This window comes from Symphodus melops (assembly GCF_947650265.1).
Source record: "Symphodus melops genome assembly, chromosome: 13".
Lineage (NCBI taxonomy): Eukaryota > Metazoa > Chordata > Actinopteri > Labriformes > Labridae > Symphodus > Symphodus melops.
In genome coordinates, this window is record NC_136703.1 from 10,860,056 (window position 1) to 10,981,951 (window position 121,896).

A 121,896-nucleotide genomic window follows, 5' to 3' on the forward strand; every position below is an offset into this window, starting at 1 on the left:
AGGATGCTGCTGATAATACTATACCCATACCTGAAAACCCAATAAAAAGTCCAATTTCTTCCGAAATAGCTAAAGAAGATGGATCATCAAGTGAGACACAAAGCTATGCACAGCAACAGAGTTTCACAAAAAATGTCATCTGCAATGTATGTGATAAGCTTTTCCATTCAATGAAAGAACTGAGCCGTCATGTGGGTGGCCATGCTGAAAAATGGCCCTACAAATGCGAGTTCTGTGTGCTGCTCTTTGACAAACCCTCTGCTTTGCTGGACCATCGATCAAGTCTCCATGGTGTTGGCAAGACTTATGTTTGCAGTGCATGCACTAAAGAATTTGTTTACCTTTGCAACCTGAAACAGCATCAGGAAGAGTCCCATCCTGGCAAGCAGTGTACATACACAGAAGAGGAAAAGGGGAAACTAAGACCTCAAAACTACAATTCCTTAATAAAAGTCAACATGGAGACCTCAGAGTCAGATAATTCAGAGGATCACAAGAAAGGTGTGAAAAGGGAAGAAGGAGAAGCTGATTTGGCTACTGAAGAATTGTTTACAACAATGAAAACCATGGTCTCAGATGGAGCTAAAATTAAAGGACCTGATGTTCGCCTTGGAATTAATCAACATTATCCCAGCTATAAGCCTCCTCCTTTTCCATACCATAACAGATCACCTGTTGGCTCAGTAGCTTCAGCTACAAACTTTAACACCAACAACATCCCACAAACCTTTAGCACAGCTATCCGATGCACAAAGTGTGGCAAAAGCTTTGATAACATGCCAGAGCTGCACAAGCATATCCTTGCGTGTGCAAATGCCAGTGATAAAAAGCGATACACACCGAAAAAGAATCCTATTCCACTACGCCACTTTGCAAAAACTCAAAATGGAATACTGTCTGCTAATAGGCTAAATGCTTCAAACAGACCCAGCCAATCAAACAAGTCAAAACCTGACCAAGAATCAACAGAGAAGATGAAGTTTAGGGTTCTGAAAAAAAGAAAGAAAGGGTTTTCCCAAAGGATCATGCCACAGAGGAACAAGTCGGCCCCTCCAGCAAAAAAAAATTCACCAGCACAGGTGCTCAAGCAGCAGGAGATCTTTGTCTGCCTTCACTGTAGTAGAGAGTTCACAATGCGACGAAGCAGAACCAAACACATGGCAGTCTGCCCCAAGAAACCCAAAGAGGTAAAGAAAAGGAAAGATGGAGGTATATCTGTAACCAAGGAAAATAATGGACACTTGCATAGAGGAGTGGGAGAGAAACAAGCCTCACCTAAGCATAAAACAAGACTTCAGACTTCTTTACCTGCTAAAAGACCTGCCTTCCTACCAGCACAGACTGTCTTTGCAGACAAAAGAAGCAAAATAGTTATAAAAGAAAGCATGCAGCCGAAACAAGAGACTTCCACTCTAAGTGAACTTTCCATTGTTCGGACTTTCAACCCCTCCATGCGGCAGTATAGCAGAGTGCAGCATAGCATCAAAGGAATCCCCATTAAAATCACCCTAGTAAAACCACAACTGATTCCCCCACATAAGGATAAGCTGCCTCTGGCTCAGGACAGAGAGGAAGCAACTGGAGCTGTTACTAACATCTCTGAGCAGAGTCCAACAGGTTAATAACGAGCACCCCTCCAGGATTCACCAGGTAGTTGAAGCACTTTAAGACAAATTGCAAAATAAGTACATGCATTTTATACGGAACAAACAACTGCAAGTTCCTTCTACAAACAGTCCTCGAAGAATGATGTAATTTTTTTAATTGCACATTGATAAATAGAATCACTTTAATTAGGCATCAATTGCTTTAATGCTGTAACGTGCCCATAGTTGGCAACTGTCCCATTTTTTTTTTTCCAATAATTTTTTGGTTTTGTTGCTTTCAGGACCCTGCTGTTTCGAACTCCACCTACATGTACTGTATGTGTCAAGAATACTAAAGGAAGAGAACTTCTTAACACACTTGAAACACCATGGACTAAAAGATTGCACCACATTGTACAATAAATGACTAAATTGAGGACAGTTTAAAAAGGCAAGCGAGGATACTGCAGTGAGTATTTAAATGCTTTTAAAGCAATTTAGAGGTTTTGTAAATTTAAAAATGTTTTAAAATGTTGGATTTGCATTTTCAAGTTAATCTGACAACATGTCATACATTGAAGAGGAGTGGAAGGAATGAAACTGGAAGGCTTTTCTCATTTCATTCTTGGGTTATTCAGAGTGGAAGGCAGATGGCAACCATTTTCCACAGGCATTTGCACTTTTTCTTTTCTGTTGTCTGTGGCCTTTTGCGTTGAACTCTTAGTGCATGAATTAGTATCACATTTATTAGGATTGTTTGTAATGATGCAGTTGGGCATTTAAACTGAATTTTTTGCTGCTTTTATTGATCTGATTCAAACTAAAATGTGTTATTAGATCATATACCGATCAAGATTGCCTCAAATTAAAAAAAATACACTTTGTAGTAGAGTGGCACAATATTTATAAACCAAAAATACCTATCAAACTGCTTGAGTATATTGGCAATTGGCATTGCTATTTACTATTGGAGAAGCAATTGTCATTTTTGCAACAAATGTAAAATAGTCTCATTGCTGAATCCGTTGTAAATCTCAATTGTTGATTATATGGATGTATACATTGCCAATACTTCGGTTTTTATTTCATAAAGGTTTTGAAGGTTTTGTCATCAAGTTGATACATGACCAAATGTGTCATGATGGTGAAATGGGAAAAAATAAGATATTATTATCGGTATTTTACACACACACAATTTATTTTGGTGGCCTAACCCAATGGAATTTTTTCCTCCTCCAAATGTTGGTGTAAAAAGTGGCTAAAAGTGCCTTTATATAGTATAAAAAGATTGCCTATGCAGCCCAATGTCATATGTCAAAGTTTAGGTAAACAGGCCACCACAATAATTAATTCTTCAAATATTAAAAAAAAAAAATCTTCAGTTTGATGTATTCAAACTGCATTCTCCAAAAACAAAAACTTATGTACTGAATCATAGCAAATAAATATCAAAGTTGAATCAAGATTGATCAAAGTTGAATCAGTGTTTACAGAGGCAGCTCCAATACTCAGCCTTTCTGCAACATATACAGTTGTCCAGTTTGTGGGCATTATTTTACACCCCAATGCCACATGGAAAAATAAAGTTCTGTGTATTTTTTTTGCTTTCATTTAACAGCTTGAAATCAACATGAATGAAGTCTAGTCTGTTTATGTGGTCCATAGTGACAACACTGAATCATTATTTATTTCCTGTATAACGTGTCGTGTGTACACAACAGACCTTTTTATCAAGTCACTACTAAAAAAACAAAATATGAGGCAAGGTTTCACTAATCTCTTAGAGCTTTTGTACCGTATAGTTATGTCAATATGATAGAATGATGTATATTGTATGGTATGAGTTAAATTCGACAGTGGCCTGTATGTAGAGAGAGCAACTTAGAGCAATGTTATTCTACATTTTTGCATTTAAAAATTGCTGGTAATATTTCTTCATTGAGACTGACGGCCATGCGAAGGATGTACTGGTCCTTTAAGGAGACTAATATTGAATTGTGAAAAGTGCTTGTCGCTCTTTGAGGTTTTAATTGAGCTTTTTATGTTGATTTGAAATCATGTCCTCAATCTCTGAACAGTTTGTATGATTTGCACTTACGGTTTTTCAGGCGAGTAATGTAGAAGTTTAAAGTTATATGTGAAGATTGTGCAAAATGTCTTTAATAAATAAATCTAATAAATCACATTTGTTTTAGTCATTTATTTAAGTGCCTTGTTATGAAGAGAAATTATGCTGTAAGAAACATATGTTTGATGCTTTGTTAAAGTGTTCACCCTAAAGGGGTCAGGGTATGAAAGTATAAAATGTCAGGATTGAACTGCATGAAAAATACGGAAACAGTTTGTTATAAACAAAAAAATGGAAGCACAAAACTGTCTTGTCGGTTTGAACAAGTAGAATTCATTTTTTAAGTCATAGCATGCCACTGACATCTCGAATGCCATCTTAAACACCAGTGTAACTGCTTAAATTAAAATCCTCTGGTAACTTTTTGTCAAGGTATGCACTTGTTTTTGTCTTTTGTGACTTCATGGTTATTAATATATTCCGTTGAATATACATAACATTTCGGATGGACTATTTGACCCACAAAATAAAGGAGCTCATCGTGGACTTCATGAGAGAAAGGGGAAGCACGCACAACCCCATTCACATCAACGGGATGGCTGTTGAACGTGTCTCCAGCTTCAAGTTCCTGGGGACCCACATCACAGAGGACCTATCCTGGTCCACTAACACCTCCAGTCTGGTGAAGAAGGCTCATCAACGCCTCTTTTTCCTGAGGACACTGAAGAGACACCACCTGTCTTCAGCTGTACTGAGGAACTTCTACCGCTGTGTGATTGAGAGCATCCTAACCAGCAGTGTCACAGTCTGGTACGGAAACTGCTCTGTCACGGACCGTAAGGCGCTACAGCGGGTGGTTAAAACAGCACAGCGCATCACAAGGTGTCCACTTCCTGCCATCGAGGATGTCCAGAGGAAACGCTGTCTGCGGCGAGCTCACGGCATCCTTAAAGACTCCTCCCACCCTGCCCACAGACTGTTTACCCTCCTGCCCTCCGGTAGGCGCTTCAGAAGCCTCCGGACCAGAACCAGCAGACTGAGGAACAGCTTTTTCCCCAGAGCTGTCTCTCTACTGAACTCTACCCCCCGAACTCTGAACTCTGTCTCTCTCTCAAACTCCGCCCCCTCCTGACCCCCCCCCCCCCCCCCCCCCCCCCCCCCCTCCCCTGCATAGCACCTCACATCCATCATCCCCCACCACTCCTCCTGGTCACACACACATTATTGTATTTTAGTATGTCCATATCACCACTGTAAGTTATTGAACTGTATAATATGTACATATTCTGTATATTATCTGTACACTAGTATATTCATTTTCTCTGCACCTTAATCTGTATATTTAATCCTCTGTATACACTTATATTTATAGCATTTATTTACATTTATAGCATCCCAATAATCCATCCAGCCATATATACTTAATAATTCACTTTTATTTAACCACATCTGTAAATGTTATAATCACTGTACATATTTAGCACGAACTCTTGCCCTTTCTGCTTATTTGCACTTCTGGTGAGATGCCAAACCTCATTTCGTTGCACTATACTTGTATATGTGTAATGACAATAAAGTTGAATCTCATCTCTCTCATCTCAAAATCAGTGCAGACAAATATGCTCCTGTACATTTATAAAATGCAAACACTGTCCACTGAGACAAGGCAGGTGAGTGACAATTTTTTTTTTTATTGTTTTGAGTGAAAAAAGTTTGATTGCTGGAAATGATTACCTAAAGTGATGACAAATTATGTAGATCACAGTATGGTATAAACATCTAGTCAATGGGATGAGAATCACTTTCTCTTTTTATTGCCTTTCAATTATTACACACTATATATACTGTATATATGGTGTAAAATAAGTCAATCAAGCTCAAAATGTTCTCAAGCCAAACCTAAACCATGTCCATGTGACAACCTTGACAGTGAATTATGGGTAACTCACAAGTTCCCACAACTTGCGCTCACTTCAAGGGATACTCCTTCTAGTGGCGTAAATAAGTAACTACAGCTTGAGGAATAAACACCCAAAATAATCACTTGCATACAATTAATATCCTTTCTCACATTATTAAGGGAATTTTATGAGATATTTATTCCTCACCAATGATTTTTTTCACAAATGTCTAAAGCACATAACTAGATGTAAGTCCAACTTCTGCAGAAAAATCCATTGCCAACTTTTGTTTTTGCCAAAAATACACCCCTTGGTGGAAAAATGGTCATATCTCGCTAATGAAAAAGACATCTGAACAGTAGTTTTAAATACAACTATAGAGGCAAAGTGACATTTATGCTAAAGTGATGGTTAAAAAAACAATTTAAAGAGCATATAGCAGGTTTTTTTTGTAAATTAACATTTAAAATGGGCTGATAGAATACAATTCTTGATTTGATGTTCTTCAACACAAAAATTTAGAAGAGAAAGTGGCCCTTTTCAGTGTAGCTGTTTAGAACGCAATTTTTTCAAATTTTTATTTAGAACGTATCATATCACGTAGCATGGGGGACTCGCATTCTCTGACTCTGTTTTAACCCTATGTGCAGTAGGCGGGAGTGAGTGACAGCGGGTGTTTTGGATTGTTTTTATTGTGTATCTTCCTTCATATTACATTAAATTAGACCAGTCGTTTAGATGGTTAAATGTTGAGTTTTTGCTGGATGCAAAATCTTATAGTTAGGGCATGTTTTACACCATTGGGAACACACAACTGGGACGACTGTTTTACATACATTAATTGTTCCTTCAACCTGAGTGCCAACCCACCAGGCATCACTGTCCCAACAACACTGACCTCAAGTGGTCTATATGACAAACTCTTATTACAGCTATTCTACTATTATTATCAAATAGCAATAACACCACACTTGATGCACTGAATACAATCTTACAGGGACATCAACTGTTTCCATAGTAAGAAGAAACGTTAGCTTTCGTGCCTGGGTTGTTTTGAGCCGATGAAGAGACTCTATGGTCACAAAAATGATCACACTCTATGGTGATTGCGGCCGTCTGTGGCGCTCATTTTCGGCAGGAGGATTATGTGCCTGGTGATATGATAAGTTAGGACGGGCTACAGAAGCCAGGACCGGGTCAGACTGATGGCGGGTACGGTCCTGTCAGTAGACAACTGCAGGTTCACCGGCAGCAGCAGCAGCCCCGAGTCCTGGTGGCAGAAGTAAACAAGTCAGAACCATAGACTGTAAAAATAATGGACGGGACAAAGTCCCCTGTGGAGTGAAGGTTTTATTTTTAGAGCTCCCCCTACTGACTGGCTGAAGTATAGGTCATAAACCCCGCCTCCTCAGTGATAACAAACGGGACTTGGGTCAAACTGTTAAGTTAAAATACTCGTCACATAATTTTTTTCCAGACCTAAAGTCTGCTGTGATCATTAGATATTATCACCCTACATGGTGTTCAAGTGCTCATTTTTCTGTGAAGTTTGTTTTAAATAAGTTATTTGAGGTTAAAAAACGGGATTTTACGTTATACATGGCGATGATTGACAGCCGCGGATCTTGCGTAGTGCTCTTGGTAAATAAGCAGTTACGTCGTGAAGTGAAGCTGAGATGCCACGGAGCTTTTCTGTTCAGTTTTTTCGTCTTTTTTGAGCTGGTGAAAGCTGTTTTTTTCTGCAGTAAACTAATGTCACGGACCTGTGGACTCTAAGGGAGCTTTGCAGTTTTTTCGGTAAGTAATAAAGTGTGATTTATGTGTCATTGCTTTAAGTGTTATGAGCGAGCTAACATATTAGCAGTCTAAGCTAGGTTACTTGTCAGGCATGATTTATCTTTTTATTTTACTTTTTAATATGAGCAAACCTAAGAACTGACATGCTGTGTTTCTTGATATTGTTATATTATTTTTGTGATTGGAATTGTGATTAAAACCAAAACATCGTAATTAAAATCAGCTCATAGATGCCGTTCATTGACTGCACAGTTATGTTTCAGTAAATAATAAATAGGTCTGGTAAGGTTTTTAAAAAAGTATCAAGGACAAAAACAAAGCTAAATACTATAAATCTGTCCTGTATCATTACTGATGTGTACATGTTTACAGTCTGTGTAAAGAGTGTGTTATACAGAGATTAACATGTCACCATGCAGCCTGATATTTATAATACTGTATAATGAGGGAGAATATGTCTCTAGATATCAGGATAAAACTAAAGTAAGCTCTGATCTAATATAACTTCTGTCTGATTTAAGAGACTAACAGAAACGTGAACACAAACAATCAGCGGTGGTGTAATATAATATTAATTGAGCATCATGCTGCTTAAACCTGCTAAATATTCAGCATGAGCTTACACACACACTACCAATCCAATAATCACAAGTTGATCATGTTGTACATTTAATGATGCTTATTAATAAATTGTGTTATAACTTGACAAAACCTGACATAGACTACAAAAACCGGCTGCTTGTTATGGTGGTTAGGAGACATACAGGCTCAATAAAAGAAGGCATAAAGACTAGGTATTTCCCTGTTTTCACCAACATATTATACATTACATTTCCTTTTTCTCATGTTGTCTCTCTCTCTCTCTCTCTCTCTCTCTCTCTCTCTCTCTCTCTCTCTCTCGTCCTCTCTGGTGTGCTCCCCCCTCCAAAGCCTGCTGCTGCTCTGTAAGACGGGACGGATTGGAGGACCTGACAGGGCGTTTGGTCTGATCTTACACAGCACTGGACGGTGGTCTGATGTGAAACAGTGGGCCGATTGTCACGCCTGAGCCACAGAGGACGCAGCTCGCACGTCCTGAGCAATGTTTGACAATTCATTCAAAAGATGAACGGAAGAAAAGAGAGGCTGTTTTTCTTATAAGCCACATTTGCTTTTTGTTATATTTAGATTGATCTGCTATAACTTTAAAATACTGTGCATTCATTTGCCTCTTTCAAACCTGTATAACCCACAAAAACCTTAAATACTACCTCCATCTAAATGAAAACTCAAGTGAAAGAAAGTAGCTTAAAATACCACACTGTTTTTAAGCACAATCTGTATTTGTTAAAGTTACAAGACTAGTGTTACATTTCATGTGATTGAATAAAATATAATAATGTAATGGCCTTCTCAGTCGTGTCTATATCATACCACTCTACTGTCTTTATGTGCATGCTGTCTTTAACACTAACCTGCATTAAATGTTAAATACTCAAGTGTTGAAGTACTTTTAAAGCTATTTGTTTCCCAGCTGTGACTTCTGTCATTGCCCTACAAGAACATGAGACATTCTATGTTTTTACAGCTTAAAACAGGAGAGAAAAGGTTTAAATCAATGAATACTTTATTTGATTTATAACACATTGGCTGAACGGTGGTTCAGTTATAAAAGTGAGGAGGTTACTGGTTTGAATCCCTGTCTGACAGGAGTCTCTCTGAGGAGTTTGCATGCTCTCTTCCTTCCACAGTCCAAAGGTGTTCACCGAGAGGAGAACAAAGTAAGGGAGACCATCAGGTGAGCTGGCAGGGGTGTCTGTATCAGCCATCTTTCTTCTTCCTTGTGTGTAAAATGAGGATAATAAAAAACAACGAGATAAACATCTTAGACAAGGAAAAGAACCAGAGAAAAGGTCCATCCAAACAGAAACCTTAATGAAACAGATTCATTTACCAACTCCACAGTTATGCACAGAAACACATATACTCTCACATATACTCAATTTTTGTATAAATGTACATAGAACGGAAGTAACTACTGACAGCAGATATGACTTTAGTACTATGTGCACCACAACCTTCTATCATATAACATATTTTCACCAGCATATGTTAGATCTGTACACAGCTTATGTTGCTAACTTAGCTTAAAATAGTTCGTTTTTTGCCAAAAATAAAAGGTTTAATAACCCACAGAGTTAAAGAAGATAGACAGACAGACAGACAGGCAGGCAGATAGACAGATAGATAGATAGATAGATTGATAGATTGATTGATTGATAGATAGATAGATAGATCCTGAGGGAAATTCAAGGCATCCAGTAGCAATATACAAGACAAACAGGACACGAAAAAACGTTTAAATTCAATAATTAATATAAAAAGTGTGATTTTCTTAATTTCTGAATGAACTACGTTTAGATATTTGACTTGAAATATATGGTGGTTTTGTACTCACCTCTATGGTCGGTAGATGAATTTCTCTCCGTAAAGATTCTTAAGTTCTTGGCGTAGCTGGGCTGCGTAAGCTATCAGAGCAGTACGCTAAATGGGCGGGGCGTGTTGCCAGGGCTCCTCCCGCCGGACCCTACTGCGCAGACTCTGGTTGCAAATGACGTCAAAATTCCAAGATGACAGCGCCCGTGAGGGCCGTAAAAAAGCTTCACGAACGTAGAACGGAAACAGCTACAGTCCACACCCACTGGTCAGAACATTGCGCTCCCAGAATGCAGGCCTGCTCTTGGTACCATGTAAATGGGAGGTAGAGCCTTCAGTTATCAGGCGCCGCTCCTCTGGAATCGCCTAACAGTCGGGGTCTGGGAGACAGACACATTATTTACTTTCAAGAATAGACTTAGAACTTTTCTTTTTGATGAATCTTATAGTTAGGGCATAGTTTTGCTGCTATAGGCCTAGACTACCGGGGGAACTGACACCTTTAACTCTTATCTCTCTCTTCTATCTCTCACTCTCTGCTTTCATATCATATTACTGCATGGCACAATCTTTAAATTCCAGTTATTAACCACTCCTTTCTCTGGGAGCTACTGAACTCTCAAGGTTTTTTCTTGTCAGGCAACAACCACATTAAGATGGTAACAAAATCAGGGACTGAAAATGTTTATTTTTTTTAATTTATACATACTGAAGGGATCCAAATAATTTAATTTATTTTATGTTGTTTGCTTTGTTCTGTCTGGTCTATCCGTCATATTGTATGCTTGTTTTGTTCTGTTTGGGTGGTGGTGTTTTTTTTTTGTCAAAATAAAAAAAAAAAAAAAAAAAAATCAGCTTATCTTTCGTCTGAGGTCTGACACCTTCGTCTGAGACCTGAGGATGTCCTAAAATGTATGCCGTACGGTGGAGCACATTACACCTGCGCTTCAATCACTGCACTGGCTGCCTGTGTGTCATCAAAATCTTACTAATGGTCTATAAAGCATTGAATGGTCTTGGCCCTAAATACATGTCAGATCTCCTTCTAGAATATAAAACATCCAGACGCTCAGGTCCTCAGGAAGAAGTTTACGCAGTGTTCTCAGAGTCAGAAGCAAACACGGTGAAGCAGCTTTTAGTTAATATGCTCCCCACCTGTGGAACAAACTGCCTGAACACCTGAGGACTGCTGCCACACTAAGCTCCTTTAAATCAGGCCTTAAAACCATATTTTTCACTCAGACTTTTCAATTAGAAATATGCTTTTTGCCTTACACCAACAAATTAATAGTTTTTAAAAGTGTTTACTTTATTGAGTCTTCTTTTGTCTTTTAATTATGTCTTTCTTTTGCTCTGTTCTCTTAATTTATGTGCACTCTTTCCTTAAGCTTTGTTTTAATGTATTTCTGTTTTTATCTGTAAAGCACTGTGAATTCCCTTGTGTCTGAACAGCGCTATAAAAATAAACTTGCCTTGCCTATGATGGCTTAAGCTGGGCTCTTGTAATATAGCAATAAGTAAGGTCTTTTACCTGCTTCATGTAAACAACGATGAGCATGGTCTTTACCTGCTCTTTTACTTGTAGTCGGAGTAGTCTAGTGGGCCCGGTTTAATACCAGATGCGCTCGGTGTTGATCAGATCAACTCGGGGTCCTGCGCCTGCAAGTGACGTCACATAATATGAAGCTTTATTCGCATCGATGTATAGACTGGTTTAGTTTTGAGTCCTAAAACCAGGAAGTGAGTTAGCATTTTAGCGCCACGGTTCTAACCTCTAAAAGTCAATGGGGATTTTGAATGGGTTAGTGTTTAGACGCCTGAAATAAGGTCTGTGGTTAACACAAGCTGAAGAGATGTTGATGTTTTGTTAGACGAGATAAACTGTGTTAGCTAAGACCCCACTTGTGAATTTTAAAGTTTTTACGCCAACTTTAAACGGCGGTTGCTAACGAGTAGCTAACTGAAACTACAGTGGTTGTTGCAGACATTACACGTCATCACGCTGGGAACTCTCTCCCTAATGCTCCTTACAGCCTGTAGTCATGTTTTTCAGTGTTCTTGCAAAAAAACGTTAAACAACTTATTAAGCTAACGTTTAGCTATCTTGTGAAATCCGCTGATTAGATCGACAAAGCATAACGGTCGTGACATCATTATAAACCGGTGGTGTAGTTCGCTAGAGCATAACGTTAGCTTTTTACTTCTCTTGGTTGCATTAACTCTTCAAACTTCTTATAAATGTTCATCTGTAAAGATTATCCCGCTGAACAAAACAGCTACACATCAGAAACGTGTTTGACACAGAGCTTATTTTCTGCAATGATCCAAAATCCAATGAAAAAATCCCATGGGCAAATTTCCGTAGGAACCACCAGCGCCATTTTTTCGGGTTGGCCTACAAAAATACGTCATTACTATACCAGTCTATATATATAGATATAATACAACCTCCAATAAAAATGTAGAGTGTTTTCTTAATGGTTAGTCTTGCTGTTACCATGGCAATATTTCCCGCCCCTATGCGTCGTATGCAAATCAGATTCATAGATATAATAAGTCTCGCTAGCAGGCGAGCTCGTTAGTTCGCTAACACAAAATGTATTAATAACCTTGTCATGCCTCAGTGAATATGATTTATATTTACCACAACACAAACAAAGCAATAGTACGACATTTAGTTTTAAAAAGTAACGATATTTGCAATGGATTATGGGATGTGAAGTTACTTGACTTGTTAATGTTTTGATATACAAAAAATGTAAACACAGATATAACTTTAGCGAAACAATTTACCATTGGATCAATAAATCTGTCAAATCTGTCATTAGGGCTTATATAATAGGTGTTGTATCACTGAAATATGTTTGACCCTCAACACTTAATTAGTCCAGGGGGAAGTAGCAATGCATGCTGGGTATTGTAGTTTTTAGGACTGTCTACAATGGAACGTGATGGCGACAGTGAACGGCAATAAATCTCCACAAAGTTGTCATTATTAATGCAACAGAGAACATTACACGGTGTCAGAGACTCGTCGGACCGTACGCTTCTAAAAAGAGCCCAAGATGAATCCATCGGGAGTGCCTACACCGCAGATGGATTGGGATTTGGCGAACCTACCCAACGCATGGCGGCGATTCGTGCAGCACGTCAAGCTCATGTTTTCGAGACAGCTATGGGGTAAGGAGGAAGCGACCCAATGCAGCTATTTGCTCTGAGAACGAGGCAGAGATATTTTTAATACTTGGACATTGACCGCTGATGAAGCTAAAAAGCTCGACACATATTACGGCAAGTTTGAGGAGTATCTCATGCCCAAATCAAACACAATATCTGCGAGATACAAGTTTAATGAGAGGCGAGGGGGAGCCTTTTGAACATTTTGTTACTGAGTTGAAGCTACTCGTGAAGCAATGCTAACAGTGATGAGATGGTGCGTGACAGGATCGTGTTCGCCACGAACTCGCCCCAAGTGAGGGAGAAGTTGCTAAATCAAGGCTCAGACCTCACACTGGAGAAAGCTATTGACATTGCACGCTCATATGAAATAGCGCAGGACCAACTAAAGATGATGGTGGCCCCACATCCAAGTTCCCAAGCACCTATGGCAGCACATGCTATTTTCACAAAGCGGAGGCACACCGTGCAGAAAAACCCAAAGACAGGCAGCAGTACCTACCCGAAGAAAACATGCGGGAGATGTGCGCTGCAGCACGGCGATAAAGAGGAGTGTCCTGCTAAAGTGCAAAAAGTGTCAAAAAGTGAATCACTTCGCCAAGGTTTGTCAGTCATCACAATACAAGTCTAACAAAGTGTTCACAGTTTAGCAACACAATTCAAGTGGCACAGATGAGCTGTTTATTGACTCTATCAGTAAAACAAATGAAGGGGAAAACAACGAACAGGCGTTTGCAGATGTGCAGGTAGGCTCACAGTCACACAATATCCGATTTAAAGTGGACACTGGAGCTACCGCCAACATTATCCCTGTTTGGCTCTTCAATAGACTTTTCAAGCATATCAAACTGAGACCAGCCACACGCGCTCTATCAGGCTATGGTGGAGAGAGACTAGACATCAACGGCACGTGTGAGCTGAAATGCAGCAGAAAAGGCAGTCACCATACATTCACATTTGACATTGTAAACACAGCAGTCCCTCCAATTCTAGGGCTAAGGGCATGCCTTGACCTTAACCTTGTCAAGTTAGTCATGTCAGTAGAACCCACTAGTGCCACCGAGAGCATCATGGAGGAATTTGCTGATGTTTTCAAAGGGATAGGAACGTTTCCAGGTGAATATAGTCTGCATGTAGACCCCACAGCTGTGCCAGTCGTGTTAAAAGACCGTCTAAAACAGGAGCTTGACGACATGGAACGAAACGGCATCATCATCAAAGTAAACGAGCCTCCAGAATGGGTCAATGGACTTGTTGTAGCAGAGAAACGGCATAGTGGGAAGCTCAGAGTTTGTCTTGACCCTCGTGATCTAAACAAAGCAATCAAAAGACCACACTACCCTCTTCCTACATTGGACGACGTTACCCCGAAGATGGCCGGAGCACAATACTTCAGCGTGATGGACGCACGTTCAGGTTACTGGAACATCAAACCAACGCATGAGTCATCCCTGCTCACTACCTTTAACACCCTTTTCGGCAGATACCACTTTTTGGTGTTCGGCAGGACCAAAGAGGAACATAACGCCAACCTCCGAGCCATGCTGGAACGTACAAGGGAGCGCGGAGTGCGTCTGAACCCAGAGAAAAGTGTTATATGCGCAACAGAGGTGAGCTACTTTGGACACAGACTGACACATGACGGCATCCAGCCTGATCCAAAGAAAGTGCAGGCAATCAAAGACATGCCGCCACCTGAAAACAAAAACAAGCTTGAAACTGTCCTAGGCATGGCAAACTACCTGTCCAGGTTTGCTCCAGGCCTGTCCAAAGTCAACGCCCCACTGCGCCAACTACTGAAACAGGACGTTGAATTCGTTTGGGACCAAAACCACGAAAAGGCATTCCAGCAAATGCAAGAGCTCATTACCAGGGAACCAGGCCCAGAACTGAGTTACTTCGACACTAAAAAGGAAGTGCGCTTGCAGGTGGACGCGTCAAAACACGGGTTGGGAGCTGTGTTACTGCAGGAAGGCCAACCGATCGCATATGCTTCCAAGTCACTCACCCCGACTGAGGTTAATTATGCGCAGATTGAGAAGGAGCTTTTTGCAGTGCTTTTCGGGTGCAAGAGGTTTCACACCTACATTTATGGCAGAAATGTTGTTGTTGAGTCTGACCATAAGCCTCTGGAATCGATACACAAGAAACAATCTCTTGTGCACCTGCTCACCTTCAGTGTATGCTTCTGCAGCTACAAAGATATGACATCAGCATCCTGCTTCGTCCCGGCAAAGACATTCCCGTGGCCGACACGCTGTCCCATAAGCCACTGCAGGATTATGATCACACACTTAATGAAGGCATGGACGAACAGGTCCATTCAGTGATGAAAAGCTTGCCTGTCAGTGTCAAAAAAACTCTCAGAAATACGCACAGCTACCGAAAATGACTGGCTGCTCCAAATGCTGAAACAAACTGTATTGTCAGTCTGGCCTGAGGACCAAAACAATTGTCCAGCAACACTTATTGACTTTTGGAACTTCAGAGATGAGCTCTCACATTACGAAGGCATCCTGTTCAAAAGTGACAAAATCATCGTACCTGCAGCACTCAGACCAAACATGTTTGAAAGGATTCATACTGGACACATGGGAATTGAGAGGAGCAAACAAAGAGCCAGGGACGCCCTCTTCTGGCCAGGAATGGGAAAATAAATAACTTCTGTCGTGGAAATTCTCCTTTGTGAGGTGGAGAGTTGCTAATAACAAATCCTCTTTTGTCTGGAAACGTTTGTACAACTCTTCCCATGACCCAGGAGTTCCGAGGTGCTGTGTTATCCATGATGAGCACGATATCTCCTGGGATGATGTTGCGCTTTAGTCCTGACCATCTTTGACTTTACTGTAGTTGTGGTAAGTATTCTTTTACCCATCTTTTCCAGAACAACTCTGACGTATTTCACCTGCTTCCATCGCCTGCGAGCATAAATATCAGCCTCCTGAAAGTCTCCTGGTGGTAAAGAAGGTGGAGTCTTTAAAAGCAACAGGTGTTTGGAGGTCAGTGCCTCCAAGTCATTAGGATCTGTGGATGCTTGAGTGATTGGTCTGCTGTTAATGATAGACTCCACTTCACAAAGAACTGTTTGAAGGCCTTCCTCATCCAGATTTTGAACACTTAATTAACCTCTCCCAAGATCCTCCATGATGTGAGCCAGTCAATGCCTCAATGTGAATATCACGTATGGCAAGGCAGGTAAAAATCACTCCATACCTCTTCACAACACTCCGTCTGCTCTTCACTTCAAACAGTCCAAAATAGTCAACTCTGACACAAGTAAACGATGGTTCATCAGGAGTTACTCTGTTAACAGGTAAGTCTGCCATCTACCGAGATAATGGTTGAGCATTTACTTTTCGACAACTGACACACTTTGAAAGAACTTCTGATTGCTTTGTGTCGTGGAAATTCCCTTTTACGAGGTGGAGAGTTGCTAATTCTCAAAAAAAGAACTTCACGGCGGCGCTTGAATCAGATCTCTTTTAATACGTGCAGCACAGAGACAAGGCAGCAGTCTGCAGCGTTCTCTCTCGAACCTTACATTACAACTCCTTTTATGCAATACAGAGAGATAGAGGGAGGTGACCTTACAGTTAACAAATGGTGTTCTCTACATTACAAAGGTTGTTTGAAGTTTACTGTATCCTGTCCGTCCGAGACAGTGACTCTGTGATAATGAAATAACATTTACATTCGTATGGTGCTGTCTGCGAAGGAGGTATGCCCTCCTGTGGCTCTCTGACACCTCTGTTCAGAGGTGTCTCCTGCAAGTCTAGGTAATTTCCCACATTTCTCCCTTTTTGACACACAGTGTCAACACAACATTTATAGAAATTACCATACAAGGTCATTATAAACAGATTGTTCGTTACAGTGAAAAATTAATGAAAAAACAAATAAAAAATAAATAAAACAAAAACAAAACAAAACAATGAAAAACAAAAAACAAATGAGAGAAGAACAAAAATAGGCAACTTATGTAGTTGAAACAGTTCTCGGTGGCAAGTTTTTAGATCATGTTCTTGTTGGATGTTCCGATCTTGTGTTGGATCTTGTGTCCTCTTCTGTTGTTGCACACAGTCCATGTTTACCCTTCTGTAAGAGATGGGGTGTCTAAGTATCAGTGTAGTGAATCAGTTGGTGATGTAATCGTCCCACGGCGTCCTCTCTCAGCACTCCGTAGGTTAGATAGCTGTTCTTCCTTCGGTGCCATGGCTCGAAAAAGGTTTGCAGTGATGTATGGATCTCGGTATCCCTCTCAGCTATCCGATCGTCAGTGGATGTTGTCATCATCTCCAGGTGTCCCTCTCAGTTATCCGGACAGCAGTTGTTGTTGTCAGCAGCTCCAGGTCTGGTTCTGTCCACCGTGGTTAAAACGTCCATGCTTCCTTCTCAGGTCCTTTCCATCTCCAGGCTGGATGTTGTGGAGTCTCACCAATGTAGTCCCCAGAAGGGCCGCTTTCACCTTAGGGAAGACAACTTAAAAACATGGTTATCCAAACTTTTGACGCACAGAGATATCTTTGAGGGGTAAAAACATCATTTTGGACAGCCGTATGTACTGTAATATTCTTCCTGGTTCCTAGAAGGAAAAACAAAAGTTATTACAATTAGCACAGCTGCCTGAGCAGACAGGTTAGCAAGGTTAGTACATAGATGAGACACAAGGGGATCCATCTGTTGGATCTCGTAGCAGAAACATCTATAAAGAAAACAAAATCAAGATTAATGAAAGGAGTGTCAAAGAGTGCATCTCTTGGTTTTGACACAGACAGGGGTGTGGTTCTCCATTTTGAGCTGTAAGGAGCAAGGTTAAGACTGTTCTTCATTTTAAAATCACATGCACAAAAAGATTTGAAAAGGTTGGTAGTGTCTGGTAGTCATAGACAGAGGGAACTCGATAAAGCTTGTGTCAAGTCAGTTGAAGCTTTATCTGTGTCAGGAGTTCAAGTCAAAAAAGTCAGTCATGGCCAAATATCTACCCCCATGTGTGGGGGTAGGGAGATCTCCACCATTTTATAAAATCCATGGACAACAATAGCCTGTTAAAACCAATTAGGCAACCGTTTGTTATAAAATAATGCATTTTTTAAAAACTAAAATAGTTTGCAAACTTGTCCTGCAAAATTTAAGACCGTTTTCTGCCAGAAAACAAAAATGGACAAACAACAAACACTGTCTCAGCTTGACAATGCCTCTGCATAGGGAAACATATACACAGACACTGTCAACATACTGAACAAGTGTATTAATACACAATGGTTGATAAAAAACTAATTTCTCAGCTCTATTTCAATCCAGAGTGAAAATTGGAGAAAAACACCCTATGGTATCTACATCCAAGAATAAAATGCACCATTGATTGTGAAAGCAACCCAGAACTGTGAGTCAAGATGAAAAGAAATGCTAGAATTTGCATTTCTTAGAACAACTAAAAAAACCCCAAGCTGATTAACATAGGTGTTGCAGACATCTGCCAGATGCTGACCACCCTTATTTACATCCCTTAAGTATTTTAATGAATTCCAACCCCAATTTGGTTTTTCTTCAGGCACAATGGGGGAGGTATGGTGAGATTTAGAAAGTTCAACAATAGCACCTTAATTTATAAAACAATGATTTCAAAACAGTCTCAGGACTAAATGGATATCTTTTAATCTCGTCTAAAATAAAATTTTGACTGGAAAACAATATAATATGCTATTCTATTTCTAAAATTCAAGATTGTTTAAAATTGTAATTATCATTACAGTGTTAGTTGCTATGTTTATTCTTTTTCAGTCGAATCAGTGTTTCTCTCTGTGTGTGTGTAGGTGTGTGTGTGTGTGTGTCTCTGTATGTGCTGCTCACTACTCTGACCTTCTTCCTCTGTCTCCTCTGGCTGTGTCAAGAGGAATCCTACAGAATGAACAGATCCCTTCAGGTGGTGCATGTGACCAGGATTCTTCTGGATCTTGTATTAAACTTAGGATTTCCATCTCCTTCCCTCTTGTAGCATTGTTCTTGGAGTCAGTGCTGTTGCACTTTCAGTTCGATATAGACCCAGTCTTCTTCTCCTTTTGCTTTTTGGTGGCAACCTCTGTCCAGGACTCTGTGGCCCATCAATCTCCAGTCTTTTTCAGGTGTTTCCTCAGCAACCTCCTTCATGTTGTTTGGTTGACATGGCCTGTGTAAAAATTCTTTCTTGGAGAAACAGAGTTACTTGCTTAAGGAGACAGAAATAAGGCTTTTAATCCGGGTGTGTTGGTCGGCCCCCCCCCCCCCCCCCCCCCTTCTTTTTGAGAGTCATTCTGGTGTGCTTGACCTCCTGTGGAGAAGGCGTTGCTGAAGAGTTGTATGTGTGGAGACAGCAGGGAGGAAGGTCCACATCTTTAAATCTAACCCTACATTCTTTACTTGTCCTTCGTTTCTTGCTTAAAACCACATTTCTCTTTCTTTTCAATCCCTACTAATTTTGAAAAAACAAAATAATCAGTCTATCTTTTCTTCCCTACTTTCATTTTTACCTTTTAGTCTAACATACTCAACGGCATCATAAAACATTCTGTGCTTAATTTATTTTAATAGAATACATTTCAAGTGTGAGAAACTGCTAAAGTTGAACATCTTTTAAATCACATATTCCCCATTTTGTCTGCTCTTAATTCAGCAGAGCCTGTCAGAAAAAGAAAAAAATCAGATATAAATGTTTATTTTTCCCCGTTTTGTTTTCTCATGTTTTCAGTGACTCACTGGGACAGATGTGCTTAAACGTTCAATGGGCTTATCACTCACACAACTTCACAATCACACTGATCTTCCCATACAGTGTATGGTTGGATCTTATCAAACACACACTAAAACTTTGCGCAACTTAAATCAGCCAGGTGGTTTGTACGACACATTCGTTCAGAGCAACGCACCTCAATAGCATACAATCTGCATGCCAGACACTGAATGTCGCAAACAAAGTTTTATTTTTGATTATCACTCATACACCCATTTTATTGTAGTGGGCCTTATATATATATAATAATCGTTGTTTCGCATGTTTTATTCTTTAAGTGCAGACAGCCTCGTGCTGTTCGTTAGATATTTTAGTTTCATTTTTCGTTTTTTCTTTTTCTTAACTTTTCTCGTTTAAGACACTCTAAACATCAACGTCCAAAACCGTGAAGGATTTACATGGGAATGACCCTTTAAACGCACAAAACATTAACGTCCAAAACCACAAAGGATTTACATGGGAATTACCAATTTTTAAAACGCACTACACATCAACCTCCATCACTGCGCAGGGTATGGGAATTACCAAAACATAAAACCTCCAAGACCGGCATTACATGGGCATGGCGTCCATAAACACAGCTTTATATGGACCCGAAAATGCATAACTGAAACCACCCCAAAGGAATTACGTTTCAGCTACCTAGGCTTTTACAAATTGAGCAAATGATTCAAACGCCGTACTCACTTAGATAGAGCGTCCGCTGTCTGCACCCTGTACCTGACGTCAGGTGGGATCCAAAGTCTCCGTTTGTGGGAGCGGAATTTTCCCCGGCCGGCAGCTCCTTCAGTCGAGGCTCAGGTAGCAAACAGCGGAAACGTCTATTCCATCACTCGTCGCCATAATGTCGTGGAAATTCCCTTTTACGAGGTGGAGAGTTGCTAATTCTCAAAAAAGAACTTCACGGCGGCGCTTGAATCAGATCTCTTTTAATACGTGCAGCACGGAGACAAGGCAGCAGTCTGCAGCGTTCTCTCTCGAACCTTACATTACAACTCCTTTTGTGCAATACAGAGAGATAGAGGGAGGTGACCTTACAGTTAACAAATGGTGTTCTCTACATTACAATGGTTGTTTGAAGTTTACTGTATCCTGTCCGTCCGAGACAGTGACTCTGTGATAATGAAATAACATTTACATTCGTATGGTGCTGTCTGCGAAGGAGGTATGCCCTCCTGTGGCTCTCTGACACCTCTGTTCAGAGGTGTCTCCTGCAAGTCTAGGTAATTTCCCACATTTGCTAGCACCAGTAATCCAATATTTCTCCCGCAGCCTGGATAGCATGCGGTTCCACCATGTCCCACTTCTCAATGAATGTGCCTTAGAAGAATGTCTGAGATATGGAAATCATTGGCCAGTATTATAGGATGTTTAGCTTCAGCAGGCATAGAGGACCTGCTCAGTTGACCGCCAACTCTTAAAACGCCATCTTCAAGCAGAGTTTACAAATGTGGCTACAACCCTTCACATTTTCCCCATTCTGCAGCCGGAATTCCTCTGGATACCTCTTCCTTTGGCAGAACCTTATTATTTCCAGTTCAGCTTTCTCAAGCGCATCCACCGACAGACAACTTTTAACCTTTTTTTCTCTTGAAGCTTTCCATATCCTTCTCAAGTGAACATCTTTTCTGCTCCACTTCCAGGTTAGACTTTGAAAGATTCATGTTCAAGAGTCAGTTCTTGAATCTCAATATCCAAGCAACAGATTATCACAGATATCACTGAATGTTGCTCTTTGATTGCGTCTCTCTTGTATTTCAAAGTTCTCCACTTGTCTTGAAATGTATACGGCTGGGAGATCTTCATTTATTCAGTGCCTGTGTCAAGTAATGATCCTTATTATCATGCAAGTCACCATGCTACAGATAGCAGAAGAAGCTGAAGAAACAGTAGAATTTCATCCTGTAGCAGTTTGTTTGCTTCCAACGTTTGACACACTGTCACTAGGGTTTATGTCATCTTGCAGGTTTTCTGTAATAATTGATGCAGCTTCAGTTGTTACTGAAGGTCCAGCTCCTGTTAGACATTGAAGCACATTCTCATTCTCGTTGCAGCATGATCCAGTTGATCAGATTTTGTTTTGTTGAGATTCCTCAGATTCACTCAACCACCTTTTTACTTCATCTTTAAATGTGTTGCTGTGTAACATAATGCTTGCAAACCATTCATTTTGTTTATTCTGTTCATCAACCGGCAGTAAAGGGGTTAACATGTTATGTGTTGTGGTGGCGTCAGTACACAGTTTCAACACATTTTCCAGGTAAGGTTCAACATGTGAGGTATTTTCCTTTCTTTTCACGAGTGCTTTTATTTCAGGTATGAGTCCTTTTGTTTTGTTCACAGAGATTTTTCCTTCATGTTGAAGCTTTTCGATTTTATTTTCCAAAGCCTTGGCTGATAGTTTTATTTCCCTTTTGCCACTGTCTATTTCAACACCAGCATTTATTTCATTCATTTTTCCTTTAATTTCCTGTTTGATTTTATTCCAGTTTGTTTATTTAAAACACATCCATTCCAAGCTGGCGACACATTTCCACACAATGAATAAATGAATCTGGCAAACATCAATGATCATTCCACATAGCGGCAGAGCAGAGACAGAACAGCAGCGACAGAGCGTTATTCAGAGCAGACGTTCACAGAGCGGAGACTCAGCGCAGAGATTTGCAAAACTGTTAAAGCCAATGCATAGAGGCATCCAATCCTCAACAATCTTCCGTTCCCATTGAACAAACAGCAATCAATATGCAAGCCGAATTTCTTTCCAATGCGCACATCCACTTCATCCACGTGAGCTTCGCTGGCTGTATTTCGCATCCGACAACGTCTCCTAAAGTAAAACAGCCAGCCCCTACTTCTGTGATGAATCTTCTGATTACCGACTCCTCCGTTTCCGCTTTTTGTCCTCTTGATCCTTTGCTCTGTCTTTGTTTCCTTTGTTGCCTTTTTTGTTGACAAAATGTAGCGACTACCCGGAAAGGATACGTCGCTGAGAGGCTAAGAATGGGCCTAATAAATTGCCAGATGCGCTGTCCAAATAAATAATGTGATGGGTAAAATAAGTTTGACCTTTTATTAACGAAAACAAAAGAATTATAATCAACTTAATCTCAACTATAATCAATTACACACCTCCACCTATACCCATGTGACCCTGCAACCATCCTACTTAATTTGATCCCACAATAAATGATATACCGTATTTTCCGCACTATAGGGCGCACTGGATTATCAGGCGCACTGTCAATGAATTTTCGAACTTTTTTCATATATAAAGCTGTTGTGGAATTTTTTCCATTACCAAAAAGTGAAAATAAAGAGTGAGAAGATCTATTCAAAAAGGAACCCCAAGATCGATCTGGTCTCAACGAACATTTATTTGAAGGCAAGATAAGCGTTCGAAGACCCCTCTCTCACACGGTAAGGAGAGAAAGAGGCCCCGAGAAAAGGCAAACATGAACACTTATACTATATATTATTATTATTATTATTATTATTATTATTATAACTGATTTAAGTTCAACGAAACTCATTCTGGAAATCCATATTCAATCATCCACTCATTCAGACATTCGAAACATTTTTCACCGTATTTGTTTTTTTTGTTGTTGTTTGTTTTTTCCCTTTTTTCCTGTTTTCTCTTTTTCTTTTTTTTTTATATCATAATATTACACAATGGACTGTCGGGGAAAGGTACTTGACACTTAGTGGATCCGGACCCCCTGTTACAGTCAAGACGTCTCTTGCTGGCTTTCCCATATCTTTATAGTGCCGAAATGCTAAGGGCACTGGCTTGCCACGAGAATATTCTCACACTTTGAACATCCCTGGAAAGTCCCCTGATTCTTCACTTTTATAGTGCTCGAAATCATAAGAGCACTGAGTCCCCCGGAGAAAATCCAGAGCTCCTAGCTTCATAAAGTTTGAAATACTAAGAGCACCTTGAATTTCCCACTGGGAAGTCTGATTCCTTTTATATTTTTTTTAGTGCTCGAAATCATAAGAACACTGAGTCTCCAAGAAAAAATCCCGGATTTCTATTCTTTATAGTGCATGAAATCATAAAAACACTCAATTTTCCCCCTGGAAAATCTCCGGTATTTCAGATTTTATTGTGCTTGAAATCATAAGAGCACTGATTTTTCCTTGGAAAGTCCCTGATTTTCTCTCTTTATAGTGCTTGAAATCATAAAAACACCCGTCTTCCCTTTCCCAGAGAGTCCATAATTATGATTTGAATAGTATCTCACCCAGTATTCTCTCGGATCAAGTCCGTTGGATCCAGGCGGCCGTAGACGCAGGAAACGAGATTCCGGCTCCCCTGTTCAAACAGGTGGACTGAGTTTTTTTTCCTCAGGTTGGCCAAGCACCGTTCTCCCGTTCCCCTCGTGTAGCAGCTCGCTGGATCCTGCCGACAACGCCAAATTGTTGTGGAATTTTTTCCATTACCAAAGAGTGAAAATAAAGAGTGAGAAGATCTATTCAAAAAGGAACCCCAAGATCGATCTGGTCTCAACGAACATTTATTCGAAGGCAAGATAAGCGTTCGAAGACCCCTCTCTCACACGGTGAGGAGAGAAAGAGGCCCCGAGAAAAGGCAAACATGAACACTTATACATTTCCATCACATTACACAGATCACTTCCCCATCACGCCACATAGAGCCACTGCCCACCTGGCAGGGCACAATCTATCCCCTAGTGTGAGAAAAGAGACTACATGACTATTTACCATCTCCCAAGGCTGAGAAGGAGATGGAGTCCAGTGAGAAAGAGCCTGGGTGACTCTTCCCACATGTACAGAGTGTGAGAAACAGAATAAAGGGAACAAAATGATGGGAAACAAAACACCCAATATGCTGTGCATGTAGTATTCTAAGACATTTCAGATACATTTCATATGACAGATTCTATGAGACCTTCGTAGTACACATGGAGTAAAATTTTCCATAACAAAGCGCACCGGACTATAAGGCGCATTAAGCAAAACAAAACAGTCAGATAAATCAGTCAGTCAAACTTTATTAAACACATTCACAATAAACATTGTTCAAATGTTAATGAGCGTACCGTATTCACATTGACTCCCAACCTTGTTCTGTTGTAACACGTAAAAAACGCAGTCTGATGTCGTGACTGATAGCTTTGAGTTTGAAGTCCGTGTCGTCAGCGTGTCTCTTGAAAGGTGCCATGACTGTAATGTTATGGTGAAGCACGTGTATTACTCCGCGACGCTCCTTAGGAATTACCGTAATCCATATAAAAGGTGCTCCGGATTATAAATCGCACTGTCGTTTTTTGAGAAAATTAAAGGCTTTTAAGTGCGCCCTATAGCGCGGAAAATATGGTAATCCCAATACCCAAAACATAACATACTTACAAATATTTTAAATATACTTTCATGGCTCCAATAGCACATTTAACTATTAATCAACTCAAACCCTCTTTGATAATTAAACATCTCCCCTTACTGTCCTTATTCCCTTTAACGCGTTGGCGCCCTAGTTGTGTGCCCTGAGTGTCTCAAAGTCATTGTCTCTGTGTCAGGTGGTGCAGGTTGGTCCAGCTCGAAAACTGGTGGTAAAGGTGCTGCTGACTCTGGTTCACCAAAGTCACTGTCCTGCTCAGCTGACTGAGTTGCACCCTCAGGTTCAGGATCGGGAAGGCCCTGAGTGTAGCGAGGTCTCAGCTGGTCCCCATGGCGTCTGTACACTTGGTCAGTTGACTCTTCTTGTACTCAGTGGCGTTTCTGTGTGAAAAATTGGTGGGATTTATAAATTTATGGTAAGATAAACAATGAAATTGACAGTACTCTCTGGACTGATGCCCTTTTTTTAAATTTTACACATGTCAAGGGGTCATTTATGGTTTAAAAAAATACTATGCATAGTGCCTTGTCAAATCTTACATACATAAACAACACTCACACACACAAATCCTCATATACACACTCTTTCTCTGACTCAAACTCTCACAAACACTCATCTGTTTCGAAATCTCGTCAGTCTGTACAGCGACAAGGGATGTCTCACCCATGTGTTTGACTATCTTCTCCCTGTACCCTTCATGTATGCAGTCTAACAGTTTGTTTTGAATGGTGCTAGGTGTCCCTTTGAAGATGGGCTGAGCATCATACTGCCTCTGAAAGCTCCAATTGCTCTCACTCATGGTCTGAAAAATACAACGGAAAATGCCTGTCTGCCAACTCGTCATGGCCCCGCAATGCAGTTTTGCATTTTCCACAGTTTAATACATGTGATTATCCGAATGAGCACATACACCTGTCGTTATGCTGCTCAATGGATCGCCTGTAACACCTGTCAATGCTGTCAATATGAGAGGCCACATTTACTGTTCCAAGTAATCCCAGTTTCACCACACAGTCCAGGTGACTCCCGCTGCTCTCATGTTTTGAGATCTTTCAGAAAGATGTTTCTTCTTTGAACCCTATCCTCCCCGAATAGCAAACATGGAAAACAGAAGAGCGCCTTCTTCTCGATGCTAACTGTTAGCCACTTTTTCTTTGAGGACCAATTCACATTAAATCTGCAATTTGTTTTACCGGCATCTTGGGTGGGGACAATATCCATCAGTTGGAATGCTTCATTGCACTTAACCTCCAACTTCTCCTGCTAATTCAGTGTTTCAAAACTGTGCGATACAGTCACAGACAGACACCCAATCATCCAGTCCCTTCTGAGTAATCAGCCAATCAAATCTAAAAGAATGCATGACGTTTCACTGGGGCTATGAGCTGTGAGCCCCACTTGTCATTTTTTTAATCCAACACGTGATCCGGTCAGTCGGCTTTTCTCCGTTCACTCTCTCCGTGTTTGCAGCTAACATGACGATAGCAACGTCCTCTCACAGTCTCTGTCATAGACATGTCTATGGTCTCTGTAGTCTCAGTCTGTGAACGCGCTGAATGCACGCACTGCAGGAGCAGACAGAGATACGCACACTTCTAATAATAAACAGGCTGATTATATTAAATGTCTTATGTTGTCAAAGCTTAATCAAGAGAGAACTTGTTTTGTGGAATAATAATTTATTCTCTGATGGATTTTAGTTTTTAGTCTGCAATATTAATGCGGGGGGGGCATGCAAATAAATATATATATATATATATATATATATATATATATATATATTATAAAGTTTCTCAATTTCCTGATCTGACAAAATGATTGATTCAACAGAACATAATGCTTTTTCGATTAAATGTACTGTAACAGATGTGTAGGCTACACAAAAACACAATTTGTTATTTCAGCCATTAAAACATGTTTGGCCTGTATTTTTCATCTACCAGCCACCTTGACCAGTGAATCAAAAAGTTTATTTGGGAACCTTTCAGTAATATGGTCAATGCAGCTGTAGAGCAGAGGTGGTTGGTTGTAACTATGGCTGTAACAAGCAGGCGTTACCATGGTAGCTACAAAGAAGCAGGTTTGTAGGGACGACCTGAGACGAGTTAAACCTTAATTAAACAAAAGTATGATTTATTCGATTACTCGATTAATCGATCGGCATATTCGAAAGAATACTCGATTACTAAAATATTCGATAGCTGCAGCTCTATTGCAGACCATCTCGACGTCCATGTCGACATTCGGCCACCAGACATATTGCCGTGCAATCGTTTTCATTTTCACAATGCCAGGGTGCCCACTGTGGATCTCATTCAGTACTGCTCTTCTCAGTTATGCAGGTACCACAACTCTAGTTCCCCACAGAACACACCCCTGCTCAGAGAGCTCCTCCCTTTTTTATAGTAGGTTTTAGGTTTTTTGGTATTTCTTTTGGCCATCCTTCCATGATATACCTATGCAGTCTTCAGAGTTCAGGATCCTTGCATGATGCCTTGGAAGTCTTTTTCGCACACACTGGTGCCTCATCCAGGTGCTCACATATCAGTGCATTCAGGCATGCTGTCATTGGCCCTGTTCCCGTGTCTTTGGTCTGAGGCAACGGGACACAAGACAGTCCATCTGCATTGCCGTGCTCTTCCGACTGGCGGTAGGTTATGCAGTAATCATACGCAGACAGTAGTTGAAGGTGCTCTGCTCCGCCTTGCTCCATCTCCATTTGGTTTGTATAAAAGGGTTCAGGGAAAGATAGTCGGGGCTCAGACTTCGCAAACTGACCAGGTATCTGTCTGTCGTCAGGGACACATAGTGTTGAACCCAGAGACTCTGTAACTTGTATTCTTGATTCATCGGGTTAATAAACTCTGTTAACCTGAAAGAGACGCCTCCAGTCATTCCTCTCATCCCATCAAAAGAATGCGCAGAGAGATTCAAGGTAATTATTTAAATGAGTCAGATTTCTATTTACAACATTTAGGAAAAGGATTAATTAGTGTAGCAGACTTAAGATGGACACTGGCATTCATGAAGGCAAACACTCAGGCAGGCATCAGGATCAACACGTTTATTTTCTGTAACGTAGCAAGAGGGCACATGTCACACGGACAGCAGTAAGGTCTCTCTCCCTGCAGCGAGTGAAACAATATGCAAATAAGGCAAAATGTCCGACGTTTTTAATCATAGTTTAGCGTCACTTCCATCGGACAAAACTAACTTCAAAAGTCATGAACAAACTTACAATAAATTCACGCTACAGTTTTGTACAGTTTAAAACCGAATAAACAACTTTTTATACTCGCTAGTTTAAACAATGGAAGAGAGCATCTCACACGTCTTACCAGTACAAAAGCCGTCCCTCTTATGCCGGGAACGCGCAGCTTCGACGCACGTGTGTTCTTGTGTCCCATAAAATAATGCCCCCCGCCGCTACAACAGGTAATGCGGAACCAATTAACCTATTTACAACAGTACTCTCCATGGAAATAAAAAACGCACAGGAAAAGTGATTGTACAGTTCTGGACAACATGTTTTGAGAATGTTCACAAACATTAAATAGTAAAATATTTTAAAACAAAAATATTTACTCGGCTACAATAGCAACTTTTATCCTTCACCAGCCCTAGAAAAGCTCTGAGCTCCTTGACGTTTGTGGGTGCTGGAGTGTCATGAATGGCTCTGACCTTGCCTTTGGAGGGGTAAACTCCTTTCTCGTCCAGCACATGACCCATATACTCAATCTGAGTTTTCCCAAAGTCACACTTTGACTTCTTCACTCGCAGGCCATTCTCCTGTAGCCTCTGTAGAACCCTGTCCAGGTTTATCAGGTGCTCTGCTTCATCCCGGCCCATCACCAGCAGATTGTCCAGATAGACCACGACGTTGAGGTCCTTCATCAGGTTCTCCGTGATTCTCTGGAAAATACTGACAGCAGAGTTAACATCAAAGCAGAGCCGGTTGTACACACACAGCCCCTTGTGTGTATTTACGGTAGAATATTTCTTTGACTCTTCATCTTGAAGAACTTGTTGATAGGCGGTTGCTAGATCTATTTTGGAAAATATCTTCCCCTCGCATAATGCAGCCAGCACCTCTTCAACTCGCAGTAGTGGGTAGGTCTCAGTGTTTGTAGCCCTGTTTACGGTTACCTTATAATGTCTGCACAAGCGGAGTCCACCGTCCCGCTTTAGTACTGGGACCACTGGAGCAGCCCACTCGCTGTGCTTCACAGGGCTGATGACGCCATCTTCTTCCAGGCGCTCCAGTTCTTTTTCTACCTTTTCCTTCATGGCAAATGGTAGGACACGTGCTTTGTGGAATTTTGGGACTGCATCAGGCTTTACTGAGATTGTTTCTTTAATGTCCTTTAATGTTCCTAACTCATTTTTGAAAACATCGTCATATTTAGCCAACACTTCTTTCATTGACTTGGGCAATGTTGTCAGTTGCACTGTGCTTTCTTTTTTGATCATTTTCCAAATTAGAGACTATTATGAGTAGTAGGTCAGCAGCCTGATCTTCATAGATCACTTTCGCCATGAACTGCCCTTTTACTGGAATGGTCTCCCCTGAGTAGCCTTTGAGGGCTACGCTGCTGCCCTCTAGTGGCACATGTGTGAATGACTCTTCAGACACATTTTCTGAAATTAGGCTGACCCCAGCTCTCATGTCAATTTCCATACGCACTTTCTTTCCCTTTACATCAAAAATGGTCTTGTATGGCCGTCTGCCAGCACCACTTGCATTGAACACGAAATACATGAGAACCTCATCTTCTATTTCAACAGCTTGCACATCGCCAGTCACTCTTCCTCTTCCACCTTTTCTCGTGCTTTCCTTGTGATGGTCCCCCAGCATTGCATGCTTTTTTAATATGCCCAACTTTGGCACATTTATGGCACTTTGCATTTTTGTAGTAACAGTCACTAGTGCTATGATTTGTCCCTTCTATATCATTCATCCTGTTTTTAAGGCAAGCGTCGTCTTTGTTTCTCAGTTATGATAGAATATTAGGCCATTTTCTGCTTATAATCAAAGTGTTTTCTGCAATAATGTATTGTTGAATAAAGGTTTGATCACCAAATACAAAGGAATGATTAGATTGTATGAATGATTGTTGTGTTTTAATCTAATTGTTTGAGATTTTAGTTAGGTTAAAGGTATTCTGTGAAGAGGGCTTGCAGAAGTGAGTGCACATTCCAACATGTGTTTTGATGTGGCCCTTTAAACTGAATCACTCACCAAATCAAACATAGGTTTTGTAACTCCCCTCCAGTTGAAATCATGAAACCATGGTGTCCTTTGTGCTACAGGCATTTATTTGCATTTTCATGCCGTCAATCATGCCGTGAGAACTAAAGCAAAATACAAAAACATAAAATAAGAGAGCATTCTCACAGAGAATAATCATCAAAACACAATAAACACAAATTGACATTTTCACACAATGTTGATAACATTGACTTCAACTGTCATGTTAAACAAACTGTCATGATGTCATTCTGTTAGCTAGTTAGCTTAACAAAAACGCTTTAGCGATTAGCTTCAAATAGGATATAGTATATAAACAACAAATATACAAACGATTTACCTCATTGGCCACATTAACCAAAGGGGGTTAAAAGAAATCTTGCTTCGGTGTCAGTCTCTACGCTCAAAACCACTCGAACATCCTCCTACAACGAATCGCTCACGTGTTCTGCCTCCCGTAGCGAGGTGAGGAACGTCACTCACTAAAATGTCCTACCCCAAACTGCACACAGAACAATAGTTCCACCTGACAGAATAATCGAAACCTTCAGAAAACTATTCTTAATTAACTTAATATTATTAACTAAAGTAATCCTTTATTAAACGAAGGTCATTGTAATATTTGACTCGAAATTAAGAAATTAAACTGTGCAGGCCAAACTGACTCTGATGGCAGCTACAGGTTTAGTTTAAGGCCCTGAACAGTTAATCACTCACCCACTTTTATATAGGTTGAGTGAGCCTTGATTCTTAATTACCTAAATTGTCTTCTCCTTAAAAAGAATTAGTTAGTAGACGAGATGTCAGGTTATGATAAAAAACAGGTAGGAAGTGTCTTCCCCTACAGATTGGAGAAAGGATTCGGGAGTATGATGCACCAATGAGAGAAGTGGAACCAAACATCAGGAGGCGCATAATTTGGAAAGCTGCCCAATCGGAGGAAGGAAACCGCACATTCTCAAATGCATAATTTGGTTAGATATTCTCTGTCTAATGTATAAAAGGGTTCAGGGAAAGATAGTCGGGGCTCAGACTTTGCGAACTGACCAGGTATCTGTCTGTTGTCAGGGACGCGTAGTGTTGAACCCAGAGACTCTGTAACTTGTAACTTGTTCATCGGGTTAATAAACTCTGTTAACCTGAAAGAGATGCCTCCAGTCATTCCTCTCATCCCATCAAAAGAATGCGCAGAGATAGGAGGTAATTATTTAGAGGAGTCAGATTTCTAATAACATTTAGGAAAAGGATTAAATAGCAGATATTATCCTTCAGTTACCTTGTGAACAGATGCGGTGACATCTTCACCTTTCCTCAACTGCTGTGCATCTCGGTGTGCTGTCTCCATGTTAGTAGGGCAGATAGCTGTAACAATCGTTCACTTCCGGAAAGAAGCATCAAAGATGGCCGCCATCGGGTGTACATAAATATCGCACTTTGTTATAAAAACTCAAAAACTTGTCCAATTTCAATGATTTTGGTGTCAAATCATGCATTTATAAATACATAAAATCCAAATATAGGACCATAGACTCACTCACTGGCTTCCCTTTTGCAAAAATTATTTATATCAGTCCCAAAATCATAATAATTAAGGTAAATGTGCACATAACATAGGCACCTATTTCCCTGGGGATCCATAAAGTATCTATCTATCTATCTATCTATCTATCTATCTATCTATCTATCTATCTATCTATCTATCTATCTATCTATCTATCTATCTATCTATCTATCTATCTATCTATCTATCTATCTATCTACCAACCATCAGTTTGCTCTATTATTGGATGTGCACTAGACCTAAACTTGCTTGTTACCTATTGTCTTAGCTACCTGGATGGAGGTACTGCTCTTCTAAACCTCACATCTACAGCTACACAGTGCTGTGCAGGTCAGAACAAACATGTAGCATTTGCAGCGACCGCAGCATTCCAACTTGCAACCACACTTGGTCAGCTGCTGGCAACTCTCTGCAATGGGTGGGTCCAAATTATCTCCCACACATCTCCTTTCTTAGCCCATCCCCAATCGGCAGGATTCTGTGTTTCTGGTTGACATACAGTTGACTGACTCCAGATACAGCCAGAATATACTCTCAGCTTCCGAGCAAACATGTCTAACCTTGCATCATCAACACCCTCAGCTGTATCTGTCATACATCATACCCACAAACCTCTCCAAGATCTCCAGGTCATCATTATCCACTACAGGTGGGTACTGGCTGAGTTTGCTGAAGACATTGGAAGCCTCATCACATACATCCCAGGTTTGCCAAGCAGACTTCTTCCCTTTTCCACGGAATGCTGAAACAACATCACAGCCAGTGAAAGCATGGAAGAAGGGCATCCCTTTAGTTTTTTCCTGAAAGAGTGGAACACAAGCCATGAACAGGAACCCACCTAAGGTTCTCTCCTTGGCCAAAAGCCACCCAAAACTCCTGAAGTCTCTGCAGAACACTGACTGCAATGACAACAACATCTGTGTCATTGGCTTTGACTGTGATGACTTTGCTGCCTGCTTCTGTTGCATGTCTGGTATGCACGAAGATCCGTGTTTCTGCTTCTTTATGGTGTCACCCCAGCTAGGTCAATAGAATGATTGCAGACAGCATTGACTTCCTTGGCCACAATGACCACATTCGTTGTGGTCACATATTCGATTTTATCAGCCAGAAAGTTGAACAGTTCAGCTTTGTTGTCATTTTCGGGCAGGAAGTTTTGCCAATTTGATGGAATTTTGCCCTCTCCTGTTACCCTGCGTCCTCGCTTATCTAGTTTGAGCTTTCAGACTAGATGGCAGGTAAATATCAAACACAATATCTGTTCTCTTGTACTTGGTAGAGTATGTAAGTATTATAGGAATGATACTGACCATTGCATACTCGTCAAATGTCTTTGAACTCTGTGGAGGCAGACTGTTAACCAATGCCGCACCATCGATGATGATTGTGTCGGCATGTGGCTCTGCCTCAGGAATTGTGATTTGACTTTCAAGAATAGTAGTGAGGTGGGATTTCTGACACATGTGGAGCTTTCCATCATCACTGAGAGCGGGAGGATATGGCTGGTTCTCATGACGGAAGAACTCTTTCATGTCACGCTCTCTGCTTTGGCACAATATGAACAGCTTGGAGAACCGTTGACAGACTTCCTTTAGCACTTTTTGCCTGGAAGAGTCAACAGAGGCTGGTACCTGTCTGAAAAAGTCTACTCTGTTCTTCTTGATTGGTTCATAAAAGGTGGATTATTCTTCTCTCCCCAGTCCCTTCAAGAACTCCTGTAAACAGATCTTGCCTTTCTCAAGGTGTGTGCCAATCATCTCAGCAGCTGTGTGGTGTGCAATATCCTTTGAATATAGTGAAAGCATGTCTTGACTCTCCTCCAGGAAAGGATTGCCCATACCTTGTATTGCTTGTGAGAGCTTGTCAACTTTCTCAATGAACATTCTCTGTGCTCTTTCTGTCTCCTCATGGTGACTGGTGTGTCCACTGCCCTCTTTGGTTCCACATGCTACCTCATACCTAACTCTAATACTTCTATGATATACACTACCATGTATGTAAGCCGAGTCAAAGGTAATGTCATCCTCTCATTTAGCAGAATATTGACATTCTGGGACTGATGTAAGTTAGAAAGGAAGCCATTCAGTAAGTTTATGATTCAAAATTCAGATTCTCCATAGTCCAAAATGTATGATTTGACACCAAGATCATTCAAATGGGACATATCTTCGAAATTTTATTGCAAAGTGCCAAATATCTGCAGACTCAAAGGCGGCCATCTTACAAAATGGCCGCCATCTTGAATTTTTAGGTGGCTAACGGTTTTTATCAAAAGACTAATCCCTGAGGAGTATGTGTGCAAATTTTGGTGCTTCTTTCCAGATGTGAACGATCTGCCCCACTAAAAACCCCCACTAAGTGTTGCAGATAGCGCTACCCCTTTAAGGATTTCACTTGACTTTAGCCTATCAGGCCACACCATCTGAGTGCAATTAAAAAGCCTGCAGCAGGCCATGCTCACTAACTTTGTTTGCTGAGCTGGACTGGAGCTGCTGGACACACCGCTGACAACAAGTGTTGATTAGAGGTGCATTATTGATGGATTTAAATAAATGAGTTTGGTCGTGACGTCATTATAAACCGACCGCAGTGTAGTTCGCTAGAGCATAACATTAGCTTTTTATTTCTCTTGGCTGCATTAACTCTTCAAACTTCATATAAATGATGTTTATCTGTAAAGATTATCCCACTGAACAAAACAGCTATGCATCAGAAATGTGTGTTTGACACAGAGATTATTTTCTGCAATGATCCAAAATCCAATGCAAAAATCCCATGGGCGAATTTTCGTAGGAACCACTGGCACCATTTTTTCGGGTTGGCCTAAAAAAATACATCATTACTATACCAGTCTACGATAATGTGCCGTGGTGGAACTACAGTTTTTTAGAAAATGGACTACAAAAAGCTCATCTAAAAATGTTTCACCTGTAAGATAAAAGTTGGCTGTTTAATCTTTTTCCTAAATGTTGTAAATAGAAATCTGACTCCTTTAAATAATTACCTTGAATCTCTGGGCGCATTCTTTTGATGGGATGAGAGGAATGACGGGAGGCGTCTCTTTCAGGTTAACATAGTTTATTAACCCAATGAATCAAGAATACAAGTTACAGAGTCTCTGGGTTCAACACTATGTGTCCCTGACGACAGACAGATACCTGGTCAGTTTGCGAAGTCTGAGCCCCGACTATCTTTCCCTGAACCCTTTTATACACTAGACAGAGAATATCTAACCAAATAATGCATTAATGCAAAGTGCGGTTTCCTTCCTCACTCTGTCCAGGAAGCTCGAAATCAACGGGACAGGGGGAAATGCATAAATGAACGTCCTCGACCATAGCCGGTGCGAAAAGGCGTCCACCCCGAGAGGAGGGTCGTCCTTTGCGCTCAGGGAGGACCAAAGGGGGCACTGTGCATTTTCGCGTGCTGCGAACATGTCCACCTCTGCTCTGCCGAACCTTTCCCATAACTGGGAAACCAGGTCTGCATGAAGGGTCCAAGATCCCGGACGAGGACCCTTCCTTGACATGATGTCCGCTCCCCGGTTTAGTTCGCCGGGGACATACAGAGCACGGAGAGAAAGTAACCGTGTGCTCGCCCAGACCAGCAGCTTTCTGGCTATGCCGAGAAGCTGGGCTGACGCCCTGTTGTCTGTGCTGATCAGCACATGATGATTTTTTTAGCAGAGGGATGCGTCTGTGAAAAAACTTTTTCTCTGTATTTTTCTTTTCTTTTGTGATGCGTGACGTAGCCCTTCCCAGGGCCAAGTCCAATACAATGGATAAAGGAACGCGGAGCAGACGTCTCCGCTATAGCCGGGGATCGATGCGTTAACAAAGAAACACCGCTGCAGACGTCTCATGTGGGGCAGGCCCAGAGGACTAACGACATGGGCCGCCGCTATCATGCCCAGCAGCCGCATGACAGTGAGATCTGTCACCGTGCTGTGTGGCTTCACTCGGCTTAATAGTCCTCTCAGCGCCTCCAACCCTCTGCTGAGGGAGCCGCGCTGACATGTCGGCCGAGTCCAACATCACCCCCAGGTACATTATGGACCGGGATGGGATGGGGGAGCTTTTCGCCCAGTTCACTATGAACCCTAAGCTCGATAGATGAGACACGAGCGCCCTCATCTGGAGGGCTGCTTCCTCTCTGGAGCGAGCCAGTAACAACAGGTCGTCCAGATAAAATAACACTCTCATCCCTGCCCGGTGAAGCGGAGCCAGAGCTGCTTCTACGCACTTGGAGAAAGTGCGCGGAGCCAGGGAATAACCGAACGGCAGACGGTTGTATTGGTACGATGTCCCCTCGAACGCGAAGCACAGGTACTGCCTGTGTTTCGGGAGGATGAAGACATGGAAGTATGCGTCCTTTAGGTCTATTTCTATGTCGTAGCCCTTCCCAAGGGAATCCCCGCTGACGTCACGCAGGGACTCCCCCAGTGGGCCAATCCAATCCAGCGGATAAAGGAACGCGGAGCAGACGTTTTTCCGCTGCAGCCGGGGATCGATGCGTTAACAAAGAAACACCGCTGCAGACGTCTCATGTGGGGCAGGCCCAGAGGAATAACGACATGGGCCGCCGCCATCATGCCCAGCAGCCGCATGACAGTGAGAGCTGTCACCGTGCTGCATGGCTTCACTCGGCTTAATAATCCTCTCAGCGCCTCCATCCTCTGCTGGGAGAGCCGCGCTGACATGTCGGCCGAGTCCAACATCACCCCCAGGTACATTATGGACCGGGATGGGATGGAGGAGCTTTTCGCCCAGTTCACGATGAACCCCAAGCTCGACAGATGAGACACGAGCGCCCTCGTCTGGAGAGCTACTTCTTCTCTGGAGCGAGCCTGTAACAACAGGTCGTCCAGACAAGATAACACTCTCATCCCTGCCCGGTGAAGCGGAGCCAGAGCTGCTTCTATGCACTTGGAGAAAGTGCGTGGGGCCAGGAAATAACCGGACGCGAAGCGCAGGAGCTGCCTGTGTTTCGGGAGGATGGGGACATGGAAGTAGGCGTCCTTTAGGTCGATGGACGTGAACCAGTCGTCCTGGTGAACACACTCCATATGTTGATTGTCAACATATGAAAATGGTCTGACCACAATCGATTTATTAGAAAAAGACAGGTCGAGGATGGGCCTTATCCCGCCTGTCTTCTTCTGCACGAGAGAAGTAGCGGGGTAATAACCCCGGCTCTCCTCCTCTCGCTCCCCTCTGGAGATGGCACCCTTCGTCAAGAGCTCCTGCAGCTCTGACCGAAGAGCCAGGCGTCCCTCCCCGGATGGCATGATCGTCTCCACTACCCCATTGAATCGTGGAGGGGGAGACGCAAACTGCAGGGTGTAACCCCGTTGAAGCAGTCTGTCCAGCCAGCTGTCCAGGGAACATACGTGCCGCCACACGGAGTAATGCTCCGAGAGCGGGCGTACATGTAGAGGAGGCTCCGCCCCCTGTCCATCAGCCACGTCAGCGCCCCGACCACTGCATGAGGAGCGAGCTCCCGTGCAGCACAAGAGGGGGCCGACTCGACAGGGCTGTTGGGGAGCCCGCAGAGGCTCACACACAGGATGGAGACGGGAGAGAAAAGTCCACACGACGCGCCGAGCCAGCGCTCGTGGGCTCATGATGGCCCCCCCCCCACCTGTCCGCCGGAGAACTCACTGAGTGAGGAACACTCCGGTGAAAAGAGGACTGAGGAGATAGCAGGTGTCTCGCGGCCGACGTCGCAGTTGGCTCATACAGCCCCGCTGGGTTTCCTTAGCACAAAAAAAGGAGCTGGCTGTACGCTCATTGTGGGACTGGACCGCCAGTCTCGACATGGAATGAGCCAACAGGGACAATTTTATTAGCCGCAGCAGAGGCCTGGTAGGCACACTGGTGCGACCTGTCCGTCAGGCGCTCTGTTAACAGATCCCGGCTCGAAGGAGGGACAGGACGCTGTCCCGAACCCCCGGCCCGGACCCCGAAACGGCCGTCAGGTTAGCCTCCAAAGGCGGCACCGGAGGGAACCCACGGTCCGCCACCCCCCCCACTTTTGTGATGGAAGTGTAGGTGGAGACCGGAGCCCTCAAGAGCCTCGGATCCGCCGCTGCCCCCTCCTGATAGGGGATCAAAGCCGGGAACCGCGGCCACACCGGGTCTCGCCGGACCGGCCGGAGAAGCGGAAAATCCCCTGCCATCTCATCGATCGGCTCCACCTCACGTGCCACCGGCACAGTGAGGCCCCGTCGGGCTGCAGCCGTTCTAATGATTCCCGGCAGCTCCTGAAGCAGACCCCCCACCACCGGCGGGGGCCGAGAGCGGCTCCCAGCCCCCACCACCGGCGGGGGCCGAGAGCCGCCCGCAGCCTGATTCCCAGGGAAGCCTGGGCAATCTAACTCGGCTCTCTGAACTATCCGAGCGGCTCCCGGTCCCCACCGACGGCGGGGGCCGGGAGCCGCTCGCAGCCCGATTCCCAGGGAAGCCTGGGCAATCTGACTCGGCGACGGTGTCAGGTGCATCCTCCAGCCCTAGCGACAGGGAGAGGGGAGGGATGGGAACCCTGACACTGACCCACGGATGGAGTACGGTGAATCCGCAGACTCCTCTCCATGGTCCAACATGTCCATCTCCCGTTCCGTTGTGCATTCCCCCACCTGCCACACCGGCTCTGCAGCTACAGCGAAGGCTTCCGCTCTCCGCTGCAGGTCATCACGGGGAAGGCGTAGGCAGCTGCTACCCATTGCCCGTGAAGTTAAAGCCAGGCTGGCATGCTCTGGCCCAAGGCAGGCCTCACAGAGACGGTGGGAATCAGCCGGCATGATGTACCCGGTCTGACACTCTGGACACACACGGATGGAAGAGGTAGACATGGTTAATTTATGTTTCTCTTACAGGTGCTTGTTGCATACTTACTCGCTGAAGAAAAGAGGGAACAGAACACATGGTCCCTTCCGGTTATATACCGGCAGGTTGACCGTGGGAGGGGCCCACATCGTGGGTGGGCGTGGACTACAACTCTTCAGTGCTGCGCATGCGCGCGAGGGATAAACCCAATAGCGATAGCCTTAGAGGGCGAAGCCTATACGAAATAGAACTTCCTACCTGTTTCTTATCATCACTTGACATCTAGTCTAGTAACTACCGTAAATTCCGGACTATTGAGCGCACCTGGATATAAGCCGCACTGGCTAAAAATAAGTAAAAAAATGTATTTGTACATATAAGCCGCACTTGATTATAAACCGCAGGTGTCAACGTTATAACAGAGCTATTTGCACAGAAAAACGTGACATAAAACCATTTTTTAACTTTTAATTAAATACGTACTACCGGTAACATCCGCAAATACGAAGCCTACTGGAAATCCTTTATCGAACATTGTCTGTAACACGGCTGATGAAAAACATTACCGTAATTTCACAAGAAAAAGTCCATGCATTGACTGCCTCAGAATTACTTCATCACTCACTTCCTCAGTCTCTTTTTCGTTGTCGCTGTCAGTGTCAACTTTACGTGCAAGCAGCTCTATTTCCTTCTTTGACAGCCAGGTCGATCGCCTTTAAATTGAAAGCTGCATCATATGTATTTCTCCGTGTGTTTTCTATGATGAGGGTGCGTGCATGAAGCGCAAGATGTCTGATATTAAGATCCGATGTGACGAAGTCAAATGTTTTTGAAAAAATCCATAAATAAGCCGCATCGTTGTAAAAGCCGCAGTGTTAAAAACCGTGACCAAAAAGTAGCGGCTTATAGTCCGGAATTTACGGTAATTCCTTTTAAGCAGAAAACCATTTAAGTGATTAACTATCAAGGTTCATTGAACCTATATAAAAGTTGGTGAGTAATTAACTGTTCAGGGCTTTAAACTAAACCGCTGCCAATCACTCACCAATTCAAACATAGAAGGGCCACATCAAACACATGTTGGAATGTGCAATCACTCCTGCAAGCCCTCTTTACACAAACACCTTTATGTACTGAAAAGTCAGACAATTTTAACGCACACAAACCTAGAATAAAACATGATAAAATAACTGGTATGATATTAACTTAAGCAAAAATCATTCATACTGTGGATATCAAACCATTCCTTTGGACCGGGTGATGAAACCTTATCTAATTTATTCAACAACACTTTATTGCAGTGAACATATTGAGTATAAGCAGAAAGAGGCCTATTATTCTATCACCCCTGTGCCTTCTTACCTTTGAAATAATCCTAAAAACCATGGGGTGTGAATAAAAGTAAAAGGCAGGCTTTATTAGATACCAGGAAACTTCACTGTGATGGTTTTATAACATCAACATCTCGTTCAGAGTTCACCTCTGGGTTTAAGATTGATCAAAGTTGTTTAATACAAATTATTGCAGTGCTAACTTCTATGATCTGCGTCCCTTTTCCTTTTCTTTTTTATAAACAAGGTTTTATAGGCCTATTACAATTTCTCGTATTAAATCATCATCAAATAACAGCAAAATATCTCCACTAAACATGATACAAGAATGTATAAAAGCAATGTTCACATTCTTCACACACAATAAAAAGAAATGAAATAAATTCAAAGGCTGTGTAGTTTCTCATGTCCTTGACGATGATGTGTAGATGATGAAGAAATATCCGCTGACACTGACTTGCTTGTAATATAAGAAATTTATTTACAAAGACAAGAAACAGCATCATTCCAGGTTAGCCATGGTACCTGGGAGAGTCACCAGCCAATTGTGAACCCTCTCGAACAAAGAATGACACTCGTATTTATACAGCATTGGTCAAAACAACAGAAAACCATCCATGTCCTTATTTGGACTTAAGACAACAAATGTTACCCTCATTAGGCTTACTCTGAATTTATGGCCTTAAGATTTACAATTCCATGCAGGGTTGACTATTATTATCTCTTCCTAAGGGTCAACACCTGTTTACTCCTGTTTAGATCCAAATGTTATCCTACTCAGTCTTAAGGAAACAACCCCTAATAAACCACTTCATTCTCTTTGGTGTTAAACCAAGCTCTTTTTGAGACCACTAATTGCTTTAACATAAGTTCACATTTTAGCAGCACACTTACACTTCACATACTTGTTCATATTACATTGTGTCACATGTATAATACACTTCAGCTGTAAATACAAGTCAAAGTAAAATCAATATACAAATCAAAATGCAAATTGTCTCCATATTTCTTCTCTGACAGATCGTTACTTTTCGTGAACGCTCTGATATGGGTCGGATGTGTGAGTCACTTTAAAAGTTGTGGCTGCAATGAATTGTGGGGTGGCACTTTCTTATCTCCTTTCGTAAGGGATGGTGTTTCCTATGCTAAAAAGGAAGCATTGAGCCACTTTTCCTTAACTTTTAGAGAATTCGAACGGCTCTTTCATGGCCGCCACTTAACTGCTTCCAGGGAAAGGAAAAAATGGAAATTTAAGGAAAAAATGCTCGTGAAAGTGGATCGGAGGGACAATCCGAATGCCCCCGAGCATTATCAAGCCTCTCACCCTCCCCCCTCAATCCAAGCTCATTCATGGGTTACTGCATCGAGGAACGAAGCACGGCCTTCTCCTCCCACTACTCATGAACAGATTTAACAAATCAGAAATATGTTCATGCAGTTACTTAATAGACAAGACACCTTAAAGAAGCAACAATTCTGCAGATCATATGCCTCAAGTGATTTTGATGAATGGGAAATTTTTTTTACGGCTTGCGTGTCTACCTAAACAGTGTGAGCTCCCTCAGCATGCGGACACCATAAGCATGCGGACACCATAACACCAGCTTGATGATGAATATATGCCAAATCTCCCATTAAAGGCATGCTCCAAATCTGCTCTTCAGGTTCCCCAGGGACCTCCTCTCCAGGTGCCCGTAGCACAGCCTCCTCACAAGATAGCTCTAGCAGTAGCTTCTATGCCGCCATGCCCAGCTCCTCATTCTCTGAAAGAGCCTTCATCAGCTCTTCCTCTCCAGGAGCCCCCAGGAGCCCATTCTCTCCAGGCGCCCCAAGTAGCCCCTCCTCTCCATGCGCCCCCAAGACACACTCCTCTCCAGGTGCCCGCAGTAGCCCCTGCTCTCTAGTTGCCCCGCTCTTCAGGCGCCCCAAGTAGCACCTCCTCCCCAGGCGCCCCCAGGAGTCACTCCTCTCTATGCGCCCGCAGTAGCCCCTGCTCTCCAGTTGCCCCAAGTAGCCCCTGCACTCCAGGTGTCCATGTGGCATACAGAGCCATCATCAGTGGGTGGATTACCAATATATATAAATTTTGATTATATCGACTAAATAGGATTTACAATACTAATAATTATTATCATTATTAATACTATGATTTAGGTTTAATTCACAATGTATTTGGTACCGCTCATGTTCTACATGTATTGATATTTTCTGAGTATGTTCTGTTAAGATAAGAGGTTGGTTAACTGGAGGAAAATGTAATTTAGCCGAGTGAAATGTCTAACTCCGATCAGCAGAGGGCGCGTTCGCTACACTGTGTGTGAGGACAACCGGCTGTGTTCTTTGTCTGTGATTCGTTTGTTTGTCGTGGTTTCTTTTACCTTTTTTTCTTTGACTCTGAGGCTGCTCCTGAGCACAACTTCATCCCCTTTAGGAGTGGATTTTCCCTTGTTTGTTTAAAACATATTGTATATTTAAAAACTGATACCGAAGTGACCAGGAGCTTGAGACTCACACTGCCATCCCTTGCTCTTTCCAGTGGAAGTCGGTTGTTTGATTTTTAATGTCAAGAATCAGGATTCACTTTATTGTCTCACAAATTAAGGCTCTTCACCCCAGCTTCAGCCATTAAAAAGACAACAATCAACATCATTCATATCAAACATAAAACAATTCAGTGCCTATCAATTCCAATCGACTTAACGTGCAGAATGATATACTGTGTAAAAAGATTGCGACTGGGTTTTTTCCACATTCATTTGTGGCATGGTGAAAAGTTTTTCAGTTGGAGTATTTTGAGTTTACAATGAGATGATTGTGTGATCACACAATATTTGTTTAAAGATTAAGTTTTCCATGAAGGGGGCAACATCAACAATAAATGTTTTAAATAAGGTAGCCTAAATTGGTTGAGCTTTGTCTTCACCATCCTTTAACAAAACCAAACTAGGTTAGGGATCAAACTAATCAAGCTTAATTTTGGACACATATACCCATACTCCTTCAGTCTTCAAATCAGTATGAAGCTCAGAAATAAATCAGTGCTGAACTCCCCTGGATAAGGGGTGTGCATGCAATGCTTAAAGAAAAAGGAAAGTAAATGAACATTTTTGTAATAAATAAAACGCTATACATGCATGCATATACAAATTTGTTGTAATTGAGAAATTACAATTAAGAATTTAAAAAAAAAAAAACCCGGTAACTGATACATGTAAATGTTAAGGGCCAGCTATTGTAATTTGTATGTCCACCACCAGATGACTCTCTAAGCTAACACAGGACATTACTAACTGTGATTCCAAAAGCCCATCCTTGGCTGTCTGAATGGGGTTTGTGTTTTTATTTACTAATCAAATGTTCTACAAAGACTGGCCATCATGAAACAACTAGCCTTCAAAGTAATTAAATTTCTCCTAAAATGTCTCATGCTTTTAAAATGCAACCCTTATATGCAAAGACCTGATCTTACAAATAATGTGTTTACAACTTGACTATTAGCTTAATATATGTACTCTTACTTATTAACTAATACATATTTTCTGTATTATATTTACATTTCAAAGTAAAATTCATGTGATCATTTCAGGAAAAATACATACTACTGACATTATTTGTTTGTGTTGTGAATGTGAACCTGATAATAAGATGGCAGAATGGTTTGCAGCTCATCTGGCTTCGCGATAATAGCAAGACTGGCTCTGTCTGGTTTGATCTTGCTGGCTTATCAACAGTGCAGTGAGTGTAGGAGTTCTTGGTTTGCTGATTGGAGGCAGACATTTCTTAAAATGGGAATCTGACGGCTGTATCAAGCCAAAGAAATAAATCTGGTTGAGACTTGCCATGTCTTTTAAAACATTGGTATATATACAACATATACATTGGTGTGTGTATATATATATATCAAATTTAGGCAAAAGGGCCATTCAAAGTGCTTCTATTCAAAGTGCTTCCCAAACATAATTCACGGCATCTTGATAAAATATATGAGATGATATTGTTGACTCAAATAGCTTATGACTTCATAATTATGTATCTTCTTTGATATTGCCAGGGTATAGTTTGGCCTTGCGAGAATACGCCGATTTTACGAGACATGACAGTTGCGCATGCTCAAGTTGCATCCACTGACGGAAATTACGCAATCCATTTTGGAATTCTTAATAAAAAAGAACCTCTACGAGTTCATTTGGTAGGCTATATGTTGGTTGTTTGCAGAAATTAGGTGTTAAATACTAAAGTGAGTGTTGGTCATTTGAAATCTGAATAGCATAATAGGTCCGAACAATGTCTTTTTTTTTCTTTACATGTTATTTATGAGTAAAGTTCATTGATGCTAATATTAAGGCCGTTTTTGACAAACAACGATGGTCTGATGAATGAGTTATAAGAATCTTTTTAACTAAGTAGGCCTAAATGAAAATCGAAGCGGTTTAACAGAAAAACATTTTTCAACTGCACATAAGTTTCATTATGTCAAGAAACATAGGTGCAGTTGTCGACACAGTGGTCCTTAAAAGTAATCTTTCATTAACCTAAAATTATTATCTCAAAAAATGCATGTTTATCTAGGCTGTATCAGAGATTTGTTTTGACCTATTAAACTATTTAGATTCCAAATGACCAACGTTCAATAAAGTCTTACAGTTAATTTCTGCTAAAAGGTGTATGGATGTAAATTATTAAATGGATGGCACATGTTGGCCTACAGAAGAGACCACTAAAACATGATAATTATCTGGGAGATTCCATAGTGTATATTTTGTATTTGTAAAGCATTTTTCAATAAGCCCCACAGATTCACAACAGACAATAAAAGCAAGTATGCTATAGAGGACAAGAGGACGCTCATATAATTTTGCATCATTAACACATGGAAGTGTGTTACTCTTAGTCATCGCAGTTGTCTCTGAATGGTACTTCAAAACAAAAGCGCTGACTGTTTATTAAAGTTCCCTCTTATTCAAACTGCCAGTAGTCTTTGCTCTCCATATAAAAAAGGAAGATTAAATGTGTCTTTGGTTTGTGATGACCTTGTTTCCTTTGCTGCCACTTCGGCACGGAGACAGCCCTGTCGGTATTCGCCAAACCTCCCACCGTCTGGTCTCAACCGGTTAAGAATTGCGCGGTCTCGAGCGTACACTGCAGACTGGTTCACGCAGTTCTGCGCTCGCACTCACCAAGCTCTGCACCTCCCAACCAATAAGGGAGGACCAACCGTTTGGTCCTCCCTCATTGGTTGGGTTAGCCACAGTTCTTCCACACCTTCCGTGTCCTGTTTGGACAACGAGGAAGTGGACGAGTTGCTATTGGTTCATGTTTCTCGAAACCTATTATTTAGTCGCAGGCGCCATTTATCCATTTATCGTGCACGGTCACGCGTAGAAGTGGAGTTGTAAACGAAGCGCGTGCACTTTTCAGCACCAGCACCTCGTGGATAGCAGCCAAAAGGAGCAGAGTTGTCTTTGTGAGCTAGCTCAGTTCATTGTGACGAGCCAAAGACTATTGCAACGGTGTATAGCCGTTGCAGTCAAAACTTCATTTATAGTTTTGAGTCGACACGCTGAAGATAGACATCGGCACATATTGAGCTTTGTTTGCCCCAGTGGGCAAATCGTGCCAAGACTCTGCACCTCGGGTAAAAGGAATAACTTTCTTCGAGAAAATACCGTTATTTTCGGTTTCTTTTTGTCGAATTTGCGCTGTCTGGTATTATCAAACTTTGCCTAGAAAGACTAGATGGCTGCAAATGAAGAGAAATAAAGAACATAATTCATCCTAGCCGGCTTTGTCCAGACAACGGCTGAACCGCGGTCCTCTTTTAGCCACACCACAGCCTGCTTCTACAGCTAGCCGCTAAGGTCTCCATTGTGTGAGCATCTCTGTGCTAGCCGCATCACAACCGACCGAGCCCTGGTTTACTCGGACTGACTAGCCACCTGCCGCCTCAAACAACAACAAGTACCGGATTTTTCATTCACTTTTGAATCCATTCCTACAAGATGTGTTCAAGGGTTTGGTTCGTGACCGACCGGCGTATCAGCCAGGAGTATCCTCAAATCCAGATCCTCCGCGCATTAAAGGAGCGCTGTGCCGATGAGGAGGTTGAATTCCGCTCGCTTCTCATGGATCAAATCGTGCTCACGATCAGTGAGGGACAATTAGGCAAGTATTTACACAAACATCTGATGCATGATCTTAGGCTGTGTTAGTGAACGATTTAGGGGAATGTCGATTTGATCTACAGTGCTACGTGTTTCACAGAGTTAATGGCCGGTGGTTATTGTTTGGGGATCCCACTGCCGTAAAGCAGGGAGAGGGCTAGCCTAGTCTGTGCAGACAGGGAAGCGAAGTGCAACCAAAGCAGTGACCGCCTAACCTACTTTCCTGCTGGACTGCCTTATGCCGAAAGAAGCGATGATATTTGATTTGATTTCTCTGTCCATGCTGCAATCCCAATCAGTGTCCTGTACGATAGGGGTAATTAAGTTACAAAGGGACAAGGAAATACTTTTTTCAACACTTCAGAAGGCTAGTTTTTATGGCAAAAGATTAATGTAAATACTCTTATCTGGCAAAGCATTGATTATACTGCACGAGTCGATAGCCTAAAGTTTTCGTCATTTATAACAATCCCCCCTCTTCTTTTATGTGGGAACCCCAGAAACATTGTTATGCTTTATAGCACAGAGAAAGATTCATGACTTCATTTACTGAAGTGTAAATACACATAAATATACACGTTTTGAATCAGATATACTGGTAGTTATTTGATGTACAGATGTAGCTTGAAGCCAAATTGAATAGATTCAATTCTGATCCTGCTTTTTTAGCAGTTTTTAAAACACTAGTGTTCACCAATGTACTTTACAGTCAAAAGTCCAAAAGTGATTGCAAATAAACAATGTATAAAACACGGCAAAAATAATCATTGGAAAAAGTAAAGAAAAGCATAAAACAAATCATTCATAAAAGAGCTGCAGTTTTTACTTGCTCATGCACTAAAATGTTTATGTACCAACTTCAAGTTAATTAACTTTCTATGGACTACTTTTTAAATATTAACTTTGCCACCTCATCTGTGCCTATACAAACCTTCAATAAAATAATCGTTGTTTTTAAAATTATTTTTAGTCCAAAAACGTCATTTTGGTGTCCTACCTGCAATGAAAGTGACAACATCATATCACAAGAGGCAATGATAGTGGGATTGTAAGAAAAAGAACTTTCAACAGACAGACACATGGAATTCATCAAGGCTGTTTCAAATAGATCTGTGTCACCAGATGAGAGGCATATAGGTTGCAATAAACGCATGGGCATAAAGGCTGGCACTTTACCCGCCTTGTGACAGATAGTCCTCTGAAATGAACTCACCAAACGGAAAATCTACCCGCATTTGGCGCACGGTGGGTGTTATTTTTGGACCTTGCAATTACCTGATTATCAAAATTCGGTCGTATTTCCTAGTTTTATTAGGATTATGCCTGTTATCGTCCCTTGCTTTTCTTGACTCTGACACCTCCTCCCTTTTTCTTTTCACTCCTGTCAGAAACTTCTCTATACTGAAAGTTCCCCATGCCTCTCGCGCCCCCTGACAACTGGGGGGGGGACTGGTTTAAAGTAACATACTTTTTTGCCTTTCTCGGTTCTTACTAGCTTTCTCCATAGAGACACTACCAGTTTGCCTCGAGTCGGCCAGGGGGTCCTTGTCTCCTTACTGCCGACTGTTGGCAGAAGCCACCCCCTATATACTGCAGCTCGTAGAAAGAGCTCTGAGCATCTGATTCAAGCACAGGACCATCAAAATGTCCTTCGGCCATATGAGTTTAAAGTTGTGGATTAATGAACACCACCTTCACTCATTGTTCTCCCAGCCAGTCCCTCTATGCAACCACAGATGAATATCAAGCTTAGTACAACTGAACGTATGCCAACAAAGTCCAAGACAGTCTGGCTGCAGACTGCCACTCTCAGACCCTGCCTCGTAGACCGCCACTGTGAGACGCCTCCACGTCAGATCTGGAAATACATGCAAATAAAATTGGAGCGCACTTCCGGTTTAGCGTTTTACGTTTACTCTGATGATATAGTAAATGGACTTGAGCTTGTATAGCGCTTTTCTAGTCTTCCGACTACTCAAAGGGCTTTTTACACCGCAGATCACACCTACCCATTCACACGCATTCCCACTGATGGCTGTTTATGTGGACCATCCAGTAATTAATTCCATTCACGCACATTCATACGCCCCAGACGCAGCAGGGGGAGCAATTTGGGGTTAAGTGTCTTGCCCAAGGACACATCGGACATGTTGCTCGCAGGAGCTGGGGATCGAACCCTCGACCTTCCGATTGAGGGACAACGACTATAGCCGCCAGCCTATGAATGCGTGTAAAATTATTTTATACTAAAATTGGATGGTTACATTATGGCATTTTATTCTTTTCTGTGTAACAGATTACTGAACATTATGTTTTGTTTCCAGTCGCAAACACTTAATTTCGTAAAGACAGGAGATGAACATTGCTTTAGCATTTCAATTTTAGATTTAACTGTTCACGATCATTGAATATTTAGATTAAATTTTATCATTATTATTAAACATTTAGATTAAATATTATCATTATTCAATATTTAGATAATATATCATTATTATTCAATATTTAGATTAAATATAATTTGTATTCAATATTTAGCCTTATTTGTCATATTGTGCTATTTTCTTACCTTGTGCCGTTGGACCACCTGTGTCAATGAAGGGGCTCATTTTAAAATACACCAAGTCAAATATGTTTTTAAACAACTTAGTTCTATGTGAGCTCAGCTCTTTTTAGCAAAAATACAATAGAAAATGATAAAAGGTTTTTTTTAACTTTATTCTGACCCTGCTAAGCCTCAAATATCACGAGGGACCCATAACATCCTGCACACTCCCTTTACCCCCCTCCCTTCAGGCAAGCTCAAAACAATCTTCTCAAGAACAGACTCAGTAACAGCTTTTCCACCTGTATTTTAGAAAGTCTTTATTTTTTCCAAACACAGAATTTACAAAGTAATTTATACAAACAACAAAAATGTAACGCGTTTCTTTCTACCTCTGCACACAACTATTTACAATGACTTCATATAGTAGGCAACCTATATCACAGATCATCATTGATCCTGCATTTGCAGTACGTCATATACCCCATCTTGTCCACGATTTCCTCACAAAATCGTAACATGTCGGTTATGTAATGAGAGATGAACTAGAATGGTTTCAAGATCTCTTCTCTCTCATCCTCTTCAACGGTCTCTCGGGTTTTATCATCCTATCCTCCACTGTGGCTGCAGAGACATTTGTATTCCTGAATCCAATCAGCAGTGTTTCTACATTGTCCCAAAATCCTTTCCCAGGTCTTTGGGAAAAAAGAAAAAATGGTTAGCTGAGTATTGAATATAGCAGAGTGACACACCCAATAGAATGGGTATTCCTCTTGGGTAAGAAGTATAGACTGGAAAAAAATACTAGCTCTGTTGCCTTCCTATCTTTTTGAAGTGGGTTGCTCGCTTGGACAGCCTGAAGTTGTTCCTCCTCCTTTTAAAACAAGAGATGCAATTTTATCTTTAAAAAATGTTAAACTTTAAAACATCATCTTCTTTACAGCCATTGTGCATAATTTCAGTTAATATAGTAGGTTAATAAAAATAATAGTTTGTAAAAAATACCCCAAAAGTCAGTGACAAATAATAATTATCACGTTTATTGCCAAAATTTTCACATATAAGGAGCTGCCACAATAGGCTAATGGGCATTTAAATAATGCATTCTCCCTCTCTCTCTCGCGTTACTGCTTTATAAAAGTAACTATTTTATTCGGGAAAGTAACTCAAGCTTTACTTTTTTGCTTCAATCCTCTCATTATTGTTCACATTTATTTAGTGTCGCTGTGGTAGAACGGTGCTGTTACATGGTGTAGGTATTCTACCGATTAGATCTCTGTAGGCAACAGACTAAGTTGGTGAAACTTGTTGCTGTCAACATGTCTTGGTAACACTTTAGTCCCAACACTGGACATCACGCATTGAGTATTGCTCCCTAACTCCTAACTCCCTAATGGCAAGTATTCCTAAATGCACTATCAAACCACTGCAGATGATCCACAATGCTGGAGCATGACTGGTCTTCAACCTAACCAAAAGAGCACGTCCTTACGTTGTTCATCTCCCTACACTGTCTCCCATGTACTTCTCGCTCAAATTTAAAACTCAGATACAGACACACAGATAAAATGGCTCCTCCTTACAAAGGTATATGTTCTGTTGAATGAATCTCGGGTTTAAAGGTCCCATATTATGCCTTTTCTGGTTTTATATGCTCTTTATTGTGTTTTCCAGGTGTCTTGTGCATTGTGATGGTTTTGGGTCCGTTGCTCTGTTAAGGCCGTGGAGAGTGGAGGAAAACGGCAGGCAAAAACTCACGTCCACACTATACGGGGATTTCAATGCTCGTCGTTTATTTAAATAAACACTCCAACCTTATCAAGCCCGGTTGTACGGCTACTATCGTTTCATACATGAACAAAATAGTGCCATATTTGACCATCATTGTTGTTCTATAAAATAAAGAAAACAGGAGCGAAAAATAATACGTCCGACCAGCGTAGTGTGCGCATCGTTCCACGAGGAGCAGGTAGCACAGGCACTGCTTGATGACGTCGCCACTAAGCGACACAGTATACACATTGTTAAAGGTACATTCCATAATCACAACCGTTACATATTCCCCCCGGTGAGACAAAGGCTGTCCTCAGCCGTACGCACAGAGACACAGTCTATACTAAACATACCCTCACACATGAGTAAGCAGTTAAGCTGCCAAGACCAAGTAGGATAATATACAGTGGATTAATCAGGTAACCGGCATACATGTCAGCACCAGGTAAATGGAAGTCCTTAAACATCAAAAATAAAATAAGGCTTAGGCTCCTAAAACAAAACAGCATGAAATCCCTTTTTATGCATGAAAAATAACATCTAAAAATATTAAGCTTCAATATAAAACCAAAACTTATTGTTCTTCTTGTTGAGTACAGAATAAACAAAACACTACCGCTCTGGTAGGATGCATAATAAACTTACACCACTGACAACAGAACAATTGTGCTTTCTTTTTTTTTTTTTTAACACATGTGAACAAGAACCAGAAAGCACACATTTTAAGTCAAATCTGGCAGCATGACACGGGTCCGTCCACCTCGGCCTGCAGACTCCCCACCTCCAGCTCAAGGTCAGCAGTGGGCTGACCCCGAGCGGCGCGAGGCGGGAGGGGCACAAGGTCAGCGTGAACGACGCGGTCAGACAAGACAAGATGGGCCGCCATTGTATTTTTTACAGACAGATCCCGTCAGCTCCACAGAAACAGTCCGGGCATGAGTGACGGAAGTCCACGGGGAGAAGTGCAGGAGAGTGGCAGGCGTTGGGGAGGAGGAAAACCACGTCTTTGGGGATCCGAGGAGCTTTCACGTACAGCCAGGAACGAAGCACTCAGTAACAGCAAACTGGGAGCCGTCGCCGCATCCACCGGGTCGCCTACCGTAGCTGCCGGAGGGAAACTCTGTACACCGAAACTCCAGGAAACTTAGAGCGTTCCGTCTGAATCCGACTCTCTGTCCGTCCGCGCTGCGACACTCCCGCGCGCGTACCCGCTTGTGACTTTGATGTCGCCGAAAAGCGCGGCCAAGCTTAACACAGTCCAAAACGGCGAAAAAAGAATGGTGAAAAAAATGTTCACTTCGAATACTTGCACTGGTCGTTGATGAAAGGTCCAAGGAAAAGTTGTTCGGGCGCCATTTGTGATGGTTTTGGGTCCGTTGCTCTGTTAAGGCCGTGGAGAGTGGAGGAAAACGGCAGGCAAAAACTCACGTCCACACTATACGGGGATTTCAATGCTCGTCGTTTATTTAAATAAACACTCCAACCTTATCAAGCCCGGTTGTACGGCTACTATCGTTTCATACATGAACAAAATAGTGCCATATTTGACCATCATTGTTGTTCTATAAAATAAAGAAAACAGGAGCGAAAAATAATACGTCCGACCAGCGTAGTGTGCGCATCGTTCCACGAGGAGCAGGTAGCACAGGCACTGCTTGATGACGTCGCCACTAAGCGACACAGTATACACATTGTTAAAGGTACATTCCATAATCACAACCGTTACAGCATGTTTAATTGCATCTATTTGCAAAAATTCTAAGTCTGCGGAAATGCAGCTTCTTCTACATCCTACTGTTAGCAGAAGCAATAGCCGCATGAAACGCTCGGTTCCCAGCCCCACTCGTTGATTTTCTTGTGACATCACAAGACAAAGTTACTGATCCAAGCCCATTGGCTCACACAAGCTCCCCTTGGATTGACTGTAGTATTCCCAATATGGGAAATGGGGTGGGACATATCCAAGAACAAAGCCAAACGAATCACCAATTACAAGAGAGCACTAATCGGCTTGTTTGTTTTTCTCTTCGCGTGGGATTCTAAGCGTTAGAAATACAGGCAGATGAGAGAGCCTGCATGGAAAATTTCCACAAAACAATATCAGACACTTAATATAAGTGTCTGGTCCTGCTGTGTGTGCATTTAGTGCACTATATCTGCAATGTTTATAACACAGTGCTGTTTCACAGAGTCTGAGTGGAAATGTTCACAGACTTCAGCGACTGCGAAATTACGTTGCTATTGTTAGGTTAGCTGCAGACATGGTGAGCTAGATAAATAGATACTGTAGATAGATAGATAGATAGATAGATAGATACGTTATTGATTCCGAGGGAAATTCAAGGCATCCAGTAGGAGTATACAAGACACGCAGGACACAAGACATTAGTTACAATACACAACCACTGTCCCCCTCCTTTCTGTATACAATAAACCCGAAACAACATTTAGAAGCCCCCTATGTGACTAAGAGTAAACCTAGTGAGAGTGAACAGAGTGAAGTCGAACTGACCATTTGACCACAACACGTGTTTTCCTGACTCTGTTGTGAAACATTGATCAACTGTGTGCTGATACACTAAAAGTTCGGCAGGGCTGCTTTTGTTGTACTTCCTCTCTGATGGATGTCACATTAGATTAAAACGTCTGCTCAATGAATTATAGACAACCAAACAAAGTTTTTCACCATATAGAGGCAATTCAAGTCCAACTTTTTGTGCTGTGAGATAGTTAAACTGAATTGGTAATTGATTTTCTGATCATGTGGGATAATTGTGCATGCGTGTGAACTGTTTTAACCAACATATGTTAAATGCAACACTCCTGTGTTATTGAACAGAAGGATGGAAAATGGAGGTAGGCTCAGTGTCTTTATTTACCACCAGCTAAGTGACATATTAGCATCCACATACAACGGGTGTTGCTGAAGCTTTCTTGCTCATTATCATGTGGTTGTCTATGAAGCACAGATAATAAAGAGAGCACAAGGACGAGAGCTTATGAGTGAATTCACAGCAGTAACTCATTTGCACATTTTTATGTGCAGAATGATGCATTTGCATTTTATTGATGTTGCCATAAATGCTGACTGTACATACCTAAACGTTTTTGTCAGCAGCAGTAAGCTTATATTTTAAATGACATGATGAATTTATAGGCCATGATATTTCAGTTATAGCTGAAGATTGTATTCATAATCATAGTTGGACATTTATTTATTTTTTATTTTTTTGGGGGGGGACTCTTTCGCCTAACTTTTTAATTTAAATGGCATCACCACAAATAAGTGCTGGCCTTTGTTATTTACTTAGCTTCAGTAGCCAAAAAGAGCAGTGTTTGCTTTACCAGTACTAACACTAAACCCTTTAATACTTGTAATGCAACAAAATTATGTTGCATCGCATAATACCGTAAATTCCGGACTATTGAGCGCACCTGGATATAAGCCGCACCGGCTAAAAATAGGTAAAAAAATGTATTTGTACATATATAAGCCGCACTTGATTATAAGCCGCAGGTGTCCACGTTATAACAAGAGCTATTTACACAGAAAGACGTGACACAAAGACATTTTTTTAACTTTTAATGAAATACGTACTACTGGTAACATCCGCAAATATGAAGCCTACTGTAAATCCTTTATCAAACAGTGTCTGTAACGCGGCTGATGAAAAAGATTACCGTAATATATTTCACAGGAAAAAGTCCATCCATTCACTGCCTCAGAATGACTTCATTACTCACTTCCTCAGTCTCTTTTTCATTGTCGCTGTCAGTGTCAACTTTACGTGCAGCAGCTCTATTTCCTTCTTTGACAGCCAGTTCGATCGCCTTTAACTTGAAAGCTGCATCATATGTATTTCTCTGTGTGTTTTCCATGATGAGGGTGCGTGCATAAAGCGCAAAATGACTGATATTAAGATCCGATGTGACGAAGTCAAATGTTTTTGCGGCACAAGCTCATTGTCCCGCAAGAAAAATCCATAAATAAGCCGCATCGTTTTAAAAGCCGCAGTGTTAAAAACCGCGACAAAAAGTAGCGGCTTATAGTCCGAAATTTACGGTAAATGGAATGGGAAAAGATGTTTATGACCAAAAAGCTATAACATTGAAGAGTGCAGATGCATTTCTTCACTGGTGTTCCTGTCATACATTAATGAACAACTTAACCCAACCCAAAGTTAAGGGCACCCTCATACTTGACAGTCCGTACCTACTGTGCTAGTGTGAGTGCTTATTTCAGCATAAGGTACCCATGCACAAGAACATGCAGTGGAACGCAGTGTGTACGTTTTGTATAACTGATGGAATTTTTTTTCTCTCAACAATCATTGAAATGAAAGTATGACTTTCAATACCGACGTAAATACAAACGCTACTTTTTCTATTAAACTGACACAAATATATTGTTTTGATCTGAGGGGTTGTAGTGCACAACACGTGCCAGCAAGGGTCAGGTTCTATCTAGACCCTATGTTACAGTAGACCTCCGTTGCAGTGGACACATGAATGCAGAGCCGATAGCTCTGCGAAGGTATACGTTGGTCTAACATCAGAGTAGAGGAGGGATACTTTTTCACATCTTTTTTTACTCCCGAGGTCATAATCATGCTTTCACAGAAAACGGGGGTATATTGTTCCCTAAATAAACCCTGTAGAGTGGTATTTTGTTTGAAAGAGTCCTGTATGCAGTTGAAGAGTGACCAGCAGAGTCAAGCAGCAAGCTAGCAGGGCTGTGACTCTGATTCACAACTTTTACTGCATGCCGTTAGTAAAAAAAACAAACAGAAGTAAAAGAGTGACAGAGCTGCACAGAAAGTGGATGTTGTATACGTTACTGAACACAGGAAGACAGTTTAAACAATTTTTTTTTACTCTCTGAGAGACCTTCAAAAAGATTTGTCTTAAATACCAGTGCGAATTGTATTCCAAGTTTTACGGTATATGAAACTTCCATGCTGTTGTTGTGATAGGAGGACTGTTAAAGCCTCTGTGCTTCAAGTGCAGCATCTGAGCGAACCTTCAGCACAGCTGGAAACACTGTCACACTCCTAAGGCTCCTAACTAAGCTTGTTATGAACTGTGAATGTTATCGCTTCAAAAACTGAGGGGTTTATTCATTTATTCATTCATTTATTATTTTTTACAAAAACTTTATTTTTTACAAACACCATCACACCGTATAAAGTACCACGGTAAGATGGCATGGTGATATGGTATTATGAAAACTGATACTGCCCAAGCTTACTATACATTTATTCCATTAACTCATCCGCTTGGCCTTCCTGTAATCCAAACTTATTTTATTCTGTATATATATAAACAGATGTGTTTTACTGATGACAGATATGCAAATTTGATTGCCCAAACCTAACCAGAAAAGATCCAAATGGAACTTGTTGCCCCTTCTCGCTTATATATACACAGACCCTCAGCCCCAGACCTACTGCATTCAGGGCCAAAAGGACACAGTCAAAAGTTAGACCAGCATTTGTCAGCATGGCATGCTCTGTGACTTTACAATGGTATGCATAGAATGCCTGTTGTGCTTAGCTTTGTCAGGCAGATTGAAAATGTGACATACAGTATGCCTTCATTTTGCTTAATCCATAATCCTACAATATTGTTATGACTATAATAGGCCACACCAAGTAAAAGTAGCCTGTACAACAAAAACCTATGTTGCTTTTGTTAAGCAGAAACTTTTAGGGGGGTTAGGGTTTTTGCTTTGGTCACACGACAGACTCCTACGACAGAACACATAGACCCTTGCACAGATGAATAGGACTGATTCATTTGGCTGCTTCATTGGTGTCTGTGTAGTTCCCTCTGGAGATGGAGATGAGCACCATGAACAGAAAATACTGTCTGTCAAAAAGCACAAGACCACGTCCCTTAACACTTCTCACTGTAAAACGACTCACTGTGCTGTCTGAAGCTACACAATCAGATCATTGTGTGACAGTGTTGAATAGGGCCAGAGAGAGACTGAATTATCTTGCATCTTTGCTGAAATTGTGAGGAAGAGAAAGAGGAGAGAAATAGAAGGGTTGCAGTCTTTTCATGGCTTCATACTCCTTTTTGCATGCTCCTCTATTTAGCACTTCCCTCCTGCTCTTCCTATACGAAGGCCACTTTCAGATATAAAGTTTTGAGGACTCAGTGTGATTCAGGGGTAACATTGCAACATTGTTGCACTTTGCATTTGGTTTGGTTTATGTTCAAACTGCACTTTGTCAAGCACACCAAGGCATGTAAAATTGTGTGTACCATAGATGTCCGTCACCAGTTGGGCTGTAGTTGTATTTAGATGTCAGACGCATTAAAAAAAAAAGAGGTTCCAAGTTGTAAAATTTAGAGAAATGTCCGCTCAAGTTGGAACAATAACCTTGCTTAAAACCTCAAGCTGTGATGAAGGGTCCGAAGCACCTGTGTGCATGTCCGGGTGAGTTGCAACTGCAGGAGTGCAACATCGAGACGTAGCAAAGAAGCAGGCCTTACAGTTTGATATGTGTAAAAGTCAAAGTTTGGTAGTACACCGAGGCCACGCCATTACGTGAAGAATTATGCGGAAAACAACAGGAGATCTTAAACATTTTGAGAGCACACTGACACTGAGTTTTCTGTGATTGAATAAATATCCTCAGGCGTGTTCGTTCAAATACGCAGCCTTTGTAATGCAAAATTTATCCATTTTTTTCTTTCCACAAAAACAAAAAAATTATGGACGATGGGTGCTAGAGGATTTTTTGTAGGTCCTTACATGGTTAGTGTGCGTTAAAAGCTGTTGTGCATGTCGGGGAGGCCTTTTGGAAAGGTTAAAAGTGTTGTGACGAGTCATCAAAGTTTGATGGTACGCTGCAGCCACGCCCTTTTTACGTAGCATCGTGTGGAGCACAACGGGAGACCTTTAATATCAAGAACACACTGACACTGAGTTTGCGTCAATCAAATGAACACTTTGGGACGAATTTGTTTAAATAGGTAACCTGTTAAAAAATATCGCAGGCTTCATGTAATGTTTTGACTATGGGTGTTGGATTTGTGTGGGTCCTGACATGGTTAACATACACAAAAATTGTCATGCATGTAGGACAAAAAAACATCTCTGGGAGATGAACATTTCAAGGGGGGTGCCACTGAGCCATTCAGCCATACCACTTACTACACAAAGTGACTCTACGATTAAGTGCGCTGAACGAACTACTTCCTGTTTGTGGCAAACAACACGTCCGTATAGCAAAAGCATTTGATGGAGGCATTTGAGCTTGAAACAGTAGTATGATCTTAGGATTGTCCACACCCCTTTTAAAGGGGAAATGATCGACTTTGTAGCTGTAGTTAGTGCTAATTCAGAAGCTGTAAGTTGGTGTTGGCAGCAGATGGCGCTGTGAGTAATACAGAAATTTCAAGCATGGATCTGTTCAGGGCAGACCCTGTATTGTGCATAGATAGATAGATAGATAGATACTTTATTGATCCCGAGGGAAATTCAAGGCATCCAGTAGCAGTATACAAGACAAGCAGGACACAAGACATTAGTTACAATACACACCTGCTGTCCCCCTCCCCTCTGTATACAATAATCCCCAAACAAGAGCCCCCTATGTGACTAAGAGTAAACATAATTACAGAATAAAACCTGTGCAGTTAACATTAGCATTAACATTAGAATTATACTTATATAGCATAAATATACATAACCTGTGAGGAGAGAAAACATATGGAGTACGACAGGGACGGAGCTACTGAATGTGCGGCCACTCGCGTCGGCGCACAGGTGAGAAGTAACACATTTGGTGATTATTGAATCCTGCATGGCAGACATATAGACAGTTTGACCGCACCCCACGGTCAAATTTTTACCTTGAAAACTTTGGTGAGTTTTCATCCACGTTCAGACCCTCAAAAAATGGCTGCAAAGTGGCGAAACAATAAAAAGAATCCTAAGGGATCCAATATGGTCCTTTGCACTTGTCAGTGCTTTGGGACTTTATAATTAGATGCCCAACTTTCCGACAACAAATTGGGGGGCAAAGTATGTTTTGATAATGTTAAGATACATTTTAATAGGCTAATTTACGTATTTTACATCAACGTTTTGCTCAAATATTCGGCTACTTTTAATAGAGACATTGCACACATTGTCTTTGTAACATCCATGCTGTCTATTGTTGTTGTTGTTAAGGCATTCCGACTTTTACAACTGAAAAACGTGAACACACTGAAGTTGGATTAATAACTTCCCAACTCGGAAACTGTGAACATCTGAGGAGCTCCTGAATGCACCATGCAACTTTGGTCAGTAGCTGCTATGATCCAGCCTGCGCTACGACCTGAAAGCAAACAAGATAGTGGAAGAAGGGCATCCCGTACCGTGGCACAGTTTGACAGTAAACAATTTTAATTCATAAAATTGGGACAAGTTATATATAGTCTGTGTCAGGTTAAACTGGCATATCAGCCAGAGCGATGTGTGACCACACGCAGGCATCAGCAGGTTAACCTGCAAGGAGAACTAAAGGTGGGTGCTGCCCTTCTTCCACTATCTTGTTTGCTTGTTTGCATGGCAAATGTTAGCAATCCTAACATTTGCCATGCTCAGCAAAACCCAATTGTCATCGTTTACAGATGGCCACATTCAACCCACAAGGCACTGTGTTTTGTTTCACTTACCTGGTTTGGAATGTGTTCAAAACTATGGGGAACACAGCGAACCGAGACCCCCATTTTTAAGTGGACCAGAGTCTTGGTTCTTTGGTCCACATCAAAGTTCATTTCCGTTCACACCACCCAAAACCAAACAAACTATCGCACCTGAGTGTGTTTCAAGCGGACCAAATGCCTTAGGTGTAAACGCACCCGAAGGCGACATGACAAGCCGACCTTTTGTTGATGACTGCTTGTCTCCTGTTCCTCCCTATAATTAGTCATGCACACAAAGACCCTCAAAGCCTGGTCTCATTAATGGCACACTATATGCCTTAGCATATTATGCAGGCTTAAGCATCGTGCATCTGCCAGCACGCCAACAGATTTCGGTCTGATCTTATGTATGCAGCATATGTCAAGCTGCTTGTGACCTCTAATGATCTCAGACAGTAGCACTGTCATTATTGAGAGGATGCAGGTTCTAAGATGGCTGAAATATAGGTCAGTGTACATGTGATATGCTGTGCAAGTGAAAAATGTGTTCTCTTTCCCATACATTGAATGTGCAGACCAACAAATGCGCAAAGGTTTTTCTGCAGCACAATATGTTGTTACTGATGAGTTGTTGGGTGGCAATGCCACCCACCTGTCTTGTCTTGTCTGTGCTGCATCCAGGGTGATCAGTAGCAGTACCAGTTACAGCTACAGGCTGCCATATCTTTGGCAATGGCAAATAAAAAAGTATTCTGTGTAGGAAATCTAATATTGTCTGATATCATAATCTTTTCTTTGTCTTTTGTTTAGCATATTTAGGTAGCTATTAATAAAGATTGAATATGACTGGTTAATGTTTTAATCTGCCTGCATTTTAGCCTTTTATAACAGTGACTGTATGCTTTTTAACACAGCTTTATTTATGCAAAACACCTTATCTTAGTCAAGTCTCTCTATATCCATGGTTTATACACCCTGTGCTGAACTGAAAAGGCGGTGACCTATTTAGATATGTTAAGTTTAGAGCTGAAACAATTCCTCGAATAACTCGAATAATTCGATTACAAAAATTCATCGAGGAATTTTCGCTGCCTCGAGGCTTCGTTAAGTTTTTTTTTTTTTTGCGTCATCAAAACTTTGGTATGAGTATAAAACACGTTTAATGTAGCTGCAGCTACCTGCTCCTCTCTCTTACACACAGACACTTCAGCGCTAACACGCGCACACGCGAGCGCGGTGTGCCCCTTTTAACTTTTAGTCAGCACACAGTTGATCCGTGATCCAGACGACCCAGTCGGGAACACGTGATCCGGTCAAACGGTCGGCTTTTCTCCGTTCACTCTCTCCGTGTTTGCAGCTAACATAACGATAGCAACGTCCTCTCACAGTCTCTGTCATAGACGTATGTCTATGGTCTCTGTAGTCTGTGAGCGCGCTGAATGTACGCGCTGCAGGAGCAGACAGAGATACACTTTTAACAATATACAGGCTGATTATATGAAATGTCTAATGTCTTCAAAGCTAAATCAAGACAGAACTTGTTTGTGGAATAATAATTTAGCAAATATATATTTAAAGTTTCTCAATTTCCTTATCTGACATAATGATTGATTCTGTGATTGATTCAACAGAACATAATGCTTTCTCAATTAAATGTACTGTAACAGATGTGTAGGCTACACAAAACACTATTTGCTATTTCAGCCATTAAAACGTGTTTGGCCTGTATTTTTCATCTACCTGCCGCCTTGACCAGTGAATCAGAAAGTGAATTTGGGACCCTGTCAGTAATATGGTGAGCATCATCAGCAGCTGTAGAGCAGAGGTGGTTGGCTGTAACAAGCAGGTGTTTCCATGGTAACTGCAAAGAAGCAGGTTTGTAGGGACGACCCAAGACGAGTTAAACCTTAATTAAGCAAAAGTATGATTTATTCGATTACTCGATTAATCAACGGGATATTCGATAGAATACTCGATTACTAAAATATTCGATAGCTGCAGCTCTAGTTAAGTTAGCATTTTTTTTAATTATTAGTGTGCATCACTACATGAGGCTTCTCCTTAAACAATCCCTGTAGGCTACATTGTTCAACAGCATGATCTGTCAGGTGATTTCTTCAGTTGTGTGTTATATTTGATGAATCCATGTTTTTTAATTGATTTGCTTTAAAGATTAGAGAGGCTGCTCTCAGTAATCACATATTAAACGTTCCCATGCACACATGGATATCACTGCAGAAAATATCAAGACATATTGAAACAGAAAAAAGAAAAAGTTACTTTAGAACAGATAAATCTCAACAGGAAACATTAAACTTTAAGCATCTAAAATAGAAATATTTAAGAATACAGAACTTCAACTTTATAGCTGAAACGGAATGTTCGGAGGTTTAAACAATCAATAATGCGTTGATGTTGACGTGTGCCACATAATTGCACACAGCAGACGCACTTAGGCTAGACTACATGTGACATAAAAGTAAATAGAGAAATCTGGGGGCTGTAAGACGAAGTCAGGACCTTCTTATATGCAAGTGTAACATTTTTTGTTTGGAAAGCAGGCGAAGATGAATAATGCACATTACATAACGCTTGGTAAAATGTTTTTATTCTTTTGATGCAGGACGTTTCAGGTTTTCATTTATCTCTTATAAAAGTTAATGGCATGCATCGTTTTTATAAGTCCCATGTGGACCCTGTCTTATGAGGATGTCTACACCGAAATCTGCGCTGGTTTCTACACCAGATTGATAAGTGAGGGACACTTTGACTCAATTTGACCGTCTACACAGCAAACATAATGAAATTCACACAACAGTCTCTAGATGGCAATTAGTATCTATTTTGACTTATTTGCCCTGTAATTTGAGGATGAAGGATGTCAAAAATATTCCAAAATATAGAAAGACTTGCCGTAAGAAAAGGTTTACAAGATGCTCTTTCAATACCTATATTTTCATCTAAAAGTTGTGCTGTGTAGGTACAATATGGTGTATTCAGTCTTGCTGTTTGCTGTGCTGCATGTTCATGTTTGAATACATTCAAGATATGCACCTTTTGGGTTCTTTCCCCAATCCACTTCCATACATAAGAGAGAGATATTTCTTTATCATTCAAAGGTTTAGGCAGCAATAAAACATAAGAACTGGCTGCACTGCAAGCGAGTATTGTATACAGATATAAGCGGCATATACTGTAAATAATCATATCAGCATGAAAGTCAGGTTCCAAATTCATGGCTTAACACCAGCAGCATCAGAGCTGGCTGCCTCTGCAACATCCTGTGAAAGAAATCAGAATCCACTAACATACTCCATAGAAGTTGTAAACTTCTGTATCAGTGCATGATGGTTTCCAAATTTTACCTATACACAATTTCCAGGTCTTAAAGTGTCCTATGTTTAGGATGTGATGGCGAAACATCAGAAACAAGTATGAATCATGTTTACATCTGATCTGTTAATTACCAAATGTGTGATGATTTGTTAAAAACAAAGAAAAAATTAAAAATGTTTTCTTCTTACCCCCCAGGTCTGCGAGTTGATCAGGAATTGGTAACCTCTTATCCGCAAGTAGTGGTAGTACGGGTTCCCACACCCTGGGTGCAGTCAGACAGTGACATCACTGTGCTGCGCCACCTTGAAAAGATGGGCTGTCGGCTGATCAATAGGCCCCAGGCCATACTCAACTGTGTCAACAAGTTCTGGACCTTCCAGGAGCTGGCTGGCCATGGCGTACCTCTTCCTGACACCTTTTCCTACGGTAAATTTAATACTTCAGTTCTCATATTAAATTATCAGCGAGTTGGTATTCACTAGAACTACCGTTTTTTTAATGCCTACAAAATGCATTTTCACATTTTGGCTTTTTAAGATGTGCTGCATTAGCAGTACCTCTAGACCTGGAAATTGTACCTTTGAAAAGAACAGTGAAACTCCTGCATTGTTTTTGACAAAGTTGATATCAGAAGTCCAGCCCATTCTTGATTTTAATTTGTGTGTTAGGGAAAACTGACATTGACAATCGTGGTTTTCTAAAAGATGAACTTCTGTGAACTGAGTCGATGTGAGCACAGCGACAAAAAAGAAACCCTTAGTTAACTCATGTTTTTTAAAAGACATTTTTAAGCCAAAACTAAGAATAGATGGAACAACGGCTTTACATTTCAATTTCACCAAAACATGATGTTTTGGGATGTAGCTTGCAGTAAAGGCCAAACTGCTTTTTTTCATTTTTTTGTAGTGTCTTGATTTAATTAAACAAAACAAGAGCTAACAATCCACACAAAACCTATCCATCTGTTTTTGTGATGTTTGTGAGAGCAGAAAGAAAAAGATTCAGACAGAGGGAAAGGAAAAAAGAAAGCAGAGAGGGTTTTTGGCCTACATTCCATTCGTCTCTCTGCACAGTAGGCCTGGCGGTGCATGCAGAGCAGCTGTAGAGCTTATGTAACAAACCCCCCACCCCACGGCCCCGCCCTCTGCCCCCTCATGTTTTTTGAAAATAAAGGATGCCATTCCCTCCCTCCTAATTTCTACAGCAGCTTGTGACGTGGTCACACCCACATTTGCTGTTCCCTCCTTGCCTTCATCTGCTCCCTGTTTTTTTTCTCCCTCTCAGTGGAAACACATGTGAATCTATGTCTGAAAAAGCCATGTGACAGGCCAGTTCACAAATCTGTTCCCTTGACCGAATACCATAAAGGACCAGACAGGGAGACATAGAGAAAGAGAGCGAGAGACACAGAGAGATGCAAAGGAGACATAAAGATGTTATTTTCATCTCCATTTTTCAGTATTTCAGACACATTTTTCAATAATTTCCAAAGCCAAGACAGACAAGCTGAAGCACTTTTATGGCTACAAGCTGCCAGTCTGAATGCTTGTCAGATAGGATCAGCTTCTTTGCATACTTCAGTGGTGGCTCTTTTTTAATCCAATGAAAAAGAAAGCAAGATATGTAAAAGCTTGGGACAATACTTAGCCACTACAGCCTCACTATATTGAGTCACTTCAGTTGCCAAGGCAACAGGCTACAGTTCTTCCCCCATGCTGCTCAGTCGTCTGTAATGTGTGAACCATGCCATCAAAACAAGGACAATTTTTAAACATTACACCCTTGGGTGCAGGTTTGCTTGTTTGATTTGTGTTTTTGTGCATTGCCATTTTCCAGGAGGACATGACAACTTCCGTAAGATGATTGACGAGGCGGAGCCGCTAGGCTACCCTGTGGTGGTGAAGAATGCACGTGGCCACAGAGGTAAGACCAGCAGTCTATTTATTGCTGTCACAAGCCTACACCTCCGCTCAGAGACATGTAAACTACACTCTTCTAATAGGAGCCTGTTCCACCCTTATATGAAATTCACTGACAGAGTGTTAAACAATTAGGTCTGCGGAGCTGTAGGAAACACAAAACAAAGCAGATGTATGTCTTGCATGCTAATCATTTTAATTTTAGTTTAGAAATTGAACTTTGTTTACCAATTGTTCCTAATTCACAGGGGGGCTTTTGTGGAAATGTTAGCTTTATCATTTAAGTCCCAGTGTCTGAACACCCATTAGCCCAGTTGTAGTCATAGCTATTGACATTTGACTGGCTTGCTTTTGCGTTGAGAGAGAAAGTAAGAAATAACAATAGACCTTGACTAGCTCTGGCATTCTTCAACGTATTGTTAGGGAAAGCAACCATTGATCAAACACTAACTTGACCTTTTTAATGGAGTTCTGAATCTCAGGGGCAACTTTCCTCCCCTCTGTGATTGAATATTACCATTCTAATGTACATATAAAAGGTAAGTGAACAAACACATAGGCTATTTCCAAGTATCCTGTATTACTGTTAGTAAAGGAGTCTATGCTTAGTATCACATTTTTATTTCATGCACTCTTTCAAGGGAATTATCCAAATTGAGTTTTAGTACCATCATTACAAAGTAATCAATGTCTCAAATGAGTCACAAGACAATTATGGGTTTTTATTTTTTATTTGTAATGTGCTGCATGGTACTGGCTAAAGTCCATTTCATCATCTTAAATATGTTACCAAAAGATTGCCTTGATATCTTGGACTGTTTTCACTTAGAGTAAGAGCATGAATTTTTCCTGGTGAAGGAACAGGGATCATCAAGTGAGACAACTAGGAGATGCAGCTAAGAGGTGCTAATTAAAACGGGCGTCTTCTATGCTTTATGAGAAGCAGTTCTGTGGCTGCGAAGAGGAGTGTCCTTTTCATTATATGGGAATTGGGAACTGCCATGAGGCTTGGTCAGCAAAGGCACCTACTTGTCAGGACACTGCTCAAGTTATCCAACCTCTTGTGCAATTTCACACATTTGAAGAACATATTTTTAATGTAATAAAAATAGGTCTATTTAACCTAAACACATTTTTTTACTCCATTTCTTCATCTATTGTCTCCATTCCTCCCTCTCCAAGGCAAGGCTGTGTTCCTGGCCCGTGACAAACACCATCTGACAGACCTGTGCCACTTGATCCGCCATGACACGCCTTACCTGTTTCAGGAGTATGTCAAGGAGTCACATGGCCGGGATGTGCGGGTTGTTCTGGTTGGTGGCCGCGTCATAGGCTCAATGCTACGCTGCTCCACTGATGGCCGTATGCAGAGCAACTGCTCTCTGGGTAGGAAGACACTCTAAAATAACTGAGTTATGGATACTATTACATAATAGACACATTACTAAAGCCCTGTTTCCACTAAGCGGTCTGTTATAGATCAGTTTAGTTTGCTACTTTTTGGTTCGGTAAAGCCTGATCCTGTTTGCGTTTCCACAGCCAACACGTGCCCTATTTGGTAGGCGGGGGTGAGTGAAGCCGGAGGCCGGATGCCAATGGCTGCGTCAGCTATGTAATAGCGTGACATTATTGCAGCTCCACACACAAAAACAATCGACTGTATTTAAACATGGCAGGGTTGTGTTTACAGTCTTTTAATGCCACTGTCTTACGGGACCAATCAACAGACTGCAGTGTTTAGCTCCACCTTTTAGGGTCAGATTGATATTCTTGGCACCCCAACAGAAGGGTCCCAAAAAATAAGACGGTACGGGTCGGTAATTTGGGGATCTTTCCTGGCTTTAGTCTATGGAAATGCCACAAAATGAGTGCCGTACCAATACGAACCGAACTGAACTGAAGTAACCAGTTAGTCCCAACCATACTCATATGAATCATTTGCCACAATTTGAATAGGTATTAGTTGAAGCGTATTAGGAGTAGAAAATAGTTTTTTTTAAATAATAATGATTACCTTATAATTTTACCATATATAATGCATAAAAGTACCGTAAATTCCGTACTATTGAGCGCACCTGGATATAAGCCGCACCGGCTAAAAATAAGTAAATAAATGTATTTGTACATATATAAGCCGCACTTGATTATAAGCCGCAGGTGTCCACGCTATAACAAGAGCTATTTACACAGACGTAGGCTACCGGTAACATCCGCAAATACTGTAGCGTCCGTACGGACGTTAAAGGACGGCGAGAGCGTTCAAATAATAACTTTTAATAACCCGATCACTGTCGGCCGTGACCACGCCGTTTACAGCAGAGAGCAACACATAACTTGCCGTAACAATCCAACTCTCTCCCCCAGCGTTCTCTCATACAGCCACTCAACACGTTCTCGCTGGTGCATTCACTGACTCTCCACATAATCGGAATTATGAACACATTATCAACTACTGACTTTACAACATGAACCGTTACAATACGAAGCCTAGCCGACGGTGTCTGTAACACGGCTGATGAAAAAGATGACCGTAATATATTTCACAAGAAAAAGTCCATCCATTCACTGCCTCAGAATGACTTCATTACTCACTTCCTCAGTCTCTGTTGTCGCTGTCAGTGTCATCTTAACGTGCAGCAGCTCTGTTAGCTTCTTTGACAGCCAGGTCGATCGCCTTTAACTTGAAAGCTGCATCATATGTATTTCTCCGTGTGTTTTCCATGATGAGGGTGCGTGCATGAAGCGCAAAATGACTGATATTAAGATCCGACGTGACGAAGTCAAATGTTTTTGCGGCACAAGCTCATTGTCCCCCATAAAAAATCCATGCATTAGCCGCACCGGAGTAGAAGCCGCAGTGCTCGAAGTGTGAGAAAAAAGTAGCGGCTTATAGTCCGGAATTTACGGTAATTTACTGATTTGTTCATTCATCAAGCTCATACATAACTGCATAGTGCACTAGGAAAATGTTTTAATGCACACTGTGTATGTGTCAAGTTGTGCCACTGGTATTTTCAATTTTTTTCTGAAGCAGGCCATAATGACCATGAGCCCCCTCTGTGGCAATAAGTGCAATTCTTCTTTTCGTACTTATTTTTCTACTGTCTATCCAAACACACATACTGAGGGGCAGGGTTGACAGGAAGACGGACATCCTTCTAATGCTCAAGTATTGATTTAATACAGTTCTGCATGCATCTAAAATGTATAGTCTTAACTTGTGAATCAAACTTATTTATTAGACTGACAACAGAATAAAATAATATGGTTATTAAGTGACTAGGTTGGCCAACAGCCGGCGCGAATGGAAAACCCTGCATTAAATAAGTTGTATTAATAACATAAATACAGATAGGAGCACTGTTGTACATGAGTGCCGATAGACATTCAGTACTGCAGGGGCTGCAATCCCAGGCCTCCAAAGTTCCTGAACCTTTTAAAAGCCCCCAACAAGGTCTTTTAACGGGTAGATATTTAACCTCACAACTAAATTTAGACCCTGGTTCCTTTGGTGGAAATTCACATAGTTCCTGAAAATGTCCCTTTTTTCGGGGATAGTTCCTCTGATTGAAAAAGGGGCTTATGACAGGCATAAGATTATTTTTACATTATGTAACAGATTATGTGAACATTTGCACTGATTCTGTGATACTAAATATTGAAATAAGCGAATTTCCCATACAATGTTTATGTAATAGTACAATTTCTTGATGGATGGATGGATGGATGGATGTACTTTATTGATCCCAAGCTGGGAAATTGTGGCGTTACATACATACAGAGTATAAGAGCAGAATAAGAATAATATATAGACCCCTGTTAGATGATAAATTAACTATTGGACAATCTAGATGGTGAAATGAATGACAGAATGTAGTTGGTATTAACCATCTTGATGTCACTCTGCATTTTTCAGGTGGAGTAGGTATGATGTGCCCACTGAGCGAGCAGGGCAAGCAGCTTGCCATAGAAGTGTCCAACATCCTCGGCATGGATGTGTGTGGCATTGACCTCCTGCAGCTCAATGATGGCTCATTTGTGGTTTGCGAGGCAAATGCCAATGTTGGCTTTATCGCTTTTGACCAGGCCTGTGGCATGGATGTGGCGGGCATTGTAGCAGACTTTGCCCTTTCAATGCTCCCCAGCCGCCTGACCCGTAAAATGTCCCTGCTTTCCGTTGTGTCAAGCACCAGTGAGACCAGCAGCGAGCCCGAGGTGTGTTCTGTGCCCAATGGTGGAAGCTCCCTACCCGAGGCCGTCTGCAACATGAGCGTGGGTTCTACTTCCAGTGAGAGTGACCCGGAGTTGGCCGAGCCCTCACAGTCCTCGCCCCGCCAGTCCACAGCCCCAACCTTGCCTAATCTCTCTGATCTTCCTGATCCAGCCTACAACTTCAATACCCTCCTCGCCAACGAGATCAAGTTATTGACTGAATGATATTTAAGCATCGTAATTAACACACAAAACACCACAAATTTACAACATGTATACACATTCCCTGTTCGCCTGATAACAAACATTCCTTTGAAAAACGCATATCAAGAAAAAACTTTTAAATCATAGAAAGTTTTATGCAAATCAAGAGCAGAGAAACACACAACCACAGAGGTATAAACAAAAAAATACAAGCATTTCCCTACTATTAATTGAAAATGAAAAGATCTGAGGCTGCTCCCCTGATTCTCCTTGCTTTGCATGTCTTTTCGAAAACTGCAAACCACACAATCTAAACATAGCTTACACTGCAGCATGGTGCCATGTGTTTGAAAACAGAAAAGAAGATCACTGTCAAACAGTCTCGTTTTTAGGTATGTGTGTGGGATTCCCATAAAGGCTGTCTGCCATATTTTTACCTTTATAGCATGCTCACATCATTTAAGAAACTAAAACAAGGCTTTCCTGCTAAAATTACAGCTTTATTTGGTGGTTGAGAGGCAAGTTGAAGTGTTGTTTTGTTTTGTTAAGATAAAGTTGTTTGGATTGGAAAACGAAACACCCTTGCAGCAAGCACACTACACTGTCAGTTCCAATCTAGACTCAATTAACAAGAAGGGGAACATCCTGCAGCAACTGAAGATAAAGGAATTTTATATCAAATTAGCCGAAAGTAAAATAAGAAATAAATGTACACATTGAAACAAAACTATAGTTTATGTCGTGATCTCAATGAAACAGATTGTGAATTTGTTATATTTTTTATGAAGTTAACATAACTTTACCAATAAGATGCATATTAGCTGAATCACTGATTTGAAGTAGCTGGAGCTTATTCACTGACAGTGAAAGGAGAATGATGTGGTGCCAATTTATTTTTACCTTCGGGCATTGATAAGTATATAAGAAAACCCAAATTACAGCACCAAAACACCTGAAAATCATCGTGGACTCTAACACGGGTCAAAAACGGATTAGTTGTATACTGTGAATGAAGCAGGCTAATGCTATAGTAAGCAAAACTGCCCTTACATGAGCAAAATAGTAGAAATAACAAATGGTTATTATCTATCAGTCACAACTTGAAATTTAACTGTTTGAGTGCCATTATTTGATTTTATTACTTTACATTCTTATATAGCTTGTCTGAGTAGCCTTACCAGCAGCAGCAGTCTGCTGCTTTTTAAAAATTCACTCGATGGCTAGCACTTTATGATTAACAGATGCATTTTGTTTCTCGCTCAGATGACATATTTAGGAAACTTAAGACAAAGTGTGAAAGCTGAGTCTACACATGCGAACAAAATATACCTCAGAACAATGACTTCTCACTGCCATAGGATGACTTAGATATTCAAAACTACAAAACATATCAGCCAGAATCCATTGTTGTTCCCCAATGGCCTCTGATGTACCTGCAGGGACCCTTTCAAAAAGAAGTTTGAACAAACTCTCAGTAAGACTCTATGCTCTAAGTTGATTTACCCTCAGGTGGGGACCTCTAATTTTTGAGTTCCAGATTAGCCGATTTGAGTTTGTTAAATCAACTTAAGTTCACCTGGTGTTCAACTTGTGCACCATATGTTACTATAGCCCCATTTCCACACAGCAGTCCAGTACGGATAGGTTTGATTCGATTAAGCCCGATCCCGTTTGCGTTTCCACAGCCACCCGTGCCCTATTTGGTAGGCGGTGTGTAAGCCGGATGACGACAGCCGCTATGTAAATAGCGTCATATGATAGCAGCTAACTAATAAATTCACTAAAGGAGAAAAATGCTACACAAACAAAACAAACGCTGGAAGACATCCAGCATTTCATCCACTTCAATGGCATGTGACTCTTAATTATAAAAACTCAATCAAACTTTTTTTCAGAGAAGGCTGTGTGCCGTGAGGAGAAATACAGACGTAAACCATCAGCTGTCAATGATTACATTGATACAGTCAATGATTTAAACACGGCGGAGGTTTGTTTGCCGACGTAACACGGGAAGTGACCATTCTTTCAACCAATCTGCGGACTGCAGTGTTTAAAAAAAGTGGGACGGTACGGATCGGTTATTTGGGAATCTTTCCCGGGATTAGTCTATAGAAACGGGACTATGGAAACACCGCAAAATGCGCGCCGTACTGAGACGAACCAAGCTCGGTGGAAACGGGGCTTATGATTCACCGTGGCAACAGGGGACAAAAAAAGAGATCCTCATACTTTAATCATCTCATTGTGGACATGCAGAGAAGATGAACAGGTTTTAATAAGGGAAAAAAGGTGATACTGCTGCAGCGCGAAGGAGAGGGAGAAGTGGTGTAAGAGAAAACGGTTCAAGTCAGTGTGTAATGAAGTTGATTCATTTAATATTTAATAAAAATTGTAATATCGCAGGTCTGAATTTGTTGAATGGTGTTAAATCTAAAATGTATTTTCAAAAAGATCAATCCAGCGAAAGAAAAACGACTTTAAAACGGCTCAAAATTAAACATAACTACAGACTGGTGGTATTGTAGTCATATTTCACATAAACAGAGTTAACTTTATGAAGTGTCTATTTGAACGTGCATTATCATTATCCCCAACATAATGCTGATACCTAATGTCCTCTCACCTTTATCCTGTTTAGTTTCCTGTAAGTAATTAGCCCTAATTAAATTAACATTTCCTGGCGTAAATATAGACTCTTATTCCCTTCCGAGCAATGCACTGCCTTGAGCTTGAGGCTCCTCGACTAAAAGACATGCCACGTTCAACAACAATAGTTTGTTTTATATTCTAGAGTAGGCTATAGCCTACCTAACCTATCATATTGAAACAACCTGGATCTTTATTCAGACAAACACTAAAACAGTCTGATATGGACTAAATGAAAGGATGAGGAAATTAAACTGTGTTTCTTGGCTCTGCGTTTCAGACAGAGAGAGACTTTGGGTTTATTGAAAAAATGGAAAAAAACCTGCTCCTGACCAGGTTAGGTTCACAGGTTCAGTTACCATAGTAATGCGCTCAGAGCTAAACTTACCTCCCTCTCTGGGGCAGGCCACTTTTTCGGTTTTGAGGGACCTCCCCCTCTGAAAGGGAACACCCAGTTTCCCTCATTTCAGGGTTAACTGACTCAGTGTTTGCACAAAACCTTCTTTCTGAAACGGGTCGCTGCAGTTCCTTCTATTTCCCTTCTGTTATTGTTTTGTTTTTACCTTTTTTTTTTGTAAATATTTAGGTAGCATATGAACTCCAGTGAATGCTAGTGTCCAGATGCCTACACTGGACTGGCTGAAATGACTACCAACATAGACATTTTACAAAGTTTTGATGACAAACTTGTTTGTACAGAGCTGCAACATTGAAGGGTTGTATCCGCAATTTGGTGCTAATATTTCAGGATTTGTTTAGGAATTTTAGATTTTACTTATTGTTTTCACCTAGGTTTTGATAATAAAAAATGAGTATCTTAACCCACAAAAACATGTTGGCATGATGTACAAAAAAATGAAAACTATTTTTGCAGTCTTTGGATAGAATGTTACTTTTCTTTCCTTTGAAAAGAAAAGGGGTAAAATCCAGGAATTTAAATGACCAAGAGCTTTTTTAAAATGGATTTCCTGTTTATTACCTCCTGTACACCTTTCGATGAAACTAACACTAAGGAATGGTACACTGGGATACATTACTTCACTTGGAATAACTAACAGCTTTGAACAAAAGCAAACCCTAAAATGTTGTGACATCCTTGTATGTAGGTTCATAACTCCTCTGTTAAAAGCATCTCAGGGAAGCAGCCTGGATCTCAACCCTGACCCCAAAAGACACTACATATCTAACCAAGCTAGACCTGTAAAAAATAACCACCCATATCCATATAGGCAGACAAAAAGACACACAAACAACAAAGAAAAAAAGGTTGTCAACTACAGTATAAGGCTGTGGTGTATACCATAGTTCATGTGCACTTTTTTCCTTGCTTGTTTTATATTGTTTCTTGTTTCATTCCTAATTTATGGTATTTAAAAAAAGTGGTTTGAGTGCACTAATATTGTGTTAATAAACTTAAACCGCTGTGAAGCTTCATTTTATTTCCCTTTCTTGAGGGCCAGGTTTACTGGAGTCTAACGAGCATGCCCAGGGTGTGATATCTAAATCCACCCAGGAAAACCTGCTGTTTTAAAGGTTGCTGTCAAGTGATCACAGTGGTTCCACCAAGAACAAAAAAATACCATTGACAGCTTTGTGAAGTTGTCTGGTATCTAAATACTGAAAGTATCTGACAAACAAACTATTAAATCTGCTGATGTCCTCTTTCCTGACATGCAAAGGCTGGTGGGCTTGATCAAGCCACAACCCAACATGTTGTCCCCAAGGATTTTAAGTCTTTGTCTTTGTATTGAACCCTGTGTCATTCCTGATTTCTTACATCAGAGTAAATCAAAGCTCACATATCCTTACATACATTATATTAGCCAGCCATAGAAAAGAGGGAGGGGCTCATTCTCTTTTACAGAATCTGTTATTTCAATCTGTCGATAATGCATTTCTCATACAGAGCATATTTAGCCATTGTATGGTCATTGAAATGTGCTTGAACAGCTTTCAATATGCCTTTTCAATGTCTGGTTTCCTTTTGGAGCAGTAAGAGAAAGATCACAATCAAGCTCCCAGATTGGGATGCTTTCCTTTGCTTTATCTTTATTAATCAGTGGCCATCATAAAGTAGATATCAGGCATGGAAGCTACTGAAAGTTATGAGCAACACATACTTGAGGAAGGACAAATGTGTTGAAACAGGAAATGTGTATTGGCCTATGTAATATATAGAAAGCCTAGAACAAAACTGTAGAAACCTCTGGACTACCACTGTGTGCAAACACAACAGCACAATGTTAATATTTAAATCCAAACTGCTGCTAATGTATATTTGGCTCAAAAAATATAAAGGGTATATGAGGAAATCCAATGTTTGTGTTTTACAGCCTCTCAACATTTTAAAATGAATCTGAAAGCCAAAAACAAACATTTTGTTGTATAGTTCAGTTCTAATAACTAGTAGTGAGAAGTTTCTAAAAGTGATTCTATGTTTTTGATATAATGAATCAATGATTAATAATTGTATATAAACCATAGGATTTCACAGCAATTTTCAGGTTCATATTATGTATTGTGTTTCAAAACAAACCTGAGGTTTGTGTAAAGGTTTACAATATTCTTTGATTTTTCAGGAGGAAAATGCAGCGTTTGTGCTTCAGGAAAAACAATCACAGTCCCTGGTGATGACCGAAACATTTCCAATCTTTAATTCTATCTCCATATCACACTGAATTAAAAGGAGGTCCAGGACTGAAGGTGATGAGATAAGCAAAAACTTTGCTTAAACGTTTGTTAAGAAAAGCTTTTTCCACCATTCTGTTCTGTATCATTCTGACAGTGTTACAAACTGGATCCCAAATGTCTCTCAAAAGTGCAAAAATATGTAAATATATATCCCTCTTTTTTTTTAGATGAAATAAAGATGAGTCATTATTCAAACCAATAAACGTCTTATTTGTTCATTCCTATTAAACTAGACTTCAATATTGTTTACTTTGCTTTGACATACTTAAATAAGCAAACATATTTTATAGAGGATACTCTATACAAATTTTAATGAGTTAAACAAATATCCACATGAAGTACAATCCATGAAGGGTGAAAGCCAGGCATGCTGTAGTCAAAACCAGGATGTAATTATGTCTGCAACCTCTGCACCAGCTGCAGCAGGGCCTGGATAGACTCCAACAGGTCATGGTTTGGTATCAGCCGGCAGGCCTCTAGGGCCATGTTGCCAAATCCTAGTGCCTGGCACAGAAACAAAAACGGAAATACAGCAGCTGCAGATGTTGGACTCCTGGGAGAATAAAGCTGACTTGTATAATATCACTGAAATGAGATGCCAACCGATAAATAACTTGACCTTCTTTACCTCTCTGACAACTTGACAAGAGTTTGGCTGTTATGCGGTCCTGGTGGGGGGGGGTTGGTTTGAGATTGTTGACATTACCGTTCATGTTTTTTTTAAACTTTCCAATGTCATTGTGGAATTCATTGAAGACACCTGTGGTTTACATGGGGTATGAATCACTTTATCAAGTTTTGTGAACTAGTGGAATGAATTAAGTATGTGTTTCTTAAGTGTCTGTTGGTATAACATAAAAATATGTTTTATCAATCCACCTCTCTCACAAGGCTGAATGCATTCATATAGTTAATGTACAGATATGCTTTAAAAGTTGTCTCCATTCTTGCAAGAAAACCAGGAGTTAGATGAGAAGTAATTCAACAATATTTCCCTCAAAGAAGAAATCTCAATGAAATTAACTGCATGTTCTATGAATAGTGTCGGCCACCTTTTTGCATAACAGCACCTGTGACCTTCAAAGAAACAATGACGGGACTGGACGATGAGCAGAAATTCGCCCAAAGCCAAGAAAAGGTTGCCATTTGCACCATTTGTACCATTTTATTTTTCCTCTTTGTAGTTCAGTTAACATGTATAGGCCAGAGTTATGAGAAAGGATGCTTCTACATTGTACTGCTTGAACAGAATGAAACACATACACACACACACTGCTCTGCTTGTTTGTGTGTAACTGTCTTCTGTCCATATGGTAACTGTCTGCTATTGAGTGAAGTTACTAGTGCTATGCCATAAGATATCATTCAACCCATTGGACTTAGACCCTCTGCAAGTGACTGTAAGTTTCTGGCATTTAACTGTCTAGTACTCAACTTCCTGTACTGGCAGTTATATAAAAAACGTTCCCTAAGCCAATGCTGTCTCTTCCTTTCATCTGGCACATTTATCTCACAGAGCTGGATCTGACACACAAATAACTTCTAGTAGTATTATAGAGACATAGGAAACAAAGATTAAAGTCAGGGTGTCGAGACAGTCAATTCTATTCCTGCTAATTTTAAATCTCATCTTTACAGCTTTACCAATTAGAGCTAATCCCATTTTGAGACTTCCCTCTCAATGAGACGATCAAGGGGATAATGAGGAACTGTGTCACTATGTCAAATAGAACTGTAAATGCCTGACTGCCTTGTCAAGGTCACTCACCTTCAGGGAGTCTCCTCCTAGGAACTCGAGCATGGCAAGGCAATGGGCCACGAGTGCAATCTGACCGGAATCGTTTCTGGAGTCATACTGCCAAAACTCTAGTATTCTTCTAAAGGTCTCACCCACTTCAACTTGCTGGGATTTCTCTGATGAAAGCCATGAGTAAAGACAAAATAAGTGGTTAACACATTGTTTACCTTCTACAATGTTTTTGTGCATTTAATAGAGGTTAACATAAAAGTAAGATCTGCCCGTATCTTCTGCAACTTGAGTAAGCAGCAACCCCCCCTAAACATCCACAATGGAAATTGCATTGCTAAAAGGCTTAGCATCATATGTAGGGCAGCAGCTGCGATAGAGGGTAGTGATGCGGATGCTGCAGAGACAGAGATGTATCAGCACTGGTCTCTGGCTCTGTGTCAGTCCTAAGCATGCATGCATGTGTAAATCTGGGGTTTAGCTTTCGGATTGCACAGCAATACAGCTCAGCTAAATATGGAAACGCTGACCTAATTTTATCAGGGATACACCAATGGAACTCTCTGCTGTTCACCAGAAGTAGCAGTAAGTTGTAATTTGTAGTATATTATGCACTCAAATGAGATATAAAGTATGTTGGTTTGTTCATAAGCAAGTGCATTCTTTATTATTCATTATGTTTTCCTATGATTACACATTAAATTTAAACTTTTCATATATCCAAACTTACCAAATAATGGCTCTGACAACATGCCCGGATTTTGGACATTTTGGACCTTAGTGTTAAGGAGTTTGTTCAGGAGGCAGTGCCAAGTATGTGCCACCTTAAATCAGAGCAACAGAGGATACAGCATGAAACTCATAGACTAAAAAGTATTAAGTTATATAATAACATTGTATGCTTAATCGTACCTCAGAGTACAAGGAGCGAGCAATGGGTGTCTTCCCTTGTTTGGCAAACACATCTGCCATGAGAATGTAGCCTCTACAGGTTATTGTGCTATCCAGACCATACTCCTCGCTGGAGTAGTATATCTGAAATGCAAGACAATAATCAGAAAAAATATATTGTTCATCTTAAGACATTATCAATGTACCTCACACTTTGTTAAGGTTACTGAAATTTAGGAATATGTATATGCATACAAGTCTGTATGACTAACTAACTACATAAAAAGAGATGTGGCCTTCATTTCCCTCTTCACAGTGTCAATAGAGCTTGTGAGGTTATTGGACAGCTTAAAATAATTAATGTTATGCAGCCATAGGTGACTGTAGTAAATTTTACACAGACATCATTTGCAAAGTTAACCAGTGCTGCTTCCAGGTTTCCAGTTGCAAAATGGAGGCGGCCCAGGCTCCTGTGCAGCTGATGGTAGACTTCATGACCACATTCTGGGCTCTTCAATACTGCCCACTCTGCTTGGGACAGGAGCTCTGCCACCAGTTTTAGATTATCCATACCTAGACATGAAACCACAAATAAATACATGCACCAAGATATAGAAACATTAAACATCTAGAAAGGAATAAGGGGGTATATTAGGCTGACAAAACTGACCCATGTTAGCCTCAGCCAGCAGCAGGTATACAGGAACCAGTTGGACAGTACTGGGGCCATGGATGTCTATGGAACAGTGCAGACAAACCTGAGCAGCAGGTAGAGCCTCTTTGTGTTTCCCCTCAGACAGTTTACTCTGGGCCACTGACTGGCAGATGGCCATCAGCTCTGCCTTAGTTGAGAAACAAACACACAGTACACATCAGGATACTTTTATCTTACCTGAATTCAAGAAACATTACACAATAATTCACATGGCCCATAGTGCTAAGGCAATTGAAAAGAAGTGTCTTGTTAATACAAATCTTAGAATTTTAAAAAAAAAACATTAATGGACATAGCGATATGGTTTTGCAACTCAAGGTTCTCTTTGCATTTTCCTTTCAACTTAAAACAAACTGCCTGTGCTATTTCAAGATCTTCCACATAACCAGTTCAACACCCATCGGCTTACCTTTTTAAGCTGTATTTCAATCTGGCCAGCCCTCTGGAGACGGAAAAAGGTCAAGGTACGAATGGGAACAAGCAAAGGACAGATTCTCTGGTGGATCCCTACCCAGTCAGCCTGCTGGTGCTCTGCATCACTGAAATATAAAGAGAGACTTTTTAAAGAAAAGACTGACGTTTTTTAACAATCTTGGTTCCCTTTTGGAACATATCCTTTTCTCTCTTTGCTTATTTTGTGCTGTACATATGCAGGTGATTAAGAATGAAAGCTGTTTCCATCTTTACTAATTGTCTGCCACCTTTCACACAACTGTTCAGGCATAACAACAAATGACTATAAAGAGATTATAAATGTTGTGCCTGACTGTCTCTTTTGCTTTATGTCATATACTGAAGAGATATCTGTATTTATTTCTTCTATGTCTTTTTCCTAACCAGCTAAAAGCTCCTCACAGGAGCTTAAAGATCTATTTTATGATTACAAACAAAGTTGTTGTGGCTTTGTGTGAATAATGTTTCTTTTATATTTGCTGTGTATAACACACTAAATATTCCCTCTGGGAAAAATATAACTGGTGATATAGCTGGTGTTGGCTCAGAAATGATCAAGAACATTGTTCACTGACATGAGTTGAACATCTAAGTCCAGCAGACTGATATGATACGATTATTATTATTTGTGTTAACAACAAAGATAATTTGGTTTGAATCACAGATTACATTTCCAAAAAAAAGCTTCAACTTAGAAAATATCAGAGTGCACAGAGATCATATTAAATTGCCTGTTGCTACATAGCTGGTCTGTAATTTTGCTCATCTGGCTCTTGTCTAAAACTTCTGTGGAAAGTGACTTGGATTTCCTTGTTTTTTTGTTTTACAGAGGAGCATGTGTGCTCGCTCCACCGTGTTTGTGTTCTCTGGACCTGAGACAGACGGAGCAGTGGGCAGGAAATCTGGCCTTGTCACTTCAAACAGTAGAGTTACAAATCATTGGGTCTTCTAAGGACACCATAGCAACTGCTCTCTCATTATTTCCTTTCCTTTCTTTGCGTGATACTTTCTCGAACTTCCTGCAAATTAGCAGTTCCATCAAACATTTGTTTGGATATAAAAATATGAATATGATTCCAATACCAGTGGCTTAAATGATATACAATTACAATCCTTACTTACTGACAATTTGGTGTATTGTGCTCTGTATTTTAGCCAGAAACATAATAGATGGACACAGACATAAAATGATATTGCTCTGACGAAGAACAAAAGCTAGTCAGGTCCTAACTGGCAACTGCATTTGATTTACTTTATTTGCTTGTTTTTTGCTTATATTTTTTGCATTTTGAAGATCAGCTAATTAGGGAAAAATATTTTTCAATACAAGTGACAGACATGCAGTTCAGGTTTAAGGTTGAGAGTGAGGCTTTATATAAGTGGCTGTAATCTCCCTTTAAGAAACTGGGTTTAGTGGCTCAACCCTTTACATAAATCCCGACAGGAATGTCACCACATGCTCCTCTTCACTCCCAATACTGTGCCAATAAAGAATTCACAGAGCTCAGTCCTTAACTGTCATTGAGTCCACAGACTACGCCAACACATCAGCCAAAGATGTTTGCTTGCTTATAGTAGAGGAACAAACCCCTTAAAAAGGCTTTAGTTTTTGAGATACCCCTACCCGAGGTAGAACAAAGCACAACCATATGTTTTCATGACTTGAACATGTCTAGTTTATGAATCGGATGGTTGTATAAAAATATTTTACTGCAAAATTACTTTTCTTTTGTTTTATGTATCTTACCAACAAATGAAAATAGTGAAAATTAAAGGTTCTCCGAAAGGGACAGCTTCAGCCTTATTACATGTATCTCTGGAAATCAAAATCAGAATGTCATCAAATTTGTACAGGATGTTGATAGATAGTTATTAATGACAATTGAGCAAAGTTTTTATCAATACCATTTTCAATTTTTGAAAAACACACTTAAACACATTTGGTCTGCCATTTTTGAAGTAAGAACACCAATCTCAACATTAATTGTTGTTCCTCTACTATTAGGCTACATGAAAAAGCTGATGTTGACCGACTAACACAAATAAACAGACAAGAAATAATTCGAGTTAATTTCAGCTCCAGCAACACCGCCCTCTGACGACACTCGTCACTTGAACGCCCTTTATGCCGATGTGGTATATACAATTTATTTAAAAAAAAAGAAATAGCAGACACTGCCACCTAGCGTCCTCAGTAAGACATTGTTTAAATAAGCCACCATAAATTGAACAAAAGACAGATTTGTTGAATTTAGGGTTGGTTTGCGTTCACAAATTAATCGTCTCACATCAAAAAATGTTGAGGTTTGATGAGAAAACAACTGCTGACTCAATCTCACCAGTAAAAGGTTACCCTACATCCAGTGCATTGCAGGTTCGCTGGTCTTTGACAAAGTTCACACAGTTTTTCCGTTCCTTTGGGTAAGGCAAGAGAAATAACCTTAGATGTTTTCCCCAAAACGTGTCGGTCCCCTTCCATTATTAAAAGAAAGCCCGTTTATGTTTGACAGATAGCTTATTGGTTTCTAGCATAAAACAAGCTGATAGCAATCGCCAGTTGAAAAAAATACGAGTTTACTATCACTATGGCAACGACTTCAGCAGCTAGCAAAATAAACGTAGGCCTTTTTACTAAAAGATACACTGCTATTTATTGAGGCCAGCAAGGCGGAATTGCATTTAAAAAAAACTTGTATTAAATTGATAGCCTATTAAATAACACATTTCTTAGGCTTCGTTCGTGTTAGCTAAAACCTAGGCTAGGCTTTTGACAGTTGATTATTAAATTAGAAAAAAATCTTATGTACAATGATATCTAGGTATAGTATAATCAAAGTGTGTTTTAAGGAAAATTGAAAAACCTTCAAAAACATCTTTTTGCCTGCCTGGGTCAAGACACAAAAACGTGGGAAACTTAAACTTCTTAGAGGCTTAAAAATGTCTCAAAACATAGCTTACACTCAGGTTTCTTATATTGGATTGATAATTGTTATCAAAGAGATAACCATGATTTCCCTTTTTTCCCCAAAATATTTCCACCCAAATAGCCTTATTCAAAATCTTATTTAAACTACAGCAAAGTCATCTTAATAACACATACTGGTATTGTGCATGTATATGTCAAGTTTTTGTATTAAAACCTTTCTGAACATAGACTTTTGTTTTAAGGTCACTCTTTCTGATGTAGGTTGACGTATACAAACCCATCCCAGAATGAAGCAGTAACCAAGGTGTCCATCAGTCAGTTCTCTGGAGTCCTGCAGGATTTCCTTATTGTGTAATGTGTAGATGAGAGCTGCAGAGAGTGTGGTTGAGCCTTAAAAAGTGAGCAGGGTTTCATGTGGGTGCATGGTGCGGGTTGCATGGAAAAATTTGCTGTAAGAACTTTTACATAGCAAAGAAAAACACATTGCTCTCCTCCTTCACCATTTGTAAGAGCAAATAATACCCTTTTCTAACAGTCTCATATTGAGACATGCCAGAAGCACATTGTTTCATCCCTTTGTTACCTGCAAAGACTGGACACAGCCCTGTGAAAAAAGACCACCAGTAGAAATGACCACTCCTCGACATTGTAAGCAGTTAACCCAGGAATAAACCAAAAAGGAGACGGAAGAGAAGACCACTGATAGAACCATCAGGACCTGCAGCCTGAAGCCACTCTAAGATAAGGACACATCAGTTTCAGTTTCAAGGACTTGTGTATTTTTTCTTTTTGTATTCTCCATTTAAAAAAGCACATGAAAACACATTTTTAAATATATTTTAACTTGGTGACTGAAAATATTTTTCAGAAATACAATTTCAAAATGATCCCTTCACAGATCTTTTGTTTTCAAGATAAAAATCTGATGTTATAAAGTTTAAATGTCATAATCACAAAAAATACTTTACCCCAATATTAACTTTAAGACATGCATTTATCTTCCTGAAATGGTGGAAATGAGGGGACTGAGGTAGCCTCTCTAGTGTTAATTCTTCTAACATTTTTATGAGAGTCCTCTTTCCTTTAATGGCACACCAAACATGCCACTCATCTTATTTCCATTGTTAATCAATGAACTCATGCAAAGCAATATATTTGCATAAACTTCCCTGAACTTCAGGCAGCGATGCAGGCAACCATGAGCACTGGAAACTTCATTGAAGAGAAGTACCTGAACCTAATGAATTTTGGACATGGAATACCTATCTATTTTCTTATTTGCCAACTTTCTACACTTAGTTTCAGTCTACCATATGTCACAAGGGTTATTTGATGTTGTACTAAAGTAAGTCTTAAAGTTGGTATAATAAAACAACATTATTATTGTTTTATTTTTTCAAACTGCAACGAAAGTTGAGTGCTGGAAACTTTGCTGATCGAGTGTCCCCTTACTGAATGGAACGGTCCGTTGCCAAGGTGACAGTAGAAGCCAATTATCTCCGCCACGCCTGACCACTAGCGCTTGGCATTCCTGGTACCCTTTCCTTGTGAAAGGTAAGTAAAACTTCACACTCGATACATGCAAGTGTTGGTTTAAGCAGATGTCCTAAGGTTTGAAAATAAAAACCTCAAGGTCCATACCAGTTGCTGCTAAGACGCCACTGTAGGAAGCTAACAGCTAACAATGCTAGCGTTAGCGGAATGTGAGATAGTAGGCTAGGCTGTGTCACGGTAACTTCGTAACTTACCTCGCTAACTATATTGGATTGCAGTTTGTTACAGTTACAGTGTGGGCTATTTCACTCGCTTACTATAGCACAGGTGGGGCAACAATTCTGAAAACGATCTGCGTGTTCTTTAATATTCAGCTTACATGACCAAAAGGAATGTGTTGGTTATGTCCCACAAAAACACGTTTGCTCCTCCTGGTCAGACATTTTGGGGAGAACCAATATATCTCCAAAGTCGTTTTGTGTCGGTAATAACAGAAGCGAGCCTGCAAACAAAGTAAAAGGTATAGATTTGGTTGTTAATAACAGGGTTTAAATCGCTTAGCAGTTTTAATTATGTATTATTTGGCGTCCAGATAAATTAGTCATAACATTGTTGCAGATTAAACAGAGCAAATTAAACCTGTTTTGTCATTTTTAAGTTTTGCATCGTCTCAGATGATCCATTATTTTACAGTACTGTTTCTCTAATCTTAAGAGTGTAGGCAGACAGGTCCTCACGTCTTTACAGCATTATTTCTAATGCATTTCATCTTTTGCAGGGGAATTTAAAGACCAGGAAAAATCATGGAAACATTTTAACAATTGGAGTGATGGAGTGGGAAGACCTGCAGATCTTTGCAATGTCATTGAAAAATAATACTCTATGGGATATCATGTAAGCTGAAATGCAGTTTTGAAGTACTTTCACATTGAGGAAAAATACATGCTGCTTGACCATGGATCATAAAGAGGTAACATTTATATCTGTTATTTGACAACAGACAAGACAGTTGGATTGATGTTTAAGCACAACATGCATGTAACATATTGATGCGCAGCTTGTGACAATATGCTGTTTGGTGTAGTTAAAATGCTGTATAGGGGCATATTCAGGTTACAGGCCCTACAACATACATTTAGCAACTGGTGTTTACTGTTGGCATGCCACTTGAATGATCTCGCTTTGTCTTGTGTGTCACACACATGGATCAGTTTTCAGCAAGTCTTACAACTCTGATGATGAACAATGTCACAGGTGTTGTTGTGTGCATGTATTTAAAATTCATTAAATTGCTTTTTTTTTTTTCAATTGTTTCAGCTTTTATTTAAAAACTTCAGGTGAAAATAGATTTTTTTGTAACAAACTTGTACCTGCTTGAATAGCGGTACAAGTTTGTGCTGAGCGGAAGCTTTTATGAAACAGTTTGCCTGCTGAACTACAGTACTTAAGGTATTAAATATCATTGAGGCTTTAGCTTAACATAACAGTTCAAAACTTAACTGATGAATAATATACTATCTTTCATTAACATTCTGCTCTTTTCACTGATTTCCCAGGTGCAGACAGAGCTTGATGATGGCATCCACCTGGGGACCAGTTCTAAGGAACGGCATTGTCATCTCTGTCAGCAGCTGCTTGACAGTGATGCAAAGCTTCAGACAGCCACCCAGGAGCTGCAGACCTTACGTACTCAGCAGGCGAAAGAGATGCTGGAGGTGACCAACTTTTTAAAAGTTATTATTAAAATGTGTATTATTATTAAACCTTACTTCCAGTCTTACACAGTGTGTGCTACTTCTCCTATTTAAACAGTGTGTGTTTTATCTCATGACAACAGTACATTCAGAAAAACTCAAATCGGTTTGTGTAAGTGTTACAGGACACTGCTAAGTGCTAAAATATGTTATGTCAGTCACACCACAATTACTGTACTTTTTCTCGTTAGGTGGAGAGCTATGTTGCTCATATTCGTGGGTTACTGGAAGAGCGTGAATGTCTTACTGCAGATAATGAGAGAGACAATGAACACTTGCGACAAGAGCTTCACCAGATCAGACAACGACAAGGTGACTTCCTTGCAAATGTGGTAAAATGTTTGGATTCTTTCCTTTGGGTTGTAATCTACCAATAGGCGCTCAATGGATCCTAAGCATCATAGTTTAAGCACACCTTAGCTTACAATTGATGTTTGCCATGAACAGCCTAAAATTGCTCTGGTAATAAGTTAAAGCATATATTCCCAGAATTATAAATTAACATATAGTTTTGTAAATTCTACTGTCATATAGAAATTCAATATTTGACTGTAATACTACCTTGTAAATGGTTAACCACTGATAACTTCGACCTCTTCCAGAGACTCAGAGCAAGGAGCTGGCAGAGATGTTGGCTCAGGAGGACCTTGGGGAAATTGGTCTGAGTAGTCCCAGTGAGCAAGTGGCCTACCTTCTGGTGGAGAGGGCCACTTTACTGGAGAGGCTGGAGGTTGTAGAAAGAAGACTGGAATGTCAGAGCCTCACTGAAAACTTAAGAGAGGTCCATCAACAGGTAAAGGACTGACATTCAAACTTTAAAGACATTTAACAACTATTTCCTTATAATCTCAGTTCCCTAGAGAAAGACAGAAAGTAATTTTGTGACATCATTTAAACTGCTCATATTGTTTGTCCTGTAGTTTACTTTACTATTGGAACTTTAAATGACATTCTTCCAGTGTAATTGCAGGTTCAATTTTCAAATTCAACGATGCCATTGCTTCATAGCTATAGGGAAATACAATTGTTAACTATCCCAGGTAAATCGTTGAGTGAATCCCTTTCCATTTGGGACACTGACTGGACTATATTTGCCACACAATGGGGATGGAGCTGAGGAATCAGAGGGAGGATATGAAAACAAACATAGATAACATTAAGGTGAGGTGAATATCCTCGTGCTTTGGCAGAGTTTAAAGCTTCAGACTGAGTTAAGTTTGTAGATTAAAGATCAACCAGATTTTTTCAGTCAAAATATAGACATACCATGCGATAGTTGATTACTGTCTTTTGCCATTTTGCACAAACTATTCTTTCCTCTCAGCAGTGTGCATCCCAAAGTCCGTGGAAGAAGTTGTTTGGGCTGCGCAGGTCTGGTCAAAGCAAACACAATATTACCCCTGTAGGTTTTAATTTATAAATCAGACTAACTCTTAACTAACACTGGTGTCATGATAATAGGAATCACTGGCATGTTTTGGAAGAGTATCACTTCTTGAAATACGAACCATACTGGCATTGTGCATTTATATTTGCATGACCACAGTGATGCCGAGGATACGTTTCTTAGAAACCCATCAGTGAATGTAATTTTCAAGCAGGTGATTGCTCAAAATGGCTGAAACAGTGACGGCATGTGACAGGTAAAAGCATGTGTCCTTTAGTCTTTATAAGCAATTGAATACTGACATTTAGAAATATAACTCATTCCCAGTCTTTCTTTCCAGGCCAGCAGTAATGATGATCTTAGCCTTAGCATATCTCTTTCAGCAGAAAGTGAGGCCACATGTATCTACCAATCTACCTTACAGAAACATACTACTCTAATGATAAATGCTTTTTTTTTTCTCACACCAGGCTCACAGTGAGGAGATTGACCTAGATAAAAATGAGCACCAGCGACTGGAACGAGACCTTGAAGAGGCATCCAGGAGGCTGGCAATGGCTCATCAGGATATCCGAAGACTCACCAATGAGTTGGATGCTGCCAAGAACAACCTCGATCCAATTGGTATGTTCAAAGGACCTGACTGTTTGTATCCCTTAAAATATGACGTGCTTACATAAGAAATTTAAATTGTGTATATTATTTTGGGTATTGGATAAATACGTGTTTGTGAGAAACCAACACAGGGTGGGAATGGATACAGATAATTGCCCTGTTATCCCTGGAGCCCCTGTCCCCTCTCCAACCAGCTTTTTGCCTTTGACCTTAAACATCTCAAGCCCGGCTTACACAGTAGGATTGAAGAAAAGTTGTAGCAGAATGTTAGCTCACACTGCACAACAATATTTGATAAAAAAAACTCCCAGATGATGGTTGATTTCAGTTGTCTTATACTGAATGCCCGTCTCAACTGGGCTACACGCCGACAAAAAAGGTTCTCTACCACTCTTCGCCTGCCTCTCTCTTTGTAACACACACAGACACAATCTGCATCTCTTAAAAAAAGCTAACTAGTAAACTTAATTATATATTACCCTTTTAACTGGAGGTCTGGAGATATTTTCCATAGTTTCTGTGGCTGACCTGGTTGGAGAAATGGATAACTCTTTTTAAACTGATGTTTATAGAGTTTTTTTAAGTAAAGCCATTCATTTTCACAATGTTCAAAATAGGCTAAGCAGTTAAAAAAGAAAAGAAGAAAACACCTTTTATTCTTCCTCAATCACGGACCCCCTGTGGTAGATACATCATAATAGCAGTAGTTTTAAACTCTGTACCAATATCATTTGTTTATTTATATGCCCCCAACTTTGATGACCGTCTTGTTTGCCAGAAGGTCTTTAATGCAATCACATATTTTAGATATAAATGTTATAATCATGGGTGACTTTAAATTGTGTACCCCTTCTGGACAAAACATCTTGGGAATCTGCAAAGTGGCTGTCTGAATACAATGATAAACAGCCTTAATTTGGTAGACATAAAATGGCAGGTTTGAAATACAGTTTTATAAAGATGCCTACCAAATTTCTGTCTATTGCATTTGCTCATGATTAATAACTCAAAAGAAACACATTTGCTACTCCACAAAAGTAAACATTACACTGATCTATAAAAAAGTTTGAGATAATACAGCCTGTCATCTCCGGCCGACAAATATACTTTAAATATACAGCACACTATACTACTATGTCTACCGGTACCTATCAATATCATGTATTATAACCACACAGAAGACTCTGTGGTTATTGCTTGGCCTTTGACTTTGTTATACAGTATGTCCTGTCTACCTTAAAACAGTTTGGATTTGGCAAAGTAGTAAACTGGATTGATATTATTTGTGCTCAAGATTTTCATATTCATAGAGGCCTTCGCAAGGGACGTGTTTACCATGTCTTTTCAATTTGGCTATTGAGGTCTTAGCTACCCAAATTAGATTGAACAATGAGATCCCCTTTAACATCTCAGCATCTGAACTACAGGGAACAGGGGAAGTGGGACTACATCTTTGCTCCTCTGCATGAAAAATACCTCAGACATATGCACAACAGGAATTAGTGCTTGCTTTTTTGAAGATATTGATTTTTGGATCATTCATTGATTGTGATGATTTTTGTTGACGTTATTAAACAATGTTAGTTGAAGTTTTTGTTGATGTTATTAAACAATGTTAGTTGTAGAGAACCTGAGTAAGGAAGTGGAAACCCCACAATTGTTGAGGTCTCCTGTGAGGGAACATTTTGATATCCCAATTAGACACCATAATAGGTAGAGAGCTTTCTATCTAAAGCTTCAGACAAGACCAGAGTAGTGTGCTGTACTGAACCAAATCTTTAAAATTAAGGATCGTACCCAATCATTTTTTGTGTACCGTTACAACCCTACAATTTAACAGATAGAGACATCAGTCAATTTTTTAGAGTACCTGGCAATGGAGTTGATTTACTTTTCAACATCCCTCTTATATTTTTCTTGAAGGTTTGTAAATTATATATTATTTTATTCCCTTAATAATTTTCAATTTATTCCCTTGTATTTCTATTGTGTTATAGCAAAATGTTTAATTTTATTTGTGTCAGAAATGTTCTGCTTAATCTTTCAGCTATCTTTGTAGGCTCAGGCGAATCTAGGAGCAGCTGCCATATGCCTCAGTGGTCTAACAAGACATTCAGCCTATAAGCAACACAACAAGAAGGATGGTCAAAGCTACAAATGCAACACCAGTCTAGAGCTGAAACGATTCCTCGAATAACTCGAATAATTCGATTACAAAAATTCATCGAGGAATTTTCGCTGCCTCGAGGCTTCGTTAAGTTTTTTTTTTTGCGTCATCATAACTTTTTGCTATGTGTATAAAACATGTTTAATGTAGCTGCAGCTACCTGCTCCTCTCTCTTACACACACACACACGCGAGCGCGGCGTGCCTCTTTTAACTTTTAGTCAGCACACAGTTGATCCGTGATCCATACGACCCAGTCGTGAACACGTGATCCGGTCAAACAGTCGGCTTTTCTCCGTTCACTCTCTCCGTGTTTGCAGCTAACATAACGATAGCAACGTCCTCTCACAGTCTCTGTCATAGACGCGTCTATGGTCTCTGTAGTCTGTGAGGGCGCTGCAGGAGCAGACAGAGATGCGCACACTTCTAATAATGAACAGGCTGATTATATTAAATGTCTAATGTCTTCAAAGCTAAATCAAGACAACTTGATTGTGGAATAATAATTTAGCAAATATATTTTTAAAGTTTCTCAATTTCCTTATCTGACATAATGATTGATTCTGTGATTGATTCAACAGAACATAATGCTTTCTCAATTAAATGTACTGTAACAGATGTGTAGGCTACACAAAACACTATTTGTTATTTCAGCCATTAAAACATGTTTGGCCTGTATTTTTAATTTACCTGCCACATTGACCAGTGAATCATAAAGTTTATTTGGGACACTGTCAGTAATATGGTGAGTGTCAGCAGCTGTAGAGCAGAGGTGATTGGTTGTAACAAGCAGGCGTTACCATGGTAGCTGTAGCTGTAGGGACGACCCGAGACGAGTTAAACCTTAATTAAGCAAAATTAGGATTTATTCGATTACTCGATTAATCGACGGGATATTCGATAGAATACTCGATTACTAAAATATTCGATAGCTGCAGCTCTACACCAGTCCCAACAGAATTTGTCACAAGTCATTCATCAATATAGATGTTGTTTGCTTTGTTGTTTGTTGTTTGCAAAGGTTCCAAAAGGGTACAAAACTGGCTTCCATAACTGCCACAGAGTGCTTGGAAATTGATTTTATATCATAGTAAGGGCAAAAAGGCAAGACAAGTTAAATCTAGAATTGTGTGTATACAATCATAATTCTTGATTTGTCTGTTCATAGATATGATGAAGCTGCAACGAGCCAAAGAGCAAAATGACAAACTAGACGCTGAGAACAAAGCTTTGAGAGAGAGAGTCCTCACTTTAGACTCTGAAAAGAAAGGTCTCTTGGATCAGGTTTGTGTTTTACAGTTTGTATTTGTATTGAACAATAAAAATAAAAAATTCGATGGCTATCTATGGCAGTTTGGCATTGTCTTTGTCTAGTTGAAAGTAAATGATCCACGAGACTACGATCCAAAGGACAAGAGCAGTGAACCCCATCAGTCTTGCTTGTTGGACCAAGATGAGGACGGTATTCACAAACGGTACAGCATGCAGTACTACAAAGAACTGTGTCAGTTTGCCTATCTTTAAAACTTTGCAAGCCTATTGTTCTAAATAAACATCCTTTTTTCTGTCAGTTGTCGTGAAGCGATGGAAGACGAGCTTGTAAAGTTGAAAGAGATTCAAAGACAACTTCAGAGGCTCCACAAGCAAAAAGAAGAGCTTGAGGAGAGGAACGAGGAACTGGAGGCTCTGCTGGGGGAGGCCCAGAACTCCATCAAGGAGGAGAGACATCGCCAAGAGGGAGAACTGGAAGGACTCCACAGAAGGGTAAATAGCAGCTCTAAATTCTGGCACAAAATTTACACTGACTTCTCGATAGGCTGTTTGCAGATCAGCTCAAGTCACCAAGAAGACCCCCAACCATAGATTTAGCACGGCCTTGAAATGATTGCACGGCTTGACCTAGGCCGTGCAAATATCTACATTTAATAGACGTGCTTACTACACGGGTTTCTATACGGAGCGCTAAATATCTGATTAGGCTACATTCTAATTTTGGCAAAGAATATGTTTGCCGAATACCAGTACTGAAAAGCTTAAACCCAATCCTGTTTGTGTTTCTACAGCCACCCGTGCCCTATTTGGTAGACGCCGTGTCAGCCGGATGACGATAGCCGCTATGTAAATGTAAATAGCGTCATATGATAGCAGCTAACCGCTAACAGCTAACTAATAAATTCAACAAAGGAGAAAAACGCTACATAAACAAAACCGGAAGACATCCAGCAGTTCATCCACTTTGTCATGAGTATGTGACTCTTTTTGACAAGAACTCAATCAAGGTTTGTTTCAGAGAAGGCTGTGTGTGGCAAGGAGAAATACAGACGTAAACAATCAGCTGTGTATTACAGTCAATGCTTTAAACACGGCAGAGTTTTGTTTACCGACGTAAAACGGGAAGTAACGATTCTTTCAACCAATCAGAGGACTGCAGGGTTTAGCTCCACCTTTTCGGGTCAGTGCCACATTCGAATGTGCTGACAGATGATTGACTTATCAAGGTCTAGGGATCTATTATTACTGGATGACACATGTAATATTATGAATTTATTTGTTTGTTTTTTAAAGAAAGTGCAGATAGAAGCAGTGGGCCAACAAAGGGGTTAGACAACAAGTGAGTTGCTGTCAAATGATGAAGGGGTGTGTCAGGGCAGGGGCTGTACAGTAACTCAACATTATGAAGCTTGGGAAAACTAAAATATGAAAACTAAAATGTGTAACACTGCATCTTATTGAACAGAATGCACCATTTAGAGACTTATTCAGTTTTCTTCAAAACCAGTGTTAGGGAGCACATAACCTCCGCGCCGCCGTGAGTGACACTGAAAAAAATTTGCACCCCCTGTTTTCCCATTTCTGCCTAAATCACTGCCCCCAACCCACCCTTTTTTGTTTAGGAATTGATTTCTTAGATTGCTTAGAGAAGAGCTATCTAATTTCCAAAAGTTTTGTATTGTTTATGATTGTGTCAATTTCAGGGAAAAAAAGTCAAGAGCATCTTTGCAGTCCCAAAAGTAGTGACGAGAAGCTAAAAACCTCAGAGAAAAAACGGTCCCTCTCTAAAATCTGGACAAGTGGGGTCAAACAATGCTTGTTTTCTATCCAAGGTTGTTGACCAACCCATACTTGAAAATATTTGTAGACCTGAAGACTTGTATGCATTCATTTTGATAGCCGTGCAGTAGGAGGTCTTCAGGTAGTAAATACGTGATATAGCCAACAACATGCCAGGCAATCCGTGGGGAAATTTTTTTTTTTCTGTAAAGTGTATACCTGCTGTGTGTAGGTCCATTTAAAGCTTTAGCATATTCGCTTTCCTCCATTCACAATGATTCCCAACCAGTGTTCATCTTCTCCCTGCACCCATTTGACTTTTGCTGCAAACAAGCTGTAGGATTTTGGATTGATGGACCATTTGCTTAACCGTATTGTGGTTTTGAAAAAGCCTGTACAAGTCTAAAAATCACATTATGCAAAATATCTTTGCCTGTAAGATCTCGGACAATATAAATTAGTCCAAGTCCTTAGCTGAATAATAATCTTAACTCTCAATGCAGATCAAAGGTCTGGAGGCTGAGCTAAAGATGCCAGATGACCCAGGAAAAATGATGAGGAATGGAGAAACTGTAAAAGCCACTGAGTCCTTCTTACAACTGCATCTAAGGGACAGCAGCCAGGAGAAACTAGCTCTGCTAGAGGCTCGTCTGACGGAGGAGAAGGACTGGAGGAAACAGCTGGAGGTAGACCTCAGTGCTGCCCAGGCCGCCCTCAAGAAAGACAAGGAGGTGAAAAAAGCACATACATTTCTATAGCTGAAAAAGCATTGAAACCAAAGCCTTTTCTGTTTGGTACTATTAACAAAGATAAAGCTTTTAACTTCAGTTTACTGGTCACAAAGTTATATCCCAAAAAAGTTGATGCTTTATATATATATATATAAAGCATAATGTAAAAATTATAGTTACAAGTCTCTTGGAACCTGATATTATACCCTCATTCTTTTCACCAAAGGCTTTGCAGTTAGGTGAGAGAGAGCTAAAGAAGCTCCGACTAGAGGTCAACAGCCTACAGAGAGAATGCCAACAAGGGAAAACACTCATCAAGAGCCTCACTCAAGTCAAAGGGGAAAAAGCATTGCTGGAGAAAAAGGTTTGTTCATGTGAAATCTGTTTGAGTTCAGTTACATCTCAGATAAGTCTTTTTTAAACATAATGACATTGGAGAAATAGTCTTACTATTGGGGTTAATGGCTATTAAATACAAATAACATTCATGTTTTTAAAACACAATTTTATCATTACTGCAATAGTGCATTATTTACATACAGACTGATGAAATACAATGTGATATTGCAAACATTGCAATAATAATAATGATTTAGCGTAGAGATGGACCAATTACAGTACTTTGGCAAATTCCGATTTCCAGATAACCTGGTCTGATCTGCATGTAGTGACCCCTTTGCTTATCAAAGATGGCCACCATGGTTGCAGATTTATTAGTTCAGTTCTGCAATAATAAAGAAATGTCCTGTTTTCAATAAAACCAATGTATTACTTACAGTTTGTAGATTGTTTAATACAGAGTTCATCCACTTTCTCTGAAGACAAATGCGTGTTGTTCCCATTCATAGACAAAATACACCTGTGTAGGGCTGGACTGGGGGAAAAAAAAGCCCAGGCAATTTTTTGCCTAGACCAAAGGTTGTTCAGAACCAAAAGACAGAGACATGACTGTTTCTCTGATTGATTGAGAGCAGAGGGCCCAATGAGGAGGGGTGAGCCCATGCACACGGGAAGACGTTTTGAGTAGGGGGTGGGGCCAACAAAATCTTAAGGGTCAGCTAGAGACCACATAGGCAGGTACACGGGCCATGGTTGTGACCCCAGATGGCGACAGTTTGGAGTTTGACATCCTGGCTGGGGTAATGCAAGGAGATACCCTAGCCCCATTCCTCTTTGTCATATGGATCGATCCCCAGCTCCTGCGAGCAACATGTCCGATGTGTCCTTGGGCAAGACACTTAACCCTGAATTGGAAACTCCCCCTGCTCTGTCAGGCTGTATGCTGTTCGCTGCTCCTGTGGTTGAACGCTTGGTGCGCTAATTTCCCCTCGGGGATAAATAGAGTTTTTCCTGGACTACGCGCTCAGGAAGGCCATCAACGGGCGAGAGCAGGAACTTGGCCTCACCATCGCACCAAGGAGGTCACGTAGGCACCCTGCTTTAGTCCTGACTGATCTGGACTGCTCTCCAACAACATGGAGCAAGCACAGGAGCTCCTGAGCAGATTGGAGTCAGAGTGTGCCTTTTGCCAAGGTTGGCCTCCGGCTGAACACCAAGAAAACGGAGGCAAAATCTATAACATCCGAGCGGAACACTCACCCCTTACAACAACAGGAGGCACTGCTCTGAAGGAAGTCCACGATTTCAAGTACCTGGGCTCATGGGTCAACTCGACAGAGCAAGAAAGTGAGAAAGGCACTTGCATGGAGAGCCCTGAATGGTATGGCCAGTGTATGGAACTCCAATCTCCCCCGACAAATCAAACTCGGCTTCTTCTATGCGACAATGGAGTCTGTTCTCCTCTATGGGAGTGAATGCTGGACTCTGAAGCCAACTTTACAGAAGGCTTTAGATGAGTGCTACACCAGAATGCTGCGTGTAGTGCTGAACATCAGCAAGAGCGCACATATCACCAACAAGTCTCTGTATACTGGAGAACTCAGAGTGAGCGACAAAATAGCTGCCAGGAGAAAGAGACTTGCAGGACACTGCCAAAGACACCAAAAGCTGCCAGCCAGCAAACTGGTGCTGTGGGAACCAGCACATGGGCACCGGTCACAAGGACGTCCCACAGTAACATTTCTGGATGTTAAGAAGAAAGACGCAGAAGTGCAACGCACCAACAAGCTGGCCGGAAGTATGAAAAATCAGGATGACTGGAAGCGACGATGGAACGCTCGTCTGAGGACGACTTAGAGAGAGTCACATTACTGTTGTGTTTTAAGCACAGCTAGCAAAGGGGCCAGTAGGTCTTTGCAATACGCTATAGCAACAATACTTGCATCCACTTACTATGCTAATCGCGCATGCACACGTGCACACACATACATACGCACAAACACATTATACATCCATTACCTGCTTATTTCATGAATAAACATACATGTACAGTATGTGCAGTACATTGCAATAGCTATAATTCATTATTATCCTACAACCACAAGTATTATTTAAGTCCATAACAGAAGCAGACAGCACATTGCTGGAAGGGGGCATTGTCCCTTCGATATGTTAGTTTAGGTTAGGTTGGCATTTACCTATTCTGCCTATGCCCGAGAGAAGGTCTTCAGGAGTCTGTTGCAGACTCTGGCTGGATCCCAAGTCCCTTATTTGCACCGAGTGTCCTCCAAGTTGTCTCCTCCACTTGCGTCTTAGTCCCGCCCACCAGAGATGCACGGAGGAAACAAAGCCGAGGAGAGAGGACTGAGGAAATCAGCTTTAAGACACATGAGCGTCACATGACGCGACATCAGCTGATCACGTTCAGCCGAACAGCTGTTTATGTCCACACAAACACGCACTGTATTATTTCTAATCAAAAACACACAGTTACAGTGTTTAGTGTCTTTACTTGATAAAAAAACAAACACCTGCAGTCTGTTTCAAACCAAAAGGACAGTTTCTACGGACAAAAAGATGTAATTTTGAATTGTCTATAATTATTTATTATTATTTAACTGTTTTGACTTAACCTAGCCTGTATTTAGACAACAAACTCTGTATTTTATAAACACAGATATTTATGTGTCAGGAATACTGAAAATGATTGATTAGAATCTAAATGATGAAACGTTCAGAAGATAAATAAGTGAGAATATAAAACGGACTCCTCTTCGTCAGACTCTTTTTAATCCCAGCTCATCACAGAGCGACTCTTTACAAACTCACTGATGTTCATCATCTGTTTAAATGTCCGACGCTCTGTTTAGCCTCTTTTTAATGTCTGTCTTTTCTCCCGTATTAAACTCTGCTCATGTTGAGAAGTTTCACTGAAGTCTGATCCTCTGCAGCGTCCAATCAATGAGTGATATACGAGAAGGGGGCGAGTCTGTCAGTGAAAAGACTTCTGTGAAGTCAGCTCTTGTGTCTCCTCGGTCATCGCTCCTCGGATCAGCCTCCTCTCTCCTCGATCCTCTCTCCTCCGTTCGCTATAAGAGCTTTGGGACGATCCTCAACATGGCGGCTTTGGAACTACTTCCGGTTCGGCCGAGGACCGAGGAGACTGCAAATAAGGGACTTGGGATTGAGCCTCTGAATGATCTGAGTCTCCTCAGGAAGAACAGCCTAAAGAGGGTGTCAGTGTTGTGAGACCAATCAAGTTTATGGTTGATGTGGACCCAAAGGTACTTGTAGGAGTTGGAGCTGCTGCAACAGGCTGTCAGTGCCTAGAAGTTAATTATAAATTAAGATAATCCTTTATTGATCCCTAGAGGGGAACATCATGTGTTGCAATCGTAAGAGACAAGAAGAAGAGCATGCATATGAGTCGAAATGAAATGAGAATATATAGAAATTATTATTTTTTTAAAAGGTACAATTTATTATTAACTATTATTTGCAAGTATTAAGTAAATTATACATGAAAAACTATACAAGACACTGAGACATATTAAGTGGCAAGTTCATTGACCAATTAAGAGATAAAGTGACTGAGGTGACTAAAGTGAGTGATCTCAATATTTTGCATTATTTTTACTATATTTTAATATATAATATAAATAATTCACAAGATTGAGATGTCCTCTGTCTTTTTGGGTATCATCTAGGACTTGTACTAACTTCACAATTGCATAATAAAAAATAAAAAAAGACAAACAAATCTGTCATAAGCATAGAGGTGCAAGGGGATCAGGTGCAGGGAATCAGTCTGTTTGTTGTAAATGAATGTCAATCTTTTTCTTCTCTGCTGATGGGCACCTCAAGTCTACACATGTTAGCTTGTTGTGTTTTTGGCCATCCATTAGTGTTTGTGTCACTGTAAACACACCACAAAAGGCTTGTGTGTGTGTGAGTCTGAGATTGGCTATACTTTACGGTACAAGGACTGTACGGTCACAAGTCAGGGCTGAACAGGCTAAAAACTGTCCAATTCCAGTCAAATGCTAATCTATCACCTTTAATTCAGACTAGTGTGCTCACCTGCAGCACGTCTGTTTCTTTCTGTCTGGGACTGTAATATAGGCTATATGCTGGAATGGATTTGCATTTATTTATCTGCTGAATGTGTATTCTCATGACAATTGAAACTCATGATTCGCCTGGCTTAAGTCCGGAATGATTAAAGAAGCACTCTGTGGCTCCGACTTGAGATCAATTCAACAGCTAAAAATAATAAAACTGTCTATGGTGTTATTGAAAATCTGTAAATGGAAAGCTTTGCACTATTCAAGCACATTTTATTTCTGAATATTTCATCATAATAAAAGTCACTACTTATTATTTTGTTGAAACAGTTTTATTGTGAAGGAGTCATGTCGGTAAATGTTGTCTTTTTAGCATGAGCTCTCTATCTGCAGGAAAGAAACAAAACTCAAAACCACAAAGATCCAGTTGCAAGCTACTGAGGTCTGAACACCCAGTAACATCTTCCTCTGGTCTCATGTGCAGAAATGAGTTGATTATCACATCAAACAGGCTTGTTTGAAGGGAGAATTGTGGTCATAGGGCATGACTGTCTTATGCATGATCCCTAATGATGAAGTAATACCGCAAAATAATACCTGAACTGCCAAAAAAGTAAGGTTATATAAATCTTACGTCATATTGGACACCTCTTATTGTTTAACAAAAACATTCTTAAGAGGGATCATGAAATTAAGAAATGCAATCTGAAAAATATGCAATGTCAAGAAATCCAATAAACTTTAAAAAAACTTTAAAATGTGTCAACATGAAAAATAGCCTGTGTTCTGCTATTTTAAAAAGATTATCTCCTTTGCCACTATTCCTGATAGGTTGCTCAGATGGAGCGTTCCCAGAGCCGGCTGCAGAGCAAGCTGGAATACTACAAGGACAGTAACCAAACCCAGGAAGACAACCTGCAGGAGCAGGTTGACAGGCTTAATGCTGAACTCAGCAGCCTCCAGACAGCACACACTGCATTGAGGTTGTTCTCAGTCTTGAGCTCAAAGTTTTAAACATAGGCCACTGCATTGGCCAATGCATATTTGATTCATGGGAATAGTTCAGTATTGGAGGATATGTGAGAGCACTGCTACAACTGGTCCATACATCTTTTTTCTTGTCAAGTGAAAAAATAGTAATGGATCTTACGTGTTTTTTTTATGAATGTGCATAATTTTCAGGGAAGGGATGGTTGCTGAGCGCCTGCAGTCAGCTGAGCTCCAGGCGAAGCTGAGCTCAGGTGTCCAGGAGAAGTTGACAGCTGAGGGAGAAAGAGCAAGGCTAAAGCTAGAGATCCAGTGCCTTAAAGATCAGCTGAAGTGGCATAATGAGCAACTCTCATCTTCAAAGGAAGCTCTAACCGGTATTAGCAAAAAGGAGCTTGAACTGCACACAGCTGAAAAAGAATCCATTATGAGTCCAGTGGACAGGGCACAGGATGAGTACCCTGATCAGGTAAATGGAATACATCTCCATCCATTGGTCGAGTCATTTTTTATTTGACATGGGCAATCATATTGTATAACTGTTGTATTCAGATGTTCAGAAATTAAATAGAGCAAAACAACCTAAAACACAAACCCTGATCGAAGAGCTGCTGTACAGCTTTTCTGTCCTTCGTAAGGCACATGGTCTGACTCTAACTTATGAGTAATGAGGCCAGCATTAGGGGGGACTTCCTCTTCCAGGATCATGTGTGTTCACAGTTTTCACATCTTAAGCAGGAGGTGAATTTTCTCCAGACCAAGCTGGAGGACCAGTGTCAGTTGGCCTTACAGCACCAACTGGCGCTGAAGGCTCAGCTCAATGAAGCCCAAGCACATATAAAGGTAAGATTATTAGATCAGCCATGGTGTTCTCTGGCAATCACTTGGTCATTTAATGTTTAATGTATGGCACATTTACTTTTATTGCATGATTGGCTTATCATTTATTTTCATATTGCATTATGCCTAAATCCCTCAGCATTATGCAATTTGATCAATTGTTTTATCCAGTAGCCTTACTGATTTGATAGTGAGTTTACAATACAAAAGAAACATTTTTAAACATTTGTATACTTTCTGACAACAATAATTTCCTTTAAACTCATAATAAATGTGGATGATTGACACGAATGCTTTCTCCAATGCCAGTAGCCATGCATCCTGTTTTGTGGACTTTTTTGGAGTATGTGGGGTTTTGAAATTGCTTCATAACAGCCAAAAATCATGTTAGCAAGCTGATCTAGGGAGACTTTACTAAATGTGTTAATCTATACTCTCCTTCATCAAAAATTGAACCCAGCTTTGTCTGTTGTTATCCTTAGTCCCAGGACTTAGTGCTGAACCAGAAGGCAGAGGAGGCCAAACAGATGAAGCAGGACCTGCAAAGGGCCCAGAGCCTTTTCTCCTCAGCAGAGCGAGAGTTGCGCTACGAGAAAGAGAAGAACCTTGATCTGAAGAGACATAATACCCTGCTAGATCAGGAAAAACTCAAGGTTCTTTTCAGGTTACACAATAGCGTATTTAGGTTTTTCCTCCAGATGACATGTACTACTCCTACACTTTCATCATGTTATCCCCTTTAGTCAACTTATAGTCACTGACTATTAACAAGAGCAAAACTGTATGAAACTGTAACCTAAAGTCTCAAAGAGAAGATGTTATAGAACCGTCAGAATAGTGAAAATGCTGCTTTTAATGCAATGTTATTTGTGTTCATATTTTTTCTCATTTGCTTCTTTTAGCTTTGTGCAGAGCTGAAGCAGGTCCAGAAAAAGCTTGTTGAGGTCGAGCATAGTGTTCATGCTCAGGCAGCCGAATGTGAATGTCAGCAGCAAAAAATTCGAAAACTGGAATTGGAACTTGCACGTAACTCAACAAATCGCAACATCACCACTAGTTTGCAGGAGGAGCTACAGGCAGAGAGGGTGCGGCTGATCGCTGCTGACAAAAAGGTCAGTGCTGATAGGACATCCCAAATAAGCACTTTGCTAACAAGTGAAGTCGTATGACTTACCTGGGAAGATTGAGTCCTCGTTCCTCACTTGATCACCACTATGTCCCATTTACATAGCATTCTGTCCCCCTGCTTGCCAAAGTAATATGACATGCTTGCAAGCAGGCTAGTTGAACAAGTAGGGTGCAAATCCAGCCTTTTTGACTGGGATGGCTCAACTGGAGCAACAACTTATGCAGGAAGCTTGTGTGCATCCACACGGGATGGGTTTTGATCTTTGAATATTCAAATTTTTATCAAATTGTAATACAGTTTAAGTGTTCAACTTACTTTTGACTTAGCGTAATAAGTTTATTTTTTCCGTTATTTTAAGTGGTGACCAATTGTAATGCATTTTGAACCTTGAACCTTCTTTCTGTGAGGCAACAGCCCCTCCTTCTCATGTAGTACCTGTAAATTGGTTCTACTTAACCCAAATGTTAGGCAGGGCTATTCACCAACATTAAAAACTTCTTCTGTTGGACACCTTGAGCCTTGTACTCTCTGGAAATGAATTGCTTGTTTATTTCAATGAATGAAACATGACTTTGTTGCAATGGTAGGTGTTAGAGCTGCAGCAGCAGCTTAGGAGTGCCCAGCACCAGCTGCGAGTGGAGGAAGCTCGGGCAGGTGAGAGCAGTCGCCTGGAGATGGACAGCAGGGATCTGACCGATACCATATTGGCCCTGAGAACCAAGCAGCAGGAGGAGCAGATCACTAGGTAACATAAGATAAGATAATACTTTATTGATCCCCAGAGGGGAAATTCGAGCGTTGAGGTGGCTAAAAAAAGTAGAAGGTAAAAAAAATACAGAATAGCTAAGACAAATACACTGCCTGGCCAAAATAAAAGTCACACACTAATATTTTGTTGGACCACCTTGAGCTATGATTTCGGCATGCATTTACATCATTTCAACAAGCTTCTGCAATATCGTATCATTTATTTCCATCCATCATTGCATCGTAGCGTTCATTTTTCGCCAAGATCTTGTATTGATGACAGTAGATTTGGACCACTGCACAAAGTCTTCTCCAGCATATCCCAAAGATTCACAATGAGGTTCCGGTCTGGAATGGGTGAAAATGATGTCTTATTCTCCCTGAACCACTCTTTCACAATTTGAGCCCAATGAATTCTAGCATTGTCATTGTTATATCTCCACCTTATCTGGGTGCCTGTAATACAATTACGTGTTATTGTTTATTTAAAGTCTGCATGATTAGTAGTAACCAGCTAAAATAGCCCAAATCCCAACATTCAAAGCGCAACTCCTCAACAGAGGTCACAGTACGCCAAATAACATACCAGTCATCTTGAAATATCATAGCATTCGTGTCATCAGGGTAGAAAATATCCTTAAATGGAATGACCTGGTCATTCAGCATATTTAGGTAGTCAGCTGATCTCATTCTTTGGGCATGTTGCGCAACCTAGACCTAACCAAGTGAAGCAACCCCAGATCATAGCACTCCCCCCACAGGGTTCTACGGTAGGAACTAGTCATTATGGGTGCAACACACCAGCTGCCTCTCTTATTACTCTGATGCACCAACCAATCTGGAACAGGGGAAATCTGAACTCATCAGACCACATGACCTTCTTCCATTGCTCCATAGTCTAATTTTTATGCTTCTTACCCGAGCAAATTAGTGGTATAACCAGCCATAAGTGGTTTTCTTACAGCTACTCAGCTGTTTATTCACAATCCTTTCCCTTCACATTGTGCATGTTGAAATGCTCTTACTTTCACTATTAAATATAGCCCTGAGTTCTGTTGTTTTTCTACGATTTGATTTCACCAAACATTTAAGTGATCTCCGATCATTAAACTTAGTTGTTTAACAAATAAACATTTTACTCACTGCATCAGTTAGGGTTAAATAGCTTGTTGCCAGTTGAAACATAATCACCTATGCAGTATTTATTCAAAAGGAGACTCTTACCTATTTACTTCTCTAGGTGGTGACCTTTTTTTGGCCTGCCAGTGTATAGATAAAACAATAGGGGGTATATAAGTACAAGTACAATATGAATGGTCAAGTTAACTATGCAGAGAATTAAGACATAATGTTCAATGAATGGCAGGATAAAGTGACAAAATAAATGTCAGTCCTGCTCTTCCCATTGGTAGTGCTTTCGCCAACATTACAAGTTTTAATATCCATTTATGAACAAAACAGATCTTAAACATACGATACTTCTATCCATAAGTTCCTCTTAATATCTCAGGAAGCTGTTGGAGCAGCGCGAAGAGGAGCTGCAACAGCAGTTACGGTCCCTCAGGCTGATGGAGGCCTCCATGACCAAGACAAATGCAGAGCTCAGCCAACGGGCTCAACAGCTGGAATCACATCTGACCATCCTGGAGGCTGAGCTAAGCAAGGCCAGAGAGGAGGTAAGGATGAGTGTACCACAGCTCATCCAATGTCAATGATATGGCTGGGTTTTGGCCATCAATGTAATCATTAGAAACCTGGTAGTATTTTTGAATGGGAGTGCATCCTGCCCTCATTGGGAAAGCTCTGTATTTCTTGTCTGAAAAGTGCTGAGGTTATATTTCTGTCTCCATGTTTAGATGTGTCTCCTTTTATCTCATAGTAATGTTTGACATCTGGCTGGCATTCTTAGAAAGTCAATATACAGAGCGTCTTTTTAAACTGATGGGTTCAATATATCCTAAAGGTGAGAGACAACCAGAGGTCATGCAACAAACTACAGGAGGACTTGGGATTCAAGCAGCAGGAAGTTGACAGAATGCAAGGGGAGCTTCAGCAAGTTCTACTCCAACTGGACATGCATGTCAGGTGAGACAATCACATTTTCACTGATATAAATTTATTTGCAACGTAATACAATGAACTCTGATGTACCTGGGAAATGTGTTATCATTATTATAAATATTAAAGTGAATCTTGACCGGTTTTCACATATGCCCTCTTCAAAATATCTAGAAAATTTGAGGAGGACGGCTCAGGATATTCTCCAAACTGGCTGTTTACATAAGCACATCTCAGAGGGAGGCCACCCCTGCCAGACAGGTGGGGGAGACTCGAGTGCAGTGTTGCCAGATTGGGCGTTTTTTCGCCCAGTTGGGCTATTTTTGTTGACGTCAGACAGGGAAAAAATACATTGGGCTGGTGATTCAAATTTGGGTTGCTTTTGTCCACATTTGGCGAGTTTTTAATATTGTAATGTCCTTCAGGACGTTGTAAGGATGACAAGATCGTTCTTTTATCAGCTTTACTAACTGGTTGCTGTCGGCCGTGACCACGCCACTTACAAGGCAGAGAACAAGTAACAACTTGCTGTAAAACACTTCACCTAACTCTCTCGAGCAGGCTCACTCACAGCAGCTACACACTCGCGCTTTGCCTGATGCATTTACTGACTCTTTGAACAGTAGGAATTAAGAACTCTTTTTGAACAACAAACATGAACTATTGCATTTCAAACATGAACCATTACACTATTGTGAAAAACAGCTCTCTTTCTCTTTCTCTCTCTCTCTCTCTCTCTTGCTCTCTCTCTTTAATAAAGAAAATAGCCTAAATAAATAAATAATTGCATATCGGCCAATCGGCATCATTTCCTGGCCTAGCTAAGTTAGCACCATCATCATTATTTGCATGTAGTCCTCATACAGGTAATCTGTGATGTAAATAACAAAATATATTAGGCTTGCTCAGCTTAAAGGTGCACATTTTTACATGCAGTTGGCGTTATTAATAATCAGGACCTGGTACTAGGATGCCAGAGGTTACTTTTTGCAATTTGTGTAGCCTATGGCTGATTTGCAATTTGCAAAAACCTATTTATCATTTATATGTGGTTATTAGATGCAGATATGAATCTCTGGGTGTGTTTTCTTTTGCATGTGTTATTTTCCGGGTTTGCACAAGTGTCTGGCACCTTCGTGATTGGGGCTGGTTTTTATTGGAGTGGGTGGGTTTTAAGATGTGATTGGGCTGGAAACTGTCAATATGATCTGGCAACACTGCTCGGGTCTAGCAGAAGTTGTGGAAGAAGCAACAGAGTCCCCTATACAATGCTATAATAGGAATATTTGCCATTGTATCAATGCTGCGTGTAGTTCAACAGAATCACCCTATCAGCAAAAGGGCAGCGAAGAACACACTGGCAGCAGTAAAATGTTATTCAGCTTTTTAATTACAATCATGGAGATTGTAGCAGTCATGTGCATGCACTCTATGCATGCAAGTAAGGTCCTTTACCTGCTTTTTGTAAACATAACAATGAGCATGGTCTTGTTACCTGCTCTTTTGTTAATGTTAACAGACAAACAGTAACGTCCTTTACCTGCTTTTGTAAAGTGTCTCGAGATAACGCCTGTTATGAATTGACGCTATATAAATAAAGATTGATTGATTGATTGACTCTATGCACCGTGCATCAGTCACAAGATATAAACGTCACTCCCCCCTCTGATCGGCTTAAGATGAATTCTCCTATATAGATATAGATAATATCCTGCAGCATTCTCACATCAGCTTACTCGGATTTGCTGTGGAAAAAGAAAATAGGGAGCTGGCATAAGAAACAGCAGGGGGAAATCAGAAATTACACATAAAGCTCCTCTGGCAAATATCAGGAGTTTTTCAGGAGTTTTCTACAAGTTTGAAAGTCCTGTTAGAGTTGTTCAACTTCCCTGTATCTTCATCAAAAGAGTTTCTTTTTTCTTAATTAACAAATTTCTTTTATGTAAAGCACTCTGTAAACTATGTTATTTACAAGAAAAATAATGTGTATTTTTTTATCAACCAGAAAATACAATGAGAAGCAGAGTCAGCACAAGGCCAAGCTCCGTCGGGCAAAGCAGGTCTTCCTCAAGGCTACTGCACAGAGGGACCACATCATACAGAAGCTGGAGAATGACCTGGTGTTGGCATCCAGCTTCTCACACAAGGTCACACACATAATGCAGAAGGCTAGCAAAGTCCCTTTATTTCCAAATATCCTACAAGAGATGTTAATGCTAGAATACCAGTTAAAGAATATAAACGTCTAAATTGTCTGTATTTTCTGTGCAACTTCCTTTCTATCTCCTCCTTGGTGGGTTTCAGGAGAAGGAAAGGATCAATACAGTTATGGAGGAAAATGAGAAGCTTCTCGAAGAGAAGAGGGAGCTTTTGCGAAATATAAGCGAGGCAGAGGAAATGGGCAGTAAAGGCATGAGGACCGCCTCAACTGTTCAATACAGGTATCTTTTGAAGCACTAATGATTTACTGGTACATGAAAGTCGTAGATATGTTGCTGGTTCTTTTCAAAATTGGCAATTGGATTGTTTTTTTCTGCGTAAATCAAGAATTAAGATTTCAAATCAGTGCTAGATTAACTTAGTTTCCCATTGCTGCTGACGTGAAGTAGATTTAAAAATAATTATGAAAATAATGTAATGAGTAAAATGCTGTTATTCGTCCTTTCCTAGTGGTACCTGTAAGCTCTCATAATACTGTAAAATAAGCTTCCAAATCATCCTGAAATCTTGTCGTGAGCATCTATTTGAATGTACAATGGCGGGAGGCTGGGAAACTTTGATTCTAATGCACAGCCAGTTCATTTGTTTATTTTATTCTTGATCTGTGCCTTGTATTAGCTGTTTGGGGGGGTTAAAGTAGTAATGCTGGAATAAAAATTGTGCAAATAAGTAGGCTTATGTACAACGTGTGTAGGATGATAAATGAACGACCTTGTAAAGCATAGGATCCTGTTGCTTAAAATGCGCTATAATATCGAGTATATGTCACATGTACTTTCCTAGACAGAAAACACTTGGGACAAAGGTTTTAAGCGATGAGAAAAAAAAGATGCTCTGTGATTAAACTCTTTATGTCCGAATAGCAGAGGCAAAAATACATATGTTCATTTAGGATTACTTTTAGGAGTGTTGATACAGTGGGCTATTTGTCACAAAGAGCGAGGCATGCTAGACTGACGCATACATTATTACGCACAGCTGTTTTCAGAAGCAGTTATCACTTTACGTAGTCCACATAATCGACTATGTAATTTTGGCGACATGAATAATTTGCTATAAAAAAAACTAAAAAAAAAAAAACTATATTGTTCCACACTCCAGGACAGTGGTTGCAGTAATGCACCAGAAAGCTAGCCACCAAAGATGCTAATGTTTAAAACGGAAAAGAAGAATTCACACAAAAGCGGCATGGAATAACAATAGTGCAAGCATCGAGGAGCAACGAGTAGCAAACTAATCCCGCACACGGTCTTCAAAAGTGTGGGAGTTTTTTACTCTTCTCAATTTCACCAGATGTGTCCGCTCTGGTTTGTTACAGCTCCGTGCACCGTCCTCTGTCAACACCCACTGGCTGCAATCTCTATCATTACATCTTTGTGGCGGATAGCTCTCTAAAATGTACTCACCTAATGGAAATCTATCCACATTTGGCATATGGTTGGTGTTAGTTTCGGACCCTATAATTACTTGATTATTAAAAATAGATTATGGAATATTTTCTAGTCTTATTAGATTTATGTCGGTTATCGTCACTATTATTTATTTTAGTTATCCAGGAGGAGGAATTGCATCTCATCATAAAACTTTGTGAGGCAGCATATTGCAAATCTAGAAGATCCATAGTTGGTAACAGCATGACTGTACGTTAACTGTACGTTAAATTTGGGCATTTTGACTGTTTGCCAAATCATTTCTAAAATCTTCCTAACTCATATATGTTGTCTTCTGCTTCAGATTTCCCATTTATGTTAAGGGTTTGCCTCTGAATACTTTGACATGAGGTATAGGGTGAACAGCAGGAGATCATAAATGGACATTGTGAGAGGTTGGTCAGATCTGTGTGGAATGTCCTCAATTCCCCTTTTAGTCATTAACACCTGGATGAGGAAGGCCTTTACACAGTTCTTTGTGAAGGAGAGTCTATCTTCAACTGGCCAATTACAAAAGCATTCACGGATCCTAATGACTTGGATGAACTCACACCAAACTCCCGGTTGCTGTTAAAACCTTCACCAGGAACTCAGGCATTTGACTTGTGTAGGCCAGTCAATCTAGCCCAAACACTAAATTTGCAAAAGTAATGTAATATCGTTTTTATTGTTCCTAATACCCTCCTGAATCATATACTAAAAGTCTACCGCAGTTGACGGAACATATTTTTTTCGAACTTAAAGACCTTAAACTTAAACTTAAACTTAAAACTTGAAAATTAAAATTAAAATTGTGCCCAACACTCAAAGTACATTGAGTTGAATAGGGGAACGATTTCAATGAATAGCTATAACTATGACACTTCTCCTATTGACTATCATCATACCAACGAAAAAATGTATTGGACGTTTTTGAGATTTTATGTTTATATATGCAATTTAGGCCTTTCTTCATACAATGTACCATTATTTGCATACATTACAAAATACAAAATTTGAAAATTGCATGAAGCCAGATTTAAAAATGTTATTTAATTACATTGAGACAATACAGAAAGACTGAATGAAAGACTGGACTGTGGCTATATCATCCTATACATTAGAAAATACTATTTAGAGTCATCAAAAAAATCTTTTTGCCATGTTTTTGGTATAATGTAGAAAATATCAGGCTATTAAAAATATATTAACACAACCTATTCCTAATCAAACACAAAGGAGGAAATTTGTAATAAATAGTTTATGTAGGTGTCACTGAAGTGGATATTTCTCCTCCACAGTGTACAGAAGATTTTAAAGAGTATAGTGAAAGGGAATCAATTTTTCAGTGGAAAACACTATTAACAGACAAGTCATTGATATTGCAATCTCTAAATAGACAATACCCAAAACCACAACTCAAGAGACAGATGTAGAAGAGAAAGCCCAGTAAGCACTTTAAACTTAAACTTTAACTAAATAGGAGGTAGACCATAACAGGTTTTTTTTCTTCCAGGATTACAGAATTAGAAAAAAATAAAACCACCAACTATGTTTATGTAAACAAATAAAGAGCAGGAAATTAGACCATTATCAAAAGAGAGAAATAACCATTAATGTCCACTGTGGCAAGACTGTAAAATCCACTTAAGATTTTGACCGTGACAACAACAAAAAAAGTTTAATCCATGTTCTCATCCAAGTTTGCAGACATATTTGCAAATACGCCTCGGCACTCCATGCAAGCTAGGGACCAGTCGAGGCCTTGACGACGGCAATTGCAGCGCATTGTGCTGCAACCAGACTGCACTTGCAGCGCACAAGCTCAAACAGAGATTAAGATGCAGGGTCCTGGTCACTATTGACAGGAATTAAGCGTGACTCTTGGACCCTCCAGTCCTATTCCTCTGGTGGTGGCAGAGGGCGACGATAATTCATCTTCAACCATGGCTAATAAGATAAGCCTAAAAGCAAGAAGGGAGCTCAAGCAAGTGAAACAGCTTCCACTGCTTAAAGCAAAGGGATAACAGGCCAAATTGATAAGATTTGGCAATTCAAACGTTTGGAACAAAGATGGATACCCAAACAGCTTCTATCCTTCAAGAAATAATATCCACATGCAACAGTTACCTCCCTCCAGTCTGCTAACTCGCAAAAAAACTAAATTTATTGACGACCTTGAGGACTCTGTAATGGAATTTTAATAAGTTTACTTGGTTAGAAATAATACCATCAGTCAAATTTAATTTTAAGTAATTTATCACAATAAAAGGTAATTAACAGGTCATGAAACAAATTCTGTCAATAAGAGTTCAACAGACAAACCGTCCCTCCAGGATTTCGCAGACTTATTGGGGGATTGTTGCAGCCTAAAATGCCTGATTTTGCGGCAGCTTTTCCAAAGAATTGCAATGCATGTTGAAATGTTTTTAGCTGTTTTTTGCTAATTAAATTGCGGCAGGAAGCAAAAATTGCAAAATAGTTGATTTTTTTTTTTGTCAATTATTTTATTGCACACACTTGTGATTGAGTGACATTTTAACCTGAGCAGAGCGATTTACTTTGTTAAGCATATTCATCTGCATCACTCAGTGACTTCTCCTTCTCACATACGCACACGCACGCAGGCACACACACACACACACACACACACACACACACACACACTGTCATTTCTGTGTGGCCTCACCAAGCTCTTTTCTCTTTTCAGAAAGGCACTGTTGACTTCACAGGTGTTCTTTTCAAAATGTCTGATGTTCTCTGTATTTTATATCTTCCTACAGATCGTATCTTGTACCCAGATCATCTATTCTCCGTGTCTGCGGGGTAAAAAAACGATCTCAAATATTAAACATGCAGTAAAAAGTGATTGAGCAGTGTCAGCTACACAGCGGCACTTTGTCAACAAACTGTTGTCATAGTACCTGCAGCACTTTTCTTTTCAGCGCACAAACGCTTCATGCACACAGTGCATATAAACAGGGAAGTGAGTTTGGTCCGTGGTCATTAAACTTTGATGACGTATTGCTCGCTGTTTTCGCGGGGGTCTACTCTGTTTGGTGAAAGTTGTGGGGAAAACTATTTTGATTGTTCAAATTAGCAGAAAAGTTGCAGTGATTTTTAATTAACAGTGAAATCTCACAAATCACAAAGTTACACATACTACACAAGCCTTGTTGCAGACAAACAAGGTTCCAGACCCACACGCCCGCGAGAGACGGGGATGGCACTGGCTTATTAATACCTCCTGAAACAAACCAGAATGCTGCTTAAGCGCAACCAGCAGACAAGGAACATTTGGCCCTCTCACTGGCTGGCAGTGGTTTTGACCCCTAAGACACCTTCCTCTTCCTCCTCACTTGCTGATCGTGGGTCTGGTTGCCTGGTCAGCCTGTTTGGATGGTTGGTTGATGGGCTTCCTTTGCCAAGTAACTTTAGTGGTGGGAACTTTATGTAGCGCCATATGGCTCCCTTGTTTCTTTGTACACTGTCTTATCTCTTTGTGGCTAACTAACCACTAACATCCTGATATACACCTGGAAGTGAGCAGGATAATTCCATAGCTCCTTTATCAACAGGTCAAACTCTCCCTGTTCTTATTTTTAGGAGTGGGTGGACCCAGTCTTTTTCAAGGAGTGAAAGAACCACAAAATCATCTTCACTGCTTGATAATTTCATTTTGTCTCTTACTGCAAACTTTTGTATTTCATAGAAAAATAAGCACATCGGAGCAAGGATAAGGTTTTGTATCTGGATTCAGATAAAAATAACTCATCCAAACAAAATGGCTTATTGTACAAATACCTTTTAGTGTTTAATTGTATTCATTCTAAACTGAATCATAAGGAAGAAAATATTTTACTGTTTTTAAATGTGAACTTGATTCTGTCTTTTAGGGTCAACGTTTTAGAAATGGAAAACAGACAACTTCAGGATCGAACACTGAAGCTCTCCAATCAAGTCAGTTCTTTGGAGCGTGCCCTAAGGAATGTCCAGTCACATTACAGTGTGGAGGTAACACCATGCAGATCTTTTTGGTATCATGGGAAGTGCCACCCAAAGTTCACAGGTTTTATTTTATTTCAAAACAGCTTATAAAGCTTAAATATATGAGATAAAGAATTTCTAATGTTTTTGCTGTTTAAAAATCATGCAAGGTGCAGTCTGTCACGGTTGAGGCCAAATGTATAAAATGTAGAATGTACTTGACCATACTTTAAGTAAATAGGTGACATATCCCATATTTTACTGTACTGTAAAGTGGTGTGTTTTGGTCTCAAATGCTTTAAATTCTCAACAGAATGCAAAGAAAGTGCTCCCCTCTGACAGTCTTTGTGATGGCATCCTACGAACTTCATCGCTAAGGTAAAACTGTTTTAGAGGAATAATTGTTGTGTTAAAATTATGATTACATGTTACTCATAGCATATGGATGGATGCTTGCACTTGTATTTTCCACTATTTCAAACATATTGTGTCAACAGTCTGACATCAGGTTCATGTGACCCGCTGGACATTCTTGATGCAATCTGTCGCGTGAAGGCGGGTGAGCGTGTGGTGGTGGATTCCACTCGTGCTGTGTCCATACAGCAACCATCGGAGCAGGGCTACCTAAATCTCACCCCCCACCTGGTTCCTCCAGATTAAAAAAAAACAGATGAGAGCACTAATGACCACAACCAGGTATGACAGGTTTTGGTCAGGCACTACAGTATCCTATACCTAAAAATATAAAATGTAAATACAGCTTTTTAAAAGCCAGTAATAATGAACTGGAGCTTCCACTAGTTCTTCTCAGGGTGATGTAACTTTCAACATGCAAAGCAGTTTCTTGTTTGGCTTGCAACTTCTATTTCTTATCTAGCTCCAGAAAGTATGAGTGATTTATAAAAATAAATGTCACTGCAAGCCTCAATCAGTTACAATAAAAGTATATTAAAAAACACACATACACTCTTAATAGTGTTTGTATGCAAAGTTGTGTTGCATATGCCAGGGAAGTTGGTCAGTAGTTTGTATTATCACACCAAAGGAAATCAGAACATTTGTAAGCCTTATATTGGCTCATGAAAATCTTTATTGTGGCATTACATTATTAAAAAAAGATTAAAGGGATACTTCACCCATTTACATGAAGCTGTGTATCATTATCAGGAAGTTTTCTTCATGTGATGCAATATGACGCTTTTTGCATCACATGAAGAAAACTTTCAAGCAAAGAAAAACACATTTTTCTCGTCTCAGGGCAAAATGAGGGTTGGATTCATGACCATTCAACACTACTACCATGTTTCTAATGATACAAAGCTTCATGCAAATGGCTGAAGTATCCCTTTAAGTAACAGTGCAACATATGGAAATGTTCAGTAAAGTACATGTCTTAAAGCATTTTCATGAGGGAAACTGAATGACAAAGGTTCAGCTTGAGCACTACGAAATGTTTTAATAGCTTTTACATTTTTGAAAATTGTAGCACTGGTTATATCAGTGTCTTGTGCAGTGTTACACACATGTAAATTATTCTTTGCCATTTAAGATGGAAAAAAGCCTCCTATAGTGTGGTACGTTCATGGTTTTACTGTATCTCAAAAAAACTTCAAACACAGATTAAGGATTTTTTATTTACGAGTTTACAAAATAGGACTTGGGGCACAAAGACTTACCATATATGGCAATTAATACTGTGATCCTTCTTAAGTAACAGGACCAGTCTGATACCTGGTATTGGTACTGTTTGATTACAAAAAAGACAAAATGTCAGGAAGCCATTAAATTCCAAGGTTTTTTTTGTTGCTTGTTCGAAGTAACTGAAGCTGTTCTTATTTTGTTGGTCAATCTCAGTGTGTACAGAAAGTAACTTTTGCCTTCTACAAGGAGATGTGTGTCACATGGCAATAAAATACAATTTAAAGGAGGGGTTTACAACTTACAAAAGATTGTTGATACTATGATTGTCTTTAATTTTCAAATCCATTTATAAAAGTAAGGGATTACATATATTCAAACTAAGTTATAGAGTACATGGACACATGTTTAACTAACAATAGCTACCGGAAGGTTGTGTTATAAAACTGTTTTTTACAATCTGTGCTGTAATTATTGTGTCCTCACAAAATTGCACACCCCACCTTTAACTTATTCTTACCACTCCATTTTTTGTGCAGATAACAGAGTTGTACAATGTTTTGTCTTAAACGTGCCTGAAATGATGAGCCTATTTATGTCAGATGTAACCTGAAACAAACATGACATGAACAATGTTGTTGTATGAATGTAAATGACATTTTAAACTTAAAACAATATTTTCATTAATAAAAGTTTATACTGTGCATAAATATTGCTTGAGTTTTCCCTTCAGCTTTTAGGTTTTTTATTCAAAGATAAATAGGTTATATATTAACCAAGCAATCAGTGATGAATTTATAACAGTCTGTTTATTAAACAAGGTAAAGATACAAAGCTTTTTTTCTTCTTTAAAACATTGATAACCTTAGTTTAACTTCTCAGTCTTGGCTGTGCATATTTAGTTGTCTAGAAACTGTATATGAAACCACAATGCAAGACAGGAAAAAGTGTAGTAAATCTATGCAATATCTTTTCATAGAGAACATGGGTTAAACAGTTATACAGATTACAGCTCAGAAACTCCATGCTGAAGGATAAAAATAATAAAAATGTTTACACAACCGAATACTGCAGAACACAACACAGAGTAATGGAAATGTGATGATAAAACAGTTAAGGCTTACATGTAAATAACTGATATAAAACATGAATGTTAATAACATATGAGTCGACTAAAATAACAGAAAGTTCATACATAAACCTTTACAAAACCCAAACCGAACATGTTTATTAAACGTAAAAAAAAAAAAAAGGAACTTTGAATGATTAACATGTTTTACAGTACAGCAACATGTACATTTTCCGGTTATCTCATAAGAGGGAGTTGGTTGAGGAGGCAGGGTCTGTTGTTGGCGTAAATGTTTTTCAGGCCAGTGGCTTGAGTAATATGTTTTTAATTTTTTGAAAACATACTATATACTGTATATGTATTTTACATTATTCTCTGTTCCATCTCCAGCTTGATTTCTAGCTGTAGCACCTTTTCAGAAGTGCCCTGAAGAATAGTACCATCCAGAGGTTACATTTTCAGTTAAAATACAACAAACAATACCATGTACAATAAAAAGAATACTAATGAGAAAAATGTAGAAAAGGAGAGGCAGCAGCTCCACAAAACTAAAAAAATTCTTAAACTAAAAATATAGACTAATTGAATATGACTTATACTGCAGTTTGTTCCAAATGGGTAAAGCTTATTTAAATGAAAACAAAAAACCTTAACTGGGTCAAAGTAAGTGTACAGTGACTTCACATTTTGGTCCAATATTTTTCTGATGTTATAATTACTGCTCCCGTAAAATGTAACTTCAAGTGTTTTAAAAAATATGGGCTTGTTGGAGCACAGCTAGCACTGATATATGTGCAATATTTCCAAACCGCTAACACTAATCAAAGCTTAACTGGGTAAAGAAAGCAAACACACACTTAAACAAGATAAGCTTCCTCCCAACACCTCAGCAAGGTTCTATATGGCACTAGAAAATGAGACGTGAGGAAAACATGTCAAAAGCAGTGTTACTCTGATCATACCTTATGATCAAAAAGGTGCCATAAAAGTAAATATCAAATATGGAGTTAAATTTGAAGTTAAAAAAAAACCCAAAACATTCATCATTCTTCCCCCTTTTTTGCTTCCCAAAGTCAATAATACAACTTTTCAATACAATCATTAAATGTTTAAATTGTTACCTACCGATTGCCTCGCTTTAATTTTAGATGACCCTGTAGATGTGTGTAAAAACAAAGTAACAGAAAAACTGTTATCTGCACACAGTCCGTACTCTTAGCTGCCACAAGTAATGCCCTTTGGCATTTTCCATCCAACAAGATTTGAACAATTTGAGCAAAATCCACAAGGCCTAAAAGTGCTTTAAAATTATCTTTGGATGTCTCCAGAGTACACCCATCCAACATTGTTTTTTCCCCCACTTTCTCAATTACTTTTAAGGGCAAATTTCATCTGGCACATTTTTGGGAAACCATTTCATGGAAGAGGGGAAGGAAAAACTCTAACTTAAACATTTCTAATGGCCAATTCATCCAACAGTTTATATGATGCTTACGAAAAAGTGCTTATTAAATCTGACGCAAGACATTCTTTGCCACTTAATCCTCCAGAAACATCTAGCTGTATTTTTCACATTCACAAAATAACGCTGTGCTCATTTTTGACAGTATGGGGATGGATGGAGGCAGCCTATATACTGAATGCTTATGACAGCTGTTATAATGCTAATGTAAGCCTTATGTAGATGGCTCTGGTTGCAGTCCTCATTAGCACCAGCCAAACAAAGACACTGAATCCAACCTGCTGCTGAGTGGCTGAGAGCTCAGATGAGGGAGATGCGAATGGGGATGCTGGGGGACTCAGTCCTTTGAGGCGACTGGTGGCTTACTAGGTGCTCCACCACCGTGTGTTTGGACATGTGCTTCATAAGGTAGGTCTCCTACAAACAAATGAACACACAGCAACACACTGATGTTTATTATAAGGACATTGGACCCTTAACTCACATCAAGATATACCTAAATTACAACAAAATGAGAACAAGTTTAGATTTCAACTTTTGAAGGGAGTGGGAGACTACGCAATTGATCAGAAGCTTTTGATGATGAATATCGTAAAAACAAAACCTTGGAAAGTCAAATATTACTTTTTTGGAGCTGCATTTATATACAGTTAGTGAAAATATCTTAATTGTTTAGTGTAAAAAATATCTGTTAAAATTACCAAAAGTACTGATACTTGATAGAACTTAACTTACAAAGATTCATTATACATTTTCTATTTTAGAAGCTGGGACCAATATACTTTGGGAATTTTTACAAAAAGTTATGGATTGTTCTATGAAGTTTTTATTGAGTAATTAATTATTTCAGCTGTGACCTTATCTTCTCGCAGAAACATTTGAAAATGAGAGGCACTGTATAAAATCATCTTTGATCTATGTGAGTTCCATATGTGGATAGCAAAAAAGTTCTTTGTTTAAACTACCATGTACTTTGTAAAACCCTGTGAAACAAAATGGGGTGTGAACAATCTGAAAAAGAGTTGACATTTTTCAATACGAGCAAGAGCATGTTGATAAATATCCCAATCTGGGTAGCGGAAAACAAAGCTAGTTTCAGTTCAAATGAGCCAAGGGCCATCATTTTATCAGTCACACCAGGAGATTGTCTGAATAAACATTGAGAAAATCTGACACACATAACGATAACAGAAAAACCTGTTGTTTACTTACTGAGGTGTATGCCCTTCCACACATGCTACAGCAGTAGGCCTTAGCGTTTTTGATGGCGTGCGCTGACAAGTGGATCTGCAATGATGCAGAGTCTGAGTAGGCACGGTAGCAGTTAGGGCATTTATACGGTTTGTCTTTATTGTGCTGCCTCTGGTGAGACTGTTAAGGAAGAGAAAGAAGTTTTTATTTTAAACATTTTTGTAAACATTCATTTAAAGCAAATAACCTGTTTATGTCTAAACCAAAACATGTTAGATGTGTTGACTATTTCTTTAAAAAGGGATACTTGGCAGAAATATCTTTTGTTACAGAAATAAGTTTTACTGACCTGGAGGTTAGACAGCTGGGTAAAAGCCTTTTCACATCCAGGGTGAGCACACTTATAAGGCCTATCACCAGTGTGGATTCTGTTGCAAAAGTAGAAGTCACAAATTACTTTATTTCAAAATTACTAATAAAGAAGAATAATTAAGGCCTGAAAATAAAGTTGGACTCCACAGTTGAACTCTTATCTCTCTCTCACTTTCTATCGCTCAGCTTTCATATCTTATTACTGCTTGTCACTATCTTTAAATTCAAGTTACTAACCTCTCCTTTTTCTGAGAGCTCCTGAGCTCTCTTAGGTTCCTTGGGACTGTTGATGAGGATGGCCTGCCCAAACAACCCCCCCCCCACCCTATCCTTCTTTCTGCATCTTATCCCATCTCCCCCATCCCATTTTTCAAGCCCAGCACAGTTTAGCAGATAGCTGTTCCATCATGAGCCCGGGTCTGCTGAAGATTTCTGCCTGTTAAAGTTTTTTCTTGCCACGCTATGACGGATTAAGCTGGGCTCTTGTAATATAGAAATAAGTAAGGTCCTTTACCTGCTTTTTGTAAACATAATGATGAGCATGGTCTTGTTACCTGCTCTTTTGTTAACGTTAACAGACAAAGAGTAAGGCCCTTTACCTGCTTTTTGTAAAGTGTGTCGAGATAACACCTGTTATGAATTGAAGCTATACAAATAAAGATTGATTAATTGATTGACAACAGATTACTATTACTGGACTGACCTGGTGTGCTGCTGAAGGTGTGACAGCTGACGGAATGAGTTCTCGCAGTAGGAGCAGTGGTAGGGTTTGATCCCCAGGTGGATGCGCAGGTGCTGGGACAGGTAGGAGGCATTGGCAAATGTCTTGGAGCAGTGGGGACACTTGTGTGGTTTGGCCTCCGTGTGGGACTTGGAGTGAATCTGCATCTCGGACTTGGTTAAGAAGGTGAGCGGGCACACTTTGCATCTTGATGGAAATAAGGAAAACAAAAATTAGCAAGCATAAAGAAAAGCATTAAAGTTAATTATCAAAATTACTTTCCCAATTACTTGTCTTTCAGACTGAAAAAATGTAAGTTGCAAATCCTTCATCATTTATGCAAACTACTGAAGCACTCGCTCCAAACCAAAATCATTGAAGAGTTTGATTCTGGAATAATTACAAAAAACAGGAAATCATTAATTTCTATCCTTCAATCCAACGATTATCCTTTTACTGTAGCTTTCTACGGTTTTGAAGGTTGAAGAGGCTAGAGCCAATACCATCTGTCATTGAGCGAGACGCTGTGTACACCCTGGACTGGTCGCCAGTCAATCACAGGGCTTCCTTTAGTTTCTACAACTTCCATTTTTGAACATTAAACATCACACTTACATAATTTAAATGGCTTTTCAGAAATGGCCTCCAACCTATGATTCCATTAAAACTGAAGAGTAATAGTCGCTGATTCTTGTGTACAACCTGTAGGTTTTGCCCTCTTTGGGTGCAACAGTGATACAGCCTTGGTCAGCTAGGATGGGATAGGGCACCACGAGCAGAGGACCAGACTGGTTTTCTGCTTTGATCTTCTTTCGTCCCCGAGGTGCTTTTGGTGGAGGGCCCAATAGTCCAGCCAGGCCTCCAACTTTCATGTGGTCCATGCCAGGGCCGCTAGCTAGCCCAGAGATGATGTTCACAGAGGGGGTGCCACCCAGGCGGTTGTGGCTGCTGGAGGTTGGGGTTGTGGGGGTTAGTGCCTCTGAGGTGCTGTGACTGTCAGGTCGGGAAGAGGGAGCCAGGCCTTTGGAGAATAAAACAAGAACTCTCAACACAATAAAGAACAAGAACCTTTAGCATTTAGACTTCAAAGGGTTTTAATTACTCTCATCATAAAATTATTGTTATTGTATGCTTAGTTCTTGACTACAGAGCAACATGTGTGGCACGTGTTATGTTTGTCTCGGTCTACTTACAATGCACACCTCAAGTCTGTTGAAAGATTTTTAGATTTTACAGAAATAACCACCGATGGTTTCCTGTAACAAGAATTTTTGTTTCCTGAATCATAAAGCTGAGGTACAGTTTATAATACAGTTAGCTGCGTTATAAAAAATATCTAACTTGTGTTAAATAATAAAAACTTAGAACACCACTGCTGTGGTTGTTCAACAGCTCAATGAAACTGGTGTTTCTTTAATACCTAACACTTACCAATATGTTGTTTTATATCTTGTATATGTTGTTTTGTACCTTGAGTCAGGTTATTTGGAAGTTTTATAGTTTTGGTCTGCACCACTATCAGTTAAATATTATTATTACTAACCTTTAAAAACCTTTACCCGTCTACTTACATGCCATCTGCCTAAACAAACAAGTGTGTCTATATTGCCTAAGTATTGAGAGCATTTTAGTACAATGCTCTCTCTTCAAAATACAGTCTCTTTGTTCATAAGACTGAACTGTTTTTTTAATGTCTTTTTTATATATGAAGTTAAAGTTTTTGGACAAAGTTATTATTCTGATATTCCTCCATGTCAACAGATTAGAGGATAGCTGACTTCAGCACCTGATCGATGGTTGAGTCGTCCAGTTTGCTCGCTGAGTTGTCTCATGTGCCAGTCCTCCCACAGTCCTTTGGCCTTAACTGCTGACTTGTCATCCATGTTTCCGTCTGGAAGTTTTAAGGTGATGGCATTAGAAATCTTTTTAGTAATAATCATATAGACTGACCATATTTTTTTCAAGTTATTACAAAAAATAAGACATTGTTCATATAAAAATTTAATGCCTTGTTTTCCAAAAGTTCCCTGAATTAAACGGGTATCTAATCAAAGAAAGCGAGACTAAAAATGTAGACATAATGGACTCAATGACAAATGATGTGCTAAAATGTGTTGGCAGTTGAAAACACTTGACACAAGTATGCTGACACATGATTAACAGTGTTTAAATGGGGTGCAGCCCATTTAACACATAGACTGTACCTGGTCCAGAGCTGGAGGCAGGGCGAGCATGTAGAGCGATGTCCGGCTGTCCGGAGCCCTGCTGTTGAGGGTGGTGGCCTGACAGCTGCTGCGGCTGTGGCTTTGGCACCGGCATGCTGTGCTGAGCATTTCCATCGTGGGAAGAGGTTTGCACCAGCAATGTCTGCTGGGAAGGTGTGGAGGTAGGTGGAAGGTGTAGGGGTCGGATCTTCTCAGCCATCAGCTGCTCCTTGATCTTGTTAATGAGCACCAGGTTATCCAGCTGCAAGGGTTAACGGGTCATGCTCAACAGAAAACAGCCACCATGTGTGAATGTCATTCATGACCCAATAAAAATGTCCCAGGACATAAGAAAAGCTCAACTTTGTAACCCTGCAAGACAAACTGGGACAGCTTCTCACTCTAAGATTTATTTCACTGACTGGTCCTGAATGGCTGAAAAGACATTCACACAAGGAATTAAAAGGCAATCAAATGTGAAATGTTACAATAATTAAGTTAATGGGGACTTACCTGGCCTGGCATGGATGGAGGTGGCGGCCAGAAATATGGGTTGTTAAATCGAGGCTCTGCCATCCTAAAATGAGTAACAGTTATCTTATTTACTCTTGAAGTTATTCTAAAAGGATATTCTATTCAAAAACACATTTTTAAAGCCACTTAGAATCAGAGAGGGCTTTCAATGTACGAAGATTTGATATTGAATTGCTAAATCGGAGTATTCATGTAAGTATGATGAACATTATTTGGTGCACATTCACACTTTTCCATAGTGCAGATTTTTGGTTGATTTTTTTTTGTGTCAGCATAAAGCAGTTTTAAAATGTTATTTTACATTATTAATAATGTTATAATAGTGCAGACAGTTGAAGTAGTTGAGAAGTATTCAATTTTCTGAATCAAATGGATCGAGAGGACTGACCTCAAATAATGAATAAAAACAACATTATAATAAAGATTGACATTAAAAAGGGACTGAACAAAAAGAAAATAAGAAGCCTAAATCAAATTGATTTTCACAAACAAAAAACATTAGTCCTACTGCAAAAAAGATTCCATTGTTCTGGCAATTTTCTCTTGGAAAAAGACGTACATTATATAGGCTATCTCTTACAAATATAAAGTAAAAAAAAAATAAGTAGGATGGGTTCATTTGGCCAGGAGCCGTTTTGTTAAATACGTTTGCATTCAATGAGTTTAGTTGTCATGGAGATTACTTTAGGAAATGACATGAGCAAACCCAATTTACTTCAGAAACCTTGAGATGTGGTTAAAAGATGGATAAAAAAAACAGCACGGGATGTAAGGATGTTTTGGACAGTGTAACAGTAACAATTGCTTAATATATTTCATCGTGTAAATAAGGCCTGCAGTGTCACCTTTAAGGATTACTCTCAAAATAGCGTGCCACAACAACAAAATAAAACGAGACCGACAGTGCCGTAGCAGTTTAGCTTGGATATTAAGCCCTATTCCTTTTGTCTGAGAGGGAATTCCTGAAAATAAGTGGACGAAGCTTTAAATGTTCATATATAGCCTACGAATTGGAAAGAAAACTCTCCATTCTTTGATGTTTCGGACAAGCTGGCCTTCTGAGGGCAACTACAGACGATAACTCATGAAGATTTTTTATGATCAATCCTCCTGGTGTGGCTCAGACATTCTCAGACAGTTTTCTTTAAACATTTCCAGACAAAAGAGAAACAAAAATGGCAGCCTTATTTTTATAAGGCGGGACGCCATATTCTGCAGACCCCAAAAATTTAGGATGAACATGTTGTGAGAATGTTGATGGGGATAAAGGGGACCAAGGCGGACACAAAGGTGTGTTTATCATGTCAAACGCTGAATGATTGTTTACGGCGAATTGCAGGTTTGAATAGCCCGGCCTCCCAACCTCTTAAAAAAACTGACACTTCCTACAACAACCATGCCCTGCAAAAACAGAAACGGACAAAATGCAGCCTCGACCCGAACAACAGACCGACTAAAACAAATGAAACAATGCGTTGATGTAAAAATAGAACTAACGCAAAGTGCCTTGTCTCTGTAAAAACGCCATGCCATCTTAACCAAATTTACTTTGAGGGCTGCTTTTTTTTTACATTCTGCAACTTTTGGACGAATCAAAGGACAGCGATTACATGTAATGCACAATGCACGGATCTAAGAAGCTATTGCTCATCAGAGAAATGCATAGCAGTGAAAACACGAAAAGACATGCACAAATACCTTGTGTCCTGATTGCAGATATTGTCTTGCGAGTACAGCTATAATATAAAAGCTTGATGTTCTTTCTGTCTGCCTCCAGTCGGACCACCGCTTCCGGGTCGCTTTGTTCACTTCTGGGTGCTGCTGCAGGCTTACCATCCATGCAGAACAGACTTAGAGGAAATTGTGTTTTTGTTGCTTTTGATTTTTACACGATGATCCACTCAACACACGTATAAGGGACAGCTCGTGTATTAACACTCTAATGACGCTGTTTCGGCGCATGTTTGGGTTTGAGTTTACGCACAGATCCGCGTTGGTGGAAAGGTAGCATATTCAATTTCGTTTCCTGAAATAACGACGCAGTGTAAATAAGCAGTGTGCTTTTTTGTGAAGTGTTGTCCTTCCTAAAGAATCACTACGTTAAACATTTCACTTATAGCATACCAAATAAGTCTACTCGACGTGCTGCTTAAAAGGACGCTATAAGGTGTCTTAACGTTGAAATCCCATCATATTTCATGCAATCTACTCGTGATCAACTCGTGTTTAACACGGCACCTGAATTGCCCAGTGTCTTTTGCAGAGTTTTGTGAAATAAAAAAATAATCATTTTAACATTCACTGTTGTAATTGGCCTATTTAACTCCACTCATTTTATTTGGGTTTCAAATAAAAACCTTTCACTAGGATGCTTTCAAAGTACATACATACACAATACATTAAGTACTACTTGTTCCACAGTTGTGGTTGGAACACAGGAGTCACATAGGAGTAGTGTTCTACATTTTTATATTGTAAATATAAGGTCCGTCAGAAAAAAAACAAAAAACAACATTGATTGTTACCATTAGTGTCCAAATGGGATAAAAGAATGCTAACTAATTGGGGGGGGGTTTATCTTTATTTGTCTTTGTGGGGATATTGAAGAGATACATATTTTTTTTATATAAATTATAGGTTGCAGCTCAGTTGGTAGTCTGTTTCTCTCAACTGGAAGGTTGGTGAGTCGATACCCAGCTCCTGCAGGAACATGTTTGATGTGTCCTTGGGCAAGACACAACCCTGAACTGCTCCCGCTGCTACGTTGCAACCTCTGCCATCAGTGTGTGACATGGTGTGAAAGCGCTTGGAGTAGTCAGGAAA

At 40.2% G+C, this 121,896-nt stretch overlaps 6 protein-coding genes and 1 long non-coding RNA gene across 17 annotated transcripts in view; 3 read left to right on the forward strand and 4 right to left on the reverse strand.

The window, feature by feature from the left end:
- Positions 1 to 3,771, forward strand: part of prdm2a (PR domain containing 2, with ZNF domain a) — a 10,430-nt gene extending 6,659 nt beyond the window's left edge. For 2 of the 3 annotated variants that reach the window (XM_079358510.1, XM_079358512.1), the window contains one exon: positions 1 to 3,771. This exon is cut by the window's left edge. In XM_079358510.1, the coding sequence (XP_079214636.1) occupies positions 1 to 1,622 (1,622 nt within the window). In that variant the 3' untranslated portion in view covers positions 1,623 to 3,771. The other variant, XM_079358511.1, reaches the window with a different exon arrangement.
- Positions 3,772 to 45,236: 41,465 nt separating this feature from the next.
- rimkla (ribosomal modification protein rimK-like family member A) lies at positions 45,237 to 72,357 on the forward strand. Its single transcript, XM_079359470.1, has 5 exons — positions 45,237 to 46,204; positions 62,696 to 62,926; positions 64,337 to 64,423; positions 65,602 to 65,805; positions 68,336 to 72,357. The coding sequence occupies exons 1-5, from the start codon at positions 46,042 to 46,044 to the stop codon at positions 68,854 to 68,856; spliced, it is 1,206 nt and encodes a 401-aa protein (XP_079215596.1). The 5' UTR covers positions 45,237 to 46,041; the 3' UTR covers positions 68,857 to 72,357.
- Positions 49,049 to 62,757, reverse strand: LOC306833867. The gene is made up of 2 exons (XR_013780423.1): positions 62,689 to 62,757; positions 49,049 to 49,619 (listed from the first exon to the last, which is right to left on the reverse strand). It is a non-coding gene; the product is annotated as an uncharacterized lncRNA (long non-coding RNA).
- On the reverse strand, positions 65,713 to 80,499 carry zmynd12 (zinc finger, MYND-type containing 12). 2 transcript variants are annotated; one of them, XM_079359472.1, is made up of 8 exons: positions 80,318 to 80,499; positions 77,935 to 78,064; positions 77,481 to 77,652; positions 77,214 to 77,383; positions 76,832 to 76,954; positions 76,650 to 76,743; positions 75,941 to 76,086; positions 65,713 to 65,801 (listed from the first exon to the last, which is right to left on the reverse strand). In XM_079359472.1, the coding sequence occupies exons 1-8, from the start codon at positions 80,455 to 80,457 to the stop codon at positions 65,760 to 65,762; spliced, it is 1,017 nt and encodes a 338-aa protein (XP_079215598.1). In that variant the 5' UTR covers positions 80,458 to 80,499; the 3' UTR covers positions 65,713 to 65,759. The 2 variants fall into 2 exon arrangements, with proteins under 2 accessions (XP_079215598.1, XP_079215597.1); XM_079359471.1 differs by lacking the exon at positions 65,713 to 65,801 and adding an exon at positions 74,110 to 74,676.
- Positions 80,500 to 80,841: 342 nt separating this feature from the next.
- Positions 80,842 to 82,433, reverse strand: LOC306834236 (epithelial membrane protein 3-like; the record flags this gene model as incomplete). The annotated part of the gene is given in 6 exon segments (XM_079360072.1): positions 80,842 to 80,859; positions 81,152 to 81,294; positions 81,488 to 81,560; positions 81,563 to 81,626; positions 81,628 to 81,640; positions 82,418 to 82,433. Coding segments are annotated over 6 exon segments (327 nt in total).
- On the forward strand, positions 82,351 to 111,521 carry ccdc30 (coiled-coil domain containing 30). Of its 8 annotated transcripts, none has more exons than XM_079359456.1 (25): positions 82,352 to 82,458; positions 83,177 to 83,368; positions 83,955 to 84,113; positions 84,344 to 84,464; positions 84,755 to 84,945; positions 85,477 to 85,554; positions 86,010 to 86,163; positions 89,489 to 89,604; positions 89,695 to 89,795; positions 89,892 to 90,084; positions 91,875 to 92,102; positions 92,329 to 92,466; positions 97,337 to 97,488; positions 97,688 to 97,961; positions 98,228 to 98,335; positions 98,815 to 98,985; positions 99,235 to 99,444; positions 100,049 to 100,206; positions 101,719 to 101,884; positions 102,172 to 102,293; positions 104,272 to 104,413; positions 104,571 to 104,707; positions 109,792 to 109,909; positions 110,196 to 110,260; positions 110,380 to 111,521. In XM_079359456.1, the coding sequence occupies exons 2-25, from the start codon at positions 83,354 to 83,356 to the stop codon at positions 110,540 to 110,542; spliced, it is 3,480 nt and encodes a 1,159-aa protein (XP_079215582.1). In that variant the 5' UTR covers positions 82,352 to 82,458; positions 83,177 to 83,353; the 3' UTR covers positions 110,543 to 111,521. The 8 variants fall into 8 exon arrangements, with proteins under 8 accessions (XP_079215587.1, XP_079215582.1, XP_079215584.1 ...); XM_079359458.1 differs by having other exon boundaries at positions 98,231 to 98,335; XM_079359457.1 differs by having other exon boundaries at positions 85,480 to 85,554.
- Positions 111,522 to 112,310: 789 nt separating this feature from the next.
- On the reverse strand, positions 112,311 to 121,260 carry znf362b (zinc finger protein 362b). Its single transcript, XM_079359466.1, is given in 10 exon segments — positions 112,311 to 114,468; positions 115,264 to 115,422; positions 115,592 to 115,670; positions 116,318 to 116,542; positions 117,038 to 117,356; positions 118,122 to 118,226; positions 118,540 to 118,801; positions 119,053 to 119,116; positions 120,772 to 120,789; positions 120,791 to 121,260. Coding segments are annotated over 10 exon segments (1,467 nt in total). The 5' UTR covers positions 120,910 to 121,260; the 3' UTR covers positions 112,311 to 114,351.
- Between the last annotated feature and the right edge of the window lie 636 nt (positions 121,261 to 121,896).

Bases quoted from the DNA above. Each gene is read 5' to 3' on its own strand.
- ccdc30 (XM_079359456.1), top strand. The intron at 85,555-86,009 runs GTAGGTTTTAAT...TTCTCACACCAG, and splicing joins GCAAACACAATATTACCCCT to GCTCACAGTGAGGAGATTGA. The intron at 92,103-92,328 runs GTGAAAAAAGCA...TTTTCACCAAAG, and splicing joins CCCTCAAGAAAGACAAGGAG to GCTTTGCAGTTAGGTGAGAG.
- zmynd12 (XM_079359471.1), bottom strand. From the start codon at position 80,457: ATGGAAGGGGACCGACACGTTTTGGGGAAAACATCTAAGGTTATTTCT. The intron at 78,065-80,317 runs GTGAGATTGAGT...TTTATATTTCAG, and splicing joins TGTAGGGTAACCTTTTACTG to TGATGCAGAGCACCAGCAGG. The intron at 76,955-77,213 runs GTCTGTGTAAAA...CTTGCATTTCAG, and splicing joins TGGTTAACTTTGCAAATGAT to ATATACTACTCCAGCGAGGA.
- rimkla (XM_079359470.1), top strand. From the start codon at position 46,042: ATGTGTTCAAGGGTTTGGTTCGTGACCGACCGGCGTATCAGCCAGGAG. The intron at 46,205-62,695 runs GCAAGTATTTAC...CTTACCCCCCAG, and splicing joins GATCAGTGAGGGACAATTAG to GTCTGCGAGTTGATCAGGAA. The intron at 64,424-65,601 runs GTAAGACCAGCA...TCCCTCTCCAAG, and splicing joins GAATGCACGTGGCCACAGAG to GCAAGGCTGTGTTCCTGGCC.